This window comes from Amblyomma maculatum, chromosome 10 (genome assembly GCF_055883805.1).
Source record: "Amblyomma maculatum isolate TAMU_Amacu chromosome 10, ASM5588380v1, whole genome shotgun sequence".
Taxonomy (NCBI): domain Eukaryota; kingdom Metazoa; phylum Arthropoda; class Arachnida; order Ixodida; family Ixodidae; genus Amblyomma; species Amblyomma maculatum.
Genome location: NC_139353.1, coordinates 154,396,512 through 154,540,690, shown reverse-complemented (window position 1 = coordinate 154,540,690; position 144,179 = coordinate 154,396,512). Strand labels below are relative to the sequence as shown.

Genomic DNA, 144,179 nt, shown 5'->3' with positions numbered 1-144,179 from the left:
AATTACTAGAGATCCGAGTTTCCAATTTTACCCTCATCTTAAGCACGTTCGAAGGATTAACATGGTTAAAAATCAATTTCGGGCATACACTCAATCCAGTAGCGTTCTTGGTGCCGGCCACAAACAGGGCATCGTAACAAGACCGTTTGAGTTTCGTTTTCTTGTCATACAGACGATTGCTTATGCACTTGAAGAGATGGGGAGCATCTGCAAAGACATGCACTTTTCGTGATGAATCCAGTCGGTGCTGAAAGGGTTTGGTTTGGTTTGGTTTGGATTGTGGCGTTTACCGTTCCATAGTGACTCAGGCTATGAGGGACACCGTAATGGAGGACGCCGGAAATTTTGACCTCCTGGGGTTCTTTAACGCGCACTGGCATCACACAGCGCACGGGCGCCTTGCTTTTCGCCTGCAAGGAAAAGCGGCCGCCAAGGCCGGGATTCGATCCCGCGTCCTTGGGAACAGTAGTCGAGCGCCGTCACCATTGCGCCACCCCGGCGGGGTGGCGCTGAGAGGCATTTACAACATGTCCCAGGCAACCGCATATTCCGAGCTTTCTCCACATTGCTCTATTTGTAGAATCACCATCACAGCCAACTCCATCAACAAGAAGGCCCGCTTCTCCCAAGTGCACAATGCATTGAAGTAGTAGTTGTGCTAGAAGAGTTCATTTAGAAGGTCCCTTGGAAGCAAACACACCCAGAGGCTACAAATATATTTCGCCGAAAGGTGCGAAGGCGAAAACCAGCCCATGATCAGCGGGTTCATGACTTTGTGTTAGTCGCACCAAATTCAACTAGATCAGAATAGGCCATTATTTGGGAATTCCCGGTCAACTCCTTCCTCACTCGAATCCCGTCAAGAATGAGGATCCCTTTAAGCTGAAATGCTGGTTTCTGACCAACTTTTGTCTTAGCGGCCTTAGAAAAGGCTTCGTCAAAGCCGCACTTCAGGCAGACTAAACCTAAGTAGTTTCTGATGGTGGAAACGCATTGCAGGGGCAGTATGTCATTGCTACGCAGAAAAGAGTATGTTGCTGAGCTTATGTTAAGCAAAATAGACAGTAGCAGCCAATCATCAGCGTACCTTCTGTTGTGCTTCGTCGTGAACTTACCTGCAGCAATGTACTCCTTTGCAAGCAGCAGCTGCGGTGCTGGTAAATGAGCACTTTCTAGCCTTTCTGCTATTTTTTCCTCTTTCAGATGTGCAATGTCTTGTTGGCTGGATTTCAGCTGCTTCATACGCAATTTGTTCCATGCCAAAAAGCGCGCTCGAGACCACAGTAGAGCGGCTTTTGCTCCGCGCAAATAACTGATTCTTACTAGTTGGGCCGGCGGAACGCCTTTCTGCAAACGAGGCCGCCTTACTCTCTGCAGCGGTCTATCTCTTTCGCCCTTGCCTTTTGCCAGTCAGCATACAGTTTCAAAGTATTGGTGAGACCGCTACATTAACGACATACGCCGCCTGCTGGCAATATTAGCGGGCATTGTTATGGCTCCATATTTTCTGATTGTCTACATAGGCACATTCTGGCAGCACAGATGTAAAGCTCTTTAGATTTGGCCCGCAGCAGCAAATGTTCACATTATCAGGTCTTACCGCGCTTTCCACTTCAGCGGTAGTCGAGGCAGACAGGTTCATACCAACTGCTTTGCAGTCAACTGGCCTGTTCAAAATGTAGGCTTGAAGCGTCACGTCACACTAGACGTGCACAGACCTCTTGTTGAAAATGAGCAACTTCCGTCAATGTGGGAAATATACGCGTCACTGTTCAGAACGTCTTTAATGCCTTCAGCGTCGATTCGATGCACTGCCCACGATGGTCTTGGTAACATGATTGATGTAGATTCGAAGAAGTGATGAAATGCAGAACGATTCGGAGCTGCAATGTCACTACTGTTTTCATCTTCAAAACTTGTTGTGATGGTCTCCAACTTTTGCACCCCATGAGATGAACTGTCGGCCCCAGAATTGCTGGTGAAGTCCGGAGAACGCCCCGACTTTGCCACGGGTACTTTTACACGGTCGACGTTTTTTTCGAGGATTCTTGATTTTCTTCGAAAGGTGACTCGGTGCTCCATCAAAAATTAAAAACACGGCATCTTTCGGCAGATCGCCTCTCCTCTTTTCTGACATAAGGACATGGCCATCTATTTCGAAGGACCATTTCCTGAGAATGCCATGTGGAGCAAATTGCTTTTCACACGCATGGTCTGTCGGCTGCAGCACGCAGTTTTTTTCCGCGGTATGGTTTTTCGCCTTGTTTCCTGTCTAGCGCCGTCACTTGAGGCATTGAAAAGCAATAACTTCTCAGCGCAGGACTGGTACCCCGTCTCACAATACGGCACAAAGCGCTTTCCCATGTCACCACTGCACCAACACCAAATTAAGAAACACCAACACCAAATTAAGAAACGCGATTCACACAATAACCAGATGTAGAAGCAACCACGTGGAAGCAACTGAGGCGCGCAGTGGCATGCGGGACTTTAGCGGAGCGGACCTGAGTTTGGTGCGCCCTCTCTTGACATGGCGTTTAGCTACAACACTATCTCGGCGCCGCAGAGGCGCCCCTCTCGCTTGCCTATATCTTCATAGGGATAACGTGAATTCAAATTTCGTGGCAGGCTGATTCTGTCACCCTCTCACATAAAGGAGAGTTTCAAGTGTATGCTCTTGTTGCGTACACGCTCGCCCGAAATACGCCGCTGACTAGCCTATCATCATCCCTACTATCATCCTCACCCTAGAGAAGGAGAATTAGGATGCGCTATGCACGTTCCAGCACTTGTGCCACTTCTTTGTAGTAGGCCGTGATCAAAGTGCCATGGCGAAGTGGTCTCGTCGTGGTCAGTCATTTTGTCAGGTGTATGGATCTATGGGACTTCAGAGGTGTTAGTATGTAGGGATCGCAATGCTCTCGGACGTACGAGAAGCGCTGGACCGTGAGCTTCAACTGCACGTGCACGAGGACAAGTCGGCCTGCCTGGAGCTTCCAGATTATGTTCGTTCGATGCATTGGCTCGCACGGGGATCGCCATATGAACACGGCCCACATTCGGTGCAGTCTAGAGACCGACTTGTTATCCATAGTTGAGATTCTGGCAGAGTTGAGGACAGCGGGGTATACGATGGTGTTGCAAAGATGGGCTCTCCATAAAAGGCTATTAGTCGTGCCCTCTACATCTGAAGTTTTCTCTCCGCCGCTTCTGTCTTTGGCACCCACCAGCAGCCTATTCCAGTGCTCAGTCCAAGGTTCAGAAGGAGGAGGAAAAACTTTATTTAAATAAAAAAAATGTAGACACTCCCAGGGGGATCTCTTGGTCCAGGAGCCCTCTGGCTGTTCTTTCTAGCTTAGCCCGCTCGACCAGCTGCAACTGATCTGTAGGTTGCGTGGCTGGGGTAGCCTCCAGGAAGAGGGGGTGGGGTGTTTGACGGGAGGAACGCGGATGGGATGTGGGCATTCCCATAAGTAATGGTAGAGGGTGGGTGGGGTGGCGTTGCATGTAGTGCAGTATGGTGGGAAATTCATGGGGTGAAAGATGTGAGCAAACTGAGGAGACGGGAACGAATGTGTCTGGAGTTGTCGCCCGTATACGTGCTGTCGATGCGAGAAAGCATATGATGTGGTGGCGGGTACGTGGTACGGCAACGACGATAGTAGTGAAGAATTGTTGTGTAGTCAAGACGTTCGATGGAGGTGTATAATGAAGGTGTGGGGGGGGGGGGGAGAGATCCACCGGCGCCGCCCGGAAGCTTAATTCTCGGGCAAACGCATGAGCGCACTCATTTCCGAGGATGTCCTCGTGCCCAGGTGCGCATGGGATGGTGATGGGATCGACAGGGGTAGGTAGAGTAGATAATATTTTAGCAGGAGATATTTCTATGCTGTTTGAAAATCTGTGCATATCGTATTGTGCTGACTCTGCAACTGACTGATGTGTGCAATAGCGAGTGCAGTGGACAAGCATTCGGCCCCGGCGATGCTAGTGCATTGGATGGAGGAGGCATTGAACGTTGAGCAGCGAATGTTCGTGAACACAGTAGTGCAGATGTGAGGAATGTCCGGAATGTGTGAAGCATCCGAGTAGATGAGGTCCTGGCATGTAGAGTACTGCTTGGAAAAATATGAGGCACGGGGGCCAAGGTTAACCCCAATGTACCGATCAAATGTGTGCCAATGAATCTCGAGGAAGTTTACAGGTTTCCTGAGCCAGTCCCCTAGCCAAACGTCTTTAGATGTTTTAAGGTTTAATTCACCCCAGGGAAGCGACAGAAACAACCGACGAGTCGTATCACTTCTTGCACGTGGTATGCGGCGGTGCAGATAAAAGCGACGTACACGAAGTTCTTCCGCGCATAGCGTTCAGCCCCAAACAGATGTGAAAGCAAGGACCAAACAGCATGGTGGCTCTAGATATAGTGCAAAAAGGAAGGGTGACATGGGGCAGCCCTGCCGAACTAATCTCTCTGTGTTATTGGGGAAGCCGGGCTCTTCGTTGAGGAGGCTGAATGTCGTGGTCTCAGCATAGCAAATGTCTAGCCAATGCAGCAAGTTGTCACCTATCTCACAGTAACGGAGGAGGTCTAGGAGAAAATCTCGGTTCATCTGTTCGAAAGCTCTCCTGAAATTGAGCAAGTGGACCATTTGCGAGGTTCGCCGCCACGCAGATGGTTCTCATTCGATGGAGGTTTGTGTTAATAGAGCGGCCCATGAAACCGCAGGTTTGATGACCCGCCCCTATATCTTTGAGGGCTACCTCAAGACGGGGGGCGAGGATTCCAGCATGTATCTTCTAATCGGCGGACATCAGGCTAATAGGTCGGAAATCCGCAACATCAGGTGCGGATTCAGAATCGAACTTCTTGGGTATAAGAATAAGACTGTTTCGGCGCATTGAAGGTGGGAGGAGCTTTCGATTGCAGATGTCGTCGAAGACTGCCGCCAGGATGCGACTTAGTTCGCCGCTGAAGACTTGATAAATTCTGAACTGATGTCGTTAAGTCAAGGAGCTTGACATTTTTGTCGTGCGTCACCACTCATCCGGGCTAATCGGGGTGTTAATTACGTCCCGTACGTCCTGCGGAACTTTTTGGGAGGTGGTCTGTAATTTCTGTCGGCATTGTGTCATGTTTGCCTTGACATTTGAAAACGTCCAAGTAGTAATTAAAAAAGGCTCCAGAAAGCTCTTCGTGCCCATTAGCGATGCTACCACGCCCTTCCATTCGCTTATCCTCACCAATGGATCTCCCTGCACTTTTTCACGCCTGCGCTACATTTCCACCGATTCCGCCTTTACTTTTTTCTCCCCTTTTCATACCTGTCCCTGAAAACCTGTACCTTTGTTGAACTGCGTCTTATCTCGGAGTCCCTCATTTCCAATCACAATCACCCCTTTAACCTGTCGGTATTATCTTTTATCCACCTTTTCGGCCAATATTCCCCTGCACTTCGCAGGATAGGACCCAGTTCACAGCTACGATACTCCCCAGCACTTCCATCATTTCGCCTCCAAACGCTCATCATTTCTTAATATTTCCGACCCCTTTTCCTACATGCATGTTGTCTACTCTTGAGGGTATTTTATTCTCTTGTTCTGCCGGATTTATCTACACAAACCAATAAGCACAAACACGAATGTGAGATCCTTTGGATGACATTCTATCTAGTCGCCACCTGCCGTTTATTTTTGTAAATAAATGTGGTTTGTTTTGAAAAAAAGATGCGCTATTCACAGTCCCATGCATGGCTTAGTTGGTTACACCGCTCGGTAGGCGATTCATGGATCCGAGGGATGGAGGCTCGATTCCCAGTAGAGACATTTTTCTTTTATGAGGAGACCTTAGCTACGCCTCTTCACGTGCACGGAGTATCTACGGCCAACCGAGGGCTCGCTTTGGCTTTCGGGGTGTTGCTTTCGAAATAAAACAAGGCAAAACATCTGGCGGGAGAGAGCGGCAGCGGCGCAGAACCGACTGCGGCGCCATTCAGCGGAGCTCAGCTGAAACGGTTGCTAGGTAGCGGCTGTTCAAGGCCATTCTTGCCCACCGGCCACCGACTGCGCGAGGAGGCGAGACCTGGCATAACAATTCTTTCGTAACAAAAAATATATTTCTAATGATAATGCTCTAATGGCGAACCTAATGATGAATTCCAATCGCAGGGCTGGAGCACTTCCAGAGCAACGTTTTCTACTCCTTTCGGAGCAATTGTCTTCCAAACGCAGATTGGGCGCAATCGTCGAGTCAAGCTCGCTCCGTGAAGCCGTCAAACGTGTTCCGCCGAAATCGGCGGAACCAGCCGCAAGTTTGCTTGACGTACTCCTTCAGCGGCGCTCTCCATTTCCGCTCGCTTGTCGCCTCGGCCGCGCAGGCTCCGCCCTCTGTGCTTTTTAGCAGACGATCGGTACTTGCCGCCACTTTCGATGCAAATTTCCGTCGCGAACTAATGCTTTCTCTTTTTTGGAGAGCAGCCTCATTTAAACAGGCGACAGCAAAACCGTCTTTATGTACTTCAATTTCGTAAACTGCAAGCCATTTAATTACTGCTATGTTTGGGTGGCTGGAAACGGCGCACAGCGACTGTTTTATTCGAAAAACTGCTGAGGAACATTTACCGTTGCACCCACGTTTGACTGTGCGACCATGAATGAAATTATTGCGTAGATTGTTGAAGTCATCATCTCAAAAACCAGTGGGAGCAACTTTAGATAAGTTACAGGTTTGAAAATAGATGGTACGGCCCGTAGTACACGAAGCGCAGACAAGCGCTAGGAATGCCGGGTTTTTCCTCTGTCAGTTCACGAGCGCCACCTACTTGCTCCGGCCGGAGCACGAGTGTTCGAAAAGCAGATTCGAAACGCATGCTCTCCGCTGGATTTCGGCGCCTTGTCACTAAGTGCGCTGGCCGCTCTGGTTCTGTGATTGGAATACACCATAAAGCTTCCAAATTCCGAATCTTCAATTCATGAAAGCGCTGCCGCCACTAACTATTACCTGAGCTTGGAGTCAGCCCATGCCGTTTCTCGACGGCGGCTCGAGCAGCGCTAGTCACAGCGCAGCTGGCTATTCGAAGTATCGTTTATTTGCTGCGGAGCTTTTTCTTTTGCTGTGGCGCGCGGAGACAGCCGGCCGATTCTGTCATGCTCACGTGTTCCAATTTGAATGCGCCATGCGAGGAAAGTATGCTAGCGGAGGCGGTTGCCTTCTTTGTGTGCCGCAAACGATGCGGCGTTTGGCGCGGCTGGGCGACATGGGGGTATCTCTGCATACCACCTATAGAAAAATGACCCCTTTTCTGACTGGCCCAGATGTGAAGTAGGATAATGCAGCTAAGTCGGTACAGCTTGTGCTCATTTGCGGTAATTTATCCCTGCTGGGTAATTTTAAAAATTATTAAATGGGTGAAATTCATTGCATTTTGAAGTCGGCATTCAATATTATAAACTTCCGCATAAAACGTTTATTTGAGATCAATCTGGGATTGTTTGTGTTTTGGAGATTACTTAGACGACCAGTGCTGACATAGGTTGAAGTTACACTCGCCCCAATGTGTTTCTGTCTCACACTGAGTGCAGCAAGTGTGCCTGAGAACCAGGAACAATAAAAATATTCAAGACTCAACATTTTGTTTCACATTGCAAAATGCAAATGTCTGTTTTACTTCATTGTAATTTACAATAAAAACTGTTATGCGATGGGCATTTGAGGCGCATAATCAATACGCGGTTCATGATCAAAGAGATTTTCGCTGTTTCAGCCCCTAGGCAGGTGTAATGCGGTACTTTTAGATCAGCCCTGGACTGATCAGCCCCTTCATGGATCACTGCCTTGTCGTGGCGGAGGCGCTTGCGAAACTCGATGAAGCGGTGAGCTCTGCTGTGTAGGGCCACCAAAGATAGACAGGTCAAGGCAGAGAGTTCTGACAAAATGTGATTCACTGGAGAAGGTAATGGCAACCCACTCCAGTATTTCCTGCCAAGAAAACCCTATGGCCAGTCACAATACCATTAATGATATGGCGCCGGAAGATGAGCCCCCCAGGTTGGAAGGCGTCCCACATGTTACTGGGGATGAACAAAGGGCGATTCCTAGTAGCTCCAGGACGAATGAAGCGGCTGGGCTAAAGCCAAAAGGACGCTCAGTTGTGGATGTGTCGGGAAGCGACCGGAAAATCCGATGTTACAAGGAGATATATCACATAGCAACATGGAATGTAAGATCTATGACGCAAGGTAAACTGGATGTCGTCAAGCGAGAAATGGACAGATTGAACATTGATATCTTGGGTATCAGCGAGCTCAAGTGAACCGGAATGGGAGAATTTAACTCCGGCGACCATTATGTCTTTTATTGTGGGCACGAATCCAAGAGAAGGAATGGGGTCGCTCTCATAGTAAACAGAAGAATGGGCAAAGCAGTGCTAGGGTACAACCCCAAAAACGACCGAATGATTTCACTTCGGATCCAAGGTCACCCTTTCAACATAACAGTTATCCAAGTCTATGCACCGACCACTACTGCTGAAGAAGCTGACGTTGAGAGATTTTTTGCGGACCTACAACGCCTTTTAGACCGCACCCCATCATCAGACGTCGTTTTTCTCATAGGAGACTGGAATGCTAAGGTCGGGAGTGAAGGAATATCCGGAATTATAGGCAAGTTCGGTCTTGGCGAGCCAAATCAAGCTGGGCAGAGGCTAGTAGAGTTTTGTCAAGAAAACAACCTGACCATAGCGAATACTCATTTTCAAAAGCACAAGAGGCGCCTGTACACATGGACTTCGCCGGACGGTCTATACAGGAATCAGATCGATTATATTCTTTGCCGGCAGAGATGGAGAAGCGCTATACAAGCAGTAAAAACAAGGCCTGGGGCCGGTTATGGCACCGATCATCAGATTCTTGTTGCCGAATTTAGGCTTCGATTGAGGAAAACGCAGAAAACTAGAAGGCCTTTCAGGCATGATCTGGATCAAATTCCATCAGAATATGCTGTGGAAGTGAGGAATCGATTTCAAGAATTAGATCTAGAAGACAGAGAGCCCGAAGAGATGTGGACTGATGTTCGTGATATAATACAAGAAGTTGCTACTAAGGTAGTTCCAAAGCAAAAGAAATGCAAGAAAGCAAAGTGGTTATCTGAAGAGGCTTTGCAAATAGGTGAGGAAAGGAGGATGGCAAAAGTTATTGGGGAAAGAGAAAGATACAAGATTCTCAATGCGGATTTTCAGAAAATAGCAAGGAGAGATAAAAATGCCTTCCTGAGCATACAGTGCCAAGCAGTTGAGGACAACAGCCAATTAAGGAACACAAGAGCTCTGTATAAGACAATCAAAGATATCAAAGGAAGCTTCTGTGCTAAGCTGGGCGTGATAAAGGAGAAACGAGGCAAGGACCTCACTGAAGCCTCAGAGATAAAGAAGAGGTGGCAGGAATACACAGAAGAACTGTACAAGAAGGACCCGAATATGCAAACCCAACATAAGACGGTTGTGATTACTGATCTCGAGCCGGGCATCCTGAAGAGTGAAGTTGAATGGGCCTTAGCCAGCCTTACTAAGAACAAAGCTAGCGGAATTGATGGCATTCCAGCTGAGTTGCTTCAAAATCTCAACTATGATGCTGTTAACATTCTGCATACATTATGTCAGAAGATTTGGACAACCCTGCAGTGGCCACAGGATTGGAGGAGGTCAGTTTACATCCCCATTCCAAAGAAAGGCAGTGCCAAAGATTGTTCCAACTACCGCACGATCGCGCTTATTCCGCATGCCAGCAAGGTGATGTTGAAAATCCTCCAAAGTAGGCTGCAGCAGTATGTGGATCGGGAGCTTCCGGACGTGCAAGCTGGGTTTCGCAAAGGCAGAGGGACTAGAGACCAAATTGCCAACCTTCGCTGGATCATGGAAAAAGCAAGAGAGTTCCAGAAACTCATCTGCTTCTGCTTTATTGATTATGCGAAAGTGTTTGACTGCGTAGATCACAGCAGATTGTGGCAAGCTCTCCAAGAGATGGGAGTTCCAATTCACCTCATCTGTCTCCTCAGGAACCTGTATGAAGGGCAAGAGGCCACAGTCAGAACTGGGCATGGTCTTACTGATTGGTTTTCGATCGAGAAAGGAGTGAGGCAAGGCTGCATAAAATGGCGAGAATTTGGCCTAGTTGGTTAATCATATTGATTTCACCGCGCTAACACATTGAACGACAGAAAAGACAAACACCACGGAGCGCGAACTAACAACTGGATTTAATGGATGAAACGGAAGTCATTTTATACACAAAACGTGATCGTTATCAAACAAACATAAGCAACGAGGAAACATGAGGAAACAATCATCGCAGGGAACAAAGGCATACAGCTAGACACACTCATCGCGATAATCTAAGTAAATCAACTTCTTTCGCAGACGACTGGCTACGCATTGCCAGCACTGCAAATGTCAGCCTCAATTTGAAAAAACCGCTGTTATTTCGCATTCTGATAATAAAACCGAAAGAGAGATCACAGAAGCGTTTGAAATAAAATTCGTGAGGGCCGATATGTGTATCCGTAACGTATCACTGTCGTTGTGTGCGAAATAAGTTGATTTGCTTAGATTATCGCAATGAGTGTGTCTAGCTGTATGCCTTTGTTCCCTGCGATGATTGTTTCCTCATGTTTCCTCGTTGCTTATGTTTGTTTGATGACGACCACGTTTTTTGTATAAAATGACTTCCGTTTCATCCATTCAAACCAGTTGTTAGTTCGCGCTCCGTGGTGTTTGTGTTTTCTGTCGTTCAATGTGTTAGCGCGGTGAAATCAATAAGGCTGCATACTGTCGCCCTGCCTATTTAACCTATATGCAGAGTGCATCATGAGGAAGGCCGGCCTGGACGAGTCTTCAGCTGGAGTGAAGATTGCTGGAAAACCTTAGATATGCGGATGATACCACTTTAATGGCAGAAAGTGAAGTGGAGCTCAAGAGACTTCTGATGCGCGTACAAGAAGAGAGTAAGAAGTTTGGGCTTAAACTGAACATTAAAAAGACAAAGATCATGGCGTCTTGCCCTATCAAGTCCTGCAGCATCAATGGACAAGAAGTGGAAGCTGTGACAGATTTTCTCTTCTTGGGCTCCAAGATTACCCCGGAAGAAGACTGCAGCCATGAAATTAGGAGACGCCTGCTTCTGGGAAAGAGAGCAATGGTTAGCCTTGACCGCCTAGTAAAGAGCAGAGACATTAGTCTGCCAACCAAGATCCGTATAACTCGTGCTATGGTCTTTCCAGTTGTGATGTATGGATGCGAGAGTTGGACTGTGAAAATGGCTGACCGCCGAAGAATTGACGCGTTTGAATTGTGGTGCTGGTGAAGACTCTTGAGAGTTCCTTGGACTGCCAGAAGGTCAAATCAGTCGATATTGTCGACCATAAACCCTGACTGCTCATTGGAGGGTCGAATTCTAAAGTTAAAGCTCAGCTACTTTGGTCATCTGATGAGAAGAGAGGAGTCGCTGGAGAAAGATTTGATGTTGGGAAAGGTTGAGGGTCGCCGGAGAAGGGGTAGGCAGCGAACGCGATGGTTAGATGGCATCCTCGAGGCACTGCAGATGAAGTTATGTGATGTTAGGAAGATAGTGAGAGACCGGAAAGCGTGGCGTGACATGGTCCATAGGGTCACGAAGAGTCGGACACGACTGAACGACTGAACTGAACTGGACTGATAATCGGGTCGTAGAAGATTTTTCTTGTGAGCTTAGAGCAGGAAACGACGAGGAAGACATTGATTATGTCTAAATTATTAGTAATATCTGCTTTGGAGGCAGTGGTACAGGTCGCAAGATTTTATTCTCGCTGAATAAAGATCTACTGTAAAACTTAAAAATTTGCTCAACTATGCATGCTGCTAGAACGCTGGCAATTTATGCTACAAGAGGGAATGCTGCATCCTCCTGGTTTTCTATTTCATTTAAAATGAACCACACAGTTCTGCCCTATTACTAAGCCTGATACTCTTCCAGCGCGCTGCACTCTAGGTAGCGATGCCTCTCCTTCCTGTAAACATCACTCTTTTCGAAATAATTGCCTGCTTGTCTGCCTATCGGCGTTATCCTTCGTGCATATCTATTCTTCCCGTCTTCACATTAACACTCTCGCACGCGCCTGCTGAAACGTCACCAATTACAGGATTCCACGGAATTAGAGCTTGAGCCTAAATCTTCTTCCACGAAGCGACATGCCTGTCGGAATTCGGAACGAGTGAAGTTATTGCGAAGCAGGTTTCAGGGAGCAAATCATCAACAAAATTTTAGCCAGCGTAGATGCAAACAACGGGCGCATCGCCTGCACTATTTGAAACGGGAGCTGCGAACGAAATTGGCGTTGTTCCTACACGAACTGACCAGAGAAATGCAGTCGGTCTTATCTGTACTACAGAAGTAAAACAAAAGGCTTCAAACAAACTTTCACTTATCATACTAAGCGCTTTGCACTGTCACACTGGACAGCTGATTTAGGATGCAACTGTTGCTGATGAAATTCACGTGTCGTGCTAAGATGTTATCTAGAAAAGTGGTTGTCTTTGTGGTTGCTAGAAGGAAGAGCCGTAACACCGCACTGTGCTCCAGCCATCCGCATACTGCCCGAAGCAGCTCATACGAAGCGTTCACTTAATGCGCACACTACCTGGCAAGGAGCACCCGAGATATGCATGTAGACATCAAGCACGCTTGCTCGATGAACACACAGAGACTCATTACTGCTGTGTTGTGGTGTGCGCACTGCTGTGCGGCGGCCACAGAAATGGGTCGTAATGGTGAATGATGATTTCAGGATGCAGCCAATGCACCCCAGTAACGGCACGCCTAGCTTCGCGAACGTCTGTTGCGCACCTGCCTTTCCTTCTCTCAGGAGCAGCCGACGTGCATATGATCCTGCGCGGAAGGCCCTACCACGCCGATGAAGGAGATAAGCAATTTTCCTGCCATACGTGCGTCTCAGTGTTGCTGAAGGAGTTGGTCGCTGGTCACCGCCAATGTTAGGCAGTTTAGACAGAGCTTAAATGCCTTATGAAAAAGATAGTGCATTGGACGCGGAAATAGAGGAAGTGGGTTACGGGGCGACTTGAGCGCAAAAATATGCTCTCGTAGATAAGAAGCTCTCACTATCTGCGATTGTTACCTCAGACAACGCATGACTTTCCGTGACCTGTCGCGCTGAGGGTGGATAATAGCCACACGACGTGAACCTCGACGAATATTGTCTCTTGGCGACCTCTTTGTTAAAGTACCTGCTCGGTCTGCATTGTCGCGCCCTTTATGCGTTAAACAACAAAGAGGCAGGGTAGCACAAAACCATGTGCACGAACCTTAAGAGGCTGGAGTCCTGCAAGCAAATTCATTTGGTTCTGTAGATCTATTGCATTTAATATACTTGCCAAGTTTACCAGGATAACCCTGCTCGTGCTGCGGTACATTAAGTCAACATGCTCGCTGATCTGAACGTGCCTGCCTGTTGCACTTCCTTGCACTTCCCACGTCGTAAAAAAGCTCAGGAAGGCGAAACGCAAGGACGCCAGAATGCTGTGGACTGTCAGTGAAGGTTAAATACCCCTGTCGAAATTATTTCGGAGCCCTGCAATAGGACAGCTAGCTCTGTTCCCTCTGACTGCTTGCTTCTTCGCACTAACGCCGTCACCAGCATTCATCTATGCGATCTTGTAGTAATGAGCTTTCGAAAAAAGTGCATTTATTGCCCATGCATTCTTGCGAAAAGTACACAGACGTAGCATGTACACTGGCCCCTGCGCATAAATTATAAAAACTGAAAATGCCCAGGGTGTTAATAATTTTACTGTTGAAAGGCTCGGAAAGTAATTTCTGAATGCGAGACGAAAATCATTGATATCCTATTAGACATGAAAGATCGTGTCAGATATGCGATACCTGGTACTATAAATCAAAATTATAGATGTAGCAGATTTGGCACATGTGCAATATCTGGTGGTATATGTAAATATTTGTGCAGATATCGTGGATCTGGCGAAGATTTCTATAACTCTCGCTCAAAATACGATGTAGTATATTGTAACGAGTACCAGGCAGCGAACACTGAACCGATCAGTTCTACCCACTGCACTGTTTCGTTCTCTTCTTTCTCGGTTCCGCGAGGCATGCGGCATTACCCCCCTCCTCGAAAGCGGCGACTCGACGCTGGGAGTGTCCTCAAGCTATATGCACACAGGATAAGCAGGGAACACTGCACACGCGCAGATTACTGCCTCTCATAAAACGGTTTCATACGCACTACATGAACAGTTTCAGCACTTGAGCGCCGCCGTATAGAGGGTTGTTGACCCCGAGGAAGAAATTCGTAGGTTACGTTACTAAGACGTCGAATGACCTCACACGGCCCAAAGTAACGGCGAAGTAGCTTCTCGGAGAGTCCTCGACGGCGCACTGGTGTCCACACCCATACAAGATCGCCATGCTGGTAGTGAACGTCTCGGTGTCGGAGGTTGTACCGACTGGCATTGCGGTGTTGTTGATGTTGAATACGGCACCATGCGAGCTGGCGCGATTCTTCTGCCCGCTGCAGAAATATGTAGACGTCCGCATAGGCGTTGGTGGCATCGTCGCCGTGACTTATGGGTAGCATAGCATCCAACATTGTTGTGACGGGACGGCCGTAGACTAGCTGGAATGACGCAAGACGGGTTGTCTCTTGGTCAGCCGTATTGTATGCAAAAGCTGCACACGGAAGGACTTCATCCCACGTGTGATGCTCAGCGTCGACGTACATGAAAATCATGTCTGGAAGTGTTCTACTGAGGCGTTCAGTCAGTCCGTTTGTTTGTGGATGGTAAGCAGTAGTCCTACGATGGCTTGTGCGGGTAAGACTGAAGAGAGCCTGCATTAGTTCAGCCGTAAAGGCTGTACCGCGGTCAGTGATAATAACCGATGGGGCACCGTGGCGCAGTACGATGGTCTTAAGAAAAAATTGGGCTACTTCTGCAGCAGTTGCACGGGAAAGTGCCTGTGTCTCGGCGTATCGCGTTAAGTAGTCCGTCGCCACTACTATCCATCTGTGCCCTGATGCGGACGTTGGGAAAGGGCCCAGAAGATCCATACCCACTTGCTGGAAAGGGGCTGTTGGCGGAGTTATTGGCTGAAGGAGCCATGCTGGCTTCAGCGGAGGTGTCTTTCGCCGCTGGCAATCTCGGCATGTTCTCACGTAGTGCTGGACTGAAGGCAGCAACTTATGCCAATAGCACTTTTGTCAAATGCGTGCTAATGTTCGCGTGACTCCTAAATGTCCAGCTGAAGGCTCATCGTGGCATGCGTGCAATATTTCCGGCCGGAGGTCGGACGGCACAACGAGAAGAAAGGTTTCCTTGTTGTGCTGAAAGTTTCTCTTATATAGGACGCGATTGCGAATGCTGTAGGAGGATAAATCCCTTGCGAAAGCACGTGGGACAGCTACATCAAGGCTTTCGAGGTGCTCAATAAGCGGGCATAAACCGGGGTCAGCCCGTTGACGCTGGGCCATGTCGGTGGTCGTGACTACAGCAAGAAACGGGAAGTCGTCGTCTTCGCTGCCAGGAGGGGCGGTATCAACTGGTGCACGCGACAAGCAATCGGCGTCATTTGGCTTACGGCCGCACTTGTATACAACCTAATGTCGTATACACGGAGACGGAGACGGAGCTCTTGGAGACGGAGGCTCCACCTTGCAAGTCGTCCAGAGGAGTCTTTGAGGTTGGCTAGCCACCATAACGAATGGTGGTCGCTCACAGCCCTAAAAGGTCGGCCGTAAATAAAGGGTCGGAACTTAGTTATGGCCCAAACTACCGCGAGACATTCCTTTTCTGTGGTTGAGTAGTTTCCCTCTGCTTTTGAAAGAGAGCGACTTGCGTAAGCGATAACTTTCTCAGTGCCATTTTGCCACTGAATCAGAACGGCACCGAGTCCAAAATTACTGGCATCGGTATGAATATTCGTAGCGGCGTTTTCGTCAAAATGGGCAAGTATCGGGGCGGCCTGAAGACGCCTGCGCAACTCGTTGAAAGCATCCTCTTGATCATCTTGCCATGCAAAAGGAACATTGTCTCGAGTAAAACGCGTAAGAGGCTCGGCAATCACTGAAAAATTCTCTACGAAACGCATGTAATAGGCACAAAGCCCCAAAAACCTTCTAACGGACTTTTTGACGGTTGGGCACGGAAAATTTTTCACAGCAGCAGTTTTGTCAGGATCTGGTTTCACGCCCTCAAAACTAATAACATGGCGAACAAAGCGGAGCTCCTGGAATCCGAAATGGCATTTCCGTGGTTTTATCGTCAGTTGGACTGAACGCAGCGCCTGTAGCACCATTCGCAGCCGGGCAAGGTGCTCCTCAAAACTAGCCGCGAAAATGACGACATCGTCAAGATAAACTAGGCACGCTTGCCACTTCAATCCAGAGAGAACGGTGTCCATCATTCGCTGGAAGGTTGCTGGCGCAGAACAGAGACCGAAAGGAAGCACTTTAAATTCATAAAGGCCGTCGGGGGTGACGAACGCTGTTTTCTCTCTGTCCCTTTCGTCCACTTCTATCTGCCAGTAGCCATTCTTGAGGTCATGTGACGAGAAATATTTGGCATTGCGTAACCGGTCCAATGCGTCATCGATACGTGGGAGCGGGTATACGTCCCGTTTCTTTACCTGATTTAATTTACGATAAACTACGCAGAAACACAAGGTGTTATCTTTTTTCTTCACCAGCACTACAGGCGACGCCAAGGGGCTGTAGACGGCTGTACCACGTCGTCGGTAAGCATTTCCTGCACCTGGCTTCGAATAGCCTCTCGTTCCGTTGACGGCACTCGGTATGGGTGTTGTGAAATCGGCTTGGTCTCCGCGTCAACCATAATGCGGTGTTTGGCCACTAGGGTACGCCCAACTTTCGAAGACGTTGCAAAGCATCCAGCAAATTCCTGAAGGAGGTCTAGGAGTCGCCGCCGCTCAACCACCGACAGACTGGGATTAATGTCCACAGTTGATAGAATGTCGGGCGCATTACATCTGGCTGGCGACGGCGGCGCCAGAGTACAGATGTTCGCTGGCTCAATAAAGTCGGCAACATACGCAATGGCCGTTCCTTTCGCAATGTGCTGAAACTCGGTCCCGAAATTCGTACTCCAGAGCTTCGTACAACCTTCCCGCAAGCGAACAAGTCCTCTTGCAGCGCAGATCCCTTTCTAAAGAAGCAGGCCCAAGTTCGTCTCTGCCAGTTCGTCTCTGCCAGTTCGTCTCGGTCACATGGTGAGTCGCTTTCTACTAAGACCATAATGCTACACGCGTGGCGGGACCGTAACGTCAGCAGCTGTAATATGTAAGGCGGACGTTGATGAACCGTCGATGCTAGATCTCGCAATGGCTTGGCTCGGGGTAAACGTCACTTGTGATTCTTGCAAATTATCACGCCATTAGCCTTTAAGAAGTCCAAGCCTAGTATGACGTCTCGCGAACAGTGAGTAAGAACAACGAAGTCGCAAACATAAATAAAACCTTCAATTGCAACTCTCTCAACGCATCTTCCAGCCGGGGTAATAATATGTCCCCCTGCAGTGCGGATATGAGGCCCAGTCCACTCGGCTAAAACTTTCTTCAATTTCCTGGCTAACCCACTGCTCATAACTGAATAGTGCGCCCCCGTATTAACTAAAGCTGTAATGAGAAAATCGTCGATAGAAACCGGTATGTCCGAAACTGTGCACTCAGGTTCACTGTTACATGGCGCCGTCTGATAGCCGGTATATTGTACTGAACTTGATGGAGGATGTTCAGCACTTCGCTCGTCAGCGGTCTCACTTCCGCAGGTCGCTGTTCCTAGTTTTCCCGACTGCTCTGGGAGCGCGGGCTCGGCGACCGGCCAGTGCGGTGTGTAGAAGGCTGTGGACTTGGAGAACGATAACGGGAAGAGGTAATGACGCGGGACCCGTATTGTGGGACGTCTGGAGGATTCGTACGCGTCGACAGGTACTCCTCGATTTCGGGTGGTCGTTCACCACTCCGAGGACATCGTGCACGGGGATGGAAGCCACGGAGTCCGGCGTGGCGGTACGGGCAGACCCTTAACATGTGACCGGCCTCACCACAGTGGTAACAAAGGGGTCGATTGTCAGGGGCCTCCGAAACCGTGCCTCGGCTAGAAGAGGAGGAGGATGACGTGGGCTTGGATCAAGAGTTGGGGTGTTCACTCTGGCTCTGGCAGAGTCGTCACTGCCCGTACAGACGGAGTGGCCTGCGCGCTTTCTCCATCTACACCCCACACCCCCGTCGAACAACGCATGAAATTGACTACTTCCTGCCGGAGAGATAATGCCGTCTGTCTCGCTACCCATCGCCGTACGGCGCTGGATTTGCTTCTCCAGACCGGAACTACGAGAGGTGAAGACCAGCACCCCACTATGGTGCTGGTTTGGATGAGGCACAGTGGGGTTCCTTTTTGGAGGATCACAGAGGTTATGCTGAAGCACGGACGCGTGCTTTGGCACACTCGGTGGCGGTGGCTGCACACCAAGCACAGACGGTTCTGGGACAGCTTGCCTAACTTCTTCCCGAACGACCTCCGCGAGTGATGGAAGCCTCGATGACGACGTTAGACCCTGTAGATTAATGTGTCTCAGCTCTTCTCTGACCACAGATCGAATAAGCTCCCTTAAGGCATCATCAGAACCATTAAAGCCGGAACCATAGACGACCGGTGACATCGCGAACACGCTACGGTTATAGTGCTGAGCCCTGTGTCGAAGTGTTTGTTCTATCGTGGTGGCCTCCGTTAGAAAATCTGATGCCGTACCAAATGGATTGCGCATAAGCCCACCAAATAGTTTTTGTTTCACCCCGCGCATTAGGTGGCGCACTTTCTTCTCCTTTGACATATTTGGGTCAGCACGCCTAAATAGGCGGATCATGTCCTCGTAGTACATTCCAATACTGTCGTTAGGGGCTTGGATGCGAGATTGCAGCGCCGACTACGCACGCTCTCTTCAGTCGTTGGCGGTATAGGTCGCCAACAGCTGGCGACGAAGAGGTCCCATGTTGATAGTGTCGTTTCGTGGTCCACGAAGCACGTCCGCGCTGAATCTTCGAGAGCAAAGTACACTGTATAGAGCTTCCTTTGCTCATCCCAGCCATTGTAATTGGCGACCCTTTCGAATTGGTCCAGCCAGTCTTCAGCGTCCTCATAAAGCCATGCCATGGAAGGACGGTGGCGTTCGAGACTGGAGGACGACGAACTGGGGTGAAGAGTCTCCGTTAGTCGTAATGTTCATGTTGGATCTATGCATGTTGGCCACAGGCGTGCAGGAAAGAGGCCCGAACTCTGGCGACTGACCTCGAAGGCGGCGGCTGCAACTGCGATGAACCGGTGTCAGATGCGCGGTGGCTCTCGGTTGCCCTTGAGGGATTGAACTCAGTAAAAAGGGAAATCGTACCCTGCTGCTCCACCAGAAAATGTAACGAGTACCAGGCAGCGAACACTGAACCGATCAGTTCTACCCACTGCACTGTTTCGTTCTCTTCTTTCTCGGTTACGCGAGGCACGCGGCAATATTCCCAGATCAGGCAAAAGGGGGGCATATATAGCCATATCTGCTAAATTATTGATATGCCACCAATCTAGACTTTCATACGTCCAGACAGCGTTACTTTAAGGGTGCCCATAGTCCGAGTTTTATTCTCAATATGACGTTGAGTGGTCAGAGTGGCCTTCCTTCGTAGTCGATAGCTCGCGCGTTTATTAACCCCCTGACTATGCCGGAATGTACCAGCTGGGAGTGTTTAATCGCAGCGAGGATCGTTTGAATATTTTCGCTGGTGTCTAGCCGCGTTTCAGTGGAGCTCAGCGTAAGGTGTAAAGGGGAAGCAAAATGTGTTATTCGAGTTAACTGGTTTTGCTCAAGATTCTTTTGAACAGTTGTACCTGTTTTACAAGAAATCCACCGGAGCGGATTATATACATACTAGATTCTAATAGCATGTTGAACTGGGCTAGTTTAAATGAATTCATTCTTGAAATGCGCCGATCAAAAAACGCGGGCAACAAAAAACATGACGCTATCTTGCACCCGAAATATTTATTGCAGGAAAATAGCAACGAATAAAAAAGTTGCATGAACTCATTGATACGTTTTAATAGTAGTCATTGATAACTTGTCGTTTGTAGTATATTGTAGGCCCTGCGTTTAGCACTGCAATAATTTCATTATTTGCAAGAGTGCGAGGACATGTCAAACAGCGAGGTTTCTGTAACGTGAGTTCTAGTGAACCAGCTGCTCTGTTACAGTATTGGGGATGTAAGAGCACGTGGAATACCTGCTCTTTACGCCATATAACGTGATACACATACACAATAGCTGCGGCCAAGGGCTATTTAATGGCGGCATGATGTCGTCATGAAGCATTTCATCGACTTGCTCGTGGATTATTTGGCATTCTCGTGAAGGTGCACGATAAGAGCTAGGAAGATGAGGTCGCACGTTTACGTCCCCGATATTCTGGTGCTTTGCCAAGAGAGTTTGCCGAACCTTCTACTAGCTTTCAAGAAGAGTGCCAATCCGGTCTTCTCCGAGGCAGTGCCAGATTGATATCGAGCCTCGGTTGATTTCCTCGGGTGGGTGCAACGTCAGCGGGATAGTGCGGGAGGGCGAAGACATCTCGAGTGCCGGCTAGCTCGTCGAGCAAAGCGATCGCCGCGCCCTTGTTGAGATACCGGTATTCTCCAGAGAAGCGTATTACCAGCACCTGAGCTTATCCATTTCGGAAATGGGCGATGCCTCTTGCGATATCCAGTCCTCGACCAAGTAGCAACTGAGTGTTTCCCTCGATGACACTTCTTCATCGAGGGCGTTTACACCAACGTTACGCGCTAAACTTCCTGCAGCAGGCATGGCTTTATCCGCCGAAAGCTTGGTGATCTTTGAACGAAGCGAAGGATATTCGGCTCCTGACAGCAGTGGGCATTGCGCCGAACAACCCATCTTCGTACATTGCTTGGACGCAAGGGCCTTATCATATATCTCTAGAATTTTATTAGAACAGCCAAACTTTTTTCTTTCATTTATATCCCTTTAAATTTTTTTTACTTATTCCCTTATGCCCTGAGGCAATAGACAACGTTATAAAAAAAGACGATTACCTGAATTTCCTTCAAACGTCCATTGCTAGAATAACCTCACGCGAACACTGCTGTAGGACCATGAAGGTCGTAGGGTAGGTATGGCATTTTCCGATTACTTTTGCAGTGCTTCGCCAATAACGCTTAATGAGGTTACCACCAGCGGTGCAATTCAACGGGTAATCACAAGCAGTTGCTTTCTTTTGCAGAGCGGCTAATGATTCTCTGATGACTGACTAGTCGCCTCCAGTGCCTACTAAGCTGTAACCGTGCGACTTTCTACTGCAACTTCGAGGTCAGGTGTTCGTGTCCTCGCATTGTATGTTGGCTTTGGCATTCGATCTCGGCTTCTTCATATACCGAATTCGTGGCTGGGGCACCCCATTGTGGTTTCGGTAGGCTGCGGTTACGCTTTAAAGCATGTGCCCACGATCATCAAGGGACTCCGCATAACGAGAGATGATGTAATAGCAGCATTATCGTCTTTTGTTGTCGGTGCCAATGAAGCTTGCTTTTTCGCTTTGAAGTAACCTCCCCTCCGAAGGCTGGTCCCTTTAATTTCCCCGTCAGGGAATAGGCAATCTTCACCTCTCGTAGTTCCGGTCTGGAGAAGCAAATCCAGCGCCGTACGGCGATGGGTAGCGAGACAGACGGCATTATCTCTCCGGCAGGAAGTAGTCAGTTTCTTGCGTTGTTCGACGGGGGTGTGGGGTGTAGATGGAGAAAGCGCGCAGGCCACTCCGTCTGTACGGGCAGTGACGAAGTATATGACCAGCTGCACCACAGTGGAAGCACGGTGGGTAGTTATTCGAAGTCATCCAGGCATCGCACTTTTAGGACTTACGGGTCGTTCGTAGGCTTGGTGGGTGGGGGCCAAGGCACGGCGTTCGGGAACAGGATGGAGATGACGAGGGCTCTGTCTCATTTTGTGAAGGCGAGCTACGCGGCGCAGTTGTGTTGACCACGGCAGGTGATTCTTCAGGAGCGACCATCGGTTACGAAGTTGCACGAAAAGCCTGCTACAATTCTTCAGTGAGCGAGAGTGAGCGTTGCTTGGGATGATGGCTGCGGCCATTGAAGCTCTTCGCGGAAGACATAGCGTATAATTTTCCGTAAGTCATTGGTGGTGGTAGTCGCTTCTAGCGGAGCCACGCTGATTTGTAATAGGTGGTTGTACTGCCGAGTCGGGGCGTCGAGGGTCCGTTGAATAGAAAATGCTTCTTTTGTGAATTATTTTCCGGTTTCGGGGCGTGTTTCTCACGAGAAAAGCAAAAAAATAAACTTGATTCCTCAATCAAGAAATTAAATTTCTCACTTTTTTAATGTTGTAGTCAGCTAGGCAGACCAAGTGCTTCATTTATTCAGCACAATTTAAGATGGACTATTTGGGAGGTATATCTTGGTCTTGAAAAGTAGTTTCGCTCTATTTTGTTACAACGCTTGTAAACAGCTTAACAGTTCCATGTTGAAGCCTTCTCAAGTCGTAAAAAACGACTCATGATTTTAATACCAAGTACGGGCTACTCACCCAGTGCAAAGAAGACATTCTGCAGCTTCAGTGCATCGTGCCAGTGGTTAAATGCTCTGCATCTTTTAGCGCGATGCTGTTGAAACTTGAAGACTGTCGGGGCTTCCTGAATCACACCAGGAACAAGCACTGTGGACTGAGCTATTATCAATGCAGGCTTCTCTATCTGGTTTGAGGTGGCGTTCGGTAGTAGCCAGTGTTCGGGTTGGAGCACCTGAGTTGGCGGCTGGCCTATAGTGGTCCCTGGAAAGGTCTACCGGGGCGGCACTGTCCGAAACATGGTCAGCCCTTCTACTGGATGTGACGTGGTAGTGACAATGCCGTAGAGGACAAACGAAGGGACTAACGTTGCAATGAAAGAAACAATATTGGGCTGACTTGTGGCAGCAAACGAACTAAGCCAACCGGCGGTGGCGATAACAGCAAGCGCGCTCAGCGGTCGTCCACCTATGAAAGCCTGTTGCATATGCGGTTGTGCTCAGTTTAAAGTCGGCGCGAGAAACATCTCGGTAAACGTAATGATGGTGGAAAAGTCTGGAATAGCACAGGATCTGTTGTGATTGCTTGCAATTCTTCCAGTCTACTATCTGCGTGTCTCGTTCAACAGAGAAAGTGGTCAAGGGCCGATTCGTGACTCCTTCCTTCCATTTCTTGAGCTGCAATCACAGGCCACATGCCGGTGGCTGTTGCAAACAACAACAAAAAAACGATGTAAGCTTCGCAGCTATATCACTCCAATTCTCTGCGACGCTGTGAAACACCGCGGTGAAACTTTGCCGCATTGTAGCTGAGCTTTTGAGATTAAACTTTCGAGATTGCAGATTGTTACCAAACTGCGTGTGCCTTATTCCACCAAGGACAAGAAGCCCATTGATTTGATTGCAAGCAATTTTATTTAGCGGCAGGATATCGCACTTCTGCTCTTATCGGTCAACGCTTGCATTGTGTAGCTACACTGAAATTTCACTTGCTTGTTGAACGAAAACATCTAGCAATAAAATTGCAGGTTGAAGGAATACTACCAAGGTTGCGTTCTAACTTTAATACCGCAATTCAAGATCGGAGCCTCGAGCTTGATGTCGCATTCTTGGCGGTCAAGGAGCTTATCTGCGACCTGCGAAAGAAGACAGGAGATGTGTGAGTGACGCAGAACTCGAGGCACAAGAGTGTACAGAGATTGTGGCTGCTCTGGCATTTGCATTCTTTTATTAGCACCTTCGAGGCCGTTATTGTGCAACAAATTATATAATTTCATTTTTCAAACATATGGAATGAATAATAGCTCACATGCAGACAAATCAGTTGAAGATAATGGTATTGTACAGGGTCATGTATGGATCGCCGCATAGCAAACGACGCCGGCTTTGTCACGTGTGCAGTTGGCAGTCGTTCCAGTTCTGTACAATCATGTACATAAACAAACGAGCAACGCATGGGATATACTGAGGTTTCTCCGGGCACTAATGAGTGAGGCAGATACCAGCGGAATTAATATACAGGGAGAAGCTTAGTTTCTAATGCAGAGATGAACCAAACCCGCAGCACAAGAGGTGAAGGTGATGGGAGCTTCTAAGGATTATTAGGCAATGATAATGTATGTGTGTTATATCATTCTTTTCGTTGCTTCCTTCATAGATCGTATATGTGTGGATAGTTTTTATATGTTTGACAAATACTACTTGAATCTTTAGGGCCTTGGGCAGGGTTAACATTCATTCGAAAATTACATACTCCATGAACATGCATAATACTAGCCACCAAGAGCCATGTCTAGATGGTCTCTCGTTGTCAAGACATGGCAAGAAACTAGTAGAAAGACACTTTACACAGAAATGGCGGACAAGCTGCACGCGATGAACAAACCATTTAGAAATACAGCATTTCCTATCGTTTCAAAGCATATATTACCTTCACGCATTTGTGAGCTCTAGAATGGTCTTCGTACTGTTCTTTCTTTGTTAACGTCGATTAAAAACACGGGATATGCCAGAGGTCTTTTTGTTTCTCTAACTCAAAAAAATCGAACTATTACATTTCGCAACTATACGCTAGAGCACCTCCTCCGTTTAGGAAAGGTCTATTGTACTTGCGTATGGAGGATTTTTAAATTATTGATCAAAATTGTTTTTAGGTGAAATCGGGTGCGAAAGTAAGACTTTTCAAAAGTGTTCCCTGCAGGAGAAACGCATTTCATTAAAGAGATCTTTGTCATTTAGACTAGGGACCTACAACCAAAGGCCTTAAGCTATTCGGATTTTATACCCCAAACGTATTTGCGTGGCGATTTCATAACAGCAAGAGAGGGTAGAAAATGTGCTTGTTGTAGGTTTAGTCAACCGCGAATAAGTGTTGACATATATGTGTTTCCAATCAGTTAGAGTAAAAATAAAGAAACGCTACACAAGGTAACCTAGTCCCGACCTATAGTTGCAGCCTGCGTCTATTCAGGAGATTAGTATAAAGTTTCTAATTGGTGACTCTTAGCACATCTCTGCAGCTACTCCTTCAAACCTATTTAAAGTCTTTGCACAATATAAACTGTTATGCTGCACATTGCTGGGCCAAATTAATTTACAGTTGAGGTGGAATTCTTCTTCAGTACGATTTTGATTAATTTATTCATTTCAATTTACTTTGTCTTTTCCTTCTATCCCACGTTCCATCTATCCCTCCTTTCTCGTATAAGCGGCGAGGGAGTTCTCCTTTCAGCATTTACACTTTACGGCAGTCGCAGCTTCGCGTTCTGATCACTACGTGGAAGCTGGCTTTTTTACTTCACGAGGAGCTTCTAATGGCAGCCAATCACCTGTCTCTGTATACACAGCATGCAAGCGTGAGGCCTAGGAAGGCTGTGGTGGAGTGAGAGTCTTGAATAACCATGTGAGAGGGAGCAACTTCTACGCAGCACTGGTGGTAGCTTTTAAATTAAGATTTTTCCATCATAAACTTAGAAGCAGAGGATTTTGAAAATCTATTTTGAAGTATTTACTTCGGAATACTTAGGCATATATTTAACGACTGCAACGTATTCGAAGAAACACAAATATTATTAGTTTTAATAGTTATTTAAGAGCCATTTATGCGCATCATATGCCGATGCTGTAGAAGCTACACCCATCAAGCAGAACAGCGTGCCACCTCTCTGAGCATGCGTGACTCGTATGAGCGTTTACATGGGCGCACGGTGACGAGGATACCTCTCTGATGACTAGTTTATTCATGCCTACCATACGTTTAGAAGGTGATTTCACCATGTCTATGAGATCGTACATTTCTCCTATCACAGACAGAAAGTAGGGACTTTGTTCTGTTAACTCAAAAAGAAAATATGCTCTGATATACCTACAGAGCTCAACTTCCCAAAGCGACTCAAACTATGTGACACTGTAGTTAAGGGCGTCGGAAATTGCGGCCACCCTGAGTTCTTTGACGTGCACTGACATCGCACGATAGATGGATTCCTTACTTTTTAACTCCACCAAAAAGCGTCCTCAGCGGCCGTACTTTAAACCGACGTATTTTCGCTCAGCAGTCAAACGCCTATTGATCCAGCTCTGCAGTGTGTCATGAGGTCGCCAGGAAATACCTTTTTCTTAAAATGGCAATTGAAAACTTGGAGAGTTGGACAAGTTCGTTGCTTGTAAATTCCAGAAACAGCGGGAGAACTAGACTGTACCTATATAGGAGCTCAAGATAACACGCTCGCCGGCATTCCTATTTGAAGTGTAGTAAATACAGGCCGCTTACGTCGACTCGCCTTTGGCTATATGCAGTATAAGAAAACATAGTAAAAACCACATAAACCTGCATTTTTTACAGCGTCCGCGGCTATTCACGGAAGGATGAACCGGCGTTCTGAGACGCGGCCAGGTATTCAGGGACACTGCAATGGCTATCGCTGCATGGCATGAGTTTTCGAGCTCAAGAAAAAAAAATATTAAAAATAAAATAAAATTTGTTATAAATCTGTTGGACAGCCAATTTTGTTTTAACACTGCAGTCACAAAATGACAAAAACAAAATAAAAACATGATTGAATGCGCTTACAATATCCCACTTTACACAACCTAATTACAGGACGCAGCAAGAAGTAAAACTCATCATCGCGTAGTGCACCCTCTGGGTGTGGAATTTCCTCTAGCCTATTTTGCCTTGCGGTTATTTTTGATACAAGCTCTCACACTTAACCAACTCGACAAGTGTCCTGCTGTAACAAGCACTGTAAGGTGGCGTGCTACTGTATTCACAAGGCTGCGCTTCTTCATTTTTATGCTTCTTAAACTTGCCTTGCGAATCAATCGTGCCAATCATTCGTGAAAGCTCCGGTTCCACTAAGGACTCATGCGCCTTATAGTGGTGTGCCTTCAGCAAAATTTAAACAACATCCGCCACTGAGTTACAAGGTGTATTTCACTAGTGTGGGAATATTACTTGCCTGTTTTCCTCCGGAAGACCGCTGACGTCCATTCCGCAGTCTATAATCACCAGCTGACAGAGCGTCTTTAGGGATGGGGCTGAAATAAATTCGATCATGCACATTAAGAATTACACCAGCGTCCAGAGGAGAAGTAATGCATCTAAACAGGACATTCTGGGCCACAGTTTTTGTGACATGAACAATACCTTTGTGACAATCACAATTTTCGAAGAGGAGAGCAAAAAGACGACATTGCGAGAGCAAGTTGATGGGCTGAGCATAAACTTAGGAGCAACATGAAAGGGTGCAGTCAGTTCGAGGTTATTATATGAGTTATTTTAGATTCAGAATGAGATTAAAATTAAATTTTAGTTTGAATTTTATATTTGTTTTGTTTAATCAACGCAGGCCACCCGCGACTATATTCAGGAAGGTATTATATCGCCATGCTCAAATCAGTGCTGCCTTCTATCCCCTATCTGTTTGAAACATTTTTTATAGCAAATATTGGCTATTGAGAAATCCATGTATCATTCACTAAGTAATGAAACGTAATTTTGTTTTCTTTTTTGGTTTGCAGAGATTTTGTTCCAGTACATAGAACACTAGCGAAAGGGTTTGGACGCCCGACATGGCAGATAGGGTGGATATCTAGCCGATTTCTTCCAATGCTTTATTTATTTATTTATTTATTTATTTATTTATTTATTTATTTATTTATTTATTTATTTATTTATTTATTTATTTATTTATTTATTTATTTATTTATTTATTTATTCAGTATACCTACAGTATACCTTTTTTCTATTGATGTAGAGGATTTGTTTTATTCGGTGCCACATTTAGAATTGTTTGAATCGGTGCGGGAATGCATTGAAAGTAATGGGACTATAGACTTTCAGAACTCAGTTGGTGTCAATGTGGACAATTTTCTAGCCCTACTTGAGTTTTACCTTAAGTCCACTGTTGTATCGTTTGGGTCTGATTTGTATGTGCAGAGAAGGGGCATTTGTATAGGGTCATGTGTTGCCCCAGTTCTATGTAACATCTTTTTATCCTGTGTTGACAGAGCAATTTATACAGCCCTTAATGGATCAGGTTTTAAAATATTTAGATATGTTGACGATTTCTTAGTCATTGTGGATAAGGGCGCTGCAGTGAGTCAAAGTGTGGAAAGTGTGCTTTCTATTTTTAAGATACAAGGAAAAGGGCTTACGTTTACTCATGAGCTACCGGTGGACAACAAATTGCAGTTTCTTGATTTAAATATAAAAATTTGTAATGGCGAAGTGTGTTGGAAATATTTTCCCAGGGCTAAAAAAGAGCTACTTCCATATGGATCAGCCCATTCAAAGACTATAAAAAGAGGGATAGCTTCCCTTTGTTTGGAGTCGGCCTTGTTAAAATCATGTGTACATATGGCAGAGGAAAGCTTTAATAATCAATTACAAAGACTTGATGCGGCTGGTTTCCCGGGTATGATTATATGTGGGGTGGCAGAGTCTTTGCTTCAAAAAATGAAAGGGAAAAAAAGATCGCCAGATATGTTGAGGAATAAACGACCACAAGTGATCCCTTATATACATAGAGTTGCACACGGCCTGAAAAAGGTGGCTAGTAGGTTTGAGGTGCCAGTTGTGTTTTCTGCCCCCAATAAACTGGGTGGGTTATGTGCAATAATAGGGAGAAAAAACAAAGGGCAATGCGATAAGAAGCATGTTAAGAGTTTTATTGGATGTCGGGTGGGGGTGATTTATGAGGTTCCTCTGACGTGCGGTAATCTATATATTGGGCAAACAGGAAGATGTATTAATGATAGAATGAGGGAACATGAGAAGTCCATAGAAAATGTCAAAGGGTCAAATTTAGCCTTGCACTGCCAAAAGTGCAAGTGTGAGCCGTTGTTTAGTAGGTTAAACATATTAGGCAAGAGTCGGGATAAGATGGCACGCGAAATTTTAGAGGCGTATTGGATACAGAAGAAGAATGAAAGATGCATTAGTGAAGCTTCGTTGAGTTTACGTAGAAAAGAATTTAACTTTATTGAGCAATTCTCTTGAGTTATGCAAAGAATGAGATTATTATCGGGCCTCAAGCTGTTATTCTTGGCCTAAAGTTGTTATTCTTGGACTCATCTTACGTTTTTGGGGCCATGGGAGTTTGCAGAATTTTTTCCCCCTTAAGTACATGGGCCTCGTGGCTTCTTAGATGTTGGCAAGATATAGTTTCTCAATAGATAGGGACTACTTAAGTTATGGTGTGTAGATGGACATGTCCTACTGTATTTGCTGTATTTGTGTGGTGGTGTTTTTAGGGTATGATTTGTGACTATGTGGTGATATTTACCTGTCCAGTGTGGTAGGAGTTACTGGGCAATGCAGTGGTGTGGATTTACAAGACAGTATAGAATTTGTGACTGTCATGTTTGGTCGATGTTTTTTGGGCTGAGAGGAAGAAAGTGTCACTTTCCCCTTGGTAAAGAAGAGAAAGAATAGAAGAAAAGAAAGAAGAGATTGGTCACCGCCATGTTTGGACAAGGTTATGGTGTGCGAGGAAGGGTGTGACATTTTCCCCTTGGCAAAGAAGAGGGAGATGGGAAGAAGAAGAAGTTGAGACGTGCCTGAGTGTAGAAGAGGAAGTGTTTTCCGGTTCTTCTTTCAGTTGGTAGTGTGCGCGTGTGTTGTGGATCTTCTCCTGTGTTTGTCTTTGTTTGCGCCACATATCTGAATACCTCTACGAAGTTTGAGGACACAGTTCAATTTAGGCCGGTCAACCCGTGAAGTACGTGTGTCGGTGTGTGATTCAGGAATAAGTTCAAGAAAGTCATTTGTTTACCGACAATTGGATATTTCTAGATAGAAGCCCAAATTACACTGCATAATAATCGAACACAAAAAACGCCACGACATAATAGTGATAAATGCGACTCGGTAAATGACAAGTGGAAAAAACGATAATAAACAAACACGGCGTAAACGAGGACTATAAAGATAACGAAGCAAGTATTCCAGATACAGTAAGTAGGTGCGAGTGTTACACAGAAAACGAAGTGTAAAATGCTAAGCCAGATCAAAGGTTTAAACAAATGCGAAAACAGTATTCTATTAACCGACAGTCTGTGGCAAAAAGGAATTCTCACGGCTTTCTTGTTCAATGAGGCGTCGTAGTGGCAGTGTTTATCGGTAGCAGCCGCCGTACAAGATGAGGAGAAACGATGAGTTGGTTGCTGGCTTGGTGAAACACAAAAGACACTTTCCCGGAGCGAGCGGCCGCGAGAGTCACCCGGAGACTGCATCTCCACAGAGCACACTGCCACGGGCGTGCTGCGGTCTGCCTTTTTATACTCTCGGCTCGTTGCACTGCGGCCCATCCTCAAGGACAAGCACTGGCCGGTCGCTGCCCCGGAGAATCATGTCGAAGCATGGTCATAGGAGCGGGAAGATTCGGTAACTTCCGCTCTATATGTGAGGCAGCTTGAGACACTACCGCCCCCCCACCACTCATGAATATTGTCTCAGAATATCGTAGACATCCGCAAGTGCCGAATCTTGGTTACCGACGTTATTACGTCCCGCAGAAGAGTGCAGTGAAGTGGGTCCGTCTCATGCATTGAAGATCGATTGCCCCTCACTACGGTTCATGACGCACACCATATGCGCACTGATCAGAACCAGCACAGTACCACAACACTCAGGTCGGCAGTCATGCCCTAAGCACATGTCACCAGTCACTGATCATTGATAACAATCAAGCAAGTACAAATCTGTACGCGCATCATGTACAATTTCATTACGCCAATCAAAACACATTGCAACTAGGCAATAGTGGAAGGTGAACAACTATTCCAGCCGGCTTATGTTATTTTTTCCCACGTTCTCGCTGTATTGGATATATTTGACACGGAAATTGTATTTCTGAAGCTTAAAACCCTAGCGCAGGACGCGGCTGTTCGCAATTTTTGTTTCTTTTGTACATTTCAAAGGCTGGGGGTCCGTTTGAACGATAAACCTCCCGTGAAGGGAGACTTGAAATTTCTCGATTCTCCAAACGAGTTCGAAAGCTTCTTTCTCAATGGTTGAATAGGCTACCTCTTGCGGGAGAAACTTGCGCCTTGCACAGGCAACTGGGTGTAGAATGTCGTCATACTTCGGAATAAAATCTCTGTAGTAGCCAGTGAGTTCCAAGAAGGATCGCACCTGCTTTTTTGTCGTCCGGAAGTCAATACACAGCCGATGCGTCCCGTCAGCCTTGCGTACAGTGATCACAGGGGAGTTTTAGGGCGACTCCGAGGGCTGAATGATATCCAGTTGAATCAAGTAGTACACTTCTGATGCAATTACCAGCCTTAAAGCGCACGACAGCGGATATTGCTTTAATTTATCGGCCTGTTGCTCTGTAACTTCAGTTTGCATTCGATGAGTCTGTTCTTCCCCGGAAAGTCCGAAAAAGAAAACCGTCATACCGTTGCAAAGGTTTATTTGCTTCGTTCTGTTCTACGCTGGTCGGTCTCTCAGAAAGGTATACGTCCTTGATAGACTGTGTCTGGAAGGATTGAAGAAGCTCTATCTCTCCAGCGTCTATGTCTTCTTCTGCCCAGTTACTCAACCGACGGCTGCCACGATGGTGTCGTCTATCCTTTGCTGGTACTTTTCTGGCATGTTAATATGGAATATTTTTGTGGCATTGCCCAAATCGACTAAATATCTGACATCGCCCCTGCGGCTGATGGCCTTAAAGACCCTTTTCATTGCATTAGAAGCTTATTGTGCTCTGTGAAAAGAAGAAGAACCTTCTCTCCCGGTTTAGGTCAGCGTTTGCGGCTTTTGATGTCGTAATAGCGGCTGTAACGCTCTCCTGCGCGCTCTAGCTCATCGTGTGTCATTTTACAGGCATTCTCCAGTCTGTCCCGTAGAGCAAGCACATACTCGTACTTCGTTTGCAACTCGTCTGGGACGGTTGCATTATTCCAAAGATTTTTAAGTACAGCAAGAGGCCCACGCACATTTTACCCACATAAGAGTTCGAATGGAGAAAAGCCGAGGCTTTCTTGGGTACTTCCCTGTATGCGAACAGTACTTGAGCCAGTTGGTGAACCCAATCGTCGGTCTCTCCTGGCACATGCGCTTAAGAATTTGTTTAGGAGTGCCGTTAAACCGTTCGACTAGGCCGTTTACTACCGGGTGGTACGGAGAGGTATGCAGCTGTTTTACTGACAACAAGCGGCTAACCTCTTTCATTACTCGGACATAAACTTAGTGTCCGCGTCACTGAGGACCTCTCTGGGCACTCTTACATTGGAAAACACTTCGACAAGAACTTCGGCTACCTTTCGGTCTTGATGCAAGGAAGTGCGACTGCATCAGGGTACCGAGTGCCATAGTCCACCATGGTTAAGATGTAACAATTGCCTTGGGCGGACTTCGGGTTCGGTGAGCCAACAATGTTTATTTTATTTATTTATTTCGGATACCTCGAGGGCTCTTGGGTGAGGGCTTTACATGAGGGGTGGGCAAACAACCTGGTGTTAATAAAACAATGTATCTAAGGCTTTCTTGAAATGGTCCGGGCTTGTATGAAGGATGGCACTTGTGGGAAGATTGTTCCAGTCACGAGCTGTTTGAACAAAGAAGGAGTGAAGATGGGTGACGGTACCAGCAGGTGGAGGGTAAACGGCCTTATGGTGGCTTGTGCGGGCTGAAGAACGATGAGCAGGCTGAATAGGACAGTTATAAGGAAAATTGTGAAATATTTTACTGTACAAAGAAAGTCTTGCAACAATACGGTGTTGCTGGAGGTTAAGTAGGCATGCATTATTTTTTAGACAAGTAACACTGGTGGAGTACAAGTAATTTGAGTAGGTGAATCGAACGGCGCGGTTTTGAGCAAGTTCAATGGATTTAGTTAGGTTAAGTTGAGCGGGGTCCCAGATGGCAGATGCATACTCTAATTTTGGCCGAATTAATGTTTACAAGCCAGTAATTTAACCGCTGGTTAAGCCAGTCGTAAATTACGACGAAGATAGCCGAGAGTTCTATTAGCCTTGCTAATTATGCGCACAATGTGTGTGGACCAATTAAGGGTACCCGAAATATCAACACCAAGATATTTAATGCAGTTGAGGGATGAGACACTGGAAACGTTCAGAAGATAATTTGGGGTAGGGTAATTTTGTCGTCTGTGGAATGAAACAAGCGCAGTTTTGTTAGTGTTTAAGGCCATAAGCCATCTACGACACCACTCTTCCAAAATTTGTAAATCGGACTGAAGAATATCGTTATCTGCAGAGCTGTTAATAGAACGGTAAACCGCACAATCGTCAGCAAATAAGCGAATTTTTGATGAAATATTATTAAGTCATTGATGTAAAATAAGAAAAGCAGAGGGCCGAGGACTGTGCCTTGCGCCACACCAGAGAGTACATTAGATAGCGTAGAAGTTGTATGGTTGGCCTCTACAAATTGCTGACGGTTAGTGAGAAAATTCTGAATCCAGTTGAAGACGAGCGGGTTAAGGTTTAGTTGCGAAAGTTTCAGTAGTAGCCGTTTGTGAGGGACTTTGTCAAACGCCTTCTCGAAGTCGATGAAGAGGGCGTCAACCGGTATGTGAAGGTCTACGTTAATACTTATATCGTGAAGAAATAGTGCGAGCTGGTTTTCGCATGAAAGTCCTTTTTGAAATCCGTGCTGGTTAGGGTGAAAGAACTTGACAGATGTAAGAAAACTTGTGATATGCGAGTAAATAATGTGTTCCATGATTTTCGAACAGACGCTGGTTAGTGCTATGGGCCGGTAGTTAGTAGATTGCCACCCTCTGAAACGGGGTCTTAATGACGGGAAATCAGATCAAAGGCACTGAAATGCTATAAGCCTTCGGAGTTTTGCGCTGGCATAGATCGCAAGAGGCACCGAACCGCTTAGCGTCAGCCTGCATTGCGGGCCAGAAGAATTCTATCTGCAGCTTCAGTAGAAATTTCTTCGCGCCTTGCTGACCTCCCATCAACCCATCATGTACAGCTTGAGAATGATTGATCTGTACATTTGGGCCACAACAACTTCAATCTACTCCCCGCCAGACTCGGCGACGTATTTCCTTTGAACGGCGCCATTAGCGTTGAAAAACTGGTGACTACCCTTTCCCTTGTTCGCTTGTGGACGGTCCACGCGATTGGAGCATGAGCGTAAGGTGGCGTCATTCCCTTGCTCTTGAACCAACTCTTCGCGGCACACTCTAGGAACGCATTGCAGGACTTTAAGCTTTTTTAGCGATTTATTCTTGCATGTTTGCGCAGTAGTCACTACCGGGCAAGCTTCAGTGGCATCCGAAATGGGTGTGGTGCTCTGGGTGTCAGGCGCTAACTCTCAAACCTTTACTTCAGTGGACTTCGTAGTCTCACTTTCTTTTGTCTTGTGCCAGATTGGATCGGGGTAGTCTGCTCGCATAGCATCTTCCACATTTCCCAGTGCAAATCATATACGGTATTCTGCATGCACGTAGCGAAGTGGTCCCTAAAGCACGGGGTGTCGACATCGACCCAACCGTCTGGGAGCATTAGGACCGAGCGTTCAAGCAAGTAAACTGGAGGTTTCGTGTCGGTGATATCTTCCTTCCGTACCAAGTCCTTCATTACCACCACCGTGTTGCAGCCTATGTATCTCAGGAGTCAGGACTCCAACTTTCCGGCACTCAATCATGCCAGCCACGACAGGTAGGCACTCCCTAGCTACGCATTACCTTCTGGTGATACAGGCATTGATTACGGTGATCTTCCCTCATTCCTTGTATTCTAGGCGTCAGTTCTCAATGCGTGTTGCAGCCAACACCCGATTTTTCTCAGATTTGAGGGCCTATTCGTCCAGCTTCTCTAGCTCGGATGACCTGGCTTGCTGCATTTCGCACATTTATTGGGCGGTCCCGATCCGTCAGAGGTGGCGGCCTGGCAAGTTTTCGGGCGGCGTCCTGTGCGCGCTCAAATAAAACATCTCTTTTCATCGCAGCTCTTCGCGTCCGATTACTGCGGCAAGGTGTCCTCTCTTTCGGGATTCTTGGAGATTGCTTTTCCAGCCTTATCCTCCGGTGTGCTTCGTTTTCCGAAGTTCGACCAGCCATGGGCCTCCACATACTTTTCTCCCTTGCTACACTTTCGGCGAAAAATGGGTTCTTTTCTTTCAAAAACATTTGCAGCACAGTGGTGCAGCTAGACAGGAACTGTTCCCTTAGAATCAGGTTAAACAGATTTGCATAATTTTTATTCGTGTTCGACAGCTCTATCCATCTGTCTAGCACGTTCAGTAGGCGCTTCACGAAGTATGAGCCCGTTTACTTGTTCCGGAGACTAGCAAACATTAATGTTTCTCTCAATCCTTCCTCTGTCATACGGAAGGGAGTCATGGGTGCCTGTCGGAGCTTATTGTAGTCAAAGCACTTGGACGCAGACATGCGGATAAAAACGCTGAGCGCTTCGCCGCCTAAACACCGACTCATTGACAACACTCCCACTTCGAGTTGTTGATGAATTCACTCTCGCCCTACTATCTGCTGCACTGACCATCCTGGTTAGCTGAGTTGGTAGAGCGACTGTCCCGGAAAGGTGGTAGTCCCTGGTTCAATTCCCGGACCAGGATTGGATTGGATTGGTAAAACGTTTATTTGTGGCCTGCAGTAGAACGCGCGCTCGCGCGCGCGCGCTCCGGACGGGGCCTACGTCGTCCACTGGGCACCGGCCGCGCGGCCTGGGTCCCCGCTCGCCGTGGCCGGCGCGCTGGTTCCCTGCCGGGCCAGCGCCTTGAGGACCTGCTGGACGGCCCAGAGTTGTTCCTCTTGACTGTAGCTCCCTGCGGCTGCTTCCAGTCGCGGCGGGATCCTCCCAGACTTAGCTTCTTTCTGGTACTCGTTGCAATTCCACAGAATGTGTGCGAAGCCAGCCGTCTCCGTTCGGCACTCTGAATTTGTCTGTCGGGTGCGCCTCGGGTTACATTCGTCCCGGACCAGGAAAAATGTTTCTTTAACTACGAGGTTTCTGAGAAAACTGTATAGCTTTCTTTTGTAGCCATGCGGCGGCGTTTGGGTAGATGTAACTGAGTAATTACTCCCTTATTAAACACAGACTAAGGACGCTAGCCCACTGGTCGCAAGCCAACCCTGGCTTGCAGCGATGCGCTCCAAATGCACGAGGTAAGCGTGAAGGTCGTCCCTGCCCTCATTAAAAACCAGCATCCGCTTGCGCGGGATTATGCGTTTGGGCAGAGCAACTTGACCCTCTCCGTTTCTGACCTTGTCTCTACGGTGCTGCTAGCATCAGTTGCCGGACTATTCGATAGGTCTCGTCGGAGCATCAGTAATTCATTTTCTTTCTCCATCTCCGCCATCCGTTGCACGTTTTCTTTCTCCGTCTCCGCCATCTGGAGCTTATGCTGTTCATATGCCTTCTTGGACTCTAGTTCTACCTCCTCTTTCCGTCGCGCATGTTTTCCTCTTTGCGTTCTTCTCTGCAGCGAGCTGGTTCTTGGTCTATTCATATGAGCTGCTTTTGTCCCTCAAACCCAAACGTTCGGCCATACCCAACAAGTCGTTCTATCTCTACTTCGGTCATCTTAAGTGGGACGCGCTATTCAGTGCTAGGATACAACACTAAAAAAAAATCGCACCTACTCCTATCTCCCTCATCAACACTTTGTTCACTAGTCCTGTTCTGGGACGTAAATTATGTCACAAACCCCCGCTTTTAGGTTCAACAGAGGCACGGGACCCCCTTTACGGTTACCCGCTGTAGCTCTGTGAAGTTTGAGGACACAGTTAAAGTCAGACCGGTCAACCCGTGATATACGGCGTTGGTGTGTGATTGAGGAATGCGTTCAAGAAACTAAGTTTTTTTTACGGACAATTGGACACGTATAATAGTAGGCCAAATTACACTGCATAATAATCGATTACAAAAAACGCCATGAAACGATAGTGATAAATACGACTCAGGTAATTACAAGCGAAAACCCAATAATGAACAAACACGGTGATAAAAGACAATAAAGCTAACAAAGAAAGCATTCCAGATACAATAACTAGGTACGAGCGTTACACAGAAAACACAGCTCAAAATACTAAGCCAGATCAAGGCTTAAACAAAGGAGAAAACAACATTGTTACGTAGTGACAAGCAAGAAGATGGCACACCTTGGCTACAGGATGAACGATGATTTTTAATAACTGGCCTAGCGCGAGGGCTCCTCTCGCGCCACTGCCAATCTTATTCGCAACACTTTCCGAGGCCACCGAACGATCGTCCCGATCGCTTCGTTCAAGGCGGTGGTGACGGGACGGTGAGGATATTCAAGAAAATATAGAAGTGAATGATGTGCTTGCCATCATATTGAGGATTACCATAATGATGCTTGGGTGATCCGCCTCCCCTGGGCCTCTTCAGCCACCCGCCACCAAGGCATCCATGGGACCGATGGCTCGAGGCCGCGTCGGGCGTGTAGGCGGGACGGGGATTGCGTGTTCGTGTCTTTCGGTTCTTCGGGTGCATCGGGTGTTTGCTCTCATCTGGCCTCTGGTCAGTTTGTGTGCGCCTTGTCTTCAGACCCGGGCTGGGGGCTGGGCGGCGGTGTTCCGGCTGGTCATGCATGGATAGGAAGGGCTAGGATGAAGCTGCGCGGCGATATCTCAGGGTTCTCTGTCGATGGTCCCAGCGTACGGGTGGCGTCGATGCTCCAATGTGAGGATAGGAATGACGTACGGCGCATCTCCACCAAAATGTTACGGGGTGACAAGCAAGAAGACAGCACACCATGGCGACAGGATGATGATTTTTAATGGCTGGCCTAGCGCGAGGGCTCCTCTCGCGCCACTGCCTATCTTCTTCGCTGAGGCGTCGTAGTCGCAGAGTTTATCGGCGGCGGCGACAGTACAAGATGAGGAGAAACGGCGAGTTGATCGCGGGCTCATTCAAAAACCCAAGAAACGTCTCAGCGCGAGCGGCCGCGAGAGTGGCCAGGAAGACTGCATCTCTCCAGAGCGCGCTGCAGCGGGCGTGCTGCGGTCTGCATTTTATACTCTGTTGCCCATCGTCAAGTATGCGCTCTGGCCGGTCGCTGCCCCGGAGAGTCATGTAGAAGCTTGCTCGGAGGAGCGAGGAGATCCCGTAACTCCCGCTTTATATGTGAGTAAGATTTTGACACCTTTACAAAGCTTTGAAGTTCGTTAGTTCTCTCTCCACCGAGCACCTCTCGTCTTGTATTTGAGAGATATTCTCGCAATCTGCCAATAAACATTTGTTACACTAATTTAATAAAATGGTCATCGACTACGAAGCTCACCGAAATCTAGGACATGCAGGTCCGGGTGATCTTCGAGGGAGCCGCTGTCACTGGCATCTTGAACTCCATCCTTGTTAACCTTCTCGCTGCAACAGTAGAGGATTGTTCGTGTTATTAAAGATCATTGCACATACATGACGCAAAAGCACCTGCGCAATTACCTAACCGTTTCATTTGCACGAAAGAATACAAAAGGTACATTTTATTGAACAAGAAAATTGTGGAGTATCCAAAGGGTCAGCCTTTAAATGTGTGACGCAATAGCGGCAAGGGATCCCGTCTACGACTCCCTTGGCGGTTCAACTCACGTGTACGTGGATGCTCTTCTGGCTTAATCCCCAATCTCAAATTAGCGCCTCTACATCTCAGGCATTGTTACTAGGATACTGACCTAAGCTAGCACGTTACCCACTTTCCAATTCTAGGCGACCACGCTTAAAGCAAGCATTGTTAGAGTTCCTTCGTGGCCTAGATACATCGCGCCTGACTCGGCATTCGAGAGCCCTTAAAGACAATCCCACCTCAAATAGACACCTTGCCTTGGTAAGGCCTCCCAGCTTTGTGACACCACCTGGTGTCGTTCAACTACACAAGCCATCGAAGAATAAATGCTCGGCCTATACAGACTGGCAACTATTACCTTGCAAGGTGATGCCTTTGATTTATTTTTCATTGCCTTCATTCTACCGTGTTAAAAATTGAGGACCGCTTAAGCTATGTAGCAATAGCTCTAAACTCATTGCATCCACTCAAGCGCAGCCATACGGCTACAAAGGAAAGCTACATAGCTTTCTCAGAAACTTTGTAGTTAAAAAGAAATCGTCCTGATCCGGAAATCGAACCCGGCACCACCGCTTTTCCGGGGCAGTCGCTTTACTGACTGAGCTAACCAGGACGGTCAGCAGACCAGATGGTAGGGCGAGAGCGAATTGATCTATAACTCGAAGTGGATCCGGGGCAGTGGCTCTACCGACTGGGCTAACCAGGACGGTCAGCAGATCAGATGGTAGGGCGAGAGCGAATTGATCAATAACTCGAAGTGGGAAAGGTGTTGGTCAAATATTTAGGGGAATCCCCCAAGGTGGAGTAGATTTATAATAAGGGAGTAATTACTCATTGCATCCACCCAAGTGCAGCCATACGGCTACAAAGGAAAGCTATACAGCTTTCTCAGAAACTTCGTCATAAAGAAAAATTCGTCCTGATCGAACTCGGCACCATGGCCTTTCTCCCTTATTATAAATCAAATCCACCTCGGGGGATTCCCCCAAATATTTGACCAAAAGCTCTAAACGTGGCCATTTTGTGGCTCCTCTTGACTATTTTTGTTAGGGTCCTTTCACTCTATTGGCTCAATTAGTATTTCCTCAATTTCTGCTTACCGTGCACATTTCCGTTATCAAACAGTAATAAGCAGAATGGAAAGTTGGGCTAGTTGAAAGCAGTTCATGATGGATAACAGGGCGCAGACGAAACGTGGACACAGAGAAGAATACAACAAGACAAGCGCCAAGACTAAACTTACGCGCCATAATACTGGACAAGGCTTGAAGCAGCCAGTTCCCAGTTGTCTTGTTGTATTCTTCTCTCTGTCCACGTTCCGTCTGCACCCTCTCACCATCATGACAAGTATTAGGCAACTGCATTATGCGCCAGAACAGCCAATTTTAAAAGGTCTTTACTCAAGCCGAGTGACAGTGCTTGCATGGCCTAGCTATAGCGTCTAAACACAGGATGGAAAGGCGTTGTTCAATTTCCCTTTACTACCAACACTTGCAAACATGGCAGTGTCATTTGCTCAGGTATCGTCACACAATCGGATGACCAATCACTGCCCAATCATGTCTGTTGGCAACTACACCTGCCAGAATCATGCTCATCCATGGGTCCTCGGCTGGACATCTCAAAACGTGCTCGCGTATTCCTATATCCACATTTGTTCCGCATCGGCAGGTAGGTAATTTAGCGCCCGAAAGCTGCATATTAGTAGTCAGGGAGGTCATAGATGTGGCAAAGTAGTTACTTTATGATAATATTGTTACGAGGTTTATTTAGCCAGACCTTAGGATGCTCTAGAGATTAGCACACCAGAGCGGGCAGAACCAGCTTCCTCTTCTTCTTCTGCTTACCCCGCCAAGCCTCCTCTTCTTCCAATACAGGACCGCGGGAAGTGTGTGACACTGCCCCCTTCGTAGGCGATGCCCACCGGTCGAGTCAAGGTTCGTCACGTTGATAGAAGGGCTTCATGCGGGCCACGTGTACTACTCGAGTCTTCTGAGAATGACGACCTTGGGTGGACAGGCGAGAGACTACAAAGTTGACTGCACTGAGGCGTTCCAGTACAACGAAAGGACCAGTATAGTGGTGCAACAGTTTCTGGGACAAGCCGCGCTTACGCAGTGACGTCCAAAGCCACACCAAATCACCAGGGCTATAATTAACATCTTGATGACACTTGTCGTAGCGTTGCTTGTAGCGTTCCTGGGAGGGAAGTGTGCGAAGTCTAGATAGTTGACGAGCTTCTTCAGCCAAAGAGAGAGTGTGCGCGAGTGAACTTTCAGCAGGGAGTGAGAAAGCTAAAACGTGTCCAGATTACTTCGTGGAGGTCGCGCGTAAAGAAGGAAAAACGGACTCTAGCCTGTCGTTTCGTGCCTAGTAGTGTTAAAGGCGTACGTTATAAACGGAAGGACTTCATCTCAGTTTTTGTGGCGGGAGTCGACATATATTGCGAGCATATTGCTACGCGTACGATTGTTGCGTTCGGTAATACCGTTTGTTTGTGGGTGGTAAGGAGTTGAGTGGCGAAAATGGGATGGGCAGAGGCGAAGAAGTTCCTCTACAACTTCTGCCGTAAACTGTCGCCCACGTTCGCTTATTAACACACGAGGAGGCCCATGTCGAAGAATGATAGACCGAAGGAGGAACGCCGAGACATCAGAAGCAGTGGCTGATGGTATGACAGCAGTTTCACAGTATCGTGTAAGGTAAAATACGCAAGCGATGACCCAGCGGTTTCCGTTGGAGGATAGTGGAAATGGTCCTAGAAGGTCAATTCCCGCCTGTTCGAATGGGGTTCGTGGTGGCGTTATAGGCTGAAGATGGCCTGGCGGAGAGCAGGTCGGGTGCTTGAAACGCTGGCACTGGAGGCAGCTAGCCACATAACGTTTAGTAGTTTGACGCATCTACGGCCAATAAAAACGTTCCTTAGTCCTGTGCAATTTCCTGGCGAAACCCAAGTGTCCAGCTGTGGCATCGTCGTGCATTACCCGAAGAACCTGACACCTAAGACTTGTAGGAACTAGCAGAAGAAACCGCGCACCTACTGACGAGTAGTTCTTCCTGTATAGTAGGCTGTCACGAACTCAGAATGAGGGAGGAGGGTTCCGGGAACTTGCTGAATCTTGAATTCACCAACATCGGGGAAGCTTGGAGAGATGGCAGCTATATATTCGTCCAATATCACATTGTCGCAATCAGTAGTTACAAGCGGCAACCGTGACAGGCAGTCAGCATCGCCGTGCTTACGACCACTCTTAAAAGACAGTAAAAGTGAATTCTTGCAGGCGCAAAGCCCACCGCGCAAGGCGTCTACAGGGGTCACGAAGGTTTACAAGCCAACATAAGGAATCATGGTCGGTCACAATTTTAAATGCACATCCATAAAGAATGACCTAAATCATTGCAGACCGAAAACAACAGCAAAGCATTCTTGTTCAGTTACTGTGTAATTACGCTCAGCCTTGCTCAAAGAACGGCTTGCATATGCAACGACATGTTCATTGAAATTGTGGCGCTGTATGAGCACAGCACCAACTCCAACTGCGCTGGCGTCAGTGTGAAGTTCTGCTGGAGCTGATGGGCAGAAGTGGCGTAGTAAAGGCCCAGATGTCAAAATAAATTTTAACTGGCGAAAGGCGGAGTCACAATCGGCAGTCCACTTGAAAGGTACCGTCTGTTGCAGAAGTTTGCGGCCCAACGCGCCGGGCAGAGGAGCAGTATCGCTCCCGAGAGGCGGCGCTGCGCCCGCCGGCGCTGCCTGGTGACGCAGCTATAAAGAGTGAGGAGACTTGTTCTCTTCCCCTCATCCCGCGGCTGAGAGCAAAGATATGCGATATCAACCGCGGGTTGAGGAGAAGAGAACAAGCCTCCTCACTCTTTATAGCTACGTCACCAGGCAGCGCCGGCAGGCGCAGCGCCGCCTCTCGGGAGCGATACTGCTCCTCTGCCCGGCGCGTTGGGCCGCAAACTTCTGCAACAGACAGTACATCTTTTTGCAGAAGACAAGCAAACTTCGGAACAAAACGTCGGAAATAGGAGCAAAGTCCCAAAAAACTCCTCAGCAGTTTTAACGATTTCGGCGGTTTAAAACAAGTGACAGCTTCGATCTTTTTCGGATCAGGCCTGATTCCATCCTTGTCTGCGAGATGTCCAAGTACCACAGTCTGGCGTTCTCCAAAACGACATTTTTTGGAATTGAGCACAAGACCAGCTTTCTCAATACACTCCAAGACAATCTCTAATCGACTGTTGTGTTCACGAAAAGTAGTCCCGAATATCACTGCATCGTCCAAATAACACAGTGCCACTTCAGTCTGCGGAAAACTGTATTCATGAATCTTTTGAACGTGGCTGAAGCGTTACATAATCCAAGCGGCATCACATTAAATTCATACAGCCCATCTGGGGGGAAGAATGCCGTCTTTTCTTTATCTTCCGGGTGCATGGTGATCTGCCAATAACCTGATCGCAGGTCAACTGAGGAAAAATAGGAGGCAGAATGTAAACAATCAATGGCGTCATCAATACGTGGCAGGGGATACACGTCCTTCTTGGATAGAGTATTAAGCCGCCGATAATCAACGCAAAAGCGCCATATGTCGCCTTTCTTTTTGACTAGTATCACAGGGGCCGCCCACGGACTAGACGATTCCTGAATGATGCCCTTATGCAGCATATCACGAACTTGTTCTTCGATTGTTTGTCGCTCTGATGGGGATACACGATAAGGCTTATGGCGGATTGGATCAGTAGTCCTAGTATTGATTTGGTGCTAAGTACGGGAAATAGGAATCCGTGGTGGTGAGTCCCGAGAGAAATCGAAAGCCGCAGTATGTTTCGACAGAACTGCTACTAAACTGTAACGGTCAGTTGTTGGCAGGGGATTGTTAATCATGGGAATAAATTTTTTCTTATCGACTTCCGAGCATACGGTAGGCTGGGAATTGTCTGTGCGGAGCACTACCACTGATTTAAAAGTGTCTTCGTCAAAGTTGGCAAGTTTCAGACCACGTGGCAATACAACAGGTTCGTCAGAGCAGTTAGTCGTCCACAAAGAATGGCCATTAATGACTGAGATGACGCAGCGGGGAATAAGAATACTTTTCTTCATGCAGTTGAGGGTGAGTAGTTCAACCAGAGCGTCCAACTCATCAGTGGCACAGCTTGAACTAACAACTTGTATAAACTCTGCTGACATTGCTGGAATAACTATGTCGTCCGAAAACGAGCTGGGATTGGTCCGCGAATTTTCGCACAAAGCAGGTTCAATTCGATGGCTCACAGAAATATCTCCGTTGCGAAAGTCGAGAGTGGTCCCACATTGTTCCAGAAAATCGAGTCCAAGAATTACGTCATGCGTTGATCGAGCAAGTACTGCGAATTCAGTTCGGAATGTGTGGCCGGCGATAACAAGATTCACGGAACAGACTCCAATTGGGTTAAGCGGTTCGCTACTAACACCACACAATGTCGCCGCACTATCCCAACCAAACATAATTTTACGACCAAGGCAGCTTTTAAAAGCGAGGCCTATAATAGAAATGGTTGCACCTGTGTCCAACAACGCCATAGTACGTTCCCCGTCCACAAACACTTCAATTCGGTTCTTTAACATCGAAACGGGCAGAGGCATAGGTAAGCTAGAATCATTTGCGACCTCACCTCCACCGGCCGCACTCACTAGTTTCTCGGAGGTGGCGACCGTCGTCGGGGAGAAGGGGAGCGTCGTAGGCGCTTAGATGGTGATGTCAGGCTACAGTTAGAGTCCGGGGATTCGTTTCGGTTCAACGCCACTCTGCGTTCTTGTATGCTAGCTGTTGTTCTGTACTCATTCCTGCCAGGTGTTCTGTATGAATCATCATTGTCTGCAGGAACCCTTGCACGGGAGTTCACCCACTGTCGGCGATACTGCTGGTACGGACGGCGATTGCGGCGCAAATGCGAAATGTGGCCGATCATTCCACAGGCATAGCACACTGGCGGCTCACTTTCATTCGATGAATAAGGCTCCTCGTCGCTTGAATTAAACGCATTGTGTTCTGGATGTAGTCGATGAGGAGTACGAGAGCGCTCGCTGTTGTAGGCGTTGATGGGTAGAGCTCGCATGTTTGGGCGATGAGCAGCAGAGCATCGGGTGTCCGAAGGAGACGTAGCAGAGGGAGCATAACAGGTAGAAGATGGGCTATTGTCTGCCGAAGAGGTACCCCTGTATACGGGTCTGACGTGGCCCCCAACATCTTGATGCCTCCGAAGCTCCTCGCGGACGATCTGTCGAATCGTATCTGCCATGCTCGTCGCTTCAGACACATCCACACTGGCGACAGTTGTGACATTAGGCAACCAGCCAAACTTCGGAATGATACGGCGTCGCTTCAAACCTTCAAACGTGCGGCAGTGTCGTGTTGCATCAGCGGTAGCATTCAAATCCTCATTGCAGATGAGAAAGTTGTACACATCTTGCGCTATTCCTTTGAGGAGGTGGCCCACTTTGTCTTCTTCTGTCATTCGAGCATCAACTATTCTGCATAGCTTGAGGACTTCTATATAAGTTGTGCAGGTCTCCTCCGGTACTTGCGCTCGCTGAGCCAGAGTCTGTTCAGCGCTCTTTTTTCGAGCATCGGCATCGCCGACTCCCGCTCTCATTTCTTCCATGAAGCGATCCCAGGTGGTAAGAGATGCTTCATGATTGTCAAACCATGTTAGTGCAGTTTATTCAAGAAAGAATACCGCATTCGCCAGCTTGGTATTCGCATCCGAGCGGTTGTATTTGCTCACTTGATTAAAGTGGGTGAGCCAGTCATCCACGTCTTGCCCAGGCTTGCCATAAAAGTGTCGGGGTTCCCGATAAGGCTGTGTGGTTGTCGGTTGTGCTGCTGGCATGGGCGGTGTTGAAACATGTGTTTGCGCCATCTCCGTCCGAAGGGGGGGTAGCGCAGCAATTCTGCTTCGGCGGTGCAGGAGAGGTTCCGTGGTGATCGTTAGCCCGCAAACTCCACCCCACTTGTTACGAGGTTTATTTAGCCAGACCTTAGGATGCGCTAGAGATTAGCACACCAGAGCGGGCAGAACCAGCTTCCTCTTCTTCTTCTGCTTATCCCGCCAAGCCTCCTCTTCTTCCAATACAGGACCGCGGGAAGTGCGTGACAATATGTCGCTTTCAGGATGTTTTCGCAAGGCAAAACATGGTACAATTATTGCGATGTGCCCTTTTGGCAGGTAGGAGTAAACTTACGCGCCATAATACTGGACAATACTTGAAGCAGCCAGTTCCCATTTTCGAAGCATTTAATCACACTGGCATGCAATCGATCCCACTTTTTTTGGCTATGGCACTGAAACTATATGTTGTGGCGAGACAAGTAAAAGAAAATAAAGAATTACGGCCGATTTGCATACTTCAACAAATGCGATGTAGATGAGTAGCACTGCTTAGGCACGGAGGTAAGCACGAGTGTCTTCACGACGCGGCGAGCGGCTCGGAACCGAGGTCCAGGGAGCACCGCGAGTGCACGTCTAGTGTCCGTAAAAGCTGAAGAGTGACTAAGGCGAGAGGAGAGATGCCGAAGTTGACAACGCGCGAGCAACACATGACTGCCCAGTTACGGCCGCCATGTCCGCAACTGGCCCGACCCTCTCTCACTCTCTCACTGGGTGCATCTATGCGACCACTCCGCCCTCTCACGTGATGCGGGCGTTGCCACTTCCCCTTCTTCCTTTTTAAGTTCAAGGAAAGACGGATGGACAGATAGAGAGAGAGAGCAGGTTGTGTTGCAGCTGTGCGTCTGCTCCCCTCCTCAATGCTGAGCCGCGCAACGCGCGCGTCACTTTTTTCGAGCGCAGCTCTTCAGCGCCCATTCCTGGGTTTCGCGTCGGCGTCGGTCTCGTGACCAGCTCCGCCCCCTTTCAGCCCCCCAGCTTAGCCTCCTTTTCCTGCGTGGCGCCGACCGCGCATGTTATCTGATTGCTGTGCGCGCTCCCCCGTTCGCTGCTGCTTATACCCCCTCCCCTCTCATCCTGCGTGGCAGCGAGGGTGCTCTCAGGTTGTCGAGTCGCCGGCTCGCTATAGGGAACCAAAGCTGGAGTTTGCTCCGCGACGCCAGCGCTCGGTTTCCAGCGGAGCGGAGAGGAACTACAAAACCTACGCGCATCCGCGCCCGCGCTGCGCGTGGCTGTCTGCGGAGTCTGCGCAGCCCGCTCGCTCGGGAGCGCGTGCTACGTTCAGCCGCGCGTGCACGCGGAGCGGGAGAAGGAGAGTGAGGACGAGGGGGGTTGGTGGCGCGTTCTCGCGCGCAAAGCCGGCGCTCTTTGCCAGTGGGATTTCTTAATTTTGCTTTTTTTCTGTGCCCCGGCTGACATAGAGGCTGGCTGGAGGCATGTTTTTTATCGGTATTTTTGAAAGCAAGAAATTATGATTAATTGATCGCCGGACATTGTTTTCGAAGAGCGCTTAATTGTTGGCAGGCTCAGACATACATAAAAAATGAACGCGAATTCGCTGCTTGAAGGCGGGAGGCAAACGACAGGTATCTTGAAGGACTTGAGGCGGCACCTCTTGATGCCTCTGTCCATGTTCACAGAATGAAGGGTCCAGCCTTCGAGTGCTCCTTCCTTTCCCTTTGTGACTGGTCACTTGAAAGGGGCCTATTCAGCTCTTTGGGGACAAACGTTTTAGGCAGTGCTGCCGGCGCCGTGGGGCCTGTTTTCGGCGCGTTTAGGATGCGTTCCCTACAAAGGCACAAAGCATGCCGCCTTACCCTTTGGTTCCTGCCGACACCGGCCAGGGGAAGTTCACTGCTGCGGCGCTGCCATCCGAAATCAATGACCTAGCTACCGTTAACGATGAGGGGTTTCTTAACGACCTGGGTCATTCCCCAGAAGCCGAGGCATGCCATTTTTGCGGCAGTTGCCTCTCCACGAGACGAACAGCGAGGGAATGTCTGACGACTTTCCATGCAGACGGGGACATCTCTCCACGGAAATCTTTGTCTTCTTAATTCCACTGTTACGCTGCGCAATTTCTAGTTCAGTTATCTCCTATAGCGAACGCGCAGTTTTGAGCTCCCGAAGCAGGATCGCGTATGAGGATAGGATGATTGACGTAAAGTGGTCGCATTAATGACGAATATCTGTTTCTTGAGGCCGACCCGGTTCCACGATGGCTGCTTCAGCACCGCCAGTTAGAGAAGTACGACACACGAACGGTACGAGATATCCCCCCCCCCAAAAAAAAAAAGAAAGAAAAGAAAGGCCCACAACCATCCCGTTACCGTTTCCACACAAGCTTCGCGAAAAAAGTGCGCCGTCATTATTTTCCTTCTAGTTCTTTTCTTTCTTTCTTCTCCCCCCTCATTGTTAGAGCGCGACGGTGGCCACAATGCGGCCGGAGGAGGAGAGAAACAACCGAGCGCGCGCGCGCAAACACGTGCTAGAAAGCAGCGCGGAGCAGACGACAACATGCTTTTCTATGCGGCGGCTAGCAGACGACGCGGCCGGGCTGCGCGTAGATTTTGGCGGGGTCTCCATGGAGGGCGCTGACGCACAGAGCGGCGCAGCGCCCCCTGGCCCAGGTTTTCTCCCCTATCAGCGGATCACGGTGCGTGCATCCCAAGCCTAACGCAGTCACGTTCTCTTCACTCGCTAGCGGCGTCAGCGTCATCAGTCAGTCGCTGCTATCTGTTCGTCGCGCAACTTTCTCGTGGGCCCACGCGCTGCGTCCCGCAACTTCCCGATAACTTAACTGCTTTCTTCATTTCTCCGACCACAAAGCTTCTTTCATGACAGCCAAGAACTTTTAGTGGAGTGTTTCTTAAAGGAATACGTGTGAAAAATTTTAAAAAGTTGTCTGTAAATGTACATACGTGTCTGTATCGAACTCTTTGCCTCAGTCTATCGAAAAGGTGAAACAGCTAGTGAGCTGCGCCCAAATTTCGCATTAAGAAGTAACATATAATCGTCGGCAATTTATTTCTCCACTTCAAGATCCCGAAGAGAGATAGAGTGAGTGGCTTCAGACAGACATCGGCGAAATCCGTGATTGCGGCTAAGAGTGCTACGCGCTAAAAGACGTAAACCGGGGCACGTGACTTTCATGTGCCTTTGTGGCACTTTTCTTCGGAACAGCATGTGTTCTGAGCTCAGCAACATCATTTTGAGAAACAAATAGCCTCTTCGTATCCGCACGAGGATGGCTATGGTAGAAACCAGCTTGTCGGCTAGGTGAATTGTAGCAGAACATGTGGCACAGATTTTACTCATCCGAAACTGTTTGCACCGGCGTAACCTGACTACGTACCTTGTGCCGCCGAAGAGAAACAATCGATCACCGACCATACAGCAGCACTGGCCGCGGCGAGGGCAGGGTCCCTTGCGTAGCAGCTTCACCTTGCTCCACTGGGAGCGATCTGGAGTATAGTGAGCGTACGCCAGTAATGTACTGACAAGTCTGTGTGCATACATAAGATAATGTATCTAAAGGCACAGGTATGTAAAGAAATATGGTACACTATAGGATGCGTTGAGTCAAGTTTTTAATTTATCAAACCGTAATATATTAGTATCCACTCCCTATTTTCACTAAGCGAAGAATTTGTTAAAACGTTTTTTATGTGCAGCTTTCTAGAGAACCGCTGAGTAAGCGCAGGTTCAGAGCGAAATTTAGCGTTATTTCATTGTCAACTTTATGTCGCATCGAATTGTATAGAATTGGGTTAGAAGAAAGAATATAAAAGCGGGCGGAAAGGACAATTACCAGCAAAAGCCAAAACTGATAACTGCTGGTAATAAACCTCCTTATTCAAGGGAATGTTAGGATAGCGCTGTTGGCTGCGTAAGCCACAGATTTTGCGGGCCCTCGTTTGCTCATTCTGTCCTCATCGTTATGCACTTTCTACTTCAAAGTCATAACATTCCATAACTATTGTGCCTGTCTAATTACGATATATTCTATTTAGCTTAATGTCGAAAGACAGTACAAAATGCCCATGACGAGACGGCAAAGGTACATACCTTTACCTAGCTTGAAATCGTGCTTCCACTACCGAGGAGGAGCTGCGTAGCTGGCGTGGATTGCAGAAGTCCCGCATTCAAAACATATGCCAGACAAACGCTCTTTCCAGCCAGATTCATTTAGTTTATATATTTATATCCAATAAAGTAGTTTGGGTGGAGTCACGATTTACTAAGCACAGTGTATATTGTGACATATATGCCCTGCATCGCTGGAAGTTGAAGATGAAAACGATCAGCAACAGTGACACAGAAGAAGACGAAGTGGTAGCAACGATTGATGATAGAATAAGGTCGACGCTGCTGTGTTTCTGTGTTCTGTGTGCGGTGCCAGCCTGGACTAACCTTCGCGGACTAGCCTTGCCACGTTACATCTTGGTGGAGGTGAGTCAAGATCCCCGTACGCGCCGATTAGTCCATTTACGCTGCGAAAACCTGGATTTACGAAGCGGCCGCCACCTACCTGAGATCACAAACACGTCTCAAACAGCCACGATGACCTCCGAAACAACCCCTACCACCGCGGGAACATCGGCTCAGCCAGTTGTTCTAACGAAAATACGCCACCCTCCCGTCTTCAATGGCGACGACAATCCAGACGTTGACGATTGGCTTGATGAGTATGAGCGCTGCAGCCGCAACAACCACTGGGACGCCACCATCATGCTCGCTAACATCATATTTTATTTGGCGGGAACAGCTCGAACATGGTTTCAAAACCACGAACAAGAGCTCGTTACCTGGGATACCTGCAAGCGCAAGCTTAAGGACTTGTTCGGGAAACCAATTGGACGCGCTCTGGCTGCAAAAACGGAACTTTCTTCTCGTGTTCAATCCCCCACGGAGTCCTACCTCGCCTACATTCAGGATGTGCTTGCGTTGTGTCGCAAGATTAACACCTCCATGCCGGAAAGTGACAAGGTAGGACATATCCTCAAGGGTATCGCGGATGATGCATTCCACATCCTATTCTGCATGGATTGCTCTACCGTCGACTCGGTGCTCCAAGTCTGCCGAAAATTCGAGCAGGCTAAACAAAGACGTCTCGTACATCGCTTTGAGCGTCTTCCGAACACGGCGGCTACTTCATCCTGCGATGACCTGGCCCCTTTGCACCAACCCTCCCATCCCACGACAGTGACTCGGATCGTCCGCAGAGAACTTGAGGCCCTAACTCCTGCTCCACTCTCGTCTCCGCTGCCCGACACCGTTGCCATGATACAGGCCGTTGTCCGCCAGGAACTTGCAAACGTCGGCCTCTCCTCTAGCTCCGTGCAGCCCCCGCCACCATCGCACCCTGTTCCTTTAGTGGCTGCTACAACCGCCAGCACACCCTCCCCACGTCGCTACCTTGGTCACAACCCTGCAGAGTGGCGCACCTCAGACGACAGGCCAATCTGCTTCATTTGCTGTCGAGCCGGCCACACTTCGCGGTATTGCCGTAGCCGTACTTTCCCCACCCCTCGCTTTTATTACAACGCTGACCGTCGGTATTACTATGGACCTCAACGCTTTGTCGCCCCACCAGAGGAGCCCCGCTCCGCCTATGATCGACCTACACACTCTCCTCCTCAACCAGATGAACCTCGCACCGAAACCGTCCCACCTGCTCGTCGCTACAGCCGATCTCCATCTCCCCGGGCTCATCGATCCCGTTCCCCGCTACCTGGTCGCGGCTCCTCTCAATCATACGCCGGCACCTACTCGGGAAACTAGCGAATGCAGCGCCCGGAAGTGACGCTGCATTACCGACCCGGACTGTCAATTCGGAACTGACCCTCGCACCCAGACGTAATCTCATTGACATTCTTGTGGACGGAGTCTCAGTTTGTGCCCTTATTGACACTGGCGCCCACATTTCCGTCCTCAGTTCCTCGCTCCGTCAACGCCTCAACAAAGTCCTCACACCCGCTCCCTCATCTACCGTTCGTGTTGCTGATGGCAACACAGCTACTGTGATTGGTATGTGTACTGCGAGAATCACCATTGCCGACCGCCATATTCCTGTGCTATTTACAGTCCTCACCAGTTGCCCTCACAACGTTATATTAGGACTCGACTTTTTAACTGCACATTCCGCGCTCATTGACTGTTCTTCTGGACTGCTTCATCTGGACCTGCCACTCTGTCCTGACAAACAGGCCTCTGATACTTCAACGCTCCGTCTCCGCTCCTCTACATTTACTCGTCTGCCACCAGAAGCTGCAGTGTATGTGCTCATGACGCCTTTCCCCTCCGTTCCTGATGGCGACTACGTTGTTTGCCCCATAACCGACGTGACACTGCAGCGTAGAATCGCTCTCCCTCATAACATCGTGCACGTAGAAAATAACAACGCTTATATTCCAGTCTTGAACTTCGGCCTTTTTGTGCACGTTCTTCCTGAGGGCATTACTCTCGCCGAACTGACCCCACTGTCTGATGTCACAGTTGCCGCTCTTTTGCCTGACCCTACTGCTAAAGTGTCGACACGACCTGCACCGTCCCCATCTCCGGAGGCTCGCATATCAGGAATGGTTGCACCTAATTTGCGCCCTGACCGTGCTACAGCACTTACGAGTCTTCTGAATTCGTACAGCGATATTTTTGATTTTGGTGACCGCCCCTTAGGACAAACGTCCCTTGTTACACATCGTATCGACACCGGAGACGCCCGCCCAATTCACAGAAGACCTTATCGAGTCGCCATTTCAGAACGACGCGTCATACAAGATGAAGTGGACCAGATGTTAGCAAAAAACATTATAGAGCCTTCGAGCAGTCCCTGGGCGTCGCCTGTCGTGCTTGTCAAAAAGAAGGACAATACATGGAGATTCTGCGTTGATTACCGACACCTCAACAAAATTACAAAGAAAGACGTTTACCCGCTCCCCAGGATAGATGATGCCCTCGACTGCTTGCACGGTGCCAGCTATTTCTCGTCCATTGATCTTCGTTCCGGTTATTGGCAGATCGCAGTCGACGAACGGGACCGGGAGAAGACCGCCTTCGTCACTCCCGATGGCCTGTATCAATTCAAGGTGATGCCTTTCGGCTTGTGTAATGCGCCCGCAACATTCGAGCGCATGATGGACTCTCTCCTGCGCGGCTTGAAATGGACGACGTGCTTGTGCTATCTCGATGACGTCATTGTATTTTCCTCTACATTCGAGAGCCATCTCCATCGCCTTGATGCCATTCTTGGCGTCTTCCGAAGAGCTGGCCTTCAGCTCAACTCGAAGAAATGTAGCTTCGGGCGACGTGAACTCAAGGTGCTCGGTCACGTGGTCGACGCCCGTGGCGTTCTACCCGACCCAGACAAAATACGTGCTGTAAGTGCATTTCCTACACCCCGTTGTACCAGTGACGTACGTAGTTTTCTTGGGCTTTGCTCCTATTTTCGGCGGTTTGTACCCAACTTCGCGGAGACGGCTCGACCACTCACCAATCTTTTGAAGAACGACACTCCATTTTGCTGGGACCAAAAACAATCTCAAGCCTTTTCTGCGCTCATTGCAGCCCTCACCAACCCGCCCGTACTGGCACACTTCAATCCCTCGGCCCCAACGGAGGTACGCACCGACGCCAGTGGTCACGGTATTGGTGCCATACTCGCCCAACAGCAGATGGGTCGCACTCGCGTCATTGCTTATGCTAGTCGCCTCCTTTCTGCAGCTGAACGGAATTACTCGATCACAGAACGTGAGTGCTTAGCCCTCGTGTGGGCCATTACAAAGTTTCGCCCCTACTTGTTTGGCCGCCCGTTCTCCGTCATCACAGACCACCATGCCTTATGCTGGCTTTCTACGCTGAAGGACCCTACTGGTCGCCTGGGCCGTTGGGCCCTCCGCCTTCAGGAATACACTTTTTCTGTCATCCACAAGTCTGGCCGGCTGCACGCTGACGCCGATTGCCTGTCCCGCAACCCGGTAGATCCACCACCTGCGAGCGAGTGTGACGATGACACATATGTGTTGGCCATATCTGACCTTTCAAACATTCGCCATGAGCAGCGCTTAGATCCGAAGCTTAACAGCATTATCAATCGCCTCAGCACTGACAACTTTGACGCTACCTTAGCTCTGTTTGTGCTCCACAACGGCACCTTATACCGACGGAATATGCGACCAGATGGCACCGAGCTTCTGCTCGTAGTCCCCGAACACCTGCGTACCACCGTTCTTCAACAGCTGCACGACGCACCTACAGCGGGTCATCTTGGCGTATCTCGTACGTACGACAGCGTCCGCCGCCGCTTCTTTTGGCCAGGCCTCTATCGCTCTGTCCGTCGTTACGTGGCTTGTTGTGACCGGTGTCAGCGACGGAAGAAGCCCTCGGTTCTGCCAGCTGGATCCCTGCAGCCGATCGACATCCCAGTAAACCCGTTTTCCCGAGTTGGTCTTGACCTTCTCGGGCCTTTCCCACTTTCTGCGTCGGGGAATAAATGGATTGCGGTGGCCACGGATTATACTACGCGCTACGCTGTCACCCGAGCGATACCCACCAGCTGTGCAACCGACGTGGCTGCGTTTCTTCTGCACGACGTCATCCTGCTCCATGGTGCTCCACGCCAGCTGCTCACTGACCGTGGTCGTTGCTTTATTGCTCGAGTAGTCGACGAAATTCTTCGGTATTGCTCCATCAAGCACTCTTTTACCACCGCGTACCATCCACAAACGAACGGCCTCACCGAACGCCTCAACCGCACGCTCACGGACATGCTGTCAATGTATGTCTCGGATGATCACCGTGACTGGGATGTTACTTTGCCGTTTGTAACGTTTGCGTACAATTCCTCTCGCCACGACACAATGGGCTATTCACCCTTTTATCTGCTATACGGCCGTGACCCTCCCCTTCCGTTTGACAGCGTACTGCCTCCCACCGCTAACGCCAGTACCTACGTTCGTGACGCCATCTCCCGAGCTGACGCCGCCCGTGTTATCGCTCGCCGCCGACTAGCTTCCTCACAAAGTTCTCAAAAACGGCGCCATGATTCTCGCCACCGGGATGTCCACTACTCTCCGGGCTCTCTCGTCTGGCTCTGGACTCCCGCTCGTAAAGTAGGACTGTGTGAGAAGCTCTTGCCACGATACACAGGACCCTACCGTGTTGTACGGCCAGTCACTCCTGTGACATACGAGATCGCCCCTGCACATCCGCCGCAACAGTCCTCTATGCGACGCACCGAGATTGTTCATGTCGCCCGGATGAAGCCGCATTACCCCTGTAGTACTTCGTCCTAGTGCGCACCGGGACTGTGCTTTTCGTGGGGGGGTAATGTGACATATATGCCCTGCATCGCTGGAAGTTGAAGATGAAAACGATCAGCAACAGTGACACAGAAGAAGACGAAGTGGTAGCAACGATTGATGATAGAATAAGGTCGACGCTGCTGTGTTTCTGTGTTCTGTGTGCGGTGCCAGCCTGGACTAACCTTCGCGGACTAGCCTTGCCACGTTACAATATTATTCTCTTTTCTTTTTTCACTTCCATGGCTCCAGGACTGGCGCAAGATCTTTTTATCCAATCAGGATGTTCCTATACGCCGACGAACGGGCGCCGCTTAAACTTCTCTTAAACAACAGGCTTAAAGCTGTCGTGTGTTATATAGCACGACTTCGGAAGGCAACCAACGCCTCTGTTGGCGAAGCATTTTCCTCACAACACACCGATCCTAAAATATCGGTAAATGTCTACTATATGCAAATTTGATGAAAACTTGTGCCGATTCATTTTATCCTCTAACTAGCGAAGCAATATGACGACATAATTTTGGAAAAGTAGCCTATATTGTTCTTGAGAAATTATTACACACGGCCTGACATGTGTGTTCGTTCATTCACACAGTCAGCTGTTCGTACAATCGAAAAGTACAACTATTCTGCTTACTTGCTCCCTAAAGAACCATAATTTGGTACCAAAGTTCTACCAAGTAATTCTTTGGTATTTTGCCCCGCAGGTTAACGTGTCCTCTTTGGTGAAAATGTCTGCCTATTGTTAGTTTGGAAACGGACAAGCATTAAAATGCAATGCCATACACCTGAGCCCATATTACGGGTTGACGTCGTTTTCATAAGTGTCGCTTCCGCCATTCTCGCCCTCACCTAATTGGTAGCAACGCCGATGTATTCAAGAATCAGGTGACTCGAAGAGGGGGTGAAAACCACACTTCCCGAAATGACACAAACTCGCTATACTGGCTTTGCTAAAACTCCTTGTCCAAGATATTCTATTGCGTTATTGCGATAAAAACTGTGGTTATTAAGATTGGAGTTCAAATCTTCGGAATGCTCACCCCAAGCAAACGCGATAATTATGAACTGCCAACATAACAGTGACCGGATAGCAAACACGTACCGGGGTTATACTTGCACACGTCTCCGAAGAAGTTCGCCAGGAGACCATTGTAGCCCCCGAAAACGAACATCTCGCCATTGTGAACAACTGCAATCAAAAGTGCCGTAAATATTGCGACGCATTGGCTGCACGTTTATTATATTAACTGCGATTCAAAATATCCGGCTAGTGGAGGCTATGCAATCAGGTCGGTTGAGGCTGTATGCGCACTCTATAGCATGTGCACAAATTCAGTCCGAAGTACCATCGCAGGGTTGTCAATATCACAAGTTATTGACCAACTCCGAGTGCGCTCAACGTATATGTTTGGTTTAAATTTCAGACACTTATTCAGGATAAGGATCGTAATATTCTTTTTTTAATTATAAACTCCTTTTTGTGTATTTTGTAGAACAGTTCTTTAATACGGGCAAGAATCCCACTCACTATGCTGAACAGGTACGTTAGGCCTTCCCTTCTCACTGCACTCAGCAAAGGGGGCTTGTCTCAAAAGCGACAATTTACACAGAGTCTCTAAAACAAGAAATCTTTATGAAATCAAGTGGCTTATTATGGTGCGAATAAATTATAGTGGTACTCCCTCCCCTCTCATCAACTGGCCTACTTGGCACGATGCGAAAAAATATACACAAACGCATAACGCCGCCGTTCGTTCGGTAAGGTCGCCAGATGACCACTACATTTAAAAAGAATACTTGCCAACACCGTCTGTGATAGGACGTGCTCTATCTTTCATTTCTGATCACACTATTAAGGTGAAAGCCTTCCTTTAATGGCTCATACTGTCGCCCGTTCGTGAGAAGTGTTACAGTTCTTTTGAGATTCGGCGGGATATCGCGAAGTTGGGACATCATGACCTGGTAACATCATTTGTGTTGTCTATCATGAGCGATAAAGTCAAAAATAAACAAATAAATCCTCCATTTTTGGGATCGCCAGCTTAGCGCTTTAATCAACTATGCCACGCCCCAGATCGCCAAACACGCCACACTAATTCACCTTGTCCACCGTGAGGATGATAGCGGCATTCCACGAGTGACAGATACCGCGTATTTCCTTTCCTGTAAGCGAATTATAGAAAGCCTGTGAACTGAATGCACTCAATACAATCCTTGTTGTGTTCGACAAGGGGTGCATGATGCACCGTTACGACTGGTCATGACGTCACCAGGCGATTCCCTCCTTCTCTACGTACCACCTGCTAGAAATGGGAATGCATAATAATTAACGGAACTTGCTGAAGCTGTGAGAATCGCCCAACATGAGAGATTAAGTAGAAGTACGGGTCGAACCATCTTAGAATGGGTGGGTCGAAAAATAGATAGAGGCACAGCCTACAAGGTTGCCCTACCACCACAACGTCGCGAGAACATTATCGTCTCTCTTCTCTCCCGCAACATGCACCCAGAATACCCCAAGCAGAGAAGGGAAAAAGTGAGCAGAAGCGCTGGTTAAAAAAGCAAAACAAAATCACAGTAAAAGAGGTCCCCTACGTAGCCGCTGCAAGCGGCCAATCGGGGGCGCCGTCGCCGCGGTACTCGATGGTAGCGGCGCACCAGTCGTCTCCGCCATTATCCGAAGCAGAAACATAGACTCGGCTGAAGAGGTCGCAATAGCGCTCGCTTGCATCGGAACGAAGGCTAGATTGATCTTTAGCGACAGTAAAACTGCTATCTTGAATACCGCAAAAGACAAGGTCTCGCAAGACGCTGCCCACATGCTGTCAGCTGCAACTTAAATCGATCGAAACATCACCCTAATTTGGGCCCCGCACAAGCGGCCGTCTCCGGCAACGAGGCGCCCCATGATTTATACCTAGTTATCTACTTCCGTGACAATGCGGAGCCGCCTGACTGCCAGGACATGGACGAACGTTTGCTAACCTATAAAGAAATCGTCGAAGATTATAGATTATGAAGATGTCTAACGACGCCACCAGATGCTAGCTTAAATAAGAAAGAGGCATATCCTGGCGGCGGTTGGAAGCCGGAAACTTTCTAAACACTGTCTGATGGTTTTACATCCAGAACGATGACAGAAAAATGATACATATAAAGCCTGCGAAGCGAGGGGGATCCTCGGAAAATATACTTTGAGAATTCCCTAAGTCTCCGGGCACTAGGAATAACATTAAAAGTAAAGAAGCCTGGGAGACCCTCCTGCGAAGCAATATCCCCGCTGGATGAATGGATGGAATATAGGAGCGTCTCCTTTGAAACGGGGTGATAGCAGTTACTATCATGCTCATTTTCCCCTATATCTAAATATTGTTTTAGATTGGTTAACTATACCGTCATTCTATTTATTAATTTTTTGTATCTAAATTACTAGCATCATGTCACTTTTCTTGTTTTAAGCCACCAATCGTCCAATTGTTTTTTCCTAGCTTCCACCGCAGGTTCAATCACCCGGCCACTAATATCTGTAAGCCCCAGAGCTTCAGGAAGAGTGACTGTACCTTCATCGACTTCCGGAGGGATGCCATTATATTCTAGTAGACTATTGTTACGTATATTATTATTATTATTATTTAACAATACTGCCGCTCTCAATCGAGAGCCTAGCAGACGGGCAAAACACATGTTATGTTACAAGCATACAATATAAAAGAAATGAAAGAATTCTAAACAGTTCCAATAAATGCGGACAACACAGTATACAATTTTTGGGAAAAACAACCGAACAATACTCGCAATAGTATGGCAGCATTTAATAAAAAACATACAAAAAAAAAAAAATAAAAAGATAACAATAGTCGGTGTACCCATAATTAATCCTACGAATTGTTAGTAACGTGTAAAGGCAACCGGGAATAAAAGTAAGAAGCATTAATGGTCTCTTGTAATTAACTCTAGTTGGGTTACGAACTGCGACAATGAATTTGTGTTTTTTTAGAGATGAGCTTAGCTTATTCCATTCTCTTATCGCGCGAGGAAAGAAAGAGTACCCGAATCCGTCGTTAGAAAAAGAGTATCTGTTAGCGCATGCTCGTGGTGGTGCCATGTTATTCTAGACAGTGAATGCGATATGTACGTAGTTGTATCAATTTTGTACTGGCCGTGTAGTAGTTGATAAAGAAATTTTAGTCGGGCTTGTTTTGCTCCAGTCGATAATGTGTTTAAATCTGAACGAGCTAAGAGAAGGGGGGGTGAGTCTGTACGCCTGTATATACCAGTGAAGAGGACGACGATGGACTACAAAGTGGGAGACGACGAAACTGATGCAACTGTTAGTGCTTGCCTGAACACTTACGTCTCTTATCACCTGCTCTGGTTTCCTGTGCTAGCCTTCTGCCGCGTATCATCTTGGTGGAGGTGAATCAAGATTCCCGTACGCACCGATTAACCCATTTACGGTGCCAAAATCTGGATTTGCGCAGCGGCTGTCACCTACCTGAGATCACAACGGCATCACAAACAGCCACGAGGGCTTCCGAAGCAACCCCTACCACCGCGGGAACATCGCCTCAGCCAGTTGTACCCACGAAAATCTTTATTGGCGGCGACCACCCAGACGTTGACGACTGGCTAGATGAGTATGAGCGCTGCAGCCGGAACAACCAGTGAGACGGAAACATCATGCTCGCTAATATCATCTTCTATTTGGCGGAAACAGCTCGAACATGGTTCTAAAACCACGAACACGAGCTCGTTACCTGGGCCATCTGCAAGCAAACGCTTCAGGACTTGTTCGGGAAGCCTATTGGGTGGGCTCTGCCTTCAAAAACGGAACTTTCTTTTCTTGTTCAATCCCTCACGGAGTCCCACCTCGCCTATATTCAGGACGTGCTTGCGTTGTGTCGCAAGGTAGGCAGCTCCATGCCGGAAAGTGACAAGGTGGGGCATATCCTCAAGGGCATCGCGGATGATGCGTTCCACATCCTATTCTGTATGGATTGCTCTACCATCACCTCGGCGCTTCAAATCTGCCGAAATTTTGAGCACGCTAAACAAAGACGTCTCGTACATCGCTTTGAGCATCTTCCGAACACGGCGGCTACATCATCCTGCGATGACCTGGCCCCTTTGCATCTCACGACCGTGACTCGGATCATCCGGAGAGAATTTGAGGCCCTAACTCCTGCACCACTCGTGTCTCCGCTGCCCGACACTGTGTCTATGACACAGGCCGCTGTCCACCAGTAACTTGCGAAAGTCGGCCTCTCCTCCAGCCCCGTGCCACCCCCGCCACCATCGCACCCTGTTCCTTTAGTGGCTGCTGCAACCATCAGCCCAGCCTCCCCATGTCGCTACCTTGGTCACAATCCTGCAGAGAGGCGCACCTAAGACGATAGGCTAATCTTTCATTTGCTGTCGAGCCGGTCACACATCGCGGTATTGCCGTAGCCGTACTTTCCCCACCTCTCGTTCTTATTACAACGCTGACCGTCGGTATGATTATGGACCTCGACGCTTTGCTGCCCAACCAGAGGAGCCCCGCCCAGCTTATGATGGACCTAGACGCTTTCGTTCTCAACCAGATGAGCCTCGCACCGAAACCTTCCCAACTGCTCGTCGCTCTAGCTGATCTCCATCTCCCCAGGCTCGTCGATCCCGTTCACCGGTACCTCGTCACAGCTCCTCCCCGCCATACGCCGGCACCTACTCGGGAAACTAGAGAATGCAGCGCCCCGAAGTGACGCTGCATTACCGACCCGGACTGCCACCTCGGTACTGACCCCCGCCCCAAGACGTAATCTCATTGATATTCGTGAGGATGGATTGCCAATTACTGCACTTATTGACACTGGCGCCCACATTTCGGTCCTCAGTTCCTCGCTCAGCCGATGCCTCAAAAAAGTCCTCACACTCGCCACCTCAGCTACCGTTCGCATTGCGGATGGCAGCACAGCTACAGTGATTGGTATGTGTACTGCACGCATTAGCATTGCCGGCGTCCCTGTGTTATTTACAGTCCTTACCAGTTGCCCTCAAGACGTCATATTAGGCCTCGACTTTTTAACTGCATAATCCGCTCGCACTGACTGTTCTTCTGGACTGCTTCATCTAGACCTGCCCTTTCGTCCCGATGAACAAGTTTATGCAACTTCAACGCACCGCCTTCGCTTCGCTGCATTTACTCGTCTGTCGTCTGAAGCCGCTGTGTATGTGGTGCTCAAGTCGCCTTTCCCATCTATTCCTGCTGGCGACTACATTGTTTTCCCCTTAACCGATGTGACACTGCAGCGTAACATAGCCCTTCCTCACAATATCGTGCACGTAGCGAAAAACCACACATCTTCCAGTCCTGAACTTCGGCTTTTTTGCACAAGTTCTTCCTGAGGGCATTTCTCTCGCCGAACTGACCCCGTTGTCTGACTTTAATGTGTGTGCACTTTTACCTGACTCGAGTATCGACACGGCCTTCACCGTCCCCGCCTACGGGGGCCCACATATCAGGAATGGTAGCTCCTGACTTGTGTTTTAATCGTGCTCGAGCACTTACGAGCCTTCTGACCTCGTACAGTGGCATTTGCGATTTTAGTAACCGCCCCTTGGGACAAACGGCCCTCTTTAGTCATCGTATCGATACCGGAGACGCCAGCCCAATTCACAGAAGACCTTACCGAGTCGCCATTTCATAACATCGCGTCATACAAGATGAAGTGGACAAGATGTTAGCAAGAAGTATTGTAGAGCCCTCGAGCCACCCCTGGGAGCCACCTGCCGTGCTTGTTAAAAGGAGGACAATACCCTGAGGTTCTGCGTTGATTACCGACACCTCAACAAAGCTACAAAGAATAAAGACGTTTACCTACTTCCCAGGATAGATGATGCCCTGGACTGCTTGCACGGTGCCAGTTATTTCTCTTCGATTGATCTTCGTTCGGGTTTCTGGCAGATCGCGGTCGACGAACGGGAATGGTTTATTGTTTCTGTGTATTTACCACACACTGCACATGTGTCATCTCAATTGTTAAATTTCTTTTTGTAGCTGCGTGTTCTAAGGTACCCTGATCTAGCTTCAAAACACAGGGCACTGCCTCTTGAGTTATCAAAGAAAGCTTCTTTCCGATTTGCCTTTTCCACTTTCGGTATAATTCCACACTCCGTTTCTTTTCCATAGAATTTACCCAATTTTACCTTCTGTGTTTTTCACCTGTTGCTTAACGCTGTTTATTTCTTCCTCCTTGTGACCAGTATACTTACCGGTTAGTTTCCTTGTTTTTTTCCTCCATTTTTAGTCAACGCTTTCTAGGTATAAGGTATATATTTAAATACTTTAGCTGCCCATCTGTTACTGTCCAATTTCCTCATGCGTTCCTCATATAATATTGTTACGCCCTTAGCGTCGCGACGGAGACGTTCTAGTCGGTTCAGTACGCTAGGTACACGCGGCTAGCGGGAACGACACAAGTGCCACAAGACAAAGGTCGAACGGGCGCGCACACTTCTTTTTCCTCTTTCTTCTTTCTTCCTCCGTGCTCTGTTTGAGAACAAGTCCGTAACACTTCCCCCGTCGCAGGCGAAGCCTTCCGGGCGAGTCAATCGTCAGCACGAGGATGGCAGGGTTTCAGACGCGCGACGTGGGCAAGCTCAGTTCGTGAAGAACGTCGGCCACTTTTGGTAAGGCGCGCAATCCGATAGGTGAGGTCACTAATTGCCTCGAGGATAACATAGGGACCGATATAGTGCGCGAGCAGTTTCTGATTTAAGCCACGCTTCCTTAGTGGACGCCAAAGCCAGACCATATCTCCAGGGAGGTAGGTGACGTGGCGATGGTGGTCGTCGTAGCGGGATTTCGAGCGCTTTTGTGAGGCGAGAGTTCTCAAGCGGGCTATCCGGCTGGCTTCTTCAGCCCGGCACAGGATCTCAGCAATCTCAGGTTCGCCGTCTGTGGAGAACGGGAGGATGGTGTCGAGGATGTGTCGAGGAGACCGGGCATAGAGGAGAAAGAATGGACTGTAACTTGTTTCCTGTTGGGCGGTGTTGTATGGGTATGTCATAAATGGTAGCACAGTGTCCCAGTCCTTGTGGTCGGCGGCGACGTACATTGAAAGCATGTTGGTGAGTGTCCGGTTGGTTCGCTCGGTCAACCCATTCGTTTGCGGATGATACGGGGTAGAATGTCGGAAATGCGTTTGGCACAAACGAAGGAGTTCTTCGACAACATCAGCGGTGAACTGACGCCCTCGGTCGCTGATCAACACTCGGGGAGGCCCATGGCGCAGTATAATAAAGTGCAGCAGGAAGAGGGAGACTTGGTGTGCAGTAGCCGATGGAAGGGCTGCCGTCTCACAGTAACGAGTGTGGTAATCAGTGCAGATGACGATCCAGCGGTTGCAAGAATGAGACTTGGGAAAGGGTTCCAAGAGGTCTACCCCGACTTTCTCAAAAGGGGATCTTGGAGGCGTCACCGGATGAAGAAGACCAGGAAGAGTGCCGGCGGGGCGTTTGTGACTCGCACACTGAGCACAGCTAGCCACATACTTCTCAGTGGTTTCACGCATCCGGGGCCAGTAGAAACGTTCTTGGATGCGATAGAGCGTCTGCGCAGATCCCAGGTGTCCCGAAGTGGGGTCGTCGTGCATAACGTGCAAAACAGAGGAGCGTAGGCCGACGGGCACCACCAGAAGGTAGCGGAGGCCAGTGGGAGAACTCTGCGCTTACCGTACTTCGAAAGATGCCCAGCCCATATCTCCCTGTCCCACCTCATTTGTGGTTTTGCCGTCGGCACCCGGTCGTCCGACGGCTCTCTGATTTATTTTTAATGTCTCACTGTACCTCTGATTTTAGGCACAAAACCGCATTTCTGAAAGTAAGCCCATACACCATATTTCATTTCCAAGTATGCCCTTAAAACCTGATACCTGTTATATTTCCACAATGCCCTATGCTTCATCATCACGGTATTTCTTCACCCTTCTGTCTTGAGTAATTGCTAATGCTTTTCAATGTATGCCAATCCTTCATTTACTCATACCCCAAGATATTTATATTCTGCCACTCGGGTACTTCATGGCCTTGTATTTTGAGACCCTGATCAGCTGAGCCGTTGCAAATCATCAGACTCGACTTAACTGCTTCAAAACTGAAGTCTAAAACGTCCCCTACGTCTTTTCAATGCTTAACTAGAGTTTGCAAGTCTTCATGGATATCTGCTAATGTATATTCCCCAGTCTTTAGTCGTGGAGGTTCCATTCCCCATTCCTCAGGCCTGCGTGCCAGGAGCGGGGAGTAGCTGGCCTCCTAAATCGGTGGAAAATAAAGTTTTAATCATCCAATAAATCATGCATAAATGAAGCTGACACCTGCCTCTGGGCGTCCGATCCACGCGTATGCGGCGCCTTTCATTTCGAGCCGCACCACACAGCAAATAGAAGCAGACCCAGATGAGGCAGGCATCAGCGGCGTGTAAAATTGTTTTACAGGAAACAAAAGGCGCAGTATCTACCAGGATTCTCCGCGGACATACGTGCCGCGCCGTAAAGTAAAGGAGAAAGATGGGAGAGAATGGGAAAGGTGCTGTAGTGGAGGGCTACGATCCATTGCGCTATAATGGCTTTTGCCTCATCGCACTTAGTGGTCCAAAGTGCCCTCTAGAATTTTGTTTCAACAAGCTTGGCGCTAAAGTGTGCTATGTGGGATGCGCTGTGCTCCACCATGGTTTAGCTAAATGTACCCGACGACATTCGATAAATGCATACAGCACAAACAAATCTGCAGTTATTATTAAAATGCCGACATAAAACACAATACGGTGTATCTTCAGGTGTTCCTCAAAGGTCTGCGCTGGGGCCCATATTTTTATCATCCTCATATTCATCAGAAGCAGCAGCGGCAGCCTCACTATACCCACTGCATGGCGAAGGCATCTCCATATTCCTCATATAAAACCTAACCTCATCTGCCCATCTAATTTTCTGCCGCCCCCCGCTACGCTTTCCTTCTCCTGGAATCCATTTTGTTACCCTGAGCGACCATCGGCTATCCTCTCTTCGCACTACATCTCCTGCCCATAGGGATGTAAAACTGCCGGAAATTTTGGTTAGAAAAAAAAAAGAAAAGATTTCTCCCCTGAAACATTGGAAACATTGGAAAAATATCAATTATTTCTATTAATCAAGGAGTGTAGCTGCATTAAAACATCATAAAGTCTCCATTTTTAGCACAGTGCTGCTCGTGAAAATTTCGCGCTGCTTTTAGACGGTTATAAAAAGACAAATGACACCTTTGTTGGTTCTAGAAGATTGTGTATTGCAGCCTCCACTACCGCGTAAGAAAAGAAGTGGTCAAATTTAGTCTGTATGCACGCCTGGCGCAGGCATAGGCCCACGGGATGTAGATACAGAAGGTGTGTTCATTCATTCCAACATGCAGCTTAAAATGTCTAGTTTCATGAGCGGCGCCGGATATGAGAGGAGCAACAATTCGTAGTAGTGCGTGCAGGCGACGTTTTGAGTTTCCATGCCTCCGTTTCTTCATCGCGTTCTTTTTTCGTCTCATATATATTTCACTTGTAATTTGTTTTTTCTGGCAAAATCTTATGCGGAGTTCAATATATATCTCAATTTTTCTCTGTAATCATGTGGCGGTAAGATCTGGCCATGTTGCTGTGTTTTCGCCTTCCTGGTACTAGTCTTATCTTCCTATATTTTCATTCGAATCTCCTTCTTTATAATCCTGTGAGTTATCTTGTACTGTTCGAGGTTTATCTCATTTTTCCTTACATCAAAAACGGAATCATATCTACATGCAACATTTCTGTATGTTCATTATGTATTCTTATATAGGCTTACTCTTGCTAGTCCTTTTATTTTTCTCGCGCAAATGTTAACATGTAGTTCAAAGTTTGCCACATTTATCTCCAAATAAGCATTGTGTATAAATACGCATCAGACAATTCTATCTTTTTAGCTTTACTCTAGTCCTTTATTATAAACGGCTCCTTTCTTCCTTTATCAAATCTGGGTAGTTTACCGTTTACCGTATTTCTCGTTAGTAAAATAAGCAATCTCACAAAAAATGCTCTTTTGCATGTGTTCCTAGTTTATTGTTGAATACAATAGACGCACGTGAACTGCCAGTTCTGTTCATTTTCTTATAATGTTTGGTAGCCAGGTTAACATTCATCGCATTTTTAATCAGATCATTGACATACCATGGCGCTCTAGTACTGGCGATGTATTTGTGCTCGCTTCCTCCTAGATTGCTCTAATCTGTTCATGTTGAGTTTCAGATCTTTTTTCTTCCAATTAATTTGTGTGCATTCAAATTGTATCATGTTATTTGAAAAGGGTTGGAACACCAAGTTTTAAGAATTTATAAGGCTGTTATGGGTTTTCTCTGTACATGAGGTCACTCACAGCCAAAATCTGAACACAACAAACCTTTCACATATATTTTAATTTAGCTCAAAAAAATCCTTAAATGCTCTTTCGCCCGATCGAGACGATCGTTAACGCCATTTAACATAACGACATATAAAGCTCATAAGTGTATCAGTGAATACTGGTGACGTCATATCACAGTAACGTGACGTACTATCAATGGCGCAACGGCGCGCTATAACTGCCAGCTGGTGCATTGGTAGACGATGGCATGATCATCAGGTGCTTCCGCCGCTGTATGGGCATAGGCGCGAGAACTAACTCTTCATAGCAATGAGGTTACAACCTGACTAGATTTTCTTTCAATTTTATTGGAAATACGAATAAGCATATCAAGACCAGATTTCACAACCTCGCGTTTCGACACTCAGTAAAAGGTGGAACAACAAAAAAATTGCAGAATTTCGGCACCTGAAATTGTTTTAGTAACATTTATCACGGAACGTTCTGCAGTAAGTCTAATTTATGCAACGAAACATAAATAACAGCAAATAACTTATATTCCTTCCACGGCCTTTCTAGTGCTCTTTCCTACTTAGAAGCAGCCCTCTATCATTTCATTTAGAATAACTTTTCATGTTACTTTATGGGAACCATAATCTATGGTTTCCTTTTTTCAGTTTTTTATACCTACGGAAAAAAATAAGAAAAAAGTGTTTTTCAAAAATTTCATGTTTTATTTCCGAGCCTTCTCATGCCCATTATTTATTTCCACTAGAATGTCAGTAAATTGAATTATTTATCTGACCCACTCTGCACACTTCCTATCTCTTCATTTTACCCCTGCCCTTTTTCGTTCCATAGCCCCCTGCGTTGTCCTCAACTTAAGTAGAACCCTCTTGGTTAGCCTCCACGTTTCAGCCCCATAGGTGAGCACAGGTAAGATTCAACTGTCGTGTACTTTCCTCTTGAGCGATACCGGTAAGCTGCTAGTCATAATCTGCGAGTGCTTGCCAAATGCGCTCCATCCCAATCTTATTCTTTTTGTTATTTCCTTTTCATGGTCCGGATCTGCGGTTACGACATGTCTAAATAGACATATTCGCCTACTACTTCCAGTGCTTCGCTACCTAGCGTAGACTGCTGTTCCTTCCCTAGGCTATTCAACATTACCTAGTCTTCTGCATGTTGATTTTCAAGCCTACCTATTTACTTTTCTTGTCTAGGTCATCAATCATTCTTTGCAATTCATTCCCTGAGCAAGGCAATGTCATCAGCAAATTGCAGATTACTGAAATATTCTCCATCTACCCTTATCCCTAGCTGCTCTCATTCCAAGTCTCTGAATACTTCCTCTAAGCAAGCTATGAATAGTAAACGGGAGATTGTGTCTCCTTGCCTAACACGTTTCTTTATCGGAATTTTATTACTTTGTTTAATTATTGCTGTGTAGCGACTATATATATATATATATATGGCCGCGTGCTTCGGAGCGTGAAGGCAAGGAAGAAGAGGCTGAAGGGAAGAAGAGGAAACAGAAGCAGCAGTCGTGTCTACTGATGTGCCTTGAGGACACGCAGTGGCTTAGACTGCAAATAAACACCCCCATTACGTACTGAGTACGTAACAGTTGTGGTGGAGGTGCTGGGTATAGATCAACACGGATCCCCTTTGTCTTCGACGAAGCCACCGATCCGCTGGTTTGCCACCCCTACCATCTAACATGACTCAAGACAGCGATGCTGATCGAACAACACCTGCGGTGAGCAGCTGGCAGCACTACCGCGAGGCGCGCACATTTGGTGGAAAATCTGAGGAGGACGTTGACTAGAGACTAACCAACTACGAGTGGGTGTGCCGGTACAATCATTGGAATTCAATCGTGAAACTAGCGAACGTAGTGTTCTTATTGGAAGGCACCGCCCTAGTTTGGTTTAATAATCATGAAGACTCACTCACCAGCTCAAATTTTTTCACAGAAGTGATAAAGGAGTGCTTTGGCGAAGGATCCGCGAGGAAGAAACGCGCAGAGCAAACGTTGATGCAGCGAGTCCAGGTACCTGGCGAGACTTGCACCAAATATATTGAGGACATTTTTAAATTGCGCAAGATTGTGAACCTTCGAATGTCCGATGAAGATAATGTAGGGCACTTGCTCAGAGGTATCGCTGTAGATGTCTGAACATTTGTATCACTAAAGATAATTTGAACTCTACATCTGACTTCATCAGGTACTGCCGCACTTTCGAAACCTTGAAGTTGCGCCGCATCACGCCTAAATTTGGGCGACTGGTCAACGTCACATCTGTTGCGAGCGTTGATGTCAGTGCTCCGAAGTCCATGGCTGATCTGATAACCCGGATCTTGCGGGAAGAATTGCTGCGTGACAAAGATTCTGCGTGCCGGGATGAACACCAGTATGATGGTTGCGCGCTGCAAGCAGAACCCGCGACACTATCAACTTCCTGGATTCCGGCTTTAAATCCATCACGCTTTGACGAGAGCAAACAGTACAACTATTTAAGCACTTCTCAGCCATGGATGGGCCGAAGAAGCACCTACAGACGCGAGGTGGTTCCTCAGCAACGCCGGCCCGATTACTACCGCCAACCAGAACGAGTTTCCACCGACTTTTACTCTGACCGGTGGCACCAGCATTCTCTGTGTTATAGCTTTGTTACAGTTTTAGCCGCATAGGTAAGTACAGGTAAAATGCAACTGTTGCATACTTTCCTCTTGAGCGAAACCGGTAAGCTTCCTTTCCTTGGAATACAGTTCTTTACCCTTAACGACCATCGATTGTCTTATCTATATACTACATGTCCTGCCCATGCCCATTTCTTCTTCTTGATTTCCACTAGAGTGTCAGTGACGTAAGTTACTTCTCTGACCCAATCTGTACGTTTCCTATCTCTTAACGTTATCCCTACCATTTTTCTTTGCATAGCCCTATGCGTTGTCCTCAACTTAAGTAGAACCCTCTTTTTTAGCCTCCACGTTTCAGCCGTTTCACTGAGGGCTTATCAAAGTAGCGCACAAACAAGTGTGCGCGCGACTATTACATGTATTTGTTTATTCGGCATACCTATATCGCCTCGACTGTTATATTGTTGGGGGCAAATAAACAGGGGTCAAAGTAGCAAACATCGGTACATACAATAGCACGGAAGCATTAAAACTCTGGAATAAAGACAGTCTATAGTAACGTCTTGAAAGATATCAACACACACTGTAAATTTCCTAACAATTAGAAAACTGACAAGTGCACACAATAGCACGAATATGGAAACCAATAAAACAACATTCAATGAACAAGATTCCGAATTATGTTTTCAATGTGAGACGCAGACATAACTTCACCAGGGCGATCATTCCAATCATTAGCGGCACGAGGAAAAAATTTATAAACGCATTTGTACAGCATTGATAAGCTCTATAGCTTCATTAGAGTGATATGTCCTAGGTTAGGCGTAATTAGGCCGCCAATAAAAAACGTTTTCTCAATGTCACTTTCATTTTCATTTTCTCTGGGCGAAGATTTTTCTCCGCGGAGGGACAGTTTTCCTACCTAATCCTTCTCATATACCAGATCCTCTAAATGTTGACTAATTTCATTTTCCATCTCGCCCCGCCTTGGTGGTGCAGTGGTTAGGGTCCTCGAATACTGTGCCCAAGGAAGCGGGTCGAATTCCAGCTGCAGCGGCCGCTTTTCGATGAAGGCGAAAAGCAAGGCACCCCTGTATGTGCGATGTCAGTGCGCGTTAAAGAACCCCAGGTGGTCGAAATTTCCGGAGCCCTCCACTACGGCGTCTCTCATATCCTGAGCAGCTTTCGAACGTTAAGCCATCTACAACCAAACTACAACAAAATTTTCAACTTTCTTGCAAATTTTAATGCGGCTATCCCCACTCCAAGGCAATTAGTGCACACAAGGCTGGCTGGTTTTTCGTCGCCCTTGTACTCTATATATTGTTCGAAAAGGTATCACCGTTGTCAAGTCTGTATCCCTGATGCTACATAAAACTCAAAAACGTGCTACAAAAAGCACGCAACTGTTGTCTCTATAAAATATCGGCCAGCTATTTCACTTCGGATCGCTTAAAATACTGTCATATCATTTCGGTTTTAATTTGTCATCCATCTGCTAATCAAGTTGGTGGATACTTTGCGATATGGTTCCGAACGGACGAAATATGGGCCTCCAAAGAAAAAAGAACGCCAAACCAATTGCAGACGTGTCTTTGCCAATGTTTGTTGTAGTCTCTCAATGCCAAATATCCGGTGAATGAAAGTGCGGTGTTAAAAGCGCCATCGGGTGTACCTTTCACACAAACCTCACGTAACATTAAAATAAAGAAATGGTTTCCGTTATGAAACCAATCATGCTTTAAATGAAAGCCGAACTTGACATGACTGCTAAAAATCGGACGCAATCTGCTGTGAGTAGCAACAGTGAGGAAAAGCTTGCAGGCGGGCAAAGTACACTTCGAGAGCCGACTAAAGCAACAGTGTAGTCTCATCGGTTGGTTGGCCGCGAGAACTTGAGAAGGCTGTCAGCGTCTCCTACAGGCTGGTCCTGCTTGCATTTTTCGCATTGAAATATACCTCAGTGCCGCGGTGGTGTAGCGGTAAAACATCCGCCTCGCATGCAAGAGGACCGGGGTTCAAATCCGGTGCCGCGCAATTGTCCACCGGATTTAAAAATAAAAAATATCTGCGTGTCGATGGAATTGTATAAAAAGGTTTGGGGTGCGACCTGATGCCGGTGAACACCTCCGGCAACGCACTCCCTCACCAGAACAGGAGTTGGCCACCCTGGTGCAGTAATTGGCCGCAACCGCCTATGATCAGCTCCATAAAACCCCGGCCCTCAGTCACCAGCGGCTGCTGAACAACTGACCACGGCAGCGGTCAGACCTGTGACGCAGCAGGGGGTAATAAGAACTTCTGGCTCCGCTGGACAGGCCGCCATTGGAAATTGACCCTGGCAACGTTTAATGCTAGAACCCTAGCTAGTGAAGCTAGTTTACAGTGCTGTTAGAGGAACTAGAGGGTATGAAATAGGGTGTCATAGGGCTTAGTGAGGCTAGGAGGCCGAATGAGGCGTATACTGTACTGAAGGATAGGCATGTACAGTGTTATCGAGGCTTACCAGAGAGGCGACAACTAGGAGTAGGTTTCCTTGGCAAATAAGTATATAGCAGGTAATAAAGATTTTATAGTATTAATGAGAGGGTGGCAGTCATCGTAGTTAGGCTTAATAAACGGTATAAACTGAAGGTTGTACAAGCCTATGCACCTACATGTAGCTATGAAGACAAGGCAGTTGAAAGCTTCTACGAAGATGTAGAATCGGCAATGCGAAAAGTAAAGACGCAGTATACTGTACTAATGGGCGACTTCAATGCCAAGGTAGGGATAAACCAGGCAGGAGACCAGGCAGTAGGTGACTATGGCATTGGTTCTAGGAATAGCAGGGGGGAGTTACTACTTGAGTTTGCAGAGCGCAATAACTTAAGAATCATGAATACCTTCTTCAGCAAAACAGAAGAACCGGAAATAGACATGGAAAAGTCCTAACGGGGAGACTAAAAATGAAATTGACTTTATAATGTGTTCAACTCCAGCCATCGTGCAAGATGTAGAGGTAATCGGGAAAGTGCGATGCAGTGACCACAGGATGGTGAGGTCCCGAATTAGCCTAAATGCGAAGAAGGAACAGAACAGATTAGTAAGAAAGAAACCCATCAACAAATTAGCGGTGAGGGGGAGGGCAGAAGAATTCAGGATCTTGCTACAAAATAGATATTCAGCTGTAACCGAGGATGGCGACATTACCGTAGAAGCAATGAAGAATATTTTCAGAGATATCATTACTGAGTGTGTGGTAGAAGTAGGCGGTAGGATAGTTAGAGAGGATACCGGTAAGCTGTCTAAGGAGACGAAACACTTGATTAAGAAAAGCCAGAGTAAGAAAGCTTCCAATCCAAAAGACCAGATAGAATTGGCCGAATGGAGAAAATTGAGCATGCTGTAAAGAACGGGGGAAGCCTTAAAGCGTGAAAGAAGAAATTGGGCATAGGCAAAAACCAGATGTATGCAATAAGGGACAAGGTGGGCAGCGTCATCACGAATATGGACAAGATAGTCAAAGTAGCCGAGGAGTTTTATACAGATCTCTACAGTAGCCAACGAAGTCAGGACCGTAACGAGATTAGCGGCAGGGAAAAACAGTCAGACGTTCCACCAGAGACGAAGGATAAGGTCAAGAAAGCATTATAAACTATGAAAAGGGGGAAATCATCTGGAGATGATCAGATAACTACAGATTTGCTAAAAGACGGGAGGGGATATCGTGCTAGAAAAACTGGCCACCCTGTAAACGCAGTGCCTGGTGTCATCGATGGTACCGGAACCATGGAAGAATGCAAACATTATCCTCATTCATAAGACAGGGGACTCTAAGGACCTTAAAAATTATAGACCAATCAGCTTACTGTCTGGTACTTATAATGTAGGTAATCGCTAATAGAATCAGGACAACCTTAGACCGCAATCAAACAAAGGATCAAGCAGGTTTTCGGAAACGGTACTCTACTATCGATTATATACATACCATCAATAAGATGATAGAAAAATGCTCGGAATATAACCAGCCCTTATACATAGCATTCATTGATTACGAAAAAGCATTTGACTAAGTTGAAACATCGGCGGTGATGCAGGCATTGCGAAATCAAGGGGTAGACGAGCCGTACGTGAAAGTGCTGGAAGATATACATAGTGGCTGCACAGCAACCATAGTCTTCTTTTTTTCAGTCGATATTTATTGCCTCAGGGCATCAGTAGGGTATGAGATGAAGGATGAATAAATATATTAAATGAATGGAAAAGGTTGGCTGATTTTATGAAGTCCAGAAGTGAGCGATGATGAGGTCCCTGCATCCAAGTGACGTATGAGGCAGGATTGGTTGCTTAAAGGCCAGCTTTGCTCAGGTGCCGGATTCGTGTTGGCTTGAGTGCTGGGCAGTCCCACAGCAAGTGGTGGATGTCGGCCTCGACATCTTCGTTTTTACAGATCGGGCATCCTGGGCGAGTGTTGGAAGTATGACCACGTCCTAGTGACAGCTGGTGTAAGGGCAACACCGACCCGGATCCTCCTAAGCACAACCTCCTCTGCATGGGTGAGACCGCGGGGAAGGGATATCGCACACGGAGGGATACGTGCACGTGTGCGGCGCCGGAGATGCTCCATTCTTGACAAAAGGAGGGTAGCGTCGTCGACTTCGAGAAGGCGTGGGATTGATGCGTCTTGGTTCACGAGGGGGGTTGCAAAATCAGCTTGACTTTGGGAAGGCAGCAGATCCCGTGGGACCCACTCAATGCGTATTGATTGTGGGATGCGCGCCGCAAGCTGGTGGACGTCCTGGCAAATTTTAGGGCAGCGGCTGACACCTCGGAGCAGACGTACTGCTTGAAGTGCGTCAGTGCGGATGACAACGTGGGCTGTAGGGAGCATGGTTATGGAAGTCACGGAGCAGAGTGCCTCCTGAATTGCCACAAGCTCTGCGCAGAAAGATGTAACTGGTTCCGGCAGCTGAAACGTAGTTGTCTGATTCAGGCTAGGTCTCCGTAGACAGTAGATTGCCGTTTTGGCTTCACAGCCTTGCAGGCTTCCATCTACGTACACTACTATGGAATCTTGAGGCAAGTGAGTATCTTGCTCTTCAAATTTCGGCGCAGCAACAATGCCGAGTTGGCAGACGTTGGTCTGCGGATGTCAGTTGGCTTGTTGTCTCCTAACTGTATAAATTTCCAGGGAGGGAGAACTGGCGCAGGTGGCTGAAGAATACTGTGTGACGTTGCATACGCCCTCAGTGCTTGCGTGGAATGTGATAAAGTGGCCTTGAATCTGCGAGCATCACGACGCTACTGCACCAGTTCATCGATGGTGTTGAGCTGCGCATTCTCCTGTAACCCTACGACCGGTGTGAGTCGTGGAAGGCATGTTATGGTCCTTATAGCTTCTCGATTTACGGCTTCAAGGCGATCCCATTGTGCCCTTGTAAGATGCTGGAACTGGGCCTGATAAACAATAAGTTGCTGCAGAACCGCCCTCACTAACTGGCGTGCAACAGACGAGCCAGCGCCATCCGTTTTAGGTGCAATGCTTCTTATTAAACTCATAGTTTGAAGTGCTTGCTTTTTTGCCTGAGAAAGCCAAGCAGTCGCTGATCCTGATTGGCGCATTGTTAAGCCCAGAATTTTCAGGCTAGAACTTTCTGGTATTGGGGTGCCTGATAGAGAGAGACGAATTGGATTTGAGGTAAGTTTAAGGCGTCCCCAGCGGTTGGCGACTGACGTGTATGACGCTTTACACACAGAATGTTGAAGGCCAATGGAGGATGCGTAATCAGAGGTTACGTCTAATGCTGACTGAAGGGCGGCCTCTTGAGTGAGAAAAAAGGCCATAGTTCTTCATAAAGAAAGTAACAAAATTCCCATAAAGAAAGGTGTTAGGCAAGGAGACACAATATCTCCCCAGTACTATTCACAGCTTGCTTAGAGGAAGTATTCAGAGACTTGAAATGGGAGCAGTAAGGGATAAGGGTAGATGGAGCATACCTCAGTAATCTGCGATTTGCTGATGACATTGCCTTGCTAAGTAACTCGGGGGATGAACTGAACTGCAAATAATGATTGATGACCTAGACAGGAAAGGTAGAAAGGTAGGCTTGAAACTCAATATGTAGAAGACTAAGGTAATGTTCAACAGCCTCGGGAAGGAACAGCAGTTTACATTAGGTAGCGAAGTACTGGAAGTAGTAGGCGAATATGTCTACCTAGGACAGATAGTAACCGCAGATCCGGACCATGAAAAGGAAATAACAAGAAGAATAAGACTGGGATGGAGCGCATTTGGCAAGCACTCGCAGATTATGACTAGCAGCTTACCGGTATCGCTCAAGAGGAAAGTATACTACAGTTGCATCTTACCTGTACTCACCTATGGGGCTGAAACGTGGAGGCTAACCAAGAGAGTTCTACTTAAGTTGAGGACTACCAAGAGGGCTATGGAATAAAATATGGTAGGGGTAACATTAAGAGAAATGAAGCGTGCAGAGTGGGTCAGAGAAATAACTCAAGTTACCGACATTCTAGCGGAAATTAAGAAGAAGAAATGGGCATGGGCAGGACATGTAGTGCGAAGAGAGGATAACCGATGGTCGCTTATGGTAACAAACTGGATTCCTAGGGAAGGAAAGCGTAGCAGGGGGCGGCAGAAAGTTAGGTGGGCGGATGAGGTTAAGAAGTTCGCAGGGGTCAAGTGGATGCAGCTAGCACAGAACCGGGTTAAGTGGAGAAATATGGGAGAGGCCTTCGCCTTGCAGTGGGTATAGTCTGGCTGATGATGACGACCTCTCTTTGAAACTATTCATGCCAGTGAAGTTGAGTCGTGAAAACAACATTGAAAGCATTTTCAAGCAGTCTGTACCCTTCCACTTATTACCAACAATGCCGTCCCTCCCGTGGCAGTGATTACACCGAAATTGACTCAGTTAGTTTGGTAATATTGCCACGTGCCTAGCGCCGCGCGACTGCCGTGCATGGGGACGAAGCGGTTGTTGTCTCGAGAGGCGCGCTGGTGCTGGACTCTGTATTATCGGAACTAGAAGCGACCTTATTCTCGGGTCCTCGTCTACGTGTACCTTCATGGCTCACTGTGGCTTGAGTCGTGACAATATGACGGCAGCGCTATTCATTGGCGATTCACTGGAAAGAAATTCGCCAAGAGCAGTCAGCGATAATGCGGTGGGCTCAGATTCATGACAGGACTATCAATCACAGCGAGAGTTGTGATATAGTTTCTTTGGAAAAGAGCAGCACAAGCTCCACAGAACCGCTTGGGGTTCATCGTCCTCTCAAGATCTGTGCTCTATACTGGTTTAGGGCAGTTAATAAGGATGTGTTATTATGCTCGCATCAAAAAAAAACATTTGGAGAGCAGCGTCAGACAAGGCTATACGTGTTTTCAAGAAGGGAGTTTCAACGATGCTGTTATGCTTCAGCTCTGAAGACTGTTGGCGTCCGTTAATGAACATGTTGAGACCTTTTTGAAAAGTAGTAAGCATGTTTAATTTCAGCCACTCCATGTGTGGCGTCACAACCCTCTCAATCAATGACAGTTTTCCCTACGCGACAGAGGTTTCCCGCTCAGTGGGCGGTCTATATGTCTCACGTTAATAAATCTAAACTATTTCAAGATTTGTCATCGCATAGCAGGACATGTAAGCCCTAATTATTTGCTTCGGCATATTAACAGCACAGCCAAATAAACGAAGTTTGGAGTAGATAGCAACAATAACAACCATTTGTTGAAAACATTATTACACCGAATTTCTGCTGTTCATGTACAGTTAGTTTTTTGTTCACCAGGCGTCCCACCTTTAGGGTGAAAACGCTACCACATCACCCCGCTCTTCTGGGGTGATGTATTGGAATGTAATGTCGAAATGTAATGTCAGGCGAAAAGGAGGAGCATCCCAGCTGCAGCTTCTCTTACTTCAATTTGCTTTTAATGCTTGGCTGCACAGGATGCAACCACCGTCCGTTGAGCGGGGCAGTGCGCTGGCGTGTTGATCATAAGGGTGAGCGACCTGCTACATAATCGTGCGGTCCTGATGTGTTCTGCATTAGCTTCTTATGCTATATTATTGGGCTACTTTTCGGCCTGTCTTTACATGGCACACAGGGGATGCGCACAGTTAGTAAAAAGGAAAGAAATAATATTCTCTTTGTTCTATTTTAACTAGATTCGATTTCATTTCGTTGATGTTTTGGGGTTTTGCTTCTCCGGTTCCCTTCTACATTCGTGTCTATCTACAGCATCAGACAATCGTTAGAAAATAGGATTAGCCAAGTTACTACTCAGTGGGATTGCATCCTAACTGATGTGTTTAGCCAATGGCTGAGGTCCTTGATTGATCACATTCTAGCTGCTGCCGAAGTGATGCAGAGTATGTGAACCGAATACTGGCTGCACGTCTCTCCCGCGGATTTCCTCAGGTGGCTCTTTACTATATAACCTGCATTGCTTTATTCGGGTGGAAATGACTGCCAGTTTACTCGTGCACCGCTGTGCCACTTACAGGAGGAGTGACTGCACCTGGCCAACGGCGTGCAACCATTCGTGACTGGGTGCACCCATGTCCCATTCGTAGTGTCCAGGATGGCCAATCGGTCACTGTATGCCACGTCATCGGGAGGCGGAGCAGCAGCCGCGTCCGACGCTCGCCGTCCACCCCACATGTAAATCCGTGGGCCGATGACGACGGCTGAGTGGAAGGCTCGCCACTCGGGAGAGGCACCCTGTGCAGAAGAGAGACAGAAATCGTCGATACCATCATAGCCGTCTCACCAATGTCGACAAAAATTGTTTACTTTTAAGCGAAAGAGCGACTGCGGGACTACGTTACTGAACAGGAATCAAAACTTTACGCTGAACACTTGTTATTTATCAGATATGCTTTAGAGGGCCAAGCAATCATGAATAGTGCATATGTCTCTTCAGATAACATTAAACCAGCAGATAAGGCTATAGCAGCCCGTAGATTGTATTTAACTCACTGTCTCGCAATAGCGGTAAATTCTATTCGGCGCCTTGGTCCTAGATTTGTTGGTGCATTAAATCTTGCACCAGGGTTCTATGGTATTAGCAACTCTAATGAAAGACAGGGGGCGCTGCGAAGTCTGGCCACACTCGGCAAATAGCGGCAGTTTTGAAGTCTGCGCGCAACTCATCCCTTTAAAATGTATTTCTCTTCCTTGCTTGTAATGAAATATGGGGTGTTTTGTGAAGTGTGGTCGCGTTTGTGACGGTTCACGATTCATTCTGACATGCTCCAAGTGCACGAGAGGATCAGACAGAAGTTCAGGCGCCGGCGTCGCTGGAGATTCTCAAGAAATAGTGATCAGCTGACGAACTTGTTTAAAAATCTACCGTGAAGAAACGCGACGTGTTTCTGCGTTGCCGATGCTTCTGAGAAGCGGAAGCACGTTGGTACTGCACTGTGTTTACATATTGTTACAAGCGAGGTTTCAGTTGATGCAAGACGAGCGTCGAAGACCCAGCTGTGTCTACTTGCGAGTGTCAGCACGAGCCGCTTCTTCGTCGACCTCATCTCTTGTCTCCATTTCTGGGCGTCACATTTCCCCGATGCAGCTGAAGCCCGCTGGGCGACATAAACATTGTCGCGTGATCGATACGGCTTTAAACGAACGACGTGCACGACTCCACTTTTTGCAGAGCGACGGTCGCTTTTGGTGAGGCGAGCGATGCGATAATTGAGCTCGCTAAGTTGTTCAAGAGCGACAAATGGTCCATCGTAGTGCCACAACAGCTTTTGTGACAGACCCCGCTTCCTGGTAGGTCGCCACAGCAAGACAAAATCTCCAGGCTGGTAAATAACTTGACGATGGTGGCCATCGTACCATGCTTTCGAGCGATCCTGGGACGCTAAGATGCGAAGGCGGGCAAGCCGGTGGGCTTCTTCGGCAAAGCAGATTGTCTCGGCTACCGACTGAAAACGGGAGGATGGCGTCCAAGGTATGTCGTGGGTGGCAAGCATAAAGCAGAAAGAATGGACTAAAGCGAGTGGTCTCATGACGGGCTGTGTTGAAAGAGTAGGTAATGAACGGTAGTAAACTGTTCCCGTTTTTATGATCGGCGTCGACCTACATAGACAGCAAGTTATTTATCGCACGGTTGGTGCGTTCAGTTAAACCGTTGGTTTGTGGATGATAAGGGGATGAAGGGCGAAGATGACAGGCACATAAACGGAGTATCTCCTCCACGACGTTGGCCGTAAATTGGCGACAACGGTCGCTGATAATAACTCGTGGTGGTCCGTGACGAAGACCTATCGCCCGCAACATAAAGCAGGAGCCTTGATACGCGTCGGCCGCGGGTATGGCTGCCTGTCTCACAGTATCGAGTGACGTAGTCCGCGCGAACAATAATCCGACGGTTCCCATTATGGGATACCGGAAAGGGGCCAAGGAGATCAACGCCCATTTGCTCAAATGGTGCAAGCGGTGGTGTGATGGGGTGAAGGTACCCCGCTACGACGCTTGTGGGACGTTTGGAGCGCTGACACTGGGTGCAGCTGGCGACGTAAAGCTTAGTAATTGCTCTCATTTTTGGCCAATAGAAGCGCTCCTGAATGCGGTGGAGCGTTCTTGTAGTTCCACGATGATCGGAACTAGGGTCGTCGTGCATGGCCTGTAATATAGGATGGTATAGGCTCCTCGGAACAACTAGAAGGAAGCGGGGATCTGTTGAATAGTTTTTCTTCCAGAGCAGGCGATCACGCACACAAAATCGGTGTCCACCTGACCGATCTTTAGCTGCTGCGAAGAGAGGTTCCAAGGTTGGATCTCTTTTTTGTTCTTCTATAAACATGTAGATGTCAGGAAAAGCCTTTGATACCGACGCGACGCAGTTCTCGAAATCATCGGCGTCAGACTCCGTCGTAGGATGAGGAAGGCGCGAAAGACAGTCTGCGTCAGCGTGCTGAGGGCCAGTTTTGCATGTGAGACTGTAAAGTCATACTATTGTAACCGTAAGGCCCATCGTGCAAGTCCCCCCCCCCCCCCACACACACGGATCCTTGAGATTAACTAGCCAGCAGATTGCATGGTGATCTGTGACAACGGTAAACGGGCGTCCATAGAGATACGAGCAAAAGCGTTGTATGGCGAAAACGACAGCGAGGCATTCCTGTTCCATGACAGTATAAATTGTGCTACGGCTTACTAAGGGAGCGACTCGCATACGCGACGAGGTGCTCCTTGCTTTTGCAGCGCTGGACAAGAACTGCGCCAATTCCAACACCATTTGTGTCAGTACGCACTTCTATGGGTGCTGAAGGATCTAAGTGGCGGAGCACAGGTTGGGGCGTAAGAATAAATTTCAAGTGGCGGAAGGCGGAATCGCACTCTGGTGTTTACTTGAAAGCTACATCTTTATGAAGGAGGTTTGTCAGGGGGTGTGCGATATCAGAAAAACGGTGAATAAAATGGCGAATATACAAACACAAAACCAGGAAGCTCCGTAGTTCTTTGGCGGACTGGGTTGGCTTGAAAGAGGCAACAACTGCTGTCTTTGCGGGATCAGGTCTAACGCCGTCTTTATCGACGAGATGTCCGTGTTGTAAAAGCGAACATCCAGTAACCTCAGCCCCATCGGTTGCGCCGACCAGTTTTCCGGCGGCGGTGAGCGGCGCCGGGGCGATGGAGAACGGTGCGCGCGGGAAGCTGGAGGTGGTATCATGCTTCTGGCCGATGCCGGTGAAATATCCCGCCAAGGTGCTTGCCATCGGTCGCCGAAATCAGGAGGTTAACGCGAACGACGAGAAGTGCCAGGATTGTAACCCTGCTGCTCAGGGTAGTTCATGCAGTCGTAGCCGTAACGCATTGCTTGACGGCGAGAACATGATCTTGAGAGGTGGCCAGGTTGGCCGCAGCGATAACACACAGGAGGTCTGCGAGAAGGTGGCGCAGGCAAGTAGTCGCCACTGAGAGTGTCGCGTCGACTGTTGTTACACCGGTTATGCGTCGGCTGGTAGTGGCGGGTCCGTTGCCTTGGGGGTGTTATCGTTATGTTCATCTGCCAATGCTGCTGCGGTCCCTGGTATTCACTGAAGCCCGCTGAATTCAGAAATCCGCTGCATTAAAGGCGGTTGTAGGAGACACGGCGGATGCGAAAATGGCAGCACTGAGGAGCCCCATGCTAGTTCTAGCGACCGGTTCACTTCTTCGAGACCGATCTGACGGATCGTGGAGGCCAGATCTCCGGACGATATTACGTCAGCAGCGTCAACAGCAGCAACCGATGTAACGCCAGCCAAACGTCTGACCTTGGTTGTTATCCGATGCGTTTTCAGCGTCTCGAATGAGAGGCAATGCTGAATCACGTCAGCCACTGAATCAAGGCTGGATTTGCCGATAAGGAAATTATATCTACGGCAAACCCTTTCGGCAGATGCCCAACTTCAGTCATGCGAGCATCTACAAACATACACAGCTTCAAGACTTCCTCGATGTATTTGGTGCACGTTCCTCCAAGAAGCTGAACTCTTTGAGAGAGCGCTTGTTCAGCTCGCTTCTTCCCGTCAGAATCTTCGAAGAACGTTTTTGATTTTTTTCCACAAGCGGCCCTTGGTGGTGAAAGTGTCCTCGTGATTGTCATGCCACGTTAGGGCTGTGCCATTAAGCGCGAAGACTACGTTAGTTAGCTGGACGGAAGAGTCCCACTTATTGTAACGACTCACCCACTGGTAGTGAGTGAGCCAATCATCCACGTCTTCGCTGGATGAGCCCGTGAACGAACGCGGCTCTCGGTGATACTGCAAGGCACGAACCTCGAAGCGTCGGTGTTAAGACATCGTAGGCTCAGATGGCGGTAGGCCAGCAAGACGGCGACTTCGGCGCGGTTCAAGCTGCGAATCCGTCTTCGGGGTTTCTAGCGACCGTGTACCCAACGCCTCTCACCAAGATGTTACAAGCGAAGTTTCGGTTGACGCAAGACGAGTGTTGAAGACCCAGCTGTGTCCACTTGCGAGTCCTAGCACGAGCCGCTTCTTCGTCGACCTCATCTTCTCTTGTCTCCATTTCTGGACGTCACAATAATAATAGAGGTAAGGACCTCAACGATTTCGCAATTATTCAGCGTGAATGGAAATGTGCCACGCTGATCGCATGAGCCTCCGGACATCGAGCATGTTGGCGCTGTTTGATAGCGATCAGCGGTGTAACCTTTTGTTGTTGTTTTTTTGTCTGCGGTATGTTTTCGTTTCTAAAAATAATATGAAGCTATTCGAGTCATTACGATTATTTTAAACGAATGTGGGTTTTGATCAGATTTGGCTTGTACACGATAGTGCACTTTTAAGTTAACAGCGCATTTCACTGAAGTAGTGCAACAATTCTTTTGCGATTGATGGTGCCGCTTGCATTGCTCGTGTCTATTTGAGCTCGCCGGTATTTTTCTTTTGCGTATTATGTCGCTACGCCAAATGTCTGTGTGACGTGCACATGTGCATTCGCTTTCTCGACAGTGCGAGCGTGATAAGTGATGCCTTGGAAAAGCCTGTGTACTTCGTCGCCTCTTTCGTGTGTGTATATACATCTACGCTATCGGATACTATAAACTCGTTCTCTAGCGAGACCATCGTCAATTTTCGCTCCCGCAGGCAGTCTGTCATCGAGAAGGTTGTAAGTATAAATTCCGTATTGTGTCGTATTCACAGCTGCTCAACCCGCTTGGCTTGTGTCTATGTTTCGACGAAGTACTTCCAATCCAGTTACAGGGTTAACAAAAAACGTGCGAAGAAAATTGCTGAAAGGGCAGACAGAAAAATAAAACACAAAACCATGCTCTCGCTTTGGCCTGCATGGTTCGGTACGCTCAATTTCGTCCGGCTCCTTTGATGCACCAGCAAAGCGATTCAACAACAGCAGTGAAAGTAAAAATTTTATAGCTCTTTTGGCTCCCCTACTGTTCTCTAGCTCTACTCAGTAGTTATCAGTTGTTGCAAGGCACACGCCCTGGATGTTATGTGTCTTTCTTATTCGGACCATAACATGTGCCACATAGTATCTCACCCATTACTTTGCCACTGGCCTGGTTGCAGGTTAAGGCAGCATGGCACCGCTGGTGTAGAATGGATGGCAAGAGAGTTTTATTTTTTTTTTGCACCAGATTCTGAGTTTGGAACGTTTCTGGTTACATGATATATATAACCTGTTCTCTATAGGATACAAGTACCATTAGGAAGATATTTCAGGAGAGAAAAAAGTTCTGCTTGAGGAAGAATATACTTCCACGCATTTTCGATGCTAATAACCCGAGCATGCTTTATGAGGAGCCACTAGCCCTTCCTTTAATGTGTTAGACCTTTTTACTAGACTGTGGAACCGCATATGATCGTTATTTTTATTGTGTTGCTTGAAACATGTTTCTTAAGATGTTACATATCTTTGACAAAGGAATTGAGTACTTTTTCTTCAATTTCAGTTGGTAAATCCTTTGTGAAGTTGTTCTCTTTGTACGCAGTTTACAGAGGCCTTCTGGGCAATATTTTTATGTTTATACAATTTCTATGAACCATGTATAGTGCTCGTTTAGGATACTGTTATTATATTTCATTGTTAAGATTGTGTTTCTTAACAATGCAGTTGAAAAGACCTGCCATCCACATCAATCTACATCGCTGAAGCTTCCAAGGCTAAAGAGCTTCAGAAGAAAGCTGCGATAGGACCGGTTGATGCATGTCTGCGGAACATGCGGTGCAGAGAACGACCTGAAATAAGTCGAGACAATGATACTGAACATTCTCTTAAGTGGCTTAGATATCAAAAGGATTGCATTACTGCAATTATCGCAAATACCACCTTTACCAGGCAACAACGCTTGCTTCTCAGCCACCTAGTGTATGCCACATAACACCCCAAAATATGAGAACATCTTATACTTCGAGGAAAGGGGTGTTCTTCATCTTTTAAAAGTTTATAACTTGGAGGTAGCATGCAGCTTATTACATGACTAAGAAATAAACTTTGATGCTTTGTCAATTTCTAGAACTATGCACCTGCAGTCTCTGTAAACACATTTCATGCAAAATTCTTATCGGACATTTATCTATCGCTTAATCGAATTTTAAAACTAAACCTGTCTGTACTCTGGCCACGATTGCTTGAATTTCAAAAGAAAAAATTTGTATTATACACTGAGTTGAGATATACAAGATAAGTATCACGTCACTTCTGCTTCCTACCTCTAGGTGCTTTGTACCCATGAAGCTAGTAAATTCAATTATGGAGCAATTGAATGGTAGGTGGTGACATAACTTGCCTGAACGCCATCTAAAATAGTTCGCTTTGCCTTTTCCAGTAATCAATATTGTATATTATGAATCTATGCTATAATGGCACTGGATTCTAGACACCTATGGCTTACTTGTAAACGTGTGCGAAGTAAAAATTATCACAGTTCTTTCGCAAAGAATGTCGGACATTCTTAGTCGACACTGGAAGGAGGTAAAAATATTTATTCGGGCAACAGATCCTCAGTAATGTAGTTCAGACACTGTTACACTTGTTATACTGCCAAACTAGACTCCCTGGAGCTCAGTATTCCACTTATTTATGATTAATAAGGTTGAACGTTGGGCGAGTTGAATCTTGTTCATATTGAAGGTATCGCGAAAAAACTAGGACTAAGGAGTAGAAGGACACACACAGCATGAGTGCTTTGCTCATGCGGTGTCTTTCTGCTCCTTGGTCCTCGTTTTTTGCACTACCTTCAATATTATCTATGATTGTAAATACTTCCTAACTCTTTACATGAAAGCCCCACTCCATATAAAGCTTAAATCTCTAGGACATAAAATTACCATTTTTCAGTTAAACATTTTCTAGTACCTCACGTACCCCACACATTGTAGCTTATGGTCTTAAGCTTGGTTTCTTAACTTAAAAATGATTTGTGAGGACGAGCAGGCTTTATTCGTCTTTATACAAGCCCATCAGTTATTTGCAACCTCTTCTGCATTACTTATATTGTTCAGATAATTAGCGGAATTCTTTCAAACGTTCTGCTGTAGGCTTTGTTAGGCCAGAAAAGATTCGCTTGATCGACTTTCTTACAATGAAGTTTGTCCGCTAGACATTTCTTTGTGCTTGGATTTTCACGAGTGTTGCATAGCTACTGCTGATGGAGATTGGTGTTCAGTTGTAAAACAATACTTTGGTGAGTGCAATAATATTTTTCCAGTTAATATGTATGTTATTGTTGTGCAGCAATGATTCTGAAAAACTGCACTTGCATACACATGCATGCCTCCAGTACTCGCCTATGCAACTTTCTCTATTATCGGCAAAGCACACCCCCTCCCACTAATTTTTGGAAGGCGTTCAGCCACCCATGCCACTGAATGGACTAACACGAGTGCCGTAACAGCACATTGTAACAAGGGTGTCTTTGTAACAATACAATTTAGTTCCATGGTAAATGGAGTTTCTCCTTATCTTCTCTGATGAGGCGACAGAGTGCCTGAGGAAGCCGTTGAAACATCATTCTGACATAGTACAAAGCCTTGGAACAATAATCTCCCGTCCTCTCCTGTCCGAGCCCCTAATCACCTTCGGCATAGCGGCTTTGCAGCCCTTCTATGTTTTTCTTGGCTGAATACAATTGTAGCGACTCGCATTGCATGCGTCCAGCACGTGCCGAAGAGAAGGAAGCAGCGCCGGCACGAGAGCTCACGAACGCTCGAGACTTTCGCCTCGGCCGGACGCTTCGCTCTTAAGCTCTAAAATAAATGTGGCCGCGGTCTCCCCTGCTTGGCGATCTCTACATTTCTGGTGACCCGGAGAACCGTGCCTTCACCCCGGTGGCGTCCTGGGATGGCATATTGGCAAGGCCTGGCTTTCGACCTGCCGCTTCCGATGTTTCAACCTGCAGGCGTCGGCGGGTGATTCGCTGAACTGGAGGCTGCGGTGTACCAGAACTGCATCACCATCCAGCAGTTCAAGCACGCAGACCTCTCCGAAATCTTACCACCTGACATGCTCTGCCGGCTTGCCTGCCCTGCCTCGAGTTGCCGGCCATACGATGAGCTGCGTGCTGCCGTCTTGGCGTACTTCAGCGAAAGCTACTGCCCGCTGCCGCTCTACGACGGAGTAGACCCGCTTTCGACGCCGCCAGCATCCGCAACCTCACCAGCATCACTCTCGTCTACGGCTGCATCCTCGGGGCACAGCATGCCGCAGCTGTCTCCGGCCAGCTTCCTGCCACTCCTGCCTAGCGCATCCAGCCCGGCTACTCTCCCACACGTATCTATCCTCTAGACACAGTAAGCGCAGCCTCAGCTGTTCCGTCCTCCTGTGCCGTCACTTACACTCCCATTATACAAGTGGCAAGCTTTGCCGTCATTCAAGTGCTGGCATGCGAGTCATTTGAGGCAGCAGCACCGACCTTCAGCACGTGCCTCGATTTCTCGCACCAAGCGTCCTGCTCATCGTCTGTAATCGCCCTCCATCGCGATTGCGCATCAGTGGGCTCCGCTGCCACCTCGCTCGAACACCACCTGCTATGCGACGCAACATTTCTGGTTCATGTCACAGAGCCTATGGCCACTCATTTTGCATTTGTTGTGTACCTCCCGCTTTTCCAAGCCCTTGCCAGGCAGCAACAACATGTCATCTTATGCCTACCGCAAGTGGCCCGTGCGTGCGTACATCACAGCCCACAGCCGCTGTCTTCATCACGGTTAATTTTTCCCTCTCGTGTCGCAAGCTTAGGACGATTTGTAGCTCTTCGTCACGTTTCCTCCCCAAAACTGGCTCGCCGCAGTGCTTTGCAGCATCCATTCGGCCAGTTCGTTGTGAGCACGAAGCCTGCCTTCAGCGCCGTCGCATGCACCACCGACACCCTGGTAAACTTACCACAACCAGCCCGCCCCGTTCAAAATCAGTCTTTGTCAGCCGACCTTCGCAGCAGGCGGAAGCGACACAGCGTCCAAGCTTCCATGAGAGAAACAGCCTGCTCAATTGCATCAGATCTTGGACACGCGCGCAGCGTCGTAACTTTTCCCGTCACAACTTCAGTTCTGACAAACAGAGGATTCAAGGTGCTGCCGCATGCTCCTCAACAGTCCCGCTTCCGCTACCGCTACGTTTTACCCAGTCGCGGCCTGTTTAACAGCCATTGACGAAACCAAATTGATGAACACGACCTTAACTTGTACTTATGTGTATAGCCTTCTGGATAGTTTTTTTTTTAGAGCATTGCCGTTTGCTTTGACAGCGAGTTTCTTTTCCTTTATTTTTCGACCAATCGTCTAGGGGAGGAGCCCTGTAGCGACTTGCGCGGCATGCGTCCAGCACGTGCTGAAGAGAAGGAAGCGGCGCCGGCACGGGAGCTTAGGAACGCTCGAGACTTTCACCTTGGCCGTACGCTGCCGTCGTCACCTCTTCAGCTTCTCCTAAAATAAATGTTGCCGCGGTCGTCCCTGCCTGGCAATCTCTGCACAATCATGAATGGCAGTTAACTAATAAGCTCTCATTAGTGACAGGTGCGATTTCTCGTTCCCGCACTTTTCTTTATGCTAAACTAAAACTTCGGATATATAAGGCATTATTCGTCTCGCGTATGAGTTTTTGTTTCTTAGTTTGGCTCACAACTACTTAAACAGAGAAAATGAATCTCTTTCAGAAGGAAGCCATTCGTCATATAGCAAATCTTAGTTACTTAGCCCATACTCGACACGTTCTGCCAACATATAATAAGGATTCAAAATATGTATAATACAGAAAAGTGGCTGATACCATTTTCTCGCATGGATTATAGGCTGAAGATATTATAATATACTCTTCCGTTAATTTTAAATAAATTCAAAGACGTAAATCAGTCCCCTAAAGGATCACTGCCTCGGTATTTTGTAAATATGTAAGCCGATGTAATTATAATTATGTAAAAATGTAACCGTCTGTGGGACCGACGACGTTGATGTGGAGGGCTGGTTGGCCCTCTCCGAACGAGTCATCAAACAGAACCGCTGGGATGCAAACGCTTGTGCTGGCGAATGTCATAATTTATTTGACCAGAACTGTGCGCGTCTGGTTTGACACGCACGGAGATGAACTGACATCTTGGGACGTCTGCAAACAGAGGCTATATGGCCTCTTCGGAAAACTTATTGGACGCCGCCTTGCTGCCAAGAAAGACCTCGCACTCACTCCCAAACATCGCCTTAATCATATTGTTACGGGGGAAATGAGTTTTACAGTAATATTTACAGAATATTCGGGGAATGCATGTCTCAAGCACAGTCTTAACAAATCTTGTCCGCGAACACGTCCCCCCGTAGACGACCCCAAGCAGGCAGGAGCTGCCAACTTGGGTCTCTCGTCTCACATTGGCGCGAGTCGCAACCGTCCACTTTTTCCTTCTCTTGCACATGCGCAACACCGCTCGGCGCAGCGTAATTCACGTAACAGTTTCCCCAGGGACAAGTGAAGCTCGTCCTCGAACGAGTCAAGCAGATTGGGAATAGCAGCGTTTCAGTCGTGCCACATGAGCCAGTTGTCATCCGCGAGCATCGGTTTGTCGATGTTACTTTAGCGATAAAGTAAGTTACTTCACTTAAGTGACACAATAACGAAGGGTCCGGCGTATTGCCACAAGAACTTCTGGTACAGTCCGCGGCGTCGCAATGACGTCCAAAGCCAAACCAAATCTCCGGGTTCATAAGTTACTGCAGCATGAGCCGCATCATACCGAACGTTCGTGCGGTCTTGGGAGGCGATATAGTTCGCAAACGAGAAAGACGACGCGCTTCTTCAGCAATACAAAGATGTTGCGACACGGATGCGTCATCGTGCACCGAGAATGGAAGAATGGTGTCCAGGAAGGTTGAGGGTGAGGGCGCTTAAAGAAGGAAAAAAGGAGAATATCCGGACACTTCATGCTTAGCTGTGTTATAAGCGTGAGTTACAAATGGCAAGATGGCGTCCCAGTTCTTGTGATTTGATGTTACTTACACTGACATCATGTTAATGAGAGTCCGGTTTAGGCGCTCGGTAAGGCCTGAGGGTGATAGGGAGTAGAATGACGATATTCGAAGCCACAGAGCCGTAAATGTTCTTCCACGATATCTGCAGTGAACTGCCGACCGCGATCACTGATGATCACTCGGGGGACGCCTTGGCGAAGTGCGATTTGGTGTAAAAAAAAGTTCGACACATCGGTTGCTTTGGCAGAAACGAGTGCAGACGTCTCCACATACCGGATCAAATAGTCAATAGCTACGTAATCCAGCGACGCCCGTCAGATGATTTGGGGAAAGGAGCAATGAGATCAATCCCAATTTTCTCGAAAGGCGACCTAGGGGGCTTGCCAGGTTGAAGAAGGCCAGCAGGTGGCGTGGTGCTTCGTTTGAGACGTTGGCAAGGGATACAACGTGCTATATAGCGCTTGTTTGTCGTGTACATCCTTGGCCAATAAAATCTTATTCAGACCCTCGCGAGATTGTGCGCAAAACCAAGATGACCTGAAGTGATGTCGTCATGCATCGCATGTAGGACAGCATTGCAGAGAGAAGCCGGTACAACAAGCAGAAAACGGGCACCATCAGTTGAGTAGTTCTTTTTGAGGAGTAGACCACCTTGAATAATAAAAGGTGTAGATGCAGAATTGCGTGCCTTATCAAACAACGGAGTAAGTTCATGGTCTGGTAATGTTTCGCTCACAGGCGCCAGGCGGTCGTCCAGATCATCTTCACCGACTGCCGTGCATGGAATAGAAAATCGGGGCACACAGTCAGCATCGGCGTGGCGGCGACCACTCTTATAGGACACAGAAAAGTCATATTCCTGTAGACGTAATGCCCAGCGGGCTAATCGACCTGAGGGGTCACGCAGGCCAACCAGCCAACACAGGGAGTGATGGTGGGTAATTACGTTAAAGTGACGGCCGTACATATATGGGCGTAACTTGGTAAAAGCGAAGATGACGGCGAGACATTCCATTGCTGTCACTGTGTAGTTGCGTTCTGCTTTCCTTAAAGTGCGGCTTGCAATGCGATGACACGCTGGGCACCGTTCTGGAGCTGGATGAGAACCGCACCAACGCCCACGCCGCTCGCATCGGTGAGAACCTCGATGGTAGCAACCGGATCGAAATGGCTTAATACAGGATCAGATGTGAGCAGAAACTTCAGCTGTAGGAACGATGATTCGCATTCCAAGAACAAAACGAACGGAGCATCTTTTTGCAGGAGGGAAGTGAGCGGATGGGCAATTTGGGCGAATCCTTGAATGAAACGACGGAATAATCAACATAGCCCCTGAAAGCTTCTCATATGCTTCACGTTTTGAGGTTTTGCAAAGTCTCGCACAGCAGTAATCTCTTGGGGGTCGGGCCGAATACCTTCCTGATCCGCTAAAAATTCAAGCACCAAGGTCTGCCGTTCACCGAAGTGACACTTTTTAGAGTTCAAAATTAGTCCTCGCGCTTCGGATAGAGTCTAGTGCAAGACTAAGTCGCCGATTATGCTCCCGAAATGTCCTTCCATAGATGACGACGTCATCTAGGTAGCACATGCATACCTCCCTTTTTAAATCACGCAGAATTGTGTCCATAAATCTTTCGAATGTCGCTGGTGCATTGCAAAGTCCAAAGGGCATCACGTTAAATTCATAAAGTCTATCAGATGTCACAAAGGCTGTCTTTTCTTGGTCTGATGGATGCATCGGGATCTGCCAATAGCCAGACCGAACATCTAATAGGATGCAGATTGAAGACAATCTAAGGCATCGTCAATGCGTGGAAGAGGATAAACGTCCTTTTTTGTAACTGCGTTTAACCAACGATAGATAGTCCCCACAAAATCTTCACGAGTTGTCCTTCTTAACCAAGATGACAGGGGCTACTCAAGGACTGGAAGACTCCTGTATGACACCTTTCTTCAACATGTCCTGGACTTGTTCGTTAATCGTTCTGCGCACGACTGGTGACACTCGGTAGGGCTTCTGTCTGATAGGGATCGCATCACTAGTGTTGAACTTGTGTGACATACTTGAGTTTGGCGGAACAGAAAAATCTGCTTCTTCAGCAAAGTCAAACACCCAGGAGTAAGGTGCCAGATCTTCACATAACTCTTGCTGGTCGGATGACGAAAGCGATTTGTTTATCATCCGGGTTATATTCGCGCTGTAATCAGGATCCACAGGATGGTGCGGATGAGGAGACTGACAAAATGTTTACAGTCCACAAGAGGGCACACCCATCTATGACGTCGACGACGGCAGGGGAAATTTTCTTCACGGCATTGTTCACGTCAGCTTCAACAAACACAGAGTGGGTGCCTGCTCGCTCGGCAGAGCTGTGAACCGGCACAAACATTCCAGGCAAAGAAGGTAACACAACATTGTTGGAGACATAAAATGCGCCGTCACTAGAGCTAGGTGTCTTCTATACAAAAGCAGACAGAATATTGCGGTGCAGAGAAATTTCGCCGGCTGCGCAATCGACCGTTGCTCCACATTCGCGCAGAAAATCAATTCCGAGAATAACATCATGTGTGGCTCTTGCTAAAACTACAAATTCAACTCGAAACGTTTCCCTAGCAATGACCACTGACACGCAGCAGAAATCTACTGGACACAAATGTTCTTCCCCAACACCGCGAAAGCTGGCACTTCGGTCCCAAGCGAACAATATTGCCAGTCCAAGTCGATTTTTAAAACAGGCTCATCACGGAAATTGTAGAACCAGTATCCACTAACGCTAATGTATTTACACCATTTACAGTAACATGCACTTTGTTCTTCAACATCACAGTAGGCAGAGTAATTGGGGAAGATGACCGTTTCGCGACCTCACCTCCATCGGCCTCTCCTCCTAGTTGATGATGATGATAACTTTATTTTCCACCAGATAAGGAGGCCCCCAATTTCCGCCCCCGGCACGCAGGCCTAAGGGACGGGAGCAGAGACCTCCGCGATCAGAAGCAGGCAAAGAGGTCTTGGAGCTTCCATAGAAAGGAGCTTCTCTGTGGGTGTGGTAATTGGTAAGCCAAGGGCCCTCTTTATGCACCGTCGAATGAGAGAGTCTAACCTCTTCTTCTCCTCCGACCTGATATTTAAGAACGGCGTGGCATAGCTTAGGTGACTTGTTACGTAAGCTTGGATGAGTTTAAGCAAGCTTCTTTCTTTCAGGCCTCGTCCTTTCAAAGCGATTCTTCTAAATATTCCAATGGCTTGTGTGGCGAATCCCTCTAGCTTTCTGATTGTTCCATCATTATATCTATTTTCCTTAATCAATAGTCCTAAGATTCTGATTTGATCTACCTTTGGAACTGGTTTTCCTTCTGCTTTAATGTCAAATTCCCAGCTGCGCTTGCATCGGAGTGACTTTGGGTTATAGACGAATAATTCTGATTTTTGCGGCGAGCATGATAGACCCCTACTGGCAGCGTAGTCTACGACAGTGTCCACCGCCGCCTGCAGGCGCTGCTCAATGCTCGCATCACTACCCTGGTTGCAAAGATTGATGTCATCCGCATAAACACTGAAATTTAGCCCCTTTATGCTCCTCAGAGCTTCTGGGAGGCCCCTCATCGCCACGTTGAAAAGGAACGGGGAGAGAACCGAGCCCTGCGGCGTCCCCCTGCTCCCTAACTTCACTGTGGGGGACTGAACGTCTGGAAACTTTATGCAGGCAGTTCTGTTTGACAAGAAGCCTTGATGTACTCATATGTTCGTTAACCTACTCCTATTTCTTGGAGACCGTGAAGGATCGCTTCGTGTTTAACTTTGTCAAAAGTCTTTGTCAAGTCCAGGCCGAAAATCATTTTGGCGTCTCTAGAACGCGAGTCGATTATATCGTATTTGAGTCAGAGCATCACGTCCTGCGTGCTCAAACCCGGTCGAAAGCCGACCATCTCGTGCGGCCACAGGTCGTGTTTCTCCATAAAGTGCACGCCAGTTGTATCTGGACTACATGCTACGTCAATTTTCCCATGCATGAGGTTAGAGAAATAGGTCTTAGATTTTCTAGTTTCGGGGGTTTGCCCGGTTTCGGGATTAGAATTACGTTTGCCGACTTCCACTGCCGAGGCAGGTGCCCCTTAGTCCAAATTTCTTGCATATACTCAGTAAGAGCGCTGATGGAGTCATCATCCAGGTTTCTTAAAATTTTGTTACTTATCCCATCAGGGCCCGGGGCCGATTTTGTTTTTAGTCCCAATATCTCTTCCCTGACCTCCGCCTCCGTGATGGGTGCGTCCAGCTCCTCGTTGGGAGCTCCGTCATACTCTGGGAGGGGGGCACTATGAGTATCGCCAATGTACGTGTTGACTAATGCATCCATAAATTCCGCGTCTGTACCCTTAAACGCGTACCTGACTTTTGATAATCTAATTCCTGACAGGGATTTTGAGTTGGTCGGATCTAATAGGTGTCTCAGCAGACCCCACGTTCTGGAAAGGCTCATGCCCCCTTCCATCTCGTCGCATCTGCTGCACCAATTCTGTTCGCATAATGTAACCGCATAATTTTCAATTTCTTTATTATGTCTAACTATCCCCCTTCTAAGATTACGGTTCCACTTTTGCTCCTTTAGTCTGCGTTCCATACCAAGTTTTGCCTCCCACATGGGAAGCAGTTTGCTATCAGCTATCTCCGGGGCATCGTCCCATTCAAGATTCTTTGTTGCCTCTCCAACGTGACGCATGAGGGTCTTCGTCCATTTTTCTATGTTTGTAATCTTCCTTTCGGCAGCCTTCTCTCGCTTTTCCCTAAATAGTCCCCATTGCGTAACCCTCGGTTGACACACACGGCGCGTCTATACTCCTTTTTTAAGGATTGAGGCCAGAATAAAATGGTCACTGCCAAAATTTTGCTCCGAATTTTGCCAGTTCAGATCTTTCACATTTTTGGAGAAGGTCAAGTCACGGGAATGTTACCCACCCTGGATGGAAAACTAGGGTCCGTGTGCAAGGTGAGTCCCAGCTCGTGCGCGTCTTCCCATAACTGCCTGCCTTTAGGATCTTGTTTAGCGTAACCCCATTCCGGGTGCGCCGCATTGAAGTCACCGACTATTGGCAAGGGGTTACTCCCGGCGGTGATTATCGCTTTGCGAAAGAGGGCCCCGAATCTCATCTTTCTCTGCTGTGGCGTACTGTATAAATTTAAGAGGAACAGGCTTGGTTGCTCTTTTCATCCCGTAAGAATTTCTAATAGCACTGCCTCAATTTCTTTCGAATTGATTTCGTGCATGATTGCAGCAATGTTCCTCTTAACGAATGTTGTGACGCGAGATTTCTCACCTCTGTCACTTGAAAAAGATTGGTATCCCGAGAGTTTCGCTGCTTTACCCGTGTCTTGCAGGGCTATAGCTAGTGGTTTCTCATCTAATAGCGTCAAGTACTGTTGCACTAACGCACGCTTGCGTTGGAAGCCGCGACAGTTCCACTGCCAGATCAAAGACTCACTTGGTGCGCCTCTGGCCATTATGGAGCTGATCAAATTTTTCCTCAGCTTTTTGCTGCCATTCTCCGATGGCAACTAATTCTGCCCTTTGAAGTTGTGCTTCGCCCGTAAGGGTTTGGATCTGGCTTTAAATTTGCTTTATTGCTGCCATAATTTGGGTCATAATTCAAATTTAGCTTCGATTTTGGCTTCTAATCTTCTTTATAGTGCCACCAATGGATCAGCGTCTTCCCCTTTGCGTTTCATTGGGGGCGGTCTAGCCGATTCTACAATTATCCTTTCCTCCTCCGGTGCCGCAGGCTGCGTGGAAATCGCAGCCTTAGGGGTCAGGCCAGTTGGTTTTGATACCAATTTTGGTGGCGCTCTATGGGGAGAGAGGAACCCAGTACGCGCTTGCTCTTTTGGTCTATGCAACTCTTGAGTGAGCTTATTAATGATATCTTTAAGCTCCCCAACTTCTTTCCTTAATTTATAGATGTCCTCGTCCTTATTATTTGCCTGGGAAGCCCCACTCTCAAAGCAACATTTTTACGGTCCCTGCTCAGGCTCCGCTTCTTAGTCCACGGGTTCTCCGGGTCCCTGGAACTCGATCTCCAGCTGAGTCTGGATCCAGAACGCCCCCTGGAGCTGGAACTCGACCGGCCGCGCAGCTGTCGCCCTTCGGTAGTCTCCTCCAGCCTCGGGAAGGAGTCGTTTCTGGCGCGAAAGTCCTCGTTTCCACGCTTGACCTTGGAACGACCTCGGTGATTTTGCTCGACGATCGCTTCGACTTGCTGTTGCTGCAGCGTCTGAAGTTGCTGCTGCTGTTGCTTGTTGACCTTGCGTTCCCATTTCCTCTTCTTTACCTCGTATGGAACGCGGTAGAGTTCTCGACATTTTTTGTCACCAAGTGGGTGTCCTTTCTCGCACAGTTGACACAATTGCACTCACAGAAATGGTCTTGTGGTGGTTGTTACATGCCACAGCCACGGCATTTCACATTTGCGGGGTCCGGGCAGACGTCATCGCGGTGTCCGAGCCTGCCGCAGGCGTTGCAAACGTCAAACTTCTAGCGGTAGAGAACGCAGTGTTGCGCCACGGGCGTGAGTCTCACCCACCGCGGCACCTCTTTGTCTTCAAACAGTATTAAAACTGTCCTCGAGTTTCTTCCCAGTCTTCGCACCCCCAGGACTGGAGGATTCCTGTGGACTTGCAGCCTTTTCAAAATATCTTCGTCCGAGAAGGACAAAGGGACTTCATGTATGACTCCTTTCCCGCAGTCCTCTGGCATGGCGATGTACGTAGTCAGTTCGATGTTTTCCCCTTCAAACGCGAGGAGCTTCAAGTCGGCGCACTTTCTCTTCCTTTCCGCGCTGATGGTGGCGACAAGAATGAAATGTTGCTTCACATTGAATGAGATGACATCTTCCCCGGCCGCGTCTGGGCTCACGCCAGCCGCTCTAACTATTACGTCAGCCAAATACGCACTTTCGTATTTCATCAGACGTACGAGACCGCCGTGCGGCCTCATGACTATTTTCTCGGCGCCGTCCGGAATACGTGCAAATTGCCTTTCGACCAACTTTGCCGCCATCTTCCTGCCTGCGAGCTTCTCGGCGGCTCGCTGGCGTTCCATATTGCGTGCCTCGTCGTTCACTAGGGCAGCCGCTTTCCCTTTCTTCTTACTAACGTACCATTGTCCCGGCACGTTCAATTCTTCTGGATCTATATCCGTACCTTGTACGGTCTCTCTCATGATTATGGCAGTCTCCGAGCGGAGCTTCCGCCGCCGGTGTCTTCTCACCGCTAGGCCTAATCTCAGGCTTAGCTCACTACGTGGCTCGTCGAACACATCAAAGTCCCAAAAATCGTAACGAGACGAGGAAGGCCCAGCTTAGAAGAATTGATATCCTCGGCGTCTGTTCGTCGAATATCCAAAATCCGTCGAATCCAACTTGTGTTCGAGCGGCCGTAGTCGATGAAGACCATCGAACGCACCTCCACTCTGCTCAAAGTCGGCGGAGTGAATCTCCCTCTCCTGCTAGTTTCCCTATGGTGGCGTAAGCAAGCGTCGAAGTGGGGACGGGGACAGTACTCGGCGCGGGGGTGGTGAAGTGAAGCTGCGGTCAGAAGCGGGAGAGACACTGAGAGAGAAGCCCGGACGAGGCTGTAGTGAACGCGGTTGACGCCACTCAGTGTTGTCGGGATCACGGAAACCTGCCCAAGGGCGGGTCCAAGAACGCGAGGACTGCTATCAACGGAGTTGACAAAACCGCGCTATGTGCCCTCGGCGGCAGCAGTTAGATAAAACGGCCGACTCACGAAAAGCGTTGGATCCGGAGGAATTCGACGGTGGTTGAGAGCCAATGGGAGCTGCATGAAGCACGTTTGAATGTGGATGAAAGCGGCTGGTCAGAGGCTAATAGGCGCGCTCACTGTCGTAGGAGTAGAGCGGAAGTTCTGGTTGACACGCCCACGAGGCTGGATGTTTAGCATGCTGTGGCGGAACTGTGCATTCCGAGCACACAGGTCGCGCGTCAGCGCCTTCTAGGTGCTTGGCCAGCTCTTCACTCACAACTCTGCGTACCAGCGAGGCGAGATCGTCGTGGACAGTATAGTCAACGCTGGCAACTGTTGGGACGTTGGAGAGGTGTCCAAATTTGGGCACAATACGCCGCATTTTTAAAGATTCAAATATACGGCAGTACTGGATAACGTCCGAAGTACTGGCTAGGGTTTATTTTTGGTAAGAAAATTATAAACATATACGGTGAATCATTTTAAGAGATGGCCAACCGTGTCTTCTTCGGCCATGCATCTATTAACAATGCGGCAGAGCTTCAGGACTTCCTCTATGTATGTCGTGCAAGTCTATCCTGGTAACTGTGCTCGCTGGGAAAGGGTTTGCTCAGCCTTGTGTCTCTGATATGGAGTCTCCAGAACAGTTGGTTATCTCTTCCAACAACTTGTCATAGGTAGAAAGGTTGTCTTCGTGGTTCTCAAACCACAGCAGCACCGTGCCGGCTAGAAAGAATACCACGTTCGCGAGTTGCATGGCTGAGTCCCAGTGATTGTATTTGCTGACACGTTTGTAGTTCGTCAGCCAGTCCTCGACATCCTCACCGGCCAGACCAGAAAATGTTCTGGGCTCCCGCTGATGCGTCTAGGAGCTGGAGGGTACTTGGTGCTCCTGGCCTGAATTAGAAGCAGCCCCAGTTGAGTGAGAATATTGACCTTCTCTGTCCTGGTAGTGGCTCTGGAGGGAGAACGGCCAAGCGTCTGCTTCGTCGATGATGTTCGAAAGGTTCTAGGATTACCCAGCACCTCAACCAAGTTGCTACGGAGAAAATGAGTTTAAAATTTACAGAATATTTGGGGAATGCATGAAAGGTACGCCCAGTTTCAAGCACAGTCTCAGCGAAGCTTGTCTGCGAACGAGTCTATGCGCCACCACTTCGTTCTCCTTTTTCAGAAGCGCAACCGTCCGCTTTTTCCTTCTCTTGCACATGCGCAACACCGCTCGGCGCAGCGTAATTGACGTAAAATATAATTCCTACATACAAGACGTCCTATTTCTGTGCCGAAAGGTCGACTCGGCTATGAGTGAGGAAGATGAAGTGGGCCACATACTAAAGGGTATAGCTGACAACGCTTTCTACCTCCTCTTATGCAAGGGCTTTTCAACTGTGGATTCTGTTCTTCTGGTGTGCCAGCGCTTCGAACAGGCGAAACAAAAACGCATATGTCACCATTTTAACCACCAGCCGAACACAGCTACTAGCTCGTCCTGTACTAACCTGCCTACTCTCCGTCAGCCTTTCAACAAGACTAACTTGACACGTATCGTCCGCCGCGAACTCGAGGCCATGGCTCCAGTTGTTTCCTTATAGCAGCTTACGGACAACACCCTGCCTACGATATCCTTCATCCAGGCTGTTGTTCGCCAGGAGGTTGCTAACATGGGCATCTCTGCTGGCCACGTCCAGGACACCATCGACTCCAACTCAGCCCTTCCTGTGATCGCTGCTGCCTCTAACGCCACTTTTATGCCTCGATACGGCTAACGCAATCCTAACGACTGGCGTACCGCGGACGATCGCTCAATCTGCTTCAACTGTTCCAGTGTTGGTCATATCCCCCGTCACTGGCGCAACCGCTGGTACATGCCATCACACCCATTATACCATGTCAATCGCAGTGTAGTGTCTGCACATCGCTGTTCCTCGCCCTAACCTGACCCTCGCCGTGCAGATCCTGTTCCACCTGTTCGTGTATCCAGCCGGTCACCTTCCCCGCAAACCCGACGTTCCCGACCTCTTCTTCCTCGTCGTAATTCTTCACCGTCCTATGCCGGCCGAGTCCCGCAAAACTAGACGATGCGGCTCCCGGAGGTGATTCTCCTTTCACGACCCGGACTGAAAAACCTGTGTTGACCTTTGCTCCACAATCTAACCTCACGGACATCCTTGTGGATGGTGTTTCTGTCTCGGCCCTTATTGACACTGGTGCCCAAATCTCTCTTCTCAGTTTCTCGTTTCTTCATCGCCTGAAGAAAATCTTAACGCCAGCAGTTTCGCCCACAGTTCGTGTCGCCGATGGCAACCCTGCTGCCGTACTTGGCATGTGTACCGCCCACGTAACCATTGCTGGTCGTCACACACCAGTCTTATTCACCGTGCTACAGAAATGCCCCCATGACCTGATCCTTGGCCTTGACATCTTGACCGCTCACTCAGACCTTATTGACTGCTCAACCGGTATTCTACGCCTGGACCTTCCCCTTTGCTCTGAAGATCTCTCCCCGTCACCTCGCCTCCACTCAGCAAAATATTCTCGCCTTCCTCCAGGAGTTGTTGTTTACATTCCTTTGTGCGCTTTCCCGCCCGTTCCCGATGGAGACTACCTGGCGTGCCAAATTACAGACGTCGTCTTACACCTTCACGTCATCCTTCCACACATCATAGTACACGTATCTTAGAATCGCATCACTCTCCCCGTTCTCAACATCAGTATGTCGACCCAAGTCCTACCCGACGGAGTTTTATTAGCTGAAATTTCCCCGCTGAGCGACTGTGAAGTTTCAGTCTTAACTACCGAACCACTTCTGCACCTTGCACAGCCCCTACCGCTCCTATGTCATCGCCTTTCCACCGTGAACCTGTTTCCAGCATAAAAGCGGCCGACCTGCAACCCGATTCTGTCGACACGCTCTACAAGCTCTTGCTTTCATTTAGCGACATATTTTTATTTTGGCGCCCGACCTCTTGGCCAAACGTCTGTTGTAGTCCACAACATCGACACTGGCGATGTAGCTCCTGTTCACAAGCGACCGTACAGTGTCTCTCTTTCCGAGCATCAAGTGATTCAACGTGATGTCGACAAGATGCTGGCCGACGACACCACTGAGCCTTCAAACAGTCTGGGCGTCACCTGTTGTGCTAGTCCAGAAGAAATATAGGAGCTGGAGATTCTGCGTCAACTATCGCCACCTCAACAATTGGACCAGACAAAAGATGTCTACCCTCTTCCGCGCATCGACAAATCACTTGATTGTTTACAAGGAGCCAGCTGCTTTTCTTCCATCGACTTTCGCTGTGGCTACTGGAAAATCTCCGTCGATGAACGAGACCCCAAAAAGCGGCATTTATCACTACCATGGCGTCTACCAATTTAAAGTCATGCGTTTTGGCCTATGTAATACCCTTGCAACTTTCGAACGGATGATGGACTCTTTGCTGCGCGGCTTCAAGTGGACGACTTGTCTGTGTTAGATGACGTCATTGTTTTCTCGTCCACTTTTGACAGCCACCTCGCTTGCCTTTCTACCATTCTGGAGCTATTCCGCCTTGCCGGCCTTCAAATCAACTCCAAGAAATGCAGCTTCGGCCATCGGGAGATCGAAGTTCTTGGCCACTTAGTGAATGCTGCTGAGGTTCAGCCTGTCCCCGATAAGATTCACGCCGTTCGTACTTTTCCGACGCCACGTTCATCTACTAATGTTCGAAGTTTTCTCGGCTTGTGTTCGGATTTCTGTCGTTTTGTCCAGACTTTCGCAGCCCTTGCTCGCCCTCTCACCGCCCTACTGAAAAATGATACCCCTTTCTCTTGGGGCCCTGACCAAGCTTTCTTCGAACTTATCGCTGCTCTCACCAATCCACCCACTTTGGCCCATTTTAACCCTTCGACCCCTACCGAACTCCGCACTAACGCTAGTGGTCACGGCATTGGAACTCTCCTCGCTCAGCGACACCGCGGCCGCACCAGGGTGATTGCATATTTAAGCCGCCTACTATCTAGAACAGAACAAAATTACTCTACCAAAGAGAGGGAGTGCTTAGCTATGGTTTGGGCTATTGCGAAATTCCGCAATTATTTGTTTGTCCGACCCTTTACTGTTATCGCGGACCACCATGCCTTGTGCTGACGTTCTTCACTAAACGACCCTAATGGGCTTTTGGGACGCTGGGCGTTAAGGTTGCAGGAATACACCTTTTCCGTGCTTTATAAGTCTGGCCGCGTTCACCAAGATTCAGACTGCTTGTCCGGCCACCCTGTCAATCCTCCCAGCTCTACAGACGGTGACATTGACGCATGCGTCCTCTCTTTATCGGGCTTTGCGCACATAACCGACGAACAGCACTTGGACTCTGCGCTCCGCTTTTTCATCGACCGTGTGACCACCGGCCAAGCTCATCCTGCTTTCGCCATATTCGTACTCAAAGGGGATGCACTATACCACCGCAATATGCGACCTGATGGCGCTGAGCTCTTAATCGTCGTTCCGAAACACCTGCTCTCCACCATACTGAAACAATTTGATGATGCGCCCACTGCTTGGCGTGTGCCACACGTATGACATTATGCGCCGAATTTTTTATTGACCGGTTCTCCATCGCTCAGTCCAGCATTATGTCGCCGCATGTGAGCTGCGCCAGTGTCTGAAAAAACCATCCGTATTGCCATCTCGACACCTTCAGCCAATCTCCATCCCGACTGACCCGTTTATATGTTTTGGTGTTGATTTGCTTGGACCCTTCCCAGTCTCTGCCTCGGACAACAAATGAATCGCTCTAGAGACCGATTATGCTACGCGTTTCGCCTTTACCCGCGCGATCCCGACCAGCTGCGCTACAGACGTGGCTAATTTCCTCCTCTACGATGTGATACTACAACACAGTGCCCCTCGTGAACTACTCACGAATCGTGGTCGCTGCTTCCTCTCCAGAGTGGTTGACGAGCTACTTCGTATGTACACCGTCCGCCACAAATTTACCACCGCCTATCATCCTCGGACCAACGGCCTCAAAGAACGCCTTAACCGTACACTCACCGATATGTTATCAATGTATATGTCTCCTGCGACCATCTGGATTGGGACATTAATCTACCTTCGCCATAACACTTCTCGGCATGATACCGCTGGCTACGTACTCTCCCTGTTATCTGCTTTGTAGACGACATCTACTACTCCCCATTGATACATCGCTACCCGCTGCTGACGCCGCCACTAGTACTTACGCTAGTGATGCCATCTCCTGCGCTAATGATGCTCGCTGCATTGCTCGAGACAGACTCTTTGCCTCCCAATGCTCCCACCAATCCCGTATAACAGTCGCCACCGCGATGTGTACTACGATCCCGGCTCTCTCGTTCTGCTCTGGCTCCCATCACGCCGGGTGGGCATGTACGAAAAACTTCTACCACGCTACACAGGACCCTACCGTATCTTGCGCCGTTTCACCGGCATCACATAAGAAATCTAACCCTCCAAACCGAAGTCCTCTGCACCACGAGCTTCCAACATTGTGCGTGTGACACGACTCAAGTCTTATTATTCCCGCCCTGCTTCATTTACCTAGAACACACCGGGGCTGCGCTTTGCGGCAGTGGTAATGTTATGTGGTGGACCATGCTGGCATTCAGCAAGTGAAGAACGAAGTGTCTGGGTGTTCGGACGAAGACGACGCAGAGCGTTGAGTAGTGCAGTTAAGCGGTGCCCGTCGATTTCAGAGTGGTGTCGCCCATCAGTGCGTGATTTCCACTCATAACAATATTTTCCGCAGTTATAAAGTTCCCTCTTATTTTCATTCATGGACTCTCATGTAATTTCGCACTTAAAGCGTTGTTAAAGTGCGCACAATCTGCGGTCAATTTTTTTCTTTTCCAGTGATTCTATGAATATATCATACTAATTTGTTTTGCTCGCTGAACTGATATTTAGATGCTGGGTGTATATATATACACCTTTGTTCGCATTGCATTAGTTACATTAGTGATCAGTTTTGCCTATTTTAGGATTGAAAACAAAACGTATTTGCGTCTTGATATGTATGTACATTTTATTGTATGCTGGCCTGCCTTGTAAAAGCTGTCTGCGCCTCGTCAAGATGTTTACTCGCAGCTTTTAGCCCAGGCAGCCGACAGGAATATTCTGAGAAATAAAATTGAAATTGAATTGAATTGAATTTGACTAGCAACGCGTCTGTCAATGGGAGACGGGATGCAGGAGGCAAGCGAGATGACAGCCTCTCTACAGGAACGGGTTCTATACTTTACCAGAGAGAGTGCTGCTGTAAGTTTTTGTGATGTTCATTCAGTGGGGCCCTGGGTAGGACCACACTAGCAATACGAATTGACTTGTAGGCCCGGCCACTGAAACTTACTGCTTTTATTTATTTGTTATTCAAGTGGTTGACGAAAGGGTAGTCCAGTCCATTTTGAGCTTGGACTGTATGCTTAGTCATGTGACATGGTTAGGCTGAAACCATTTAGGGGCTTAGGACCAGTTAAGTAGCGGAAAGTAGTTGTTTTTGGTAAATCATTTTTTGTCCTTCCACTTTTACTCTAAATATATATTATGGTCTAAATATACGCTCTGGTACCATCATCTTCAAGCATGCCTCCTGGTCTTCCATGTCGAACTACATGACTGATATATATTCTGGTGTTTGTTGAAGGCAACATCTCTGACACTAAATGGCACTGTGCTCCTTGCTGAAAGTCAGGACAGGGCCACTTAATGTGTTTGTCATAGCTGTTAAAAGATTAGGACACAGAAGAACAGTGCCAAGCTGTCATGGAGAAAACTAATTTATCCTTCCATGGTTTGTATTAACAATAACTCATGTATAACTTCTCAGTTTGCGTTCTCATGATAAAGCAACACAGTTCCTGCTCACTGCAATCTGATCGCAGCAATGCAGGAATTGTAGCAGAAAAACACAGCTCTAAAAATTAAACATTGATAGATAATACTCCTGTGTCAACCCCAAGTGAAAGCATAAAGTGTGGGGCTTCAGTGACAGCGGAAGCACTATGTTCTAGCCAAGGGCTGTGCTGGTCATCTTGTCTGTATGTGGTAAGTAGTTTGTCTTTCATGTGTGTTGCAATGTAGGGCAACTAATAATGTGCACTTATGCTTTATGACACAAGGCTGCCATATCTCATGTTCTTTTTTTACTTGATGCTCATTTATAGTTTCACAAAAATTGAACAATGCCACGCTCTCTGCTGTTGTCTACTTGGCTTTAAAAGTTGTAAACTAGAAAAGTGAGAAAGGTGCAGAAAGCAATACGTTTCAATTATATGTCGGGCGCAGACACGTAGTCATGTTCAGTATGTCGCTACTATGTTTGTTAACACAAGTGTGCAAGTTTACTGAAAGCAGTTTGTGACACCTTTTAGAGCGAATTTGTTGTCGAGACTGTGTGGCTTATTGAGCGCTTAGCAGGATGCAGAAGAATGTGCGCAGGGTGCAAATGTTGAAACTGCTTTGCTGTAACGTGAACAAGCAATCTGATATCAGGTGCAGGAGCCACACGGCAATCACTGCTTGTGCCAGATGATGTGCCTTTAGCCTTGCACTTGGCGAGAATAGAGCATTAAAAAAGGGACAAATGGAAGCATTGGATATCTAGTATTAAAGGAAAACAAGGTTTGAGGGGAAGTCACAATTTACAAGCAAACATTTCAAGAAGAGGACTTCTCTTCGTCCAGGTGAAGACTGATCCTCTTGTTGAAATGTTTGCTTGTGAACTGAGGCTCATGCTCAACCCTTGTTTGGTTTTCTTTGTTACTGTGTATACATCTTTCCCTCATACTGGTGAGTGGTCACGCACACTTGCAATACTCTCGTATAGTGTGTATGAAGAAAAACCTTCAAGAAGCTGTCAAATTAAAAAAGCATTAGCTGCTGTCGAGAAAGCCATTACTTTTAATATTGTTTCAAACACGAAAAGCTAATGAGTGTGTTGGATTGCTCGTACAGCTGATAAAGCTCCACTTGACAATTGTTTTACGAGTCAGCCTTTAGAGCAGCCTCAAATCATTTCTTGATAATAATGGCCAAGTGTCGGAGAAAGCACATAATACGTATATGCAAGGAAGATGGTGTGCATCATTTTGTGTGACCAATCTGCATTCACTTTCACTTATTGAGGGGGTTATTTATGCTGCAGTTGATGAGGTGATGTATGGAGATATCTGCCAAATCATTCATTTATTTTACTGATATTCTTTTTTTTTAGTGTGCAATGTTTACTTCACTTTTACTTCAGCACATATCCCGTGTATGAAATATCCAAGAACTAAACTTGATTGGGGCAAGACGTATGAATGGCCATCAGGAACTTAGGTTCAAAAGATGAGCTCATCTAAGTTCCATTTTGAGCACAGATAAGCGGTTGATTTCAATACCTTTTTGAGTCAATTCAATGACCACTTGATTGGTTGATTAATATAGTATAAGCTAATTCTGGATCCGATGTGTGTATGCATGTATGACTACATTCCCTACTGCTTTGGAAATTGGCGAAGTGTTATACGCATACGAACAAAGATTTCAGAACTCTATCCCCAACCAAATATTTATTTATTAGAACCCGACGTTTCGGGACTAACTCGGTCCCCTCCTCAGGGGTGACTAAAGTTCGGAGCCCGCAGTAGCAAGCAGCGGCCTATATGCTTCCCCTTTCCCAAAACGTGGCGGAGTCCAATTGTGTATGCGGAAGGTAGCATCCCCTGTTTCCTATTCACTGCTGCAGCTGTCAACCGGATGAACCACGACTCCACGTGGGGTATTTGAAAGGGTTGGTCTCCACGTCAAAGACGCTCACCTCCTCAAAGGCGATTTTGTGGTCGGCGCGTTCGCAGTGCTCGGAAAGGGGGTTGCTTTTCGAGTTCATTCGCCGGACGTCATATTGTGCTGTAATATGCACTGACGGAGATTTTTTGTTTCGCCGATATACGAGGCCGAACACTTGGAGCACGGTATTTTATAAATAATGCCTGGTTGTTTTTCTCTGGTGATACGGTCTTCCGGAATCGGTAGAAAACGGCCGAATATATAGGCAGGTTTGTGCAACGCACAGACGTGTTTGCGCAGGATGCGTACAAGCGCCTCACTAGTGACCGCCACGTATGGAAACACAACGGGAGGGCGCTTCGTCGTTACCGTGCTGACATACCCTTTTGTCCTGCGAGCTCAGCGGCGGGAAGTACGTTGATTAAAGGCGCGTGTGTAGCCATTTCAGAGTGGCGAAAACGGTGGCCTCTTTCGCTTTTCTTTCCGCCTCGGAGGAACAAATGTACTCAGCTCTCCTCAGAAGAAAGGAGACGATGGAGGCCTCATGCGCAACGGGGTTGTTTGAGTTGAGCTTTCAGTAGCGGCCGGTATGAATGGGCTTCCTGTACACACTGAATTTTAGGTCTCCCCCTTGTCTTGAAGTTAGGACGTCAAGGAATGGTAACTGATGGTCCTTTTCCCGTTCCAAAGTGAACTGGATAGAGGGCTCGACCGCGTTCAGGTGCGCAAGAAAGTTTTCAACTTCTGATTTTTTTTGTGGTGCAAAAGCAGTCGTCGACGTCATCATCATCATCATCAGCCTGATTATACCCACTGCAGGGCGAAGGCCTCTCCCATATTTCTCCACTTCACCCGTTTCTGTGCTAGCTGCATCCACTTGACCCCTGCGAACTTCTTAATCTCATCCGCCCACCTAACTTTCTGCCGCCCCTTGCTACGCTTTCCTTCCTTTGGAATCCAGTTTGTTACCCTCAGCGACCATCGGTTATCCTCTCTTCGCACTACATGTCCTGCCCATGTCCATTTCTTCTTAATTTCGACTAGAATGTCGGTAACTTGAGTTATTTCTCTGACCCACTCTGCACGCTTCCTATCTCTTAATGTTACCCCTACCATTTTTCGTTCCATCGCCCTCTGGGTTGTCCTCAACTTAAGTAGAACTCTCTTGGTTAGCCTCCACGTTTCAGCGCCATAGGTGAGTACAGGTAAGATGCAACTGTTATATACCTTCCTCTTTAGCGATACCGATAAGCTGCTTGACATAATCTGCGAGTGCTTGCCAAATGCGCTCCATCCCAATCTTATTCTTCTTGCTATTTCCTTTTCATGGTCCGGATCTGCGGTTACTACCTGTCCTAAGTAGACATATTCGCCTACTACTTCCAGTACATTGCCACCTAATGTAAACTGCTGTTCCTTCCCGAGGCTGTTGAACATTACCTTAGTCTTCTGCATATTGATTTTCAAGCCTACCTTTCTACTTTTCCTGTCTAGGTCATCAATCATTATTTGTAGTTCATCTCCTGAGTTGCTTAGGAAGGCAATGTCATCAGCAAATCGCAGATTACTGAGGTATTCTCCATCCACCCTTATCCCTTACTGCTCCCATTCCAAGTCTCTGAATACTTCCTCTAAGCAAGCTGTGAATAGTACTGAGGATATTGTGTCTCCTTGCCTAACACCTTTCTTTATGGGAATTTTGTTACTTTCTTTATGCAAAACTATGGTTTCTGTGCAGCCACTATATATATTTTCCAGCACTTTCACGTATGGCTCGTCTACCCCCTGATTTCGCAATACCTGCATCACAGCCGAGGTTTCAACTGAGTCAAATGCTTTTTCGTAATCAATGAATGCTATGTATAACGGCTGGTTATATTCCGAGCATTTTTCTATCACCTGATTGATGGTATGGATATGATCGATAGTAGAGTACCGTTTCCGAAACCCTGCTTGATCCTTTGCTTGATTGCAGTCTAAGGTTGTCCTGATTCTATTAGCGATTACCTTAGTAAATACCTTATACGTAAGAGACAGTAAGCTGATTGGTCTGTAATTTTTAAGGTCCTTAGAGTCCCCTTTCTCGTGAATGAGGATAATGTTTGCATTCTTCCATGGTTCCGGTACCGTCGATGACACCAGGCACTGCGTATACAGGGTGGCCAGTTTTTCTAGCACGATATCCCCCCCGTCCTTCAGCAAATCTGTAGTTATCTGATCCTCTCCAGCTGATTTCCCCCTTTTCATAGTTTCTAGTGCTTTCTTGACCTCGTCCTTCGTCACTGGTGGAACGTCTGACTGTTTTTCCCTACCGCCAATCTCATTACGGTCCTGACTACTTTGGCTACTGTAGAGATCTGTATAGAACTCCTCGGCTACTTTGACTATCTTGTCCATATTAGTGATGACGTTGCCTGCCTTGTCCCTTATCGCATACATCTGGTTCTTGCCTATGCCCAATTCCTTCTTTACCGCTTTAAGGCTTCCCCCGTTCTTTACAGCATGCTCAATTTTCTCCATGTTATACTTCCTTATATCGGCCACCTTGCGCTTATTGATTTGCTTTGATATCTCGGCCAATTCGATCTGGTCTGTTGGATTGGAAGCTTTCATACTCTAGCGTTTCTTAATCAAATCTTTCGTCTCCTTAGACAGCTTACCGGTATCCTCTCTAACTATCCTACCGCCTACTTCTACCGCGCACTCAGTAATGATATCTCTGAAATTATTGTTCCTTGCCTCTAGGGTTATGTCGCCATCCTCAGTTAGAGCTGAATACCTATTCTGTAGCGAGATCCTGAACTCTTCTGCCCTCCCCCTCACAGTTAATTCGTTGATGGGTTTCTTTCTTACTAATCTGTTGCGTTCCTTCTTCAGATTTAGGCTAATTAGGGACCTCACCATCCTGTGGTCACTGCATCGCACTTTCCCGATTACCTCTACATCCTGCACAATGGCGGGGGTTGAACACATTATGAAGTCGATTTCATTTTAGTCTCTCCATTAGGACTTTTCCATGTCCATTTCCGGTTCTTCCGTCTGCTGAAGAAGGTATTCATTTTTCGTAAGTTATTGCGCTCTGCAAACTCAACTAGTAACTCCCCCCTGCTATTCCTAGAACCAATGCCATAGTCACCTACTGCCTTGTCTTCTGCCTGTTTTTCCCGTACCTTGGCATTGAAGTCGCCCATTAGTACAGTATACTGCGTCTTTACTTTTCGCATTGCCGATTCTACATCTTCATAGAAGCTTTCAACTGCCTGGTCATCATAACTACATGTAGGTGCATAGGCCTGTACAGCCTTCAGTTTATACCGCTTATTAAGCCTAATTACGATGCCTGCCACCCTCTCATTAATACTATAGAATTCATCTATGTTACCCGCTACATACTTATTGACAAGGAAACCTACTCCTAGCTGTCGCCTCTCTGGTAAACCTCGATAACACAGTACATGCCCATCCTTCAGTACAGTATATGCCTCATTCGGCCTCCTAACCTCACTAAGCCCTATGACATCCCATTTCATGCCCTCTAGTTCCTCTAACAGCACTGCTAAGCTAGCTTCACTAGCTAGGGTTCTAGCATTAAACGTTGCCAGGGTCAGTTTCCAATGGTGGCCTGTCCAGCGGAGTCAAGCTTTCTTAGCACCCCCTGCTGCGGCACAGGTCTGACCGCCGCCGTCGTCGACGTAACCAATGAAAACTTTTGGCTTTTCTTGGAAAGATTGGAGAGCTTTCTCTTCGATGGCCTCCATCGTTATGTTGGCAGGAGTGACTGAGATCGCGGCACCCAAAGCCGTGCCACTTGTTTGTTTGTAAAATTCCCGTTTGAAGGAAAAGGCCGTGCTGTTCAAGCAAAACTCCAAGAGCCGGCAAAGTTCTTCCCAGTTCAAGCTTGTCCTCACACTGAGGTCACAGTCAGCTTCGAGTGTTTGTTTCTCTGCGGAGACGGCACTGGGCACAGGAACGCTGGTAAAGAGAGAGACCACGTCGAAAGAAACCATGCACTTCCAGTTGTATACATGGGAAAGAAGTTCGACGAGGTGGCGGGAGTTGCGTACGTGCGTCGATGTTTTGTCGGTCAGGGGTGAAAAGTTTCGATGGAGATAGTTAGAGAGGGCTCGGAGCGGAGATGAGGTGAAGTCAACGATGAGGCGCAGCGGAATACCAGGTTTATGAATTTTGGAGAATTCGTAGAATGTGGGTGCCGGGCCGTTCCAATATATCGGAGTAAGTACACGTGTTTAGACTGAATGCAACGTTTGAAAATAGCAGCCAAAAGCTTATTCATTCTGGTCTGAAGTTGAGTAGTAGGATCATTACTTAATTTTTCTCAAGCTGGGCTGTCGAGGAGTAACCTGACTTTTTGCTCGTAATCCTGTCGTAATCCCAACCAGGCAGAGTTCCGCTGAAGTTGTTCTCGTTTAAGTCATACGCATGCGAGCGCTTGACAAAAGTGGTGCCCTGCAAGCTGGCTTTGTCCCTGGCGAATTACCGTTTATTTGAAAATACATTAAAAAACAAAGGTGCGCTGCGCCTCGATCGGTTTACCACCGTAGTCCTCACAAACCTGTCGCCGACAAAACTATACTGATTCGGGGATCTTATTCAAGTGTGATAAGCTGCGCCGTGCGCCGTTCAAGATCGAGTGCAGTGTCACGCGTGGCGTGGCCTGCAGATGTCGAGGCGATCGTCGTAGACTGCTCCCTTCTGCGTATTTGGTGATGACGTTCTTAGCAGAACGAGCTTAAAAGCGCTAAGAGCAAGTTGTCACAGCTAAGAGTTGTTCATAGGTGCCTATAAATATGTATGCGATGCGTGCAGACGGGCTGCGTAGTACGTATTGTTTACTCGCACTTGTGTGTAGGTGTTCCGTGCGATGTAGAAAACAGTTGATACCAGGAAAAGAACTCGCACAACAAGAACTGATGAGCCTATATATAAATTGTCGACGGAACTTTCAGTTCATTCCGCGGTGATTGTAATTGCATCGATTCTCTGGCGCCGATCAGGAAATGAATCAAATGATGTGGCACTCTTCTGATACGCTCAGCAAAATAGAACAGTTGGCTCACAGGAAGGGAAAGGCGCAGTATCTGTCACACTTGTTTCTGTGGACACCTCAACTGGGTGTTAAGGGGAGTGAGGAAGGTGGGAGTGAAATTGTAAAGAGTTAAAGAGGAGCCGTAGTGGAGGGCTACGGAGTAATTTCGACCACCTGGGGATCTTTAACGTGCGCTGGCATCTCTCAGCACACGGACGCCTCTTCGTTTCGCTTCCGTCGATACGCAGTCACCGAGGTCGGGTTCGAACCAGGGCACTCCGAAAAGTAGTCGGGCGTCTTACCTCTGCACCACCCCGGCGGGGCAACGCTCAGCAGAACGCTGCAAGATCGGTTTTCTGTCGTTATTGTTTTTTGTTTCTTTTTTCATGGGGCTGCATGCTAGCGCGCTTCCATAGCGCGAGCGAGCGGCGTCTGCTACTGGACGTGTTTAGCTCGTTGCATTGTTCGCCCCCAGATGCCACATGTATTGTTTGAATCGCAGATATTAAACCCTAATTCTGATTGGACAGCTACGGATCCTCAAAAAGAACTCGTTCCCGCCTCTCTGAATCGACAAAGCGCATACGCATTAGGAAGAGCATCGAAACCTCTTCAATAAGTTATCTTTAAGCCCAACATTCCAGTAAGTTCTGTAGGTATTTAAGAATTTACTGCCAGCAGCTTATCGCCTACATGGTCTTTTTGGTAATATAAAGCCTGCGAAACATAAGGAACACCCTCTTACGCTGCCGCAGTGTGGCGCTTTCAGATGCGGTCTTGACAGAAAGAAGCGGATAGGCTCGTGCTGTAGTTGTCAGTGGCCGATGGTGCTGTAAGCAGCCCTAGAAATGCGCCAGTACAATCTGCCAGGTTATTCAAAGCATGCTCCGTAGCCGTAGAGAATGGATGGTATACAACCCAGAGCTAGGAAGTTTTAACGAGCCATCTCAAGAACGAAACAACAGGAAGAAGAAACGTTTTCCAGTGTCCTCGCACAAGCAAGCTATCATACGAGTTGGTTCCGTATTTGGATCTTACTGTGCCACATCAAAATCAGGTCCGACAGCTAATCTGGGCATCGGTAATGTTCTCGTTTGATTCGATGAAAGTCGGTGGAAAGTGCTACAATAATGTAGCTCACGAGAAAAGTTATATTTCTGCGTGCTTGCTTTAAAGGGCCCATGAGAAGCTATTTACTAAACTTATGAAACATACACTGGCAATACGTACCCCATCGACTTTCTCCGGTGCGCAAAAATGTTCAGCTGGCTTTATTAGCACCGATAATGAAACGTTTGCGCGTTGACACAAAGACAAGACAAAAAAAAAAAACAATGACGAGCGCTAACTCACAACTGAAGTTTATTCAAGACGGAAGCCCAAATAAATAGGAAGGAACAACAAAACCCAAACAAAGCTTTTTTTTTCTTGGTTCGCTTTGCTTGGTTTTTGTTGTTCCTTCCTATTTATTTTGTATTTCGTCTTGAATGAACTTCAGTTCCCTTATCGTTGGTTTTCTTATATTTGGGTCAACGCGCAAACTTTTCAGTATGCATGTCAACCAACTAGCCCGACTTCCCGCTCTCCTATTAGCACCGAATATATGGGCAATGAAAGATGTGCTCAACAACTCCCCTTCAGCTCAACCTTCGCTGGCGCGAAAGAAAACAAGACTAAAACAAGTAGCGACGGCATCCCACCAGGCCCCGTCCGGCCCGTGTAGCCTAGGAGCATCCAATGAGCGGGCTCGTCCAGCAGCCCCACTGACGACGGTAGGGAGGTTTGCGCGCGGGTATATGTCTCCTCCAACGGTTGCAAGCGGTCGCCAGGAGCACTTTTGAAAACTATTTGTAAATTATTGGCTTCATACAAGACTTTAAAACTTGACTCTAATGCTCACTACGACCACCTGTTTCAATTTCTTGCATTAGAATTTTACCGCATGTGTCTTTTTAGGGGCCATTAAATGCCAGGAACGAAACAACAGGAAGAAGAAACGTTTTCTAGTGTCCTCACACAAGCAAGCTATCATACGAGTTGGTTCCGTATTTGGATCGTACTGTGCCACATCAAACCACGCAGATGTTAAGTTGTTAAAAAATACCAGGTTCCTCCGTATCACTTAGTAGCGGTTTGCCGCCTACTTTTATGCCCCGCCGCGGTGGTACAGTAGTCAGGATGCCCGACGACAGCATACGGCAGTATCCGTGTTTGAACCCAGCCCCGGGCGTCTGCGTTTCAATGGAGACGAAACAGAGAGACGTTCGAGTGCTACGCCATGTCAATGCACGTTTCCAATACCGCACTTCTTCCTCTTCCCGCTTTCAATCCCATCTTTCTCCCGCCTGTTTTGCGCGGTTCATGTGTCCACAGAGAAAGAGGGATGGATACTGTGTCTTTCATTTTTTGCAAACCATTTATTACGTCTATTTTCATCATATCCTTGGTTATGTCACGCTCTGTGTACATGCGCCGAACAAATTCGTTCTTCAGGATTGTCTCTGTCGAAAAGTATTGACATGTGTTTGCTTCTTATTTAAGGGTACTACACGTACACATCCAGTTTATTACAATTAAGAAACAAAGATATGCTGTACACACCATCGTGATCAGGAGGTGCCAGTGCATCGTGTCGAGGTCAAAAACGTACACTTCCTGGGAGACGCGCTCGTCGTCATCCTCCATGCCTCCGAACACGTACATACGGCTGCCCACTACACTAGCTGAGTGGCCCTCGCGTGGCGCTGGGGTGGCACCAGTAGTACGGGGACGGAACCACGTCATCGATGCTGTGCATGCATGAGATAAAGGATATGAGTTTCACCAAGACGTTGTGACCAAAAATGCATTCCAACATCCCAGAATACATTGATCTGCATTTCATACTTTTGGTGTGTAAATAAAACTGGTTTCTTACAAGACATCGAATGACAAGTTTCATTGAATCATCTCGTTATTTAGCTGCTAATATCTCCACTTGATTCTAGTATAATATACGCTGGAGCAGTTAATTCTGCCCTAGTGTTTTCCTTTCTTGATATGGCCCACTTGAGAACATTCACGTCAAAAATATAGAAGGAAATACAACGACTGATTGATTTTCTGCATATTCCCTACATGTAACCAATTTGTTCGTATTCCTCATCAGCCGGAGGTAGCGACCCGTCTCTTCTGTTGTCGAGATAAGACCGCATATTAGGGCGGTGACTAGGCTCGTCACTTACGCACACAAATGACAGCGATTTTTCACTTACGCCTGATACTCAGTTGCCACTCGCCTCACGTTGCCGCGAGAAAACAGCGGCAGTTTCTTCGGTGGCTGCCTTAATTCTATCTGCACAACATGGGCCATAATTGTTTAAAAAAAACTAATCTCAGGCTGTCTTCTAGACGATGTAAAAAATGACGCCATCAATTACAGGTTGTTGTTGAGGGGTCAAGTGGATGCAGCTCGAACAGGACCTGCTTAATTGGAGAAATATGGGAGAGGCCTTCACCCTGCAGTGGGTATAGTCAGGCTGAGGATGATGATGAAGATGATGATGATGATAATTGATCTTTCTGGGATAGCTTTTAATCACCAGGTGAGCAGTTGCTTAGCTTGACTAGGTATATATTTTGTAAGGAGTTCATTTCTGAAGACAAGTGCACGAAATGTGTTTATATAGTTCCGGGACGAAAGTGTACCGCGATGAAGGTATTTCGCTGTCTCTCACTAGGACCCGGATCTTGCACTAAAGGCTGACCGTGAAGTACGTGCAAATACTTATCTTTGCAACAAGTGGTTCTGCACTGTGTAATGAGTGTGTACTTTTCATGCTTACTACGTCAGCTAAATACAATAACAACCCCTGTGCCACCTGAAATTAAAGCTGCGGTACTGCACGACTCAAATGCTACGCACCACCATCCTCCTGCCACGAGCCACGAGATTAATTTTGCAAAACTTTGAGCCACCGCCAGCAATGAAATAGCACTAGTGATCGTCTGCTGCTCTGGGGATATTCGGTATGCAAGTATTATTGTTGAATTATTCGTAATGTAACTTTAAAATTGCTCCTGCATCCCTTGTTGTAAACATACAATAAATGCCATTACGTTCAAATGCATTTTGTGCGTCCTACACTGCAATAATACGTGACTAATTTGTGGACTTCGTATATTTTTTGGATAGTCTTGCCAGCAAAACACCCGTACATTTCATACACTGAAACTATCTAAATATTGCAGTTGCACCTCCGCCTATAGCTGACATTTACATACAAACGCGAAGATTTCTCCTGGGGCACCGCTGCGACCCTTTCGGTATAATTTGCTCTTTGAACGGACCAGCCAGCTACATTTAAGGCCTCTCTAACAGTTCAGAGAAATTGCAAACATCGAAGCACTGACAAGAAACCACATGTCGCAGCTATCTTCATATTACGGGCACCGAAGCAGCGCTTTCCTAATAGCGCACCTGTGTCGAAGCGATAGAGGATGTTGCAGGCTCCGTCCTCGTTCCGTCCTCCCCACAGGTATGCATACTCGCCGTATGGCACCACGGTGTGTCCAGACCGTTGAGAGGGAACGCTCGCAAGGTTGGTTTGAACGGGAATCTGAGTCCACCGGAGGGACCCTGCATGGGAAGATCAATGTCTTCCGCTAAAGTCGAGATGTATTCCACTGCTTCCCTCTTTCAGAAGAAGCCTATCTCATTGATGGCAGTATTATCTGCCCAAAGGTGAAGTGTGTAAATGAGTGTGTCCCTTTATGACAACTTATCGAAGTGTATCAGAAATGACAAAGAAGAATGCTCTCATATTTAATTTTTACGCCTATGTGCAAATGAAGAACGGCACGAGAAGAGAAAATTCACGTTGACTTGGTTCCAGATTATGGGTCGAGTTTCTTAGCACAGAGCTTAAGCTTCGCCTTAAAAATATACGCGAGAGCGTCTTAAACAAGGCGTTTTTATTTCCCAATGTTCAGACATTACAAATTATAAACTCTTTCTGTTGGTATGATTTTTCGGGAGAAAATGCGCATAATCTGTCGAGCTTTTCGGTAGTTTCAATGAATGGCATGCCATTGGGCGCACACATGTCGTCGGTTCGAATTTCTACTGCAATTAAGCGTAGCAAGTAGATGCTAAATGGGAACCGATACACGTAACTACACCACAGAGAAAACTGTATAAAGAGCACTTACATCACATTTTGACACGATATCGCGTGCATATATCTGTCGACACGTTTTTTAACGATAGCTACACTAGGCCAGCCGCTTCGCTTCTTCGTCGTGATCCCACTTTCGTCGTAGCCACCGTGATCCTACTGACCTTGAGCCATTGCCTTGCAACCACAACAGCTGGGGTCGTCGCTGGGCCGGTCTCCTCATGGACGAAAAAAAAGCTCCACCTGGAATCGAAACTTCATCCCTCGGATCCCCAGCCTAGCGCTTTACCAACTCCGTAACGCCCAATATCATGAGCAGAGCATGGTAATTCTCCTTCTATAGCGTGAGGATAATAGTCGCACAGCGGCGCAGCAGTACTAATGACTAACTACTCACTAACTACTACTTAGTCATTAGTAATGACTAAGGTCTTGCGTGCTCTCCGCAAAAATCGGAACTCTTCATATATATAACCCAAAATCAATGAGGCTCAAGGCGACTTTAGCGTAGAAATTAAGGTCGACGGCAAAACCGTACCAAAAGTCCAACAAATCAAAATCCTCGGACTTTTTATTCAAGAGGACGGGTATAACGACGGAACAATAAAAAACCTCACTACCTACGCGATGCCAGTAACAGGGATATTTAGGAGGATTGCATTCAAAGGCAGAGGCCTCAAAGAGAGAAGCCTCTTGAGACGGATGCAGGCGTACATAGACCTGCCGGGGTGGCGCAGTGGTTACGATGCTCGACTCCTGTTCCCAAGGACGCGGGATCGAATCCCGGCCTCGGCGGGAGCTTTTCGATGGAGGCGAAAAGCAAGGCGCCCGTGTGCTGTCGGATGTCAATGCATGTTAAAGAACCTCAGGTGGTCGAAATTTTCGGAGTCCTCCACTACGGCGCCTCTCATAGTCGCTTTGGGACGTTAAACCCCCAAACCAAACTAAGCATAATAAGCCGAATATGCTATGGTACACCATGCCTCACCATCAAGACCAATGAAAAAGATAAGATAGACGCACTCATCAGGCGTTGCGTCGAGAGAGTGCTGGGTCTACCCATCTGCTCTTCTATGGAACTCCTGATAGAAATGGGAGTGCATAATAGCTGGACGGAACTTGCTGAAGTGGTGGCAATCGCCCAACATGAGAGATTAAGTAGGTCGAGCACGGGTCGAACCATCTTAGATTGGGTGTGTTGAAAAACAGATAGGGGCACAGCCGACAGGTTGCCCTATCGCCACAATATTGCGAGAACATCATTGTCCGTCCTCTCCCCCGCAACATGCACCCAGAATACCACAATGAGAGACGGGAGACGATAGCAGAAGCACTGGGGTAAAGAGCAAAAGAATTCAGAGTAAAAGAAGTTGCCTACATAGGTGCTACAAGCGGCCGATCAGGGGCGGCAGGAACAGCCATCATCGAAGGGTGGCAGTTCCTGGTCCTACAGGGCTGGGACGGTAGGTCAACGCCGCTTGCGGCGGGGGCTAGCCAGCCACTGATCTTTATCTGTTGTAGGCCATCACTGCACCCGCCAACGCTTCGGTGGTGGTGGACGACGGCTGTTGATGCGGCGCGCGTCTTTCTCCCCCTCTTCTTTTTTCTTTCTTGTCTATTTTCCCTTCTATCCGCACGAGGCAGCGGAGGTGGCTCAGCTACAGAACCATTAGTAGGTCCGTGCATTTCCTTCTCTTTCTTCCCACAGCCGCAACAACAACCACAACAGCCACCCTTCACCACCTCCCTCCAATCACAATGAGGACGGAGTGGGGTGACGGTTGTGTCTCCAAGCGATGGGTCATCTGGCCAAAAGCAAAACGTCATTGGCATTGGCTGTAAATTCATATCCTTGTCCACCAGCAAACTCTTTCTTGATCCTGCCGCTTCGCACCTCATGACGAGTTTTGAAATGTTTAACTTTGCACCGCATACACGCTTCCTCCACAAACTCGTTTATTGAATATTTTCTACCCGGCACAACTGCATTGCAGAATTACCTACCCGGTTCTATAGTCGCTGAAAAAGAACCAATTCAGTCTATTTATTTACAGCACATTTCAATTACTGATCTATTTTCCTGCGTTTCTCAGTGTGTTTGTTTTTCTCCTTTTGTCTCTCCCTCTCTCTCAAAATTGTTACTGAGTCGCTGTGTTTTTATAGAGACACTTGTTCATTGTTGCAACATCAGGTGTGTAACTTGTATTTCTGCCTCATATTACTGACCAATGTTTATGTCACGGCTCCTCCCCCCCCCCCCCCCTATGCAATGCCATAAACTAAGGGCTTTATGCCTAAATAAATAAATGATTACAAAATGGGAACTAACCTTACAGTTGGCATCCGTCTGCCTGCATATCTAATGCTCAAAAACAGCTTTTCGTGGTCCTCTTTTTATTTGTTTTGAAAATACTGAACATCTATTTTGGAACACCCTGTGTGAAACATTATGCAATCTAATTCTTCGAACTCAGCGTCGTGCTAACAGGCGAGATGTACGCGCAATCGGTAACACAAAGGCGGTCGCTATCATGCGCCACTACAGAAAGTGTTATAGACGGTACCGCACTCACCAGTGCCCGCAAAACAGCCTTAACGCGATTCCTGTGGTGTTTTTCAGTTAAAAACTGCCTTGAGCGCTGCTCTGCCTGGAAAAAATAATGTGAACACTCTGTGGCGCTTCATCTTCCACATGGCTGAATGTGCTGCTTCGTCTTCATCCTGCTCTTTCTCTTGTGGATACCCATCGTTATCGCGGAGTGTGGTTCGCTGCAGTGTGCTACCAGGGCTTCAGGTCTCCAATAAAACCTGATCCGCCAAGTCCGACCTTCGCATTACCTTATACGTGGTGGAGGTGCGCCTTGATTTCTCCGCTGCTTCATCACCCGCATCCACCTGGAGCTCCGTTCTGGCCGCAATTTGACCCCGACCATCATCGTCATGACCCAAAAGGCCAATCCGCTGTTCTGGCTTCTACCAACTCTACCCCAGCTCCCCTTGCCACTTGGACTGTCAGCAGCCGTCAGCGCGACCCGCAGATGTTCGCCGGTCTCCGCTGCGACGCTGATTACTGGCTCGACTGCTACGACCGGGTCAGTGCTTTCAAACGGTGGGACGATTCTCTTAAACTAATTATAGTGACCTTTTTTTGACGGATGTGGCCAAAATGTAGTTCCTAAACCATGAATCAACGATTCCGGACTGGGCTGCCTTTAAACAAAAGTTACGCCAGACTTTCTGCGCTCCTACTGTTCACACGGAGTCCGCCAAGAAGCTAGAAGCCCGACGTCAGCGGTCCAATGAGACCTATACCTCTTATATAGAAGACGTTCTTGCACTTTGCCGGCGCATAAAGCACACCATGACAGAGGCCGAGCGGGTTCGGCACGTCCTTAAAGGTATTGGGCCACTCGCTTTTAACGCCCTGGCCGTGAAGAACCCTACCCCCATCGACGCCATCATATCGACTGGTCAATGCCTACTGTGCGAGTTTTTGTTGACGGTGTCCGCCACCATGTACAATTTGCCGTGATGTCAACGTGCGCTCACCTAATTATTTTAGGCTGGGATTTTCTGTCTACCGCATCAGCCAGCATTTCGTGTTCCTTATTGGTGCTTATTGGTGCTTCTCACCCTCCTACCGCTAGGATGCGCAGGCAACTCCAAAAGTTCAAACTGGACAACGGCGTGCTCTCCCGTTATATTTATTGCTCTAGGCACCCGCTGGGTCCCCGTTATCCCGAGAGCGCTTTGCACCCGTATCCTGGAGGCTCTCCACAATGATGCTACAGCCGGTCACATAGGCTTCCATAAAACTTACCATCGCGTGAAAACCAGTTTCTTGTAGTCAGGCCGCTCCTCAAGCGTGGCAAAATACGTCGCCTCTTGTCTGCCATACCAGCGCCGCAAACGGCCGACTGCTCCTCCAGCTGGCCTACTACAGCCGCTACCTTGCCCTGCTACTCTCTTCGCCGTTTTTGGCATAGACTTCTACGGGCCACTTCCATTGTCCGCGCAAGGTAATCTCTGCATCGTCACCGCCGTCGACCACCTAACACGCTACGCTGAGACCGCTGCCCTGCCTAATGGCTCAGCACATGAGGTCGCGACCTTCTTTTTGTAATCGCTCGTACTGCGCCGTGGGGCCCCTCAAGTGCATCTCAGCGACCATGGTCGGACATTTCTATCGACGATTGTAGCCAAGTTCTTGAGGCCTCAACCACACATCACAAATTGACCTCCAGCTATCACCCGCAAACCAATGGGTTGACTGAGAGGTTCCACCGCACGCTTTCTGACATGTCTGTGTACGTTCACCAGGACCACCGAACCTGGGATGTAATACTTCCTTTATTACGTTCACCTATAATACGGCTGTACAATGCACCATAGGTTACACCCCGTTTTTCCTCGTTTGTGGCCGTTCTCCCTCTGCCCTTCTCGATGCCACTTTCCTTTCTACACATTCCAGTTCCTCATCCTCTCTTCCTGACCAGTTCCTTTCCTGAGTGGCCAAAACTCGCCGGCTTGCTCGCGTCAACACGGAAGCTAGCCAGGAAGACCGCAAGTGCCGCTATGATGCAATCCATCGCCATGTTTCGTTCCCTCCCGGCGACGAGGTATTACTTTGGACCCCATTACGCATTCCTGGCCTTTGTGACAAGTTACAGCACCGTTACATTGGTCCTTACACAGTTCCTGCAAAAACCTCCCCGGTCAACTATCGCGTCTCCCCTGTTCACCCTCCTCCGGACTGTCGTTACCGTGGCACTGAAGTTGTCCACGTTTCACGTATGAAACCTTTTATTCGGCGCAATCCTGCGGACTAATTGCGGCCAGGCTGGCCGCTTCAACTGCGCGGGCGAAATAGTGTGAGCACTGTGTGGCGCTTCATCTTCCACACGGCTGAACGTGCTGCTTCATCTTCATCCTGCTCCCTCTTGTAGATACCCATCGTCATCGCGGAGTGTGTTTGGCTGCAGTGTGCAGCCAGGGCTTCAGGTCTCCAATGAAACCTGATCCGCCGAGTCCGACCTTCGCGTTACCTTAGAATAAATAAAATATCGGCAGTCTTTACACTTATGGTGCCTAGAAGAGCTATGCTGGCTAACACTCTTCTGCTGAACCGCAGTACCCGGATTCGAACCCCACCCCTCCGCTGGCGAGCTTCGATGCAGGCGGAACGCAGGGAGTCCCACGGGCTTTGCGATGTCAGTGCACGTGAAAGGTCTTCAGTTAGTTGATATTGTTACGGACGACATCAAGGAAGAAGAAGCGGGCAGTGGCGCGGACAGGAGCTCTCGCGCTAGGCCTGGCAACATTTTCATTAAACGTCATCTCACTGTCATCGACCATCTCTCTGTTCTCTGTTCTCCTGTTTTCATCAGCTTGCCGTATCATAACATTTGGTTGGAGGTGCTGGTACTTTATTATCACCCCCCCATCCTGGTCCGGAGCATCAGCGCCCTGCGACTTCTTTGCGCCGTTGGCGAAAGGTTAGGAGGCACTGCATGGCTGTTCCCCAGCCTGCCGGACCCAGCAAGACCTTGCCGTTCCTCCGCCCCGTCCCCCCCCGCCCCGACCACAAGACACGACGAAGGAGAGACTGATCCGAGACGTCACACATGACCACAAGACACAAGGAGAGACCCGAATGACCTAATGTGACCCCACTGACCTGATGTACCGACCAAGGACCCTACGACCCAAGACACCGCTACACTTCAAGACATTCTCCCCTGCCTATGCCATGTGGTGCGTGCCTTGGCCTCCGCCATCGAGTCGTGGCAACGTGTGGCCCGAGAGTGTCCTGCCAAGGTTCATCGCGAATCATCGTGCCCGCAAGCCATTCTATTCTTCCTTCTTCCTCTTCTTTTTCAAGCATCTAGACACGCCCATCATCATGCCATGGAATCATCAACATCGTGCATTTCCTCGTCTGCGATCGGGACGATCGCTCTGTGGCCCCGGGTCATGTTACGGACGACATAAAGGAAGAAGAAGCGGGCAGTGGGTGCGGACAGGAGCTCTCGCACTAGGCCTGGCAACATTTTCATTAAACGTCATCTCACTGTCATCGACCATCTCTCTGTTCTCTGTTCTCCTGTTTTCATCGGCTTGCCGTATCGTAACAATATTATCCCATAAACCTTCCTTGCTCCTTTTTTTCTCTCTCTTTAATTCCCACCTTCGTCTCTCCTCCTAGATAGCGAAACGGAGAGCACGTAGTTCAAGTTTGCGCAGAGGAAAGTGCACCAACGACTCCTCTATTCTTTCCTTTACTGTAGAGCTTCTCTTCAGGCACGTTTCATGTGTAAACCTAAAGTTCGACAGCTACCGGCCCTCTCCTTTCCTCTAAACCTATATACATATACATTTTACGGAGTTCAACTTCAGCTAATTTGCTATGCCCACCAGCGAACGCAGTAAAAAAGTTTCGCTCGACGACTAGCTTGCTGACAGGTATACCACCTACTGCGTGACAGATTTGTTTCACCATCGGACATATGTAACATATTTCTCATGCATTTCCTGTCCTATGGCTATCCTCGAACAAGAAATTATTGAACAATCTATATGCTGTTGAGTTCTTATATTTTAATGTGTTGCTATTATTGTTTGCCACAAATTTGAAATTTTGTAAAACTTAAAAGCGCGCTTGTAAAAAATGACAATCGGTCGTTTTAGTTCGGCAGTCGAAATGTAATTTTGTTGCGCCGTTCACATGCCGTTTAGGACCAGAGCTGTTTATAATTACCAGTTGCGAAACTTTTCATAGTTCCCATGTATGAAAAATGACGGTATTGGTGCCGCTTATTCAGGAAAATTGTATTGTAGCGAAAGTGCGCTGAAAGTCAACGATGCTCCGTACCGGTGTTCAGAACGTGTACGTCCATGGGCCGTCGCGTCGACTGTACATCGTCGGCGCAGTAGCCACCAAACGAGTAGATACGATCGCTGATGGTAACCGCTGCGTGGTTAGTGCAGCAGGGGCCGCCCTCGACGCGAGCCGTCCACATGCCTTCTGCTGTCAGACGTGGGCCTCCTGTTCAGGAATGATGTGCATAAACAAGTATATATTAATGTGGAGAAATTTAATCTGGTATAAATAAGGCTTCAGACTTTCGTCAGACGCGTCATGCTAAATTAGGCCACATTTCCAGCCATTAAAGAGGCTTGCATCACTCGGTGGAGCTTAATTAAGCGCACGCGGCCTCCGTGTTGTGGGTGCACTTCAACTGAAAGTCGTATTTAGAATGCGCGTCGAATATCTATTGACCACAGCATTGTGGAATGCAAACCGAGCTCCTGGCTGCAAATCGAGCAACCAATTCAGAGAATCCTGTCCAGAAGTTTATTATCGTGCTAAAGTGCGTTTACGTGAAATCTCTGTGACTACGTGCCTGCTGCGCTACAGTCTAAGCTTGTGCATGCGGCGCCATCAGGGAGCCGCCGCGTGATCTAGTGGAGATGAAACCTACTTAAACCCGGTTGTAGAGAGTGAGAGCTCCTGACTCTGCGTCTGTGTTATGAGGCTCAGCTAGTGAATCGGATTACCCATTTTTGAAATCGCTTGATAAGCGAGAGTTATCACCATGGGTGCGCTTAGGTTCGACTTGAACGTGAAGACATAGATTTTGCACATAGTAGTTTACTCTATGTTTTCTGCTTTATTTATTCCATAGGGGGCACATCTGACCAATAAAGTGCGATGACGCGAAAGCCCACATCGCGCGGTGGTCCCAAGCCTTCCCCGATGGCACCTAGCTTTTTCTCTGTTTTCACTCCCACCTTGGCGATGACGCGATAGCGTTAGTTACCAGCTAACATACAAAGCACCGCTTTAACCGAGCCGTATGAACGTGCCTGCGGGGCCTGCGGATAGAGTGAATGCTAGGGTTTTGGCAGGCTGACTGCCATATCACCCTCCCATATGAAAGGAGAGCACCGAGTTGGCAGCTGCTGCCATATGTAATGTCAGGAAGTCCTAAACCAATTAGTGCTCTGCTATGTCAGCTGCCAGCTACCGCCTCCCATTTAACGTGCGTCCGCTCGCGGCGAACGCTAACACGCGAAAGCATGGTAAACACCAAACACTACATGGTAACCGCATTTGCAGCCATCTGTCACGAACTGCCTGAAAAAAGGCACAAATCTCGATTCACTAGACCTGTGATCTCGAACGATCCATCAGACAGTGAGCAAACATGTCCGCCGATTTAACAGTAACGCTGGGGCAGTGGTACTGCCCGGAATTTAAGCGGAATCAAGCAGCCCTTAGCATGTGCAGTCTTTGTCAAAAGTATACGGCCCAAGGATTTTCGTTCTAAGCCCAGCAACGAGGCCCGTAAAGCAACTCTAGCTTTCGAAATCTCATAGATGACAAATCTCGCCTTCATTTTCCTCTAGCTTCTATTCATATTCCAGTATTGCTGCCAGCAGCCGCATTAGAGTGCTTAGAAGTGAACCTCTTGGGCTTTATACTTTTGACAAAGACTGTACATCACACAAGCAAAAGAACCCCCGGCAATGATCCTGCTGCAAATACCACTTGCAACAGGGTTGAAGCGGATAAGTTGCGAAGCATACCAGCACGACCAATTCTCTGCCATACTAGCTCACAAATAATACACAGCCGTATTGCACGAGCAGATAATAGAGGGCATATCACATTGCTACATCACCCTCCTGCCGCTACGGAGAGGTGCGGAAAGCACACATATATTAAATGTCTACAGCCCACCTAAAGATTGACACCCTAGGCTAGGCCATCTCGTTAAAAGGTTCTTGGAGCTGGTGGGCAAAGCTTCGTGCGTGATAGGAAGAACTTCAACGCCCCGCACCCTTTGTGGGGATACCCGAAAGGAACATTCAAGGGTCGAAAACTGGCCGAAATAATTACCCAAGAGACACTCACGCTCCTAAGAGACCCTGCGTTCCCAACCAGATTGGGCAACAGCGTCTCCCGAGATACCTGCCCAGGCTTTGTGTAGTATAAAACCGCAGCTAATCCAAATTGGAGTAATAAGGACCAGCACCTGGGTAGCAGCCACTATATCCTCGCCATCAGCCTGGCTACCAGCAGATGAAAAAAGAAGATCGAAACTGCGCAACTCACGGACTGAGACAAATGGAGGGAATCCCGCCCTTCTTCGAGCAGTCCCATCGCCGACATAGACGACTGGACTCTGGACATGAGGAACAGCTTAACTAAATTCACAAAAAAGGTCCAAACAACCGAAGACTGTCCAGCGGTCGACCCACATCTCCTACATCTGTGGGAGGCGCAGCGCTCTCTAAGATATGGAGAAAACAGCGACTTAATCCCAAGTTACGGCTCCGCATTGAGCAGATCAACACCCAAGCTGAACAGTACGCGTGTACCCTTGCCCGACAGAGCTGGAATTCACTCTGCGACAGTATGCAAGGCAATCTCGGAGTGTCTAAAACGTGACACTTGTGATCGGATGAACAAGATAATTCACTCCACACCGGGCACCTACGAGGAAATACTAAATCAGTTGCAGGACATGTACTTATGCGTAAGCCCACACATACCCCATCTCGAGTATACTGGCCTAACCAACGAGGCCCTTGATGCCCCAGTCACGGAGGCAGAGGTCAGGGCCTAACTCGCTGCCATGAGGAAAAACACCGCTGCAGGGCCAGACAGGGTGACGGCCCAGCTACTGTACAACCTCCTCGACGACCAGATTACATCATTAGTCCAATATTTCTACGAGAAGCACTGGGGTACAGGATAACTGCCATCATCCTAGAAGATGGCTGTCATACGTTACATAACAACCCAACAACCCTTGCGGTTAGACAATCTTCGTCCTATTTCCCTAACGTCATGCTTGGGAAAACTCTTTGAAAGGGTTATCACCACCCGGCTTGCCCGATACTTTGGAGGGCAACAACCTGCTTCCGCCAACGCATTTCGGATTCCGGCCGCATGTCTGTCAACGCAACATTCTATTATGCATATACAAAGGCCTTCTCGAGGAACCTCCAAAACCCCAAACCAGGGCCATTTTGGCAATTGCCTTAAAAGGCGCATGGTACAGCATCTTCCACTACAGCATTCTGCGCAGCCTAGCAGATGTCAACTGCGGTCCCAAGACCTACAACTACATCAAATATTTCCGTACATCGAGAAAGGTCATTCTCAATCTGGGATCCTTCCGATCTGAGACCATCACAGTTGGCCCGCAAGGAACTCCGCAGGGGCGGTCCTTTCACCCTTGCTGTTCAACCTGGAAATGAAGGACCTACCATCCCAGCTTCAGAAAATCGAAGGCACACAACACGCCATCTACGCAGATCACAGTACGATCTGGTGCCGCACTGGGAACAACGCAGAGGTGGAACAACGCGTCCAGGCTACATCCGACGTGGTCCACAAGTACAAAAAAACTAAGTCTACAATGCACCCCAGAAACGTCGGAACTGCTCATACTCAAGAACCCGAGACAACCTCTAGTCCAAAATATCTCAATCAGCATCGATCGACACGAAATCTCAAGCCATCTGAAAGTAAAATTCTCTGCCAGTACATATCACAAGGCCACCGAAACACCACGACCGTAAAACACTCGGAACAACGAAGCAGATAACAAGGATGCTCAGCCGCATTTTCAACAAGCACCACGGTATAAGAAAAAGTGACGCAATTCGCCCTGTACAAGTTTTTGTTGTCTCACGAATAATGTACGCGACTACCTACCTCCACCTTGCCTCGTCAGAAATCGCAAAGCTGGAGTCGCAAATACGGGCGACCTATAAAATGGCACTGGGTCTGCCGAAGACCACATCAACATCACGCCTCATGTCTATCGGCATCCAGAACACAGACCAAGAAATCTGGGATGCGCTAAGACCGTCACAGCTCAACCGCCTGGCCACCACTCGAACCGGCCAAACCCTTCTGAACAAGATACACCTCAAAAATCCATACACAGTGAGCCAAAGGACGGAACTTCCTCTATTCATCCGCAAGAACATCTATGTCGATGAAATACCCAGAAACGTGCATCCAAAACTTAACGCGGGGTGAAGAAACGCCAGAGCCGAAAGCCTTCGCAAGAAATGGGATCGCCATCCAGACGGATGCAGCCGGTCCTATCCAAGGGCGGCTCACCATCGCCATAACGAATCCCGAGGGCAAATTAATCAAATGCGCATCAATCCGCACGTGCAACCCCACTCACGCAGAGGAGGCAGCCATTGCACTAGCGCTAGCTACAAACCGAAACGCTTTTGTACTCACAGACTCCCAAAATTCTTGTAGGAATATTACCAGCGGACTAATCCATCAATCATGTCTGACACGATTAGCAAAACACCCTCCATATCAAGCCTCAATCATATGGTTTCCGGGACACACGGAATACAAGTGAGGGAATGACGCCGCCCACCAGCATGCCCGAGCTCCCTTACACCAGGATCCCCCCATAGCCGACGAGGAAAAAGAGCATATTACACAGCCCATAATCACCTTTGCTGAACACCTTCAGGCCTACAGACAGGCAAGAGAGACGTACCCCGCACCTCACAAAACTCTAAACAAGGTGAAACAACACACCCTCCGCCGGCTACAGACACTCTCATTACACTATATATACTCCGCCAATGGTACCCCTCACTTTACACACCAGAGTGCCCACACTGTGGAGAAATAGCCATGGCTTTTAACAGGGTATGGTCATGCCACTGGCATTCCTTTATCGATAAGCTTCCTAATCCCAATTTTGAGCAGTAGGAAATAGGTACGGCTTTTCACACGGTATGGACATGCCACTGACATTCCTTTATCATTCAGCTTCCTAATCCCAATTTCGAGCAGTAGGAGACCATTCTGCACAGCGAGGACCGACCAACAATGAGGACTGGTTCGTAGGGCCCACGCTGCGGTGCAGGCCACTGGGCTGCCCGAATAGGCGGACCACCGACAACTCCGAGAATTCCCATGCACTCAATAAAGTTTTCAATCAGTCAATACCGCCTCCCACGACTACTTTTTTTCCCTCTTCTTTCTTCGCTCCTCGGAGGGCTCGGACAGGCACAGCGAAACGGCGAGCTGTGGCCAATGTAGCTCTCGCTAAAGAAGGACATCGCGTGGGTCTGCACCAACCAGCATGATAACAGCTTTGCTCAGCTTCGGGCTGCACTCACACAGGCGCCAGGTCTGGCTTATTTTGATCCCTAAAAAGAATAGACTTTGTCAGTAGGCGTCGTTCTTCCACAAGACGCACAACATGTCGCCTACACATCCCGTTCGTTAACGGAAGCAGACTAGGCCTTAGGCAAATCGAAAAAGAACCACTGGCAATTGTTCATTGTTGCAGGAAATTTTAATAACATATTTCTGAGTAGTCCAGAGTTATTGTCGAGTCTGATCACAGGATTTCAGAATATACATTCATAAAAAACCTTTGTGAATGTCCTCTACAGTTACAACACGAGAGGCTCGTATTGCAGACATTCCTCACCACGGTAACCTATAAACCAGGAAAGCAGTTGTTTCTAGTTGATGAGCTTTCTAATTTTCCAATTTCCTTGGAAAGCATTCTAGAATATTGATTTATTTATAGAAAGGGAAAGGCGCGGTAACGTTTCACTTGTTTTCTGTGGACACCTCAACTGTGCCGTAAGGGAAGGGAGGAAGGTGGGAGCGAAAGAGGAAACAGAGAGACAGGGGCCGTAGTGGAGGGCTAGAAGTAATTTCGACCACCTAGGGATCTTTAATGGCCCCGCCGGGGTGCCACAGTGGTAAGACGCCCGTCTACTGTCCGGAATTCCCGGGTTCGAACCCGACCTCGGCGGTTGCGTTTCGATGGAGGCCAAACGAAGAGGCGTTGTTGAGGCTGTACGAAGAAGGAAAAGAAAATGCACGGGCCTGCTACTGGCTCTGCAGCTGAGCCACCTCCGCTGCCTCGTGCAGACAGAAGAGAAAATAGAGAAGAAATGAAAGAGAGAAAGAAAGCCGCGCATCATAACAGCCGTCGTCCACCACCGAAGCGATGGCGGGTGCAATGACGGCCTACAACAGGTAAAAATTCGATGGCAGGCTGGCCCCCGCCGCAAGCGGCGGTGACCTGCCTGTCCCAGCCCCATCAGGTTCCGTGCGCTGTGCGATGTCAGCGCGCGTTAAAGATCCCCAGGTGGTCGAAATTACTCCATAGCCCTCCACTACGGCTCCTCTTTCTCTCCACTTTAACTTCCACCTTCCTCCCTCCCCTCACGGCGCGGTTCAGGTGTCCACAGAAAACGAGTGAGACAGTTACCGCACCTTTCCCTTCCAGTGAACCAATTATTATTATTATTATTATTATCTTTAATGTGCGCTTACATCGCACAGCACACGGACGCCTCTTCATTTCGCCTCCATCAAAACGCAGCCGCCAAAACATTCTAGAAGGCTCTTTGGACAACTAAAATGCGATGAGGCGAAAGCCATTATAGCACGGTGGTTCGCAGCCCTCCACTAAGGCACCTATATTTCCCTCTCTTCTTTCACTCCCACCTACCTCCCTTCCTTTACGACGTGGTAGATCTGCCCGCGGAGACTTGTGACAGATACGGCACCTTTTTTGTCCTGTAAATTACTATCAAACGCCGCTGATGCCTCCTGTACTAACGCCTCCTAGACATCTGTGTCTTCTTTTGTTTTCTACCCCGCCGGGGTGGCGCAGTGGTTACGGCGCTCGACTACTGTTCCCAAGGACGCGGGATCGAATCCCGGCCTCGGCGGCCGCTTTTCGATGGAGGCGAAAAGCAAAGCGCCCGTGTGCTGTGCGATGTAAGTGCACGTTAAAAATCCCCAGGTGGTCTAAATTTCCGGAGTCCTCCACTACGGCGTCTCTCAAGCCTGAGTTGCTTTGGGACGTTAAACACCACAAACCAAACCAAACTTTTGTTTTGTGTGTGATGCGGCGTTCGAGGAAAGGCGCCGCACGGACGCCTGGATCGTTGACGTCATGACCAGTCGTGACGGTACATTGCGGGCGAGTGAGAGGTGCTGAAGGGTGGCAGTTCCTGGTCCTATGGGGCTGGGACGGTAGGTCAACGCCGCTTGCGGCGGGGGCTAGCCAGCCACTGATTTCTATCTGTTGTAGGCCGTCATTGCACCCGCCACCTCTTCGGTGGTGGTGGACGACGGCTGTTGTTGCGGCGCGCGTCTTTTTCTCCCCTTCTTTTCTTTCGTGTCTATTTTCTCTTCCGCATGAGGCCGTGGAGGTGGCTCAGCTAGAGAGCCAGTAGCAGGCTCGTGCATTTTAACGCGATAGCGTTAAGGAGCTCGTGTCGCAGAAAAGCCGGTGTCGTCGGCGTCGGCGGCGTTGGCCGTGAGCGATAAATCCCGGCATGCACCTCATAAATAAAAAGCAACTTCCAAGATGGGCTGGGTGGGAATCGAACCAGGGTCTCCGGAGTGTGAGACGGAGACGCTACCACTCAGCCATGAGTTCGATGCTTGAAAGCGGTCCAAAGCGCTTCTAGTGTAGGCGGTGTTGCCTTAGAAACGTGCCGTAGAACGTTATACTGCGGTGTATATCGGTAATTATGAGCATGTTACTTACAGAAGTCGCAGTTACACGAGTAGCGAAGTACGTTTCCGCTACATTTCTTCTGCGCTCTGCGCACATGCAGAAACATCTTGCGGCAAACACAGAAGAACCCCTCCTCGCAATGTGCGGCGCTGCCCCGACACGTGGCGCGCCACTCGCCCCTGACGTTTGGCTACTCGTGTAGGGGGGCGCTGCGAGCGCGCGACGAGAGCAGACGCGTGTGTTTCGGCTCCGCCAATTTACGGCTGGGGCCGCGTCCCAAATCATCCTACCCCGGCAAAACTGGCATCGATCGATCCGAAAAATCAAGCGGAACAACTGGATACAAAAGTCGTCCAGGTAGGCCGATTTTCTTCAAATCTACGGCCATTTTTCGACCGACTACGTTGGCGCCGTCGTTAAGCCTAACGGCGTCGCCGACGCCTGGCCTGGCGGACTCGGCCCTCCGAGGAAAAAATGGCGACTTCCGCGGATCAAATACGCGGTTACGACCCTGAGGCAATGTTGTGGACCTCGGTACCCGCCACCGGAGATACAAATTCGACGGTGATCCCGAAAATTCGGAGTCAAGCTTTACTTCAAGCGGCTGCACGCCGCTCCCAAGACAAAGCCCAGATGACGGAGTTCGGCGCCGCCCCGGCCGCCATTTTGTCGGCCGGAAACATGAACGCTCCCGCGACGCGCGCCACGGGAAGCAAGGACAAGGCGTTCTCGAAGTGGAAGCCGCGTCCAATGCCCAAACCGGCTCCCGAAGACTACGTTATAGTCATAAAGCCCAGAGAAAGTGTTTCTCTTCACGACGCGTTCACGGAAACTGGCTACGGCACTGCCATTTCGGCGTACCTCGGGCTGAAACGGGCCAGCGCCGTCTCCGTTCTACCCTCACGAGAACAAAACATCATCATTGTGCATACCCCGGACATCGAGGCGGCCGACCTGCTCATCGGGGACTTCGCAGTAAACACCGAGAAGGGGTCGATCCCGCTTCGGGGTTACCTGAGACAAGACGGCGGAAACATATGCCACGGCGTGATCGTGGTCCGTAACTCGGACACCACAGAAACTCTCCAAGACCGAGTGTGCTGGCGCGCCGGCACCATCCTGGAAATCCGGAAATTCGGAACATCCAACAAGGCACGCATCACTTTCGCGGGTAAAGAGAAGCCCCGTTACGTGCACTGTGACAACATGGTCGTCTCTGTGCGAACCTACTACAAAACTATTCCTGCGTGCGGCCAGTGTGGGGCCGTCGGGCATCGCGCGGATGCATGTCCAAACTTGCAGTCTGACATCTGTGGACTCTGCGGATTCCAAGCTCCGCTAGTGGAGGGGGTGCGGGCTCCTCACAACTGTGTTCCGCGGTGTTCTGTGTGCGGTGGCCCCAATGTCACCAACTCTCGCGACTGTGCGGCAAAATTCCGCACACCCAAGATAAAAAAGAAAAAAATGGCGCCCAAGAAGAAACGCCGCCATGTTGGGCCTCCCGGCGATCAGCCTCGCCGGGAAATCACCAACATCGAGAACCCCCCTACAGGAGGTGCTGAAAAACGACGATCGAAGGTGTCGCCATCACACGGCGGACTGGCGAAACAAAGACGGAAACGCGCGGTGATACCAGGGCCTGGGTCAACGCAGTCAAAAACGGACACCAGGTGAGCGGTTCGGGTGGGGCTGCTTCTCTCTCCCCCCTTTCCACTCCCCTCCCAAGGGCGCGTAGCGCCGAGCAAGATCAAATAGCAGCACTCAGTGCCCAAAACGAGATGCTGCTTAAGAAAATTAACGAATTGGAATCCAAAATTAACCAGTCTTCTCCGCCCTCGCCTCCCGCGGCTGCGGTAATGGAGAGTGAGCTCGTGGTGCCAAAGGCGGTAACAAGCTTGGAGGCAGCATTCGAGGCCCGATTCGGGGCCACGGAGGCACTATTCATTGCCATAGAAAATCAAATTTCAATTATGGTCAACGCCATCTCCAAATTGCAAGAGACAATCCCCGCGATGATTGCCAAACAAATTGCGCATTCCTTACGCTCCTCGCGCAGGCCCGGCGGTCCCTTACCCGGCCGTCCTAACAAAACTTCTAGACGCACCCCTGAGGTAGACAATGACGACAACTGCTCGCTCTCCGGTATGGAGGATGCCCCCCTTCCCGCGAGTGTTGGCTCCGGAGCAGCGTCAATACAACCCCTCCTCAGCCTAAATGACCATGGCGAGCAGCCCTAAGATCAAGCGCTCCCCAAAAACCAATTCGGCCACCCCCGTCCAAATTGTCCAATGGAACTGTCGGGGCTTCCGTTCCCGCGCAAAGAGGGCGGATCTCCGACTTTACCTTTCAACTTTCGACTCTCTTCCCGCGGTGGTTGCCCTCCAGGAGCCAGGGAGTGGCGTCACCCTCACAAATTACATCACCTTTCAGCAGGACCCCTCTTCCTGCGTCTGCGTGCATAAAAATTATACGGCTACTCTAGTTGACTTAGAACTTGACACTGAATATTCCTACGTGATGGTGACACTTCTTCCGCGCAAGAAACAAGATGCGCCACTCCACGTACTCAACATCTACTGCTCCCCCAGACTCAAAAATGTAACGTTCGCAGCACTCTTTAGCCGCGCTCTAAAGGCTGCGGGCAGGGACTTCTTGGTGATTGTGGGTGATTTCAACGCCCACAGTACACTCTGGGGATACGTGCGTGAAGAGAAGCGGGGACGCAAGCTAGCGGAACTCGCGTCCACGCTGGGCCTGACTCTTCACACTGACCGTGCATATCCAACACGGATGGGTAATTCAGTGACCCGGGATACATGCCCGGATCTCACCTTTACCAAAAACATTGTACACGCAGAATGGATCAACACCGAGGAAACCCTCGGTAGTGACCACTGCCTTATCAATACCACTGTAAGAACTAAACCATTGGCAAGACCCCACGCACAAGCTCGGCTACCCGACTGGAATAAGTTTCGGCAAAGCTACATCAATTCGGCCTCTATCCACGAACAAGGATACCACGCGTGGGCACAAGGATTGGTTACACATCTTCATTCGGTGGAAACACAAATTCAGCTCTCGGAGGCCACTCCAGAGGTGGACAACCACCTTCTGCACCTTTGGGAAGCGCGGCACAGCCTCGTCCGCAGATGGCGACGCCAAAAACATAACAGAAAGCTCAAAATTCGTATCGCCGAGCTCACTCAGCGAGCGGCAGAGTACGCGGCCCAACTCGCCGACTCAAACTGGGTAGACCGCTGCAACACGGCGGCCAGACAAATGTCGAGCCGGAGCACGTGGCGCCTTTTCCGTGCCCTAATTGACCCGACTCAAACTCGCGCCGAGACACAAAAACATCTCCAACGAGCTATTCATAGCTTCGATGGAAATACAACAAAATTAGCATGCAAACTGCGCGACCAGTATCTTTGCAATAAGCAGGACCCCGGAGGACCCGCGTACTCGTATGCAGGTTCAGAGAACGCGGATCTGGATCAACCGTTCCAGTTGCATGATCTGAAGGCGGCCCTGGCTAAAATGAAACGAGGAACAGCACCGGGCCGGGACAAGATAACTGTGAAACTGCTTGCCAATCTTGCTGACCCCGCCTACGAAACCCTCCTCGCTTTCATCAACTCGATCTGGCTTGGTGAGGCACCTCTACCAATTGAATGGAAGACCGCCCTGGTAACTTTCATTCCGAAAGCCGGCAAAGCCATAAACACAGACAACCTCCGCCCCATCTCCCTCACGTCTTGTGCGGGAAAGCTGATGGAGACCATGGTGCGGGACAGGCTGTCTGGGTTTCTGGAAAATAAAAATACATTCGCAGACACCATGTTCGGTTTCCGCCCGCAAAGGTCCGCTCAGGATGTTCTGCTTCAACTCGTTCGAGAAATTCTCAACCCTGTCGAATATCCCTTCAACGATAAGGCAGTACTCGCCCTTGACTTGAAGGGGGCTTTAGACAATGTCACACACGAAATCATACTGCAACATCTCTCCCAGACGAACTGTGGACATAACACATTTCAGTACATCAAGCAATTTCTCTCAGATCGGCAATCTTTCATCCGAATACAAGACGAAGAACACGGCCCATATAAACTGAGAACGAGAGGCACCCCACAGGGCGCGGTCCTCTCGCCATTACTTTTCAATCTGGCCATGATGAAACTCCCGGCTCAGTTGGCGACGGTCGAAGGCATCCAGCACGCGCTGTACGCCGACGACATAACCATCTGGGCCAAACACGGATCGGTTGGAGACATTGAGGCCAACCTGCAGCAAGCGGCGCAGATCGTAGAGGCTTACGCCCGCCGCTGCGGCCTTCAATGCTCACCGTCCAAATCCGAATTTGTGCACATTCGCCCGTCGCCTAAGTGCACCACAAAAATGGAATTATCCCTGGCCAGCGGCCCAATACCCGAACACGATGAGATTAGAGTACTTGGTCTCCTTATCCACAAACATCGACGGGCTGATACAACACTAGCAAAACTGCGCAAGGTGGGGGACCAGGTGGGTCGGATGGTGCGCCGGGTTTCCAACAAACGCGGGGGGTTACGGTGCACAGACGCTTTGCGGCTGGCGCATCCATTCGTGACCAGTCGAGTACTCTACTCGACTCCTTACCTCCACCTGCGCAGATTTTATGAGAACGCTCTCGAAGTGATTCTCAGAAAGATGTACAAGCGTGCCCTCGATCTCCCGATCAACACATCCAACCAGCGTCTTATGGGTCTGGGGATGATAAACACATTCGCGGAGCTCCGTGAGGCGCACTTGACTAATCTATACACAAGACTTTCAAAAACGCCGTCGGGACGCCGCCTATTAGCCCGACTACACATCCATCACCCAACATTTACGGAAGAGCGCGTACGCATTCCTGAAATCTGGAGATACGCCCTGCACGTACGCCCTCTTCCGGCCAACATGACACGTGACGACCACAGTGGCAGGCGCCTTGCGCGGGCGGAGGCACTGGCCCGTCACTATGGGAACAAACACGGAATTTTCTACGTGGACGCCTCCGGCCCTCACCATGGGGGTTGGTACACAGCCGCAGTCGTCCATCAAAAAATCACGGTGAATGGCCTAACGTTCCGAGCTCAAGACATAACACATGCGGAAGAAGTTGCCATCGCGTTAGCCGCCGCAGACAAGGACTCACGAGTCATCATCACCGACTCGAGAGGGGCCTGCAGAAATATTAAACAGGGGTACATTCCTCTCTTTGCGCACCGCATCCTTCAAAACAGTGACTACCTCGGGGCCCCCGCGTCTCGAACGATTGTATGGGCTCCAGGTCACATGGGCCTCGAAGGCAATGAAACGGCCGACGCCGCCGCCCGCGCGCTCACTCTCCGGGCAACGCCTTCAGACCCTTATGACACGGATCTCGAACCCAATCCGGCTCTCACTTTTCGAGAAATTATTGAATTATTTCAATTCGGCCATGCAATTTATCCTAAGCCTTGTAAGGGTCTTACAAAGGTGGAGGAACGCACACTCCTCCGCCTTTACACCAAAACGCTGCTGTGCCCGGCAGTTTTAAAACACTTTGATCCTGCCTGTACAGGAAAGTGCCCGCACTGTGCGGAGAAGTCTTCGGACATCTTCCATATAATGTGGGCATGTCAGTCAACCCCGATCCTCACCCCCAAACCCAACCCCACCCGGGAGGACTGGGAGGCAGCCCTGCTCGGCTGCTCCGATCTGGCAAGCCAGAAGGCCCTGGTTCACCGAGCCCAAGCCGCAGCGGTCGCCAATGGGCTCCTGTAATGAGGAGCCCACCTAGTGTTTGCGTGAGGTTGCTCCGGCTACCTCAAGCTTCCTCCCAATAAAGGTTTTACACACACACACACACCCCTGACGTTTCTCCGTGCACCCTCACGGGTTGTAGAATCAAGCGTCTTTCCTTTCTTTAGATCACTATCTTCGTTCACCAGCTTCTCCCCTTCGGGCCGCGCGGGTACCGGTGCGAGGATGCCCAGGAGGCACCAACTGACGAATTCAGAGGGGATGCCAATGCGGATGATGCTGATACGGGTGCTGTTCACACTACCGCAATCATAGCGTGATGACAGTGCTCTTGAAGACAACGAACGACATTCATCCAGGTGTGCCATGCCAGAAGAGCGATTTGAAGGAGTCCAAAATGACTTACACTACGATGAGTGAAAATGCCAATTTGGTGTGTGTGTATATGTGTGCTGACTGACCGACATACTCACTGCGTGTGAACGCTAAAGGAGCACGGGAGCAAGAAACGTTGTAGTGTGCACAACACAGTGCGATAATGTAGATTGTGAGAAACATTTGTTTGAACAAATAATTAGAAAAAAAGTTGTACAGTGCACTTAGAAGTGTTGAGTATGAAAACTATGTCTTTGTGTGACTCAAGAGCATACCGAGCGAATGAGTTGGCGGTGCGAACGAGGTGCAATAACGCTATCGCGTTCCACTCTTGAAGGGGAAGCTTAAGCGTCCTCCAAATTTTCTTTTCTTTCTTCCTACAGCCACAACAACAACACAACATTGCGCCGTGTGCCGTGCGCTAACGAAGAGGCGTCCGTGTACTGTGCGATGTCAGCGTACGTTAAAGATCCCCAGGCGGTCGAAACTACTCCGTTGCCCTCCACTACGGCTCCTCTTTCTCTCTTTCCACTGTCACTCCCACCTTCCTCCCTTCCCTTACGGCGCGGTTCAGGTGTCCACAGAAAACAAGTGAGACAGTTACTGCGCCTTTCCCTTCCTACAAATCAATAAAAAAAAAACATTGCGCGCCCCTTCTCGAACACAACCAGCATTTCATTGAATGCATCAATGTTTACTATCAATGTTCCATAATTCGTTTACAGGAAAGGAAAAGTGCAGTATCTGTCACTCGCGGAATCCCGCCATAGAGAAACTCGCCTCGCCCTTTACTTACGACGCGGTTCAGGTATCCACTTAGCAAGTGTGACAGATACTGCTCCTTTCCCTTCCTGTGAACCACTTATTACTATTATTATTACTACGTCTCAACTACGCAGGCGTCTGGTATTCTCACCGAATGCCAGGGGGCACAAACGAAAAAAAAATTTCTTTAAATTCAAGTGTAGAACTTTCTTGTTAAATATTTACCTTATGATTTAAGGCCACTATTTTACATACATATGAATATGTAATTTACTAAGGCGAAAGCCTTAAAATAGCTCATAGCGGCGGCTGCGTGGCATTCCTTGGCGCGCGTTCAAGTGTGGGATTGCAGATAGCAGGAACGCTAGACAAGATGAGACTTCTCAGACTCGCATTTCACAACTTTATTTGCTAAAGTACCCGTAATTTTTTAAGAAACATGCAAGACTGCAAGTCGTGTGCTCTATCAGGTCGAAATGCGAGACTCCCCTGATGGGGCTGGGACAGGTAGGTCACAGCCGCTTGAGGTGGGGGCTAGCCTGCCACCGAATTTTTATCTGTTGTAGGCCGTCATTGCACCCGCCACCGTTTCGGTGCTGGACGACGGCTGTTGTTGCGGCGCGTGTCTTTCTCTCCCTCTTCCTTTTCTTCTGTCTCTATTTTCTCTTCTGTCCGCACGAGGCAGCGGAGGTGGCTCAGCTACAGAGCCAGTAGCAGGCCCGTGCATTTTCTTTTCCTTCTTTCTACAGCCACAACAACAACAACGGTATTGCTGTGGTGCACCAAACAACATTTCGCTTGCTGGACAACAGGTGAGACATGTTTGTCTGCTTGAAAACACCGACAAAAACACAAAGCAGAAGCTAGTGTTGTGTTTTTGCATCATAGTTGGTTGTATCCATAAGCGCAGTACGGCATTTGAAGCGCGGTGCCCATGCAGGTTTGATTACAAAAGAGGATGTGATGAGGGGCCAGAACGCACTTATTTCGCGGTGCAGCTTAAGGGCAAAGTCTTGCCCATTTATGACATCCTGAGCATGTTTGTTACTCAGACAATTACGGGCAGATTGTTTTGCTCAGAAGCTCGAGTGGCATGTATTGAAATGTCCGAAAGGGGTCATGCTGGTATATTTTGGGTATGCTTTCTCTCATACGGCTATACTTCTCTGCGGCGATTTTAATGTGCCGCACACACTATGGGTTTATCCGCAGACCTTTCGTGCTGGCCGCCTACTCCACTCTATGGCCCAAAAAGCTCACCTCACTCTCCTCAACACCCCCGGAGTACCCACTAGGGCGGGCACCTTCTCCCAACGCCACACCACCCCTTACCTCACTTTGCTGACCCTATAACACCTCAGTGGTCAGCCACTGTCGATGCCCTTATTAGTGATCACTATATTATTTTCATCTCCGTCCCTCTTCGAATACCCACCCGCGAGCAGCGCATTCGACATACTGACTGGCAGGCCTTTCGCTGTCTCCTCTCCTCTACCTCATCACGTCCTATGAGGAGTGGACCAATGCCCTTCTCCAAGCGGCTTCTTCCTCTACTCGCACGGAGACCGCTGCATATCCCACTTTTTACCCCGATCCGAACCGCCACACTGCAACCCCGCAACATCCAACTGCAGACCACGCTTTCAAAGTTGCGAGACGATATCATGACATATTGTGCTACGCTTGAGGATTCTCGTTGGAATACCCTATGCAACAATCTTGACACGGCGCTCCATAAATAATCAACCTGGACTCTTTTTCGAACCCTCCTTGGTGGCAATCCTGCCCCTGCCCCGACTCTTGCCAAAGCCCTAGCCACAAAGTCTCCCGATGAGGTTTTCAAAGCCCTTGCAGATCTTTATCTCCCACCCCCTTTGTCCCCCTGTTACCCTGAATACACAGGCTGTGCAAGCAATGACCTCGACACCCCTTTTACTTTGAGCGAGCTTGAAGCTGCACTTCTTGCTAACGCCACTCCGTCGGCTCCCGGTAAAGATGAAATCACTTACTCCGCTCTTCGCAATCTTCCCGATAACGCAAAAAAGCACCTTCTCAACCTTTATAACACCGCCTCGGAAGAAGGCTCTCTGCCATCGTCCTGGACTTCCTCACTTATTTCTCTCATTCCTAAACCTGGTAAGCCTCCAGCCCTTTTAAATCTCCGGCCCATTTCTCTGACCTCCTGTATCGGCAAGAAGATGGAATAAATAGCGCTCACTAGGCTTAACAGGCATTTGGAGGTTTCAAACTCGCTCCCTCATACCCTTATTGGTTTTCGTTCCCGCGTATCTGCACAGAACCTTTTCCTTATACTCCAGCATACTTTCTTAGCCTGTGGTAGCTCTCAGCTTCACGCCCTGGTCACAGTCGATGTCCGCAAGGCATTCGATTGCGTCTCCCATGACCATATTCTTACCTGCCTCTCCAGCACCGGCTGCGGCTCCCGAATGTATAACTACATTCGAGCTTTTCTTTCCATCGCGAGGCCCGTTTCCGAGCATTGAACTTCACTTCTACACCCCACTGTCTCACCTGGGGTACCCCGCAGGGTGCCGTTCTTTCACCCACCCTTTTTAATATCGCCATGGCTCCTCTCGCGGCTCAGTTATCGTCTATTCCCGATCTTCAGCATTTTTTTACGCCGACGACATCACTCTGTGGTGCTCGCGAGGATCTCCTGGTCACGTTTAAGACACCAGTCAGCAGGGATTGGATATCGTTTCTTGCTCCGAGAAGTCAGAACTCCTACTTCTGACTCACTCCGTTTATCAACGAGCTCACAACTCACTGATATCCCTTACTTTTGGCGGCTCCCCAATCCCCAAAGTTTCTCACTGCCGCGTTCTTGGCATGCCTCTGCACGCCGCAACAATGTCCGGACTCTCCATGCGGCTGTTGCTACCTGTCAGTCCATCACCCATTTACTTCGCCGAGTTGTGAGACGGTCCTCTGGCCTGAGGGAAGCTCACGCCTGTCGACTGGCTCAGACGCTGGCTCTTAACAAATTCCTTTACTTTATACCATATCTTCCATTAACCCAGGGCCAGCTAGACACACTTGCAACAGCTCTTCACGGCCTTTATAAAGCTGCTCTTTGTCTTCCCATAACAACTTCCACCTATAAGCTTTATGCCACCGGGCTTTTTCATCCTCTTCGCAGCCTCCTTTCCTTCACCGTGACCGACAGATAGCTCGCCTCTCCGGCACAGTTCATGGACGCTGGCTTCTAAACCAGGCTAACATTTCTCCCATCCAGTCAGTTCCTCTGCCAACTCCTTCCCCTCCAGAGGCCACAAACCTCCGTATACTTCCTCTTCCAGCCAATATGTCTCCGGTCCTGCATACTGGCCACCGACATGCTGCTGCCTCTCATCATAGTCCGCCCTTCAATACCCATGGAGTCGCTTACACGGATGCCTTATATGTGGCTCCTTGTGGGTCCGGAAGCCAGGTCCTCTTTCATCCTCGTCTATCTACCCCTATCACACACACTAGCGGCCCCTTTCTCCACCCTCCGGATATTATCTCGCTTGAGATCCTCTCCATCATTCATGCAATTCAAAGTTTCCATTCTCTCCCACCTGTGCCTCAGTATATTATATACACTGACTCCCAGGCTGCTATTCGTGCCATTCAATCTAAAAGTCTAACACGTCATCCGTCCAAGGAGCTCGAGGTTGCACTCGTTGCGCTGCAGCCCTCCCCTGTCTTCCTCCGATGGATCCCTGTACACTCGGGGATTGACGGCAATAAGCTGGCGAACCAGCTCGCCCGTTAAACTCGTAACCGGGCACCGTTTATCCCCTGGCCAACATCCTTGGAGGGCGGATCGAGAGTGTCTCTTCGCGCCACTATCAGTAAATACTACAATACTGCTCGCTTAGACCGCAAGCTCAACCCCGACCCTCATCCTAATCTTTCCGTTCGGGAGGCTCATATCCTTCGGCAAATACAGTTGAACACACTCATAACCCATGCCCGGCTATATCTCTACAAATTCCGTCGCGATCCACCATGCCCCAACTGCCCTTCCCCTTATGCCAACCTTTCACACTGCCTATTTTCATGTCCTGTTGCATTGCAATCGGGATCCTTTCCCACCTCTTCCCATACTATCTGGACCTGGGTGGACTGGTTGGTGCTGAGGGTGAAGAAGATCAGTGCCTGCTCGTCCAGCAGGCCATCGATGTATTAGGCGCCTAAGTGTTGCGCCTCAATAAAGTCTTGTACTACTACTACTACTACTACTACTTTATCTGCGCTTGTCAACTCCTATTAGAGTCAAATACCATTGCGTGCGTCATTGTACCAGCGTTTCTGTATGGTGAAGTACTTTTCTACAGCGTTCAAAACAATTGTATCGTAGTTATGACTTTTGAATATGGTTTGGTAATTTCATAATAACACGTGCAAGTATTGACATTTTTCAGACCATTCTGCTATGCAGTCCGGCGGCCCTTCTTACGGCAGCTACTGCTCTGTTTCGTGATTGATTGATTGATTGTAACTTTAATAATTTCCACCGATTTAGGAGGCCCCCTATCCCCGCTCCTGGCACGCAGGCCTGAGGAACGGGTATGGAACCTCCGCGACTAAGGACTGGCGAATATATATTGGTTATTTGAGGCCTCAGCCGCCATGCTGACGGCTTTTTGCTGGTCAGCGGGGACGTCGCTTCGCAGCAGGGTTACCCAGACTTCTCTAATTTTAATGTTGTCCCTAGCGCCCGGAGACTTAGGGCATTCCCAAGTCGAGGGTCCCCCTCGCTTCGCAGTCTTTACATTTATCATTTTTTCTCTCACAACCGGACAGGGTTTCGGAAATTTCCGGCTTGTAATCGCCGCCAGGCTATAGCATCTTTATTATTTAAGCTAGGATCTGGTGGCGGCATCAGACGTCTTCCGAATCTAAAATTTTCGATTATTTCTTTATAGGTTTGCAAACATTCGCCCATCGCCTGCAGTCGGGCGGCTCCCCGTTTGCCCGGAAGTAGAGATCTCGGGCTAAATCATGGGCCGCCTCGTTGCCGGGTACGGACGTGTGTGCTGGGACTTAAATTAGGGTGATTTTGCGAACGATTTTAGCTACCGCTGCTAGAATGCGGGCGGCGTCTTGCGAGACCCTGCCTTTTCCGATATTCCAGAGAGCAGTTTTACTGTCACTAAAAATCAATCTAGCCTTCGTTCCGACGCAAGCGAGCGCTATTGCAACCTCTTCAGCCGTGTCATTGTTTCTGCTTCGGATGATGGCAGCGACGACTGGGGAAAATGCCAGGGCCTGCTACTCGCTCTGTAGCTGAGCCACCCCCGCTGCCGCGTGCAGACAGAAGAGAAAATAGAGAAGAAATAAAAGTAGGAGGGAGAAAAAGACGCGCGCCGCAACAACAGCCGTCGTCCACCACCGAAACGGTGGCGGGTGCAATGACGGCCTACAACAAATAAAAATTCGGTGGCAGGCTAGCCCCCGTCGCAAGCGGCGGTGACCTACCTGTCCCAGCCCCATCCGAGGAGTAATACTGCACCAGGTTTCGGCCTGTCGCGTACTCCCGGGAAGGGCCACATTTACCCTTAAATAGTCGCGAAGAAGACAAAGAACGCACGGTCGCCGGAAGCCAATGCTTTCATTCCACATTCGGTTCAGCCACATTGAACTCTTCTCATCTATATGTGGGCTAGTAGTGCTCTCGCGTCATACAAGTCTTAAAGGATGGGCTTAACTGTCCCAATAATGTAGTACCTTACACTGATATGGCGTGCTAAGGGAATGATGGAGCAGGCAAGAGAAGCTTCCGCCGTCATTATCGCAATACAACTAGGGCTAACCAGGGTTAAACCACAGCTAATTGTTGTGGAGCCGGCATACCAGCCTGACCAAATGGCTGATCAACACCCTGAGGGCGCCCTTTGGATAAGCAGCCGTCTGTTTAGACCATCACAAAGTTATCACTTGCCGGAAAGACCAGCTCCTAGTTCCTCGACACGTAAATTTGTTTTGTTTTGTTGTTGTTTTTTTCTTCAATAGAAGAAAAGCTAAGCAGACGCGTGGGCCGCCGTGGTGATGCAGTGGTAAGATGCCCGGCTACTGTGCTGGAGAACCCGGGTTCGATCCCGACCACGGCGGCTGCGTTTCAATGGAGGCGAACCGCAGTGGCGTCCGTCTGCTGTGCGATGTCAGCGCACGTTCCCCAGGTGGTCGAAATTACTGCGCAGCCCTGCACAACGGCTGCCCTTTCTCTCTTTCCATTTTCACTCCCACTTTCATTCCGTTCCCTTGCGGCGAGGTTCAGGTGCCCACAGAGCAAATGTGACATATATCGCCTTTTCCTTCCTGTGAACCAATTATCAGTGTCCCGCCATATCCTCGGCCAACCACTTCCCGTCAATGGAATGTTCGAGATTTTTTCGCTCGCAACTCCGACAACGAGAACGACCACACCGACGCTGGGTGTATGATAAAAACGGTAAACGTAAATCTCATGCGTAATTAGGATAATGATTATGATGTCTTATGTCCTAATGGGACATACTCACAGCGAATCTTTGACCAGGGCGCATTGCAGATAGAAAAGGCTTGTGGGCGTAATTTTCACCCATCATGCGGGTACTAAGCGTTCCTTTCCTCAAACATCCACATCCCTTTGTTAGCTCTCACGTCCTCTTTCATTAATAATGAGCCTTAAAGTTAACAATTTGATAAAAAATATCGAACTGAGTGCTATTACATGCAAACCAGGAGGTTGGCGAATAAAATGCTTAAGTAGGCTACCTAAGATGCGCGAAGAGAGCAATCGCATTTAGGGCGCTTAGTAAGATAAAAGCAAGGGTCACATTACTTAAAATTCAATAACAAAGAACCGAACTCAGTGCAATTCTAACCAGGAGGTTGTCTAAGATGTGCAAGGAGAATAACTGCATTTAGGGTGCTTAGTAAGATAAAAACAAGGGTCGCTTAACACATGCAAACCAGGCGGTTGGCGATTACTTATGTCGGCTAAGATGGGCAAAGAGAATACTCATATTTAGGGCGCTTAGTAAGACAAAAACAAGGATCACATTAGAGTCGGCGGACGAGGTATAGACTCCCTTGATGGGGCTGGGACAGGTAGGTCA

At 48.3% G+C, this 144,179-nt stretch overlaps 1 protein-coding gene and 1 pseudogene across 1 annotated transcript; one reads left to right on the top strand and one right to left on the bottom strand.

The window, feature by feature from the left end:
* Positions 1-37,634: 37,634 nt before the first annotated feature.
* LOC146177746 (kelch domain-containing protein 3-like) lies at positions 37,635-122,628 on the bottom strand. The gene is made up of 8 exons (XM_084581630.1): positions 122,481-122,628; positions 114,913-115,071; positions 113,055-113,242; positions 77,439-77,658; positions 56,019-56,105; positions 48,967-49,075; positions 38,397-38,482; positions 37,635-37,693 (listed from the first exon to the last, which is right to left on the bottom strand). The coding sequence occupies exons 1-8, from the start codon at positions 122,626-122,628 to the stop codon at positions 37,635-37,637; spliced, it is 1,056 nt and encodes a 351-aa protein (XP_084437756.1).
* Positions 122,629-130,635: 8,007 nt separating this feature from the next.
* Positions 130,636-132,398, top strand: LOC146177745 (uncharacterized; annotated as a pseudogene).
* The last annotated feature ends 11,781 nt before the right edge of the window (positions 132,399-144,179 follow it).

Bases quoted from the DNA above. Each gene is read 5' to 3' on its own strand.
- LOC146177746 (XM_084581630.1), bottom strand. From the start codon at position 122,628: ATGTGGACGGCTCGCGTCGAGGGCGGCCCCTGCTGCACTAACCACGCA. The intron at 38,483-48,966 runs GTACGTAGTCAG...CTACTGTTGCAG, and splicing joins TTTCTCTTCGGCGGCACAAG to CGAGAAGGTTAACAAGGATG. The intron at 37,694-38,396 runs GTGAGCTTCGTA...ATGCATGACCAG, and splicing joins CCTGCATGTCCTAGATTTCG to CCGGAACACCGCCGCCCAGC.